At 42.1% G+C, this 144,179-nt stretch overlaps 5 protein-coding genes across 5 annotated transcripts in view; 3 read left to right on the top strand and 2 right to left on the bottom strand.

Moving 5' to 3' along the window:
* Positions 1 to 12,824, top strand: part of LOC308081543 (E3 ubiquitin-protein ligase RNF26-like) — a 13,779-nt gene extending 955 nt beyond the window's left edge. The window contains exons 2-6 of the mRNA XM_080457910.1: positions 3,907 to 4,130; positions 6,477 to 6,660; positions 8,487 to 8,593; positions 9,899 to 10,511; positions 12,538 to 12,824. Of these exons, the coding sequence (XP_080314036.1) occupies positions 3,918 to 4,130; positions 6,477 to 6,660; positions 8,487 to 8,593; positions 9,899 to 10,511; positions 12,538 to 12,821 (1,401 nt within the window). The 5' untranslated portion in view covers positions 3,907 to 3,917 and the 3' untranslated portion in view covers positions 12,822 to 12,824. The remainder of the gene's footprint in view (positions 1 to 3,906; positions 4,131 to 6,476; positions 6,661 to 8,486; positions 8,594 to 9,898; positions 10,512 to 12,537) is intronic.
* A 35,247-nt stretch (positions 12,825 to 48,071) lies between these two features.
* On the top strand, positions 48,072 to 49,211 carry LOC308081542 (insulin-like; the record flags this gene model as incomplete). The annotated part of the gene is made up of 2 exons (XM_080457909.1): positions 48,072 to 48,264; positions 49,015 to 49,211. The coding sequence occupies 2 exons, from the start codon at positions 48,072 to 48,074 to the stop codon at positions 49,209 to 49,211; spliced, it is 390 nt and encodes a 129-aa protein (XP_080314035.1).
* A 6,162-nt stretch (positions 49,212 to 55,373) lies between these two features.
* Positions 55,374 to 131,660, bottom strand: LOC308081541 (uncharacterized protein; the record flags this gene model as incomplete). Its single annotated transcript, XM_080457908.1, has 23 exons — positions 55,374 to 55,531; positions 55,985 to 56,552; positions 56,771 to 56,873; positions 57,440 to 57,507; positions 60,684 to 61,002; positions 61,095 to 61,160; positions 61,835 to 62,173; positions 62,273 to 62,364; positions 105,620 to 106,331; positions 106,431 to 106,522; positions 107,116 to 107,412; positions 107,801 to 108,110; positions 109,078 to 109,169; positions 109,307 to 109,862; positions 110,111 to 110,202; positions 111,344 to 111,364; positions 112,123 to 112,359; positions 112,765 to 113,260; positions 113,509 to 113,600; positions 114,739 to 114,759; positions 115,469 to 115,705; positions 118,429 to 118,538; positions 131,491 to 131,660. The coding sequence occupies 23 exons, from the start codon at positions 131,658 to 131,660 to the stop codon at positions 55,375 to 55,377; spliced, it is 5,247 nt and encodes a 1,748-aa protein (XP_080314034.1). The 3' UTR covers position 55,374.
* LOC308081539 (uncharacterized protein) lies at positions 62,935 to 74,905 on the bottom strand (the record flags this gene model as incomplete). Its single annotated transcript, XM_080457906.1, has 9 exons — positions 74,704 to 74,905; positions 68,661 to 69,038; positions 68,047 to 68,292; positions 66,855 to 66,875; positions 65,519 to 65,610; positions 64,879 to 65,242; positions 64,634 to 64,725; positions 63,647 to 63,950; positions 62,935 to 63,299 (listed from the first exon to the last, which is right to left on the bottom strand). Exons 2-9 carry the CDS (start codon positions 69,034 to 69,036, stop codon positions 62,935 to 62,937), a joined length of 1,860 nt encoding a protein of 619 aa, XP_080314032.1. The 5' UTR covers positions 69,037 to 69,038; positions 74,704 to 74,905.
* Positions 78,330 to 79,457, top strand: LOC308081537 (E3 ubiquitin-protein ligase TRIM21-like; the record flags this gene model as incomplete). The annotated part of the gene is made up of 1 exon (XM_080457905.1): positions 78,330 to 79,457. One exon carries the CDS (start codon positions 78,330 to 78,332, stop codon positions 79,455 to 79,457), a length of 1,128 nt encoding a protein of 375 aa, XP_080314031.1.
* Positions 131,661 to 144,179: the final 12,519 nt, after the last annotated feature.

Here is a 144,179-nt window from a genome sequence, read left to right as displayed (position 1 = left end):
AGCAGATCTGTAGAGGGCGCAGTTGAGAGAATAAAATTATTTCCATCTGGCAGACACATTTCATTTGTCTGTCCATAAAGTGTATTATACAGAGAAGGTGGGGTGCTGAGAGGGTTCCCATCCTGGAGAATAGAATCTAAACAACACAAAGCAGCCTTTGTTTCAGTGAATAGTGAAGTAGTTTAGTTAATTTAATACTGAAAGACTGAGACCACACAATGCAGTGTGATGTTCTGTGTATGAGTAGAGCAGTTAGAGAGCTGGACCAGAGCTAGTGTGACTGATACTACTCTGCTGTGATTCTCAACCATTAATAGATCTTTTCAGACCAACCTTTTTATTTGCAAGGACCCCCAGTTTGATATGATGCCTGCCTGAAGCTCTGGTCTATGCTCCTGCCTGCCTTAGACCAGTGGTTCTCAACCAAGTGCTTGTCAGGGTGGGGGGTCCCCAGTTCAAATATGATTATTTGGGGGGGTCGCTGCATGAAAATGTTGAGAACCACTGCCATAGACCAGTGGTTCTCAAACGTTTTCATGACAAGGACCCCCAAATTCATATGTATCTGGTCGAGGACCCCCATCTAAAAATGTTTTGTGTCAGGGACCCCCCCCCCCCCCCCAATAGAAGATTAATGTTTAATAAAATAAATCAATATAATATTTTAGATATTTTTCAAATATTTTCAAAAACAGCACAAAAACAGCTTGTGAGCTTGTAGATCTGCTATTTTTGAACAGCCTACATATAGATGGATAAAGTGGTTAAAATGTTTGTGATGCTATGTTAACACATTTTGCTGGGGACCCCCTGGAACCCCCCCAAGGACCCCTGGACTGGTCTAAGGCATTTGAGAACCAATGCCTTATTTTCATTTCATTTCACCCTTTTTCCTAAATTAATTAAAATGTATTTGTCTGCAGACCCCCAATCAGAATGTTTTTGTGGCATGCAGGGGCCCCCCCAGGGACCCCCATACAAAGAGTTGTGTTGTTAAATCCCTAATTTTCAAAATAGGGCTGTTGTCACGATTACAGATTTATGTTGACGATTAATTGCCACTCAAATAATTGCGATTAACAATTTAATTGTGTTTGGCCGTTGCACACACCGTATGAATAAAATATACATTTCTGTCACTTCGTGTCGTGTTCTAAGCTTGTAGATCAGCTATTTATGATTTTTTTAATATTTGAAAATGTGTGAACACTTTTCAACATGGAAACGATTATGGCGATTATGCAATAACAATTGTGATTATCAAAAATAAGTGCAATTAGACAATTAAGTAATAATTGTGACAGGCCTATTTTCAAATAGCCGATGAAGTGGTTAAACTGATTTTGATACTGTATTCACTCATTTGACTGGGGCTGAAACGCAAACTGCCTTTTGGCGTGTAGTAGGGCATTCACAACTAATGATTTTTACTAGTCGACTCATTTGACCAAGTAGTAGTCGACTAGTCGACTAGTCGAAATTTACATTAAAAAAAAAAAAAAATCTTATATTTTTTAGGGGGGGGGGGGGGCATTGTTTTAATGCCATCCTACTACTACTATATTACTATTATTATTATCCTCCTGCCCTTATTTTTATGGCGTTTTAAGGGAAGCGCTTCTGGCACAGCAGCACAGCACCACAGCAGCGTCTCCAAGGATCCCCATTGCCCAATAATAGGCTTTTATTGGGCATACTTTTGACCCCCTTTTGATAAAAAATAAAGTCAGGAGGATAATAATAATAGTAAGATGGGCCGTTACTATGGCATTAAAACAAATTACAAAAACTATTCGACTAGTACCAACAGAGTCGACTAGTGGTTATACTAGTCAACTAGTCGACTAGTCGACTAGTTGGTGAAAGCCCTAGCGTGTAGTTGAAGCGCGGGGGGGGGGGGGGGCGGGTGGGGAGAGAGTCAGTGCACTGAAGTCAAGGCACACAGACTACTGTGTTGTTGACGGACAACGGATGCACGCTTATGAGAAACAACACAAATAAAACCCGGCAAAACAGTTGCGTGCATTAGAGCAAGATGAGGATAAATGAAACATTCAGTGTAAATGTCCAGTTTGATCATTCACAACTACTACTATCCAAACTTTGAATTTCTTTAATTATTATAAACTTTCAGGACAGCCTAATACAAATATAATTTATGAAAAGGCTACTATAGGCTACAGTGACGTCGGACTGAATGACTGAAACGTTTTTTATTTTTTTACTCTCTTGGTGACAGTAGTTGTGAATGATCAAACTGGACATTTAGACTGAATGTTTCCTTTATCCTCATCTTGCGCTAATGCACGCAACTGTTTCACCAGGTTTTATTTGTGTTGTTTCTCATAAGCGTGAATCCGTTGTCCGTCAACAACACAGTAGTCTATGTGCCTTGACTTCTGTGCACTGACTCTCTCCCCCCCCCCCCCCCCGCCCCCTTGCGCTTCAACTACACGCCAAAAGGCTGTTCGCGGCTCTAACCCCCCCGCCGCAAGGACCCCTGGTGGTCCTTCTAGTAGCCTATTTATTATTCATGGTGATTCTGTTTGTTGCACTGCAGTTTGTCCGGTGATGTTAGTGATTATTGTGTGGTAACCCTAACCCCTAACCACACTGGAAACAAGCCATAGGCCTTTTTTGTGTTCATCATGTTGACGTTTTTAATAGCGTAATTGTCAATGAATTATCCAACCAACCAACAACAACACTGGACCCCACTTTGACAACCAGTGGTTCTCAAAGTGTCGTCCAGGGACCCCCAGCCCCCCCGAAAAGGACCCCTGGTGGGGGTACCAGCAAAATGTGTTGATATGAATTTTTCAATTTCAAATGAGTTTTATTGGCAAACGTTTACATTACAGCAAATGTGAACTACAAGCAGCAAAGTTAAATACAGTTTCAATTCAAATGTATGTACAGCAAACTACCTTGGAAAAACACAACATGCATTTGCTGTTATAAATAGTTATATAATATATATAACAATATATATATATAATATAGGCAAAGGGTAGCATATGGGGCGGCCATTGCTGAGTGGTTAGTGAGCCCGCCTAGGGAGCCAGAGGCCCTGGTTGCCCCAGGTACGATTCCAGGCCACGCCAGCATATGTGTCGATGAAATGAAATTTGTCCCTGAGCAAGACTCTTAACCCCTAATTGCTCACAGGCCCTCATTGGAAACAAGCCCGCAAGGACTTTCATGAACGTCCTGTTTATCCTATGGTACAACAAAGCTTCTGAAACAAATAGCAGCACAGTCACTATAATACTTTCTAAGACGCATGTCTCAGTGTGGACTGAAGCCACATTTATGTTATCATACTACAGTGCAGTGGTGTAAAGTAACTAAGTACATTTACTTAAGTACTGTACTTAAGTACAATTTTGAGGTATTTGTACTTTACTTGAGTATTTCCAATTTCCAATACTTTTACTTCTACTCCACTACATCTCAGAGGCAAATATTGTACTTTTACTACACTACAATTATTTGAAAACTTAGTTTGTTTTTTCAGATATAAATTACAATATTATGAAATATACATTAACCACTTTAGCCCTATTTTATGCCTAGGCTATTTGAAAATAGCAGATCTACAAGCTCACTACGTGTCGCATCGCGACGCGTTGTGAGCTTGTAGATCGGCTATTTTCAAATATTTTGTACTTTTACTTTTGGTACTTTAAGTACATTTTGATGCCAATACTTTTGTACTTTTACTCAAGTAAATTTTGAATTAATACTTTTACTTGTAACAGAGTATTGTTATATTGCAGTATTGATACTTTTACTTAAGTAAAGAATTTGAGTACTTTTTTCCACCACTGCTACAGTGTCACTTGCTGAAAGTAACTGATCTACAAGTTCACCACTGCCTCTGATAATGACGTCCTCTCATTACAGGAAAGCCTAATATGGACGCGGTGGCCATCGTCTCCTGTGCGGTCTGGAGATGTGTAGACACGCTGGTCCTGCTGCTGGAGCTGCTTGTGTGGCTGGCCGACTGTGTGCTCCACCTGCTGGCCAACGCGGGTACTGCACTGCACAGCATGCTGCTGGCCCTGAGCGGCAGCAGCCTCCTGGAGTACTGCAAGGTGGCGCTGTTCTCCTTCCTCACCCTGACCGAGGTGAGACCGGTGGTGGACAAAGTACTCACATTTTCTAATTAAGTAAAAGTATGAATACTGCAATGTAGAAATACTCCGGGACAAGTGCAAGTCCAGAATTCAAAATGTAGTTGAGTAAAAGTACAAAAGTATTGATATGAAAATGTACTTAAAGTACCAAAAGTAGAAAGTACTCATTATGCAAAATGTCCCGTTTCACAAGTTTTAAAATGTATACAAATCTTTTGAAGATTGCATTGTGAGCTTGTAGATCTGCTATTTTTAAATGGCCGAAATGTATATAGGGCTGAAGTGGTTAATGTATGTTTTATTATAATAATCAAAATCTACAAAGTAAGTAGTAACTTTTTCAAATAATTGTAGTGGAGTAAAAAGTATAATATTTGCCTCTGAGATGTAGTGGAGTAGAAGTAAAAGTACTGACAATTTAAAATACTCCAGTGAAGTAAAAAAAAAAACCTCAACATTGTATTTAAGTACAGTACTTGAGTAAATGTACTTAGTTACTTTATACCACTGACCCTGACCGAGGTGAGCGAGACACAACAACAACAACAACAACAACAACAACAACACTGAGGTTGAGGTTTTGGATCTTGTGAGACAGGTGCCGCCACAGCCCGTAGGAGTATACATGCAATGACCATTATCACCCTCCTCCTCCTCCTCCTCCTCCTCCCCACCCGGCTTCCCTCCCCTGAACACGGGCCCATTGTGTTCGTATAGACGCCCGAACAAAGCCAGATGCACCGTGGTGGATTCAAACCCACAACCTCCATGGCGGTGGGCAAGGCAGGGACTTAACCACTGTGCCACCCGAGCCCGAGTGTTTCCACTGATTTTAACATGCTGCTATTTTCAGGCTTTTTTGTTAATGATCCTCTTTTCATTCTCCCTTCTTTTTACTCTTTAACCCTTTAAGACGGGGAAAGCAAGTGTCATTTTTAAATTTCTTTGTCTATTCAAAAATAGCAGATCTACAAGCTCATAGCGAGTGCCACGCTATGAGCTTGTAGATCTGCAATTGTATCGTGACAATTTGTGCAAATCTTTGAATATATATTTTTTTTACTGAAATCTTTGCTTTTGGGGGTCCCTGGAACAAAACATTTTTATGTCAAGGACCCATGTAAAAATTTATTTTCGCAAAACAACAAAATAAAATGCCTATATTCAAAGAGTTGCACAAATGTTCACGATTAAAAGAAAAAAAGCGTTCTAGATCTGCTATTTTTGAATTTTTTAAATAAGTATAAAATATGACGAAAATCTAAGATGACACAGATGCGTTCTCGGATTGAGTGGGTTAAACTGCAACAGTGAAAGTAATTCAGAATTTCACCTCAATTTTACCTTAGCCTGGGAAGCATACCTTTTCGGGTCTTTGAGCCGGTCGGGAGCGGAAGTAACTCTACGTCACCAGGCGCGTCATCCGCGTCATCAGGCGGCCGGAACTGCAGATCCGGAAAGACTTCACCCCAAAATAGGTCCGTCCTAATAAAATCCTTGATGCGGCGTAGTTTAGCTTATTTTTTAAATATAAATGTGAGTGTACTTTCCGGAGACTATTTAGCGTCTGTATTATCCCACGGGGAAATTCTATTCCATTTAAATAGGGATTGGGGAACCAAAACAAAGCTCCGCAAAACCGGATGGGTAGAATCCGGAAAGAGAATTATTATTATTAATATTTTTTTTTTTCAGTAGGCGTGGCCTAGACCGGATCACACGGGTCTTTAACACATTTACCGCCGGGCCCGTAGTTCTACGGGCCGTTAAATCCAACGGTTAAGCGCCAATCCCGTAGCCTACGGGCTGTGGTGCTTTTTCCTTTTTTTCGAATTTTTTTTTTTTTTTAATTTTCTAGGGGGACCATTTTCAGTGTAACACCACCCGATCGGACCGGAAGTGCGATCACGTTTTTTGTTTCCCGTCTGTCTCCATTCTAAGTCGTACACATAAACCCCTGTAAAAGCTGTACAGGACATGTAGTTTTTCATCCTCGCATTTCCCATGTTAACTTAAACGATCAGAACTCAAACATGGCGGCTCCGTTTGACACGCGGTCTCGACGAGTAGACACCAGGACATGTGCCCGTTGTTTACAAACATTGGATCGGGCAATCTAAAGGATTTTAACGGGGCCTATGGCGACCTGAAAAAAACAAAAAACAACAATAAAACCTTGGCACTGGTGAGTACATTATGAGATTAGCCCTTGGCGGTGGATGTGTTAATAACGCATACCAGGCTTTCCTCCGAGGTGGAAAGACTGGTGACGCGAGGTTACTTTTACCTTGTGTTTGTCTTGTGACAGTAACATTTGATTGATTTGATTGATTTGAGGTGGCGTCCAGCGCGGCTCACGGGGCCCTGCGCACCCTGCAGGGCTGGCTGCAGACCCTAGGGGGGGTCTGTGAGGGGTTCAAGATGGTGGGCCATCTCCTGTGCCACGTGGCGTGGCGGACCAAAGACCTGCTTCACCGCGGCCTGGTGTCTGGGAACCTCTTCATGAGGCAGATGTGTGAAGGTACAATACCTGTTACTGATAGGTGCAGTTTGATGGGTTTTTGTTCAAATAGGTGTTAAATAGTTCTATATTCTGTTTATATTTGTCAGAGTGTTTGTTCAGTGACAGGGATTTCCCTCTCTCCAGCTCTATAGTAAACAAAAACAAACAAACAGAATGAACAAGTGAAGTTGGAAGTGATGATGACACAAACTAATGACACAATTGTAATTGGAACAATATAACATTTAAGCTGATAAATAGGTACTCTCTCCTGAGTCCTGATTGGCTGACATTGGCAACCCACCTGGAAATATATTTTCTGTTTATCAAAGAGCTGGAGAGTTCTCAAATTCTGCCAGAACTCGACCCGACCCGACCCAACGTTTTCGGGCCGGGCCGGGCTAGACCTAAAATCTATGCTAATTAGTCGGGCCAGGCCGAGCCTCGGGTTCCGTGAAGAAAAAAGAAAAAGAAAAATAACTATTAACCCCTAAAAATACATTTCAACAGCCCCTAGCCGCCCAACGGTAAGGCAGACGGAAATGGCAGTGGGTGTGTTGGATGTGTTGGATGAAGCTCAAAGTGAACTTTGCTCAGGTATCTAGTTCGTCGCTGTCCGACCTTTCTAGCGGCTAGATCAAAGATCAACAATGGCCACAACTCAAAAATTGGCGAAAGTGGTCGTTTCCAAGATGTTTTGTCCATTATCTCTGGAACAGAAGGTCCAATCTGCTCAGTTCAAAGCTTGTTGGATGTGTGACTTTGAGGACATTAAACACATAATGACACCTTTTCAGTTTTTCGGGCCTAAAAGTATGGTAATTATTCGGGCCAGGCCGAGCCTCGGGCCGGCCCAGTAGGGCCCAGTTAGGGGGGGCCGGGCCTTAATTTTCGGGCTCGTTGAGAACTCTACTGGAGAGACGAGTAGAACTGTTACTGAACAAACACTCTGTATGTAGCAATTATTACCAGGAGATTGTAATTGTGTAGTCGTGACAGCCCTACCAATAACACAGATGACAGGACGTTCGAGCACAGCAACAGTCGATAGGTTCAAAAGCTAACGGGCATATAATACTGCGTGCTTATTATATATGCTGACATAATATCTAAAGCGCTCCTCCACTCATAAAAGGTTTTCTGTGGACGCATAGTCCATAAAGCTGATTCTGCCTTCTGATTGATTTTGAAGGTGTGTGAAATAAACTAATTAATTGACTCATTGTGAAGGACTTTGAAATAAACTAATGAACTCATTGAGTGGCATAATTAATTAATTAAGTCAGCCAGTGCCAGCGTTTTTACTAACCTTTTCAAGAGCCACAGAATATTTCGCTCCAGGACGACCGACACACCGAGTGTCGCCAAAGACGGAGGAGTGTCTCTGCTTCCATCGGGAAAAGAATGCATGTCACAGCGACCCTCCGTTCTTTAGTTATTGGCTGATTAGATCAGACGGCGCTGGGTTTGTTGTGATCATGTTATTTCCGGGTATACTCTCCTCCAGAAGTCATAGGATCACTCATAGGTTGGCGAACAGCGCCATCTAGCGTAAAACACTGAATGTGTTAATTGACTCATTGTGAAGGAGTGTGAAATAAACTAATTCCTTCATTGATTGGTTCATTGTGAAGGAGTGTGACATAAACTAATGCATTGATTGGTTGATTGTGAAGGAGTGTGACATAAACTAATGCATTGATTGGTTGATTGTGAAGGAGTGTGACATAAACTAATGCATTGATTGGTTGATTGTGAAGGAGTGTGACATAAACTAATGCATTGATTGGTTCATTGTGAAGGAGTGTGACATAAACTAATGCATTGATTGGTTGATTGTGAAGGAGTGTGCATCGCGTTGAGCCTCATCTTCTACGTTGTGAACACGGTGGTGAACATCGTTCTCATCTCCATGCAGGACTGTCTCTCCGTGCTGGTCGGACCCTGGGAGGTAAGACCTGGTGATAATACAAGATATAATACAAGAACTTGTATTATTGTCTTTTTTTAGCTAACAAAATAAGTTTTTTATCACATCAAGTGCCAGAGTTTTTTTTTAAAACAGGGTACATCCAGTGCCAGTGTTTCTTACCGTTTACGCCGATCGTTTTAGAGCTGTAGACACGCCTCCACGAGGACCCAGATGTAAACAAAGGGTCTCTGGGCGATGGTCGAGGGTCCCGACTAACGACTGGAACAATAATATTTCTAACGTGATCCACCATTGCAGAGAGATCGCACGTCGAAAATGGCTGGTTTTGAACACTGTAAAAAGATATGGAGATATGGACCTTTTTCTCCAGATCCTCTCATTGCGGAGCGGGACGGATGTGACGTTTCTTGGACTGACGTCACATCCGTCCGTTCCATTTTAAAGGGATCATTCCTAAGTTGCGTTAGAGCGCCCCTTGTGGAGGAAAAAAAAAAAGAAAGAAAAAACGTATATGCTTTTGGCACTCACTGTGTTAAGTCATCTGGGTGACTTAGGCAGGAAGTGATTTTTTTTTTAGTTGTGTCTCTCATGAAAACCTTAAAAATATAAGTTAGTCAATTATGCTATGAGGCTAACGATATGAGGACTAATAGACCTTTAACTCTTTGACTGCGGACGACGCGATAACGCGTCAAGTGCTACTTTGTCCAGTTGGCCGTCGACGCGCTGGACGCGCGTTCATTGTTTAATCTCTGATTGCGCTATGCTGCTTAATATTCAATGTTATTCTCGAGTTCCACTTACTTCACGGACATCTGCATCCGGTTTCATGACCTGGATTCCGTTTCCGGTTTTTGATTCTTTTCCCCAGTCATTTTCGTCCAAAATAGGTAAATAAACGGTCTTTCACACGGTATGACGGACAAACGGACAGTTTCTCTTATATAATCTATGGTCTGGGTGACGATCAGTCATCGCCGTCGTGCATCACATCGTAATTTTGGCGATCAAAACAATCTGGGAGGACGTCACATCCGTTTTCATGTTATTCCCTGTCTAATCTATCAAGAAGGCTGAGAGAGACCCAACGACCTGATCAAGCAGTCATGTGCTGCTCTCTAGTGGCGGATTTGTGCTGGGTCTTTATATTATGTGCCCTTAAATTATTTTCATGAGAAAAATTCAAAATATAAAAAAAACACGAAAATTGCTGGCACTGGGGGAGTACTTTATGAAAATACTCTGGCAGTCAAAGAGTTAATAAAAAAAAATATATTTTGCTTTATAATCCATAATCACAACCATGTCCCGATTGGCTCACAGCCCTACTGGGAGGCCATGTGGTCGCCGCTGCACAGAGCGCTGGAGCTGGCGGTGACGGCGCTGACCTTCCTCTACAGCTGCCTGGTGGGCGTGTCCGTGCTGCTGTGGGCGCCGTGCCAGCTCCTCCTGGAGGTCCTGGCGGCCGCCGGCCGCCTCCTCTGTTTCCAGGACGGCCTCCTCCACGCCTCCGGCGGCGGCGCCCTCCTGTTCCTCCTGCTGACGGCGGCGGCCGCCGGCTCCTTGGTGTACCTGAACCCCGGCCTCCGTGTGGTCGCGGTGCGGTGGTACCGGCAGTACGTGGACGTGCTGCCGGGCGTGCGGTACCTCTGGGACTACTACACGGCGGTACTGGAGCAAGCTCGCAGGGGGGAGGGGGGGGCTGGCGGGGGAGTCCAGGACTCGTCGTCGGAGGGGGGGGGACCCGCCAGTGGCGCGGACACCGGCATCGAGCCGCCGCCGCCAAATGAACCGGACGGGTTGAACGACCACCCGCCCGAACCCCGCCCCAGCCACCCGGACGGCGGCGGCGGCGGCGGCAGTCCGTCCGTAGCGAGGAGGACTAATCGGACCGCGTGGCAGACCGCCGTGGCTGAGGGTTCGGACCATGTCGACGGTGAGGCTCTCTCGCGATTGTGGCATGATCACAGTTCAGAATCACATGATCACAGTTCAGAATCACATGATCACAGTTCAGAATCACATGATCACAGTTCAGAATCACATGATCACAGCTCATAATCACATGATCACAGTTCAGAATCATAAGTTTGCGTGACAGTCGGAATCGTTTCCAATCATCTGCATCAGTCGACACTTTTTCATATTTTTAAAGGGACTACACCATGAATTTAAACTTTTTCTTCTTTTTTGTGTGTTTTTGGTCTCCCCTACCTTTCTTATATCCAGTGGTGGAAAGTAACTAAGTACATTTACTTAAGTACTGTACTTAAGTACAATTTTGAGGTATTTGTACTTTACTTGAGTATTTTCAATTTCCAATATTTTTACTTCTACTCCACTACATCTCAGAGGCAAATATTGTACTTTTACTCCACTACAATTATTTGAAAACTTGAGTTACTAGTTACTTTTCAGATATAAACTATGATATTATGAAACATACATTAACCACTTTAGCCCTATATTATACATAGGCTATTTGAAAATAGCAGATCTACAAGCTCACAACGCGTCGCATCGCGACGCGTTGTGAGCTTGTAGATCGGCTATTTTCAAATATTTAGTACTTTTACTTTTGGTACTTTAAGTACATTTTTATGCCAATACTTTTGTACTTTTAATCAAGTACATTTTTTATTCTGGACTTTTACTTGTAACAGAGTATTTTTATATTGCAGTATTGGTACTTTTACTTAAGTAAATAATTTGAGTACTTTTTCCACCACTGCTTATATCCCAAAAAATACCCCAGTTTGAGCACTCAGGCTTTCACAGCTTGTCTGGGGTTTTATGTAAATTGGTCCCAAAACAGGACCAAACTGATTTGCCCCCGAAAGTGATGTCACTAGCGGAACAATCCCTCCTGTTTTTCAGTTCCAACATATAAAAAAAATAATAAAAAAAATCGGGTATATATTTTTGTACTTTTTCCACACAGAACTAGGAGATAACATGCATACAAACTGGCTCAATAGCGCCACGTGCCAAATCAGGACAATGTGGTATTGCAGGTGAAAGTGCTTTATAAGCCAGAGAGAAGTTAGTTGGAATGAGTATATCTGAGGCTTGATTTAGGCTCAAACCTTTTGAAAAACGTTTGAGGGACATAAACAATATGATATTAAATGTTAAATATATCTTTTAAATTCATGGTGTAGATCCTTTAAAAGATCGCGGAAATTGCAGATCTACAAGCTGCAGACAGACAGACATCCCATTGGCCCACTGACTTGTCTATCATCTGAATACCGGCCTATAGTGGCCGAATCACCGGCTGGCGTGGCCCAGGAGTTCCACCCAATAACATTACAGCTGATCTACAAGCCCCATAACGCGTTGCTGACTCGACGTGTTATGTGCTTGTAGATCTTCTATGTTCAGCACACGACACGACGAGGAATACATTACAGACACATGAGAGAGGGTGAAAATGGGGCAGCACAATTTTACGATATTGTACATTTCATGATAAAGAAGGAGAAAAGGGTTGTCCGTCAGGGCTGCAGGAAAACATCGATTCGAATTCAAAAATCGATTCTCATGTTGGACGATTCAGAATCGATTATAATAAAAAAAATAAAAAAATAAAAAAAAACGAAAGAAAAAAATATATATATATTACATATATATATATTATTTCCCCCAGTATTTTTGTATAATGACATTTTTGAGAAGTGGCAAGTTCTGGCCTGAATCGGGAAAGAAAATCGATTTTGAATCTGGAAAAATACGTTTTTTAATCGAGAATCGTTTTGAATCGAAAAAAATAATTATATTTTGAATCGAAAAAAAAAAAGTTTTTGAATCGAGGATAGTTTGTTTTGAAAAAATCTGAGAAAATCTGAATCTTGACCCCAATAATCGGAATGGAATGGTGAGATAGCAGAAGATTCACAGCCCTATTACCCGTACTTTTTTTTATTTATATATTTTTTATTTCTTTCCCTCTGTTTCTTCAGCCCTGGGCGGAGACATGGGCGTGGGACGTGAGGCGGACGCCGGCGGCCTCCTGAAGGAGCAGGAGGAGCGGAGCGGCCTCCTCAGCCTGCTGAAGGAGCAGGAGGAGAGGAAGAAGTGTGTGATCTGCCAGGACCGCTCCAAGTCGGTGCTGCTGCTGCCCTGCCGACACCTGTGCCTGTGCCGCCTCTGCTCCGACATCCTGGTGAAACGGCGCCCCCTGGTGCAGCGCTGCTGCCCGCTGTGCCGGCAGCCCATCACACAGACCATGGACGTGTTCCTCTGATCCAAGCTCTGTTCAGGCCAGCAATGTGTCGATGTGTGTCCCTGAGCAAGACTCTTAATCCCTTAGACTCTTAATCCCCAGAGAGTGAAAAAAGAGACTGTATCAAGTACGTTCTTTACAGGTGCGTTTAACCAATTCTAGAGGGTTTAAAGGAGCTACACCATGAATTTAAAAAAAATATTTGATATTTAATATCATATGGTGTATGTCCCTCAAACCTTTTTCAAAAGGTTTGAGCCTAAATCATCACTCAGATATACTCATCCCAAGTCAATTGTCTCTGGCTTATACAGCACTTTCAGCTGCAATACCAAAACGTCCTCTTGGGCAGGGGGGGCTACTGAGCAATTCTGTCTGTTAATAAAAAGAAATATTAAAAAAAAAAAAAAAAGGAAAAATTCTGCATAAAAAGAAAGCATCTAAGAAAAATACAAAATCGAAAAAAAAACACTTTGAACATTTTTGAACAATTCCACCAAGTGTTTGAGGTGCCTGTTTCACCCACTTCCGGGGGGCGGAGCCAAAATCCGAGCCCGAAGTATTTGTTCGTAGACCCCCACTTAGGGGGGGTAGAAAAAGTTTCGGAGCAATTCGGGGACTTTTCATTTAACATTGGGTTTGCCATCATTAATGTTTATGACATCATAAACATTTCCATTCTGAGATCGCCTGTTCAGACACGCCCATTCTGGAAATCCATGAAATGAGAAGGAATGACTGAATTTTAAAAAAAAATGATTTTCATGGTGTAGACCCTTTAAGTGGTAGGCCTATCGGATACGCAGCTCGGCAAAGGTGAATTGATCCCAGTGTATGACGGAGGACAATTTCACCATGAATTAAAATCTCTGCGATGCGATTACTGTGAGCGTATTTTATCACAATAAACGATAATAGCGATTATCGTGCCATCCCTAGTGCTGCACCAGAATACTTTGGTGATATTTGGAATTGACAATATCCTTATATAAAAGTGTTTTATAGCCTTGTGAGTTTAAATCACAGAAGGAAGAGAGGAAGAGAAGAGAGAACGTGCTTTTCAACTGTGTGCGTTCATTGGAACGTTGTCACCATCATCATGCACTATTGTCTCCGCCAGGCCGAAAGGCATGGCGAGAGTATGTTTTACCCCGTGTGTGTGTGTGTGTGTGTGTGTGTGTGTGTGTGTGTGTGTGTGTGTGTGTGTGTGTGTGTGTGTGTGTGTGTGTGTGTGTGTGTGTGTGTGTGTGTGTGTGTGTGTGTGTGTGTGTGTGTGTGTGTGTGTGTGTGTGTGTGTGTGTGTGTGTGTCTGTCATTCTGTCTGTGTACAGCTAATCTCCGGCACCGTTGGCCCGGTCGCTGCGAAACTGTGCACACACTCCCTGGATGCCAATTCAGAACCTCTGCCCCAAATTTTTCACATGGGCCTGTTATAGCGCCACCAGGAGGCCGATTTGTGCAAAACCCATTTTTTATATTACTCCTACAGATTTTATCCAAACATCACGCAAATCGGTACACAGTATCTCTATAGTCATGTGATCAAGACAAATCTGTCCGATATTTCATATTCCATCCTGATTGGCTAACATTGGCTTCCAAAGTTTGCAGGATTGTTCCGTTTTGAACAACATGTCTCAAATCATGAACGGCAGTGCGATTTCATGAATGCACGCACATTCCCACTAGGCCAAGGAAGAAATTCACATTGGCCTATTATAGCGCCACCAGGAGGCCACAATAACCTACCTGACCTGGCGGAGACCTTTTTCTAGTTATTATTAATATTATTATTATTACAAGTATATTGATAATGCATTATAGACACGGGATGCACAATGCCTAGGAAGTGTTGCCAAACATGCTTTCCAAATGGAGACATTGATGTTTAGATGTATGCAGATCTGTATATATCTGGTGAAAGTATAGAACTACTGCTATATTGCAAATACATTTGCAAAGTCAGTTTCCCCCCCCAGTATCTTTTAGCCCTACCTTACGCACCCTGGGGAATGCACGATTAGTCGGTCATCATTTCGGTATGGGCAATATTGGCCGTACAAATGTGATATTGGTATCGAACTGACATCAAAAACACTGTTGTTGTAATTGTCTTATGTTTGAATGTGAAGCTGAAAAAGGCCTTTTGTGGCGACGAAGGCTGCAGATTAGAGGTGTAACGATACAGTAACTGCATCGATGCATCGATTTTAATTGTTTACAGTCTATTATATATCGATATGCAAACAGCAAAATATCGTATCGGTTGACTTTGTATCGTATCGAATGTTTTGCAATGCAAAATAATCAATGTGATTGATTCTAAGTACTTGTGGGTTGTATTTAGCCATTTTAAAAAGAAAAAATTGAAAGAGAGGTTTAATTACTTTTACATTACACATCGCTACACTTGGTTTATAGATAAATGTGTATTATCTCTGTGTTCATGTCAAGGTGAGGGTCTGTCCATAATGTGTTCAAATACAATGTCCATGTATTTACCAGAGAATCACTGTGTTTACTTATTTATATCCATAATAATAAATCCTTCCCTTAAGAAACATGCACTATCCACACAGATTAAATTGTTTTGCTAAATAGTTACTGTATCGATTTTAAATCATTGAATCGTATTGTATCGCCAATGAATGAACCAATATCGTCCATGTATACGCAGGGTTCCCCAATAGGCGGCCCGTGGGCCATTTGCGGCGAGAGGCAACTCCGTGAGAGGCAACTGTCCGGCCCGTGACGACTCCTGTCATAAAATAAAATAAAATATATATAAATATATTTATATTTTTTATAATATCTGTATTACTGTTCAAGCAGACTGTAACAAACATATCTGTGAGTAAATTGTTGATTCTGGACTTATTTTGATTTTCAGTATGTTCAACTGGCTGCTGCTAATCTGTATTACTTTTCAAGCACACTGTAACAACCAAATATTTTAAGTAAATGGTTGGTTCTCAACTTATTTTGTATCAGGCGTAAAATAACACAGTGTCAAATGAGCTAGATTAGAGGGAAAAAAAGAAAAAAAAATCAACATTTAAAATCCCCTGGTGCAGCGCTGCTGCCCGCTGTGCCGGCAGCCCATCACACAGACCCTGGACGTGTTCCTCTGATCCAAGCTCTGTTCAGGCCAGCAATGTGTCGATGTGTGTCCCTGAGCAAGACTCTTAATCCCTTAGACTCTTAATCCCCAGAGAGTGAAAAAAGAGACTGTATCAAGTACGTTCTTTACAGGTGCGTTTAACCAATTCTAGAGGGTTTAAAGGAGCTACACCATGAATTTAAAAAAAATATTTGATATTTAATATCATATGGTGTATGTCCCTCAAACCTTTTTCAAAAGGTTTGAGCCTAAATCATCACTCAGATATACTCATCCCAAGTCAATTGTCTCTGGCTTATACAGCACTTTCAGCTGCAATACCAAAACGTCCTCTTGGGCAGGGGGGGCTACTGAGCAATTCTGTCTGTTAATAAAAAGAAATATTAAAAAAAAAAAAAAAAGGAAAAATTCTGCATAAAAAGAAAGCATCTAAGAAAAATACAAAATCGAAAAAAAAACACTTTGAACATTTTTGAACAATTCCACCAAGTGTTTGAGGTGCCTGTTTCACCCACTTCCGGGGGGCGGAGCCAAAATCCGAGCCCGAAGTATTTGTTCGTAGACCCCCACTTAGGGGGGGTAGAAAAAGTTTCGGAGCAATTCGGGGACTTTTCATTTAACATTGGGTTTGCCATCATTAATGTTTATGACATCATAAACATTTCCATTCTGAGATCGCCTGTTCAGACACGCCCATTCTGGAAATCCATGAAATGAGAAGGAATGACTGAATTAAAAAAAAAAATGATTTTCATGGTGTAGACCCTTTAAGTGGTAGGCCTATCGGATACGCAGCTCGGCAAAGGTGAATTGATCCCAGTGTATGACGGAGGACAATTTCACCATGAATTAAAATCTCTGCGATGCGATTACTGTGAGCGTATTTTATCACAATAAACGATAATAGCGATTATCGTGCCATCCCTAGTGCTGCACCAGAATACTTTGGTGATATTTGGAATTGACAATATCCTTATATAAAAGTGTTTTATAGCCTTGTGAGTTTAAATCACAGAAGGAAGAGAGGAAGAGAAGAGAGAACGTGCTTTTCAACTGTGTGCGTTCATTGGAACGTTGTCACCATCATCATGCACTATTGTCTCCGCCAGGCCGAAAGGCATGGCGAGAGTATGTTTTACCCCGTGTGTGTGTGTGTGTGTGTGTGTGTGTGTGTGTGTGTGTGTGTGTGTGTGTGTGTGTGTGTGTGTGTGTGTGTGTGTGTGTGTGTGTGTGTGTGTGTGTGTGTGTGTGTGTGTGTGTGTGTGTGTGTGTGTGTGTGTGTGTGTGTGTGTGTGTGTGTGTGTGTGTGTGTGTGTGTGTCATTCTGTCTGTGTACAGCTAATCTCCGGCACCGTTGGCCCGGTCGCTGCGAAACTGTGCACACACTCCCTGGATGCCAATTCAGAACCTCTGCCCCAAATTTTTCACATGGGCCTGTTATAGCGCCACCAGGAGGCCGATTTGTGCAAAACCCATTTTTTATATTACTCCTACAGATTTTATCCAAACATCACGCAAATCGGTACACAGTATCTCTATAGTCATGTGATCAAGACAAATCTGTCCGATATTTCATATTCCATCCTGATTGGCTAACATTGGCTTCCAAAGTTTGCAGGATTGTTCCGTTTTGAACAACATGTCTCAAATCATGAACGGCAGTGCGATTTCATGAATGCACGCACATTCCCACTAGGCCAAGGAAGAAATTCACATTGGCCTATTATAGCGCCACCAGGAGGCCACAATAACCTACCTGACCTGGCGGAGACCTTTTTCTAGTTATTATTAATATTATTATTATTACAAGTATATTGATAATGCATTATAGACACGGGATGCACAATGCCTAGGAAGTGTTGCCAAACATGCTTTCCAAATGGAGACATTGATGTTTAGATGTATGCAGATCTGTATATATCTGGTGAAAGTATAGAACTACTGCTATATTGCAAATACATTTGCAAAGTCAGTTTCCCCCCCCAGTATCTTTTAGCCCTACCTTACGCACCCTGGGGAATGCACGATTAGTCGGTCATCATTTCGGTATGGGCAATATTGGCCGTACAAATGTGATATTGGTATCGAACTGACATCAAAAACACTGTTGTTGTAATTGTCTTATGTTTGAATGTGAAGCTGAAAAAGGCCTTTTGTGGCGACGAAGGCTGCAGATTAGAGGTGTAACGATACAGTAACTGCATCGATGCATCGATTTTAATTGTTTACAGTCTATTATATATCGATATGCAAACAGCAAAATATCGTATCGGTTGACTTTGTATCGTATCGAATGTTTTGCAATGCAAAATAATCAATGTGATTGATTCTAAGTACTTGTGGGTTGTATTTAGCAATTTTAAAAAGAAAAAATTGAAAGAGAGGTTTAATTACTTTTACATTACACATCGCTACACTTGGTTTATAGATAAATGTGTATTATCTCTGTGTTCATGTCAAGGTGAGGGTCTGTCCATAATGTGTTCAAATACAATGTCCATGTATTTACCAGAGAATCACTGTGTTTACTTATTTATATCCATAATAATAAATCCTTCCCTTAAGAAACATGCACTATCCACACAGATTACATTGTTTTGCTAAATAGTTACTGTATCGATTTTAAATCATTGAATCGTATTGTATCGCCAATGAATGAACCAATATCGTCCATGTATACGCAGGGTTCCCCAATAGGCGGCCCGTGGGCCATTTGCGGCGAGAGGCAACTCCGTGAGAGGCAACTGTCCGGCCCGTGACGACTCCTGTCATAAAATAAAATAAAATATATATAAATATATTTATATTTTTTATAATATCTGTATTACTGTTCAAGCAGACTGTAACAAACATATCTGTGAGTAAATTGTTGATTCTGGACTTATTTTGATTTTCAGTATGTTCAACTGGCTGCTGCTAATCTGTATTACTTTTCAAGCACACTGTAACAACCAAATATTTTAAGTAAATGGTTGGTTCTCAACTTATTTTGTATCAGGCGTAAAATAACACAGTGTCAAATGAGCTAGATTAGAGGGAAAAAAAGAAAAAAAAATCAACATTTTGCACGATTTCACCAACTATGCCCCTGGCCCTCGGCTTGGTACCCTAGACATAATTTGACCCTTGGGGAAAACTAATTGGGGAACCCTGATGTATGGTATGGTCAACCATGCATCGTGATGCGTATCGTATCGCTGTTCAAATGTATCGTTACACTCCTACTGCAGACATCATTAAGCGTTTTATGGAGAAGCTCTCCTCATCTAGAACAGGGTTTCTCAAAGTGGGTGCCGTGACGCAAGTCCAGGGGTGCAGCAGAATACTTTGAAAATATCTGGGATTCATCAATATCACTGCAGTTTAACCATTTTAAACCCTCTATACTTATTAAGACAGACCACCAAACCTCCTTGCCATAAATAGCAGATCTACAAGCTCACAACGTGTCATGTTGTGACACGTTGTGAGCTTGTAGATCTGCTATTTTTGGTGAATGTCCCCCCCCCCCCTCCCCAGAATATAGGGTGGATGCTGGGGTTTAAGTGGTTAAATGTCAAGTATGAAGTTGTTTTCAATCTGTCGTAATGGAAACTACTATTCTCTCAGGTTGTCCTCGTGACACATACTGTATCTTATAGGGCAGGGCTACTCAACTTAAGATGGCTCAGGGGCCACTCAGCAAAATACCAAAAGTCCAAGGGGCCGCAAGCTAAAAATGACGGTCCTATTTTGGATTTTTCGATTTTGTAACACACACTACGCATTGTTATTGTTATAAGAAAATGTACATTTTGACATCATATTCTTTTCACTGTACCTGGTTATTTTGTGTGTACGTCCAGTGGCATCAGTTCAGCAAAAGCTAAGGTATGGCAAGGTTAGGGTTGCCAACTCCCAGAGATTGAAATAAGGGACACCTACCCTGGGCGCGTGGCCGGAAAAAAATGGGGGTCAAACCCCCCCAAAAAACTGAAATGCATAGAAAATGATGCATTATACCTGTAACAATTGATGTTTGTTTTTGAAAAAAAAATTAGCAACCCATATATTTGAACGGAAATGTATATTTTTATCCTGTGCTTAAAAAAAAACAAAACGTTTTTTGAGGGGCCGCCAAGACGCTGCGTTGGGGCTGCATGCGCTGTTATAGGGGGAAAGATTTACATATTTACGTACCATAGTATGACATAAATGTAGCGTTCTATAAAGCAACAATGTCATTCAGGGGTGCCTTGGATGAAGAAGTATAAGTTACAGGGGTGTGACCTGAGACGACAAAGTTTGAGGAACCACTGATCTAGAAGTCTGCATTTTGCACCAGAATCACAGTTACCGTGAAACTAGCCTCGATCTCCAGGCTTTTATTGTTTAGTTTTGCTTAAAAAATAAAAGCCTGGACCAGCGCGTCGGTGTACCCGGTATAGGAAGTGTTTCATTTCCCCCAACCAACCAGAGTGCAGTGGGCGTCGCTCGTAATGTTGTGTTGATGGGGGCTGACGGACAGATCGGTGAACCAATGGGATCAGGCGCATTCCTCTCCGCGCTGATTTTAAACCCCGCCCCTCTATACAGGAAAGCAGGAAGGCCGTACCGTAAAACAGGTGTAAGGTGAACCCTTCTGGAAACTGGTGTTACAACATGGGTATTGGTATCAGTCGACCATTTATCTATTTATTTAGCCGATCTACAAGCTCACATTGGCAATGTGAGCTTGTAGATCGGCTACTTTCACATTTTATACATACTTATGAAAACTTGTGAAATGGGACATTATGCATAGTGAGTACTTTCTACTTTTGGTACTTTAAGTACATTTTGAAACCAATACTTTTGTACTTTTACCAGCACATTTTGTATTACCTGTAACAGAGTATTTCTACATTGCAGTGTTGATACTTTTACTTAATAACAAAGTAACTTTTTCCACCACTGTGGGACAGCATGATATTCTATGGAAGTGTTTGTGTCTTGAGAACATCCACACACCAACATTACAAGGAAATAACGTGAAGTAACGTCTTTAATACGGAATTGGAACGATGTTAATTCTGAAGCGTCAAAATGTAAAAAAAAAAGAAACACTTAAGCCCTATATTAATTTTTTTAGGCTATTCAAAAATAGCTGATCTACAAGCTCACGACGCGTCGCATCCTGCAGAGTTGAGCGCTTGTAATGTAGATCAGCTATTTTCTAAAGATTTTGTACTTTTACTTCGGTGCCGTAATTATTATGTTGATGCCAGATCGTATAGTATACGTATAATGAATACAGGCCTATATTGTGCTTCTACTTACTGTAATAAATAAAAATAATCTTTCACAAGTAAAATATTGACAGCGGGCACTTGCTCTCGGAAGCATTGATTGATTTATTGATATTGGACAACATGTAATGTATACCCACGATAGACACAAAGTATATTAAAACACTGTAAACGGCAAATTTTCTTGGTTAACGAGTATTTTGTGGGTTTCAATTAACGATCATGAAAACAAATTCTAAACATTAGCTAAATGAGCAACTCAAATGGAACAAATGGACTCATACAGGTACAATTGGTCCCATGTTTGGTCCCCCCCCCGAGCTTCGTCTTGTGGGGTTTGAGTGTGTTTGCATGTCCAGAGCGGAGGGAGCGGGTGGAGCCAGGTCGGGGGTTCGAGGAGTTCCTTTAGATAGGAGGGAGCATTGCTGTGGATGCACTGATGGGTAAGGAGGGAGACCTTGTACTCTATCCTGAAGGAGACGGGGAGTCAGTGTAGCGAATGGAGCATGGGTGGTGATCATAGAGTTAAAAAATAATAGAGAGGGCACCCGAAATCTCCTCCCATCCACTTGCATTGAGTTGCTCACCCAGCGCATGGGCCTAAATCACCCTTTCTTTCTGGAAATTTGGTGGGCGCGGCCTATTTAGGGCCCAGTTCGTCACAGAAGTGACGCGTTTTGCGTCACAGAAGCGCGCAGCCCCGTGCGCAAGCACGTGCGCACGCTCGTGAGTCGAGCCCATTGGTCGAAACCGTTTTCGCTCGTTCATGTTGAGGCCCCAGGCCTGCAGTACCATGAATGGCCAGCATGTCCATTTGGCTTCAATGAAACCACTGGGTTCGGGGGGCTTGGTGGTGATACGTTCATATTTCCTCACTCTCATCAGGATCCTACCAGCACTGTTTTGAATGTACTGAAGCTTCTGGATCAGGGTTGCCAGATCTGCTTATTATAATTTCCCTCAAGATTTTATTTGAAAATAGCCGATCTACAAGCTCACAACGCGATCTGCTATTTTCAAATAGCTGATGTATATGTTAGACTGCTCATGTGGCCCATAGTCACTTCTTTTGGGCAGGTTTTCCTAGACCTAGTTGCTTGTTTCTCTCACATAATCTGGCAACACTGTTCTGGATGCTCTCGCTAGGGATCCCGATGAGACGTGCGTTGCAGTAGTCAAGCCTTGAGGAGACAAAGGCGTGAACACGTTTTCCGGCATCTGGAAGGGTGAGTGTGGGGCGGAGTCTGGCTATGTTTCTGAGGTGGAAGAATGAGGTGTTTAATGTGGGAATCAAAGGTCAGGTGGGCGTCCATTTTAACACCCAGGTTGGTGACTACAGGTGAGAGGGGGACGCTCCGGCTGGAGAAAGTGATGCTGGTTATTGGGGATGATTTGACCTGGTGTGGGGTGCCGATTAGAATGGCCTCTGTATTGGAACTGTTAAAGGACGACTTCACCAATTTTCAACCTATCCTCATATAATAGGTCCTCATTAATGCTCATGATAAAATGGTACCATTTTCTTCTACTCGGTCTGTGTCTCATAGGAGGACTGTGGACAGTCCAGAAACCCGTCTACCAGTGACATCATCGATATTTCTTTCCAGCAAGATTATTATTTATTTTTTTAGATTTGTATTAACGCGAGAACAATGGCTTCTATTATTGCATTGCAACTTTCCAGGAATAGAAAGCCTGCAGTTTCTATTAGCTTGGATTCCCCATCGATCATGTCACTGGTAGACAGGTTTCTGGACTGTCCGCAGCCCTCCTCTGAGACACAGAGTGAGTAGAAAATAATTGTAACATTTTATCATGAGCATTAGTGAGGACCAATTATATGAAGATAGGTTGAAAATGTTGGAAGTCATCCTTTAATTGTGAATTGTGAGCCACGCACGCACGCACGCACGCACGCACGCACGCACGCACGCACGCACGCACGCACGCACGCACGCACGAACATGGATATTTACGTAAAACAACCCCTCTAGCAGTTTCCAGAGTAGTTGGTAGTTGCCGGTCAGTCTATGACGTCAGTCATCTACGACACTCCAGCTTGTCCTACACGTGACAACATGCCTGCATCACACATAGGACCGCTAACCAATATAAGTGCTGACGCACACGGTAGGATTGCGTTCTTTCACAGGGTGAAACTTATAAACGACACTTGTGTGTGAAATGCTTCGTTGGACGGTGCACCTAAAAGGGCTTCCAGAGATACAGTATGATGCTGCTGTAGCAGTGAATCACAAAGTTTACTGCTTTAGAGGGGACTTCATCAAATCCGAGCGTCAGATTGAAGTTCATGTCTTCAACACAGTGTCTTTATGCTGGATCAAGTTGCCCCCAGAGACACCTGGAAGTGCACAACGTCCCCTTGAGGTTCACCCCATGCGCAGTAGCCGCACAGCTGTGCTGATAGACCCTCTCATCTACCTCTGGGGAGGAGTTACTGACACTGGGAACTACAGCAAGGTGCTTTATGCATTTGATGTCAACGCCCACAGCATGCTCAAACCCAGGGTTTCTGGGAATGTTCCAGAGGGGAAGCAGGGCCACTCAGCCTGTGTCTTGGGGAAGGTCATGTTTATCTATGGAGGAAGGACCCGGCTGGATGTACACACTAATGACACCTACAAGTTGGACTCCACCACAATGGTCTGGACTTTAATTAACACCAGAGGAACTCCACCACCTGCTTCATCACATCACTCTGCCACCATCATCGGAACGAAGATGTTTGTATTTGGGGGCTGGAGGGGTTACAGCTACAACACCATCAGTGTGTTTGACACAGAGACCAACTGCTGGCTGAACACGTCTTCTGCACAGCCTAATAAAACAGTTCCAATAAAACGTTCCGGTCATTCAGCCTTTTCCTACAATGGAGAGCTGTACATATTTGGTGGCAGGTACTGTAACCAGGACTTAAATGATCTGTGGAAATTCAGTCCAGCGACCTTCACCTGGAACAACGTTCTGTCCAAAGGGAATGTTCCATGTTTAAGAACCTACTATATGTACACAATACAGAGTTCCACGGTATGCTGTTGCATGGTGGGAGATTGCATCATCCTCTTTGGAGGATATAGATCATACGACACAGCCAATGATGACCTGTATATCTTAGACTTGAGTCCTAGCCTGAAGACATTATGCAAGCTGGCAGTTATTCAGTACGATCTGCAGCGGTCTGAACTCCCACACAACATCAGGTGGGAACTGGTATCCATGACAACCAATAGCCAATAGAAGAAATAATTTACCACTAAAAAAAGACACAGGTAAGAACATACAGCAGATAACAACTCCAATAATGGAGTTCCGCGCTGATGTGGCGAGGTTAAAAGGTATATAATGTAAAGTATTCAACTACGCCACCAGGCTATGGAGCCCAGGACTCCACTTAAAATCACATACGCCAACTTAACAGGTTCTTGAACACCGGGGTTGGGGGCACGGTGGCGCATTCGGTAGCGCTGTCGCCTCACAGCTAAAAGCTCCTGGGTTCGATTCCCGTCGGGGATGCTGTGGGGCGCTGGGGGCGTGTTCTCTCCTCTGCGTCATCAGCGCCCATACCCTAGGTGGGGTTGGCGAAAGGGCCCACTCTGTGTGGAGTTTGCATGTTTTCCCCGTTTCTCCTAGGGTAGGGGGATGAGCCGTACCGTAGTGCATTCTGTGAGGCCAGCGATTGGCTGAGGTTTCTCCAGTCAATGTGGGAGGGATCAGATTAGCATTAGGGTGTGTCCCTGTTTGGACCATTTGCATCTCATTTACACATGACATGGTCAAAAGGTCCTGGGTTCGATCCCGGGCTTGTGCAAGCTTTGCTTTAAACATTACACCAAGCAGTACATGTTGTAATTACAAACATCTTAATAGTTTGTTGTACTGTAGACCAACATGGTCTACAGTACATGGTCTGTAGACCATGTACTGTACGACATGGTCCGATCTACAATCTACACTGTATGACATAATGCTCATACCCCATTCATTAACACAGAGATGTTATTAGACACAAAGCTATCCATGTCAACACGTCTTAATGTTCTAGGAGTCTCAACAGTTATAAGTGACTGCCGTTTAATCTAGCTGAAGAGGCAATTCATTGACCACAGTTTTGCACAACCTTAACATCCCAGATCGATAGAAATATTAATCCACTGTGCTGACTAATACACCATGACATAGGAGTACAAAAACGTTGCATAGTGAATAAGAACGTAATCACATTGTGGTTGCACTGTAATGCAACCACGTGCTATAAAGATGTAATCACAGGGCTATCTGCTTGATGTACTATGATTAAAAGTGCATTCAGGTATTATGAATCTATGAATTGAGTGCTAACTTTGTATGTAAACATACAACAGGACAAAGGTGAAACAGGAAACAGTAGCACAGCGCTGCAGGGACTCGAACCCTGTTCCCAGCAGAAACCAGGAGTACCTACTACTGTACCAGTGCTTTTTTGCCACGTTCACACCATGCCCTTACTTGCATGAAAATGTATGAAAAGATATGAATAACCTGGCTTTACCAACACAGCTTTCCTTTAGTGTTTACTGATTGACCTGTAATCACACTATACAATAGCACAGTGATTCTCAGATTTGATATAGTATAAAAATCAGCTAGCCACTATAAACCCTATATACATCATCTATTTGAAAATAGCCGATCTACAAGCTCACAACCCCTCACAGGTGGTTAAATGTCTGAAAATACCCATGAACATGAATGCAATATATCAATAGAAAAAAATCATGTGTAAACAAAAAACATGAATTAAGGAAACACTGATGATAGTGAAAAAGTTAAATCTGAAAGACCCGTTTTGTTTAATGACTATAGAGATACTGGCCCTCATTTATCAACGCGGCGCAGACCAAATAATGGGCGTACGGCGAGATCACCGCAACTTTCGGCATTTATCAATATAACCTGACGATGGCTTCATCCTACCGTACGCTGAGATCTCACGTCTGGTCGATAGCAGTTGTTGACGTTGGCTGCGCCCGTTTATTCCATTCTAGACCTGCGGAGAAGCATTGTCTGACTGTCTGACAGGCATCTGGACACATAATCCACTCCTAAATGTATATCTACACTAATAAATTATCCCTGTGAAAATATAACATTTTATAAAGTAATTTAAACAAACTGCTCTAACAGTCATTCGGTTAAGCTTGCAGATCTGGCTGCATTGGCTATTTGAAAATAGCAGATCTACAAGCTCACAACAGGTCCCATCCCGATGCGTTGTGAGCTTGTAGATCTGCTATTTTCAAAATATACGAGCGCTTCTGCGAGAACATTTTCGGGAGCCCCGACCATCTTTTCATGGACAGTGAGGTCTACAAACATACTGTAGCTTGTCCTATGTTATGGAGTTATGTCATAGAGAGTTATGTAGGCTACACAACCTGGTTGGGTTATGGATATCAACCCGACGATCGAATCTCTTATTAACGTGGCAGCACGGGATCACTGCCGCCCGTCCGAGTCTCACGGGGAATATCCTACATGACTGCTTGTGCACTGCTCGGTATGGGTTAAATAAATTAATATACAAACCCCATTCATGGCGATGTGATTGGTATCATTATGTAATTCATGTAGGCTACAAGCCTACGTGACAAAGATAGTACCGTTACGGATTACATGAAAGACACAGTTGGGCGTGTGTGTGTATGTGTGTGTGAGACAGAGAGAGGCGTGTGCGTGTGCATGTGCGTGTGTGACTTGACAGGCAGCGAGGCGAGGCGAGCCGGCGAAACTCTTTTGGCTTCCCATGCTTTATTTGGTCGTATTCTGGTTCTCCATGTCGTAAAATCAGGGTGTTTCGAGAATATTTAAGGGCGTGTTATTTAAATGGCGCTCGGTTTCAGCCGTGACATTTATCAAGGCTCCGACCCAATGTACGCTAGGATTGGCTGTGTAGGATTCGTTGATAAATGTGACTTCGACGTTGGTGTACGGCCGAATATATGGAAAAATATAAGCCGGTTTATACGCTCCGTTGATAAATAAGGGCCACTGTGTACTGATTTACGTGACGTTTGGACAGAATCTGTAGGAGTACTGTCAAAAATGGGTTTTGCAAAAAGCGGCCTCCTGGTGGCGCTATTACAGGCCCATGTGAAAGATTTGGGGCAGAGGTTCTGAATTGGCATCCAGGGAGTGTGTGTGCATAGTTTCGCTGCGATCATGCCAACGGTCCTGGAGATTAGCTGGTCAGACAGGGTGCAAAACATACTCTCTCGCCATGCCTTTCGGCCTGGCAGAGACAATAATATGAACGCATAGTATCCCCTATCACAGTGGTTCTCAAACCTTTTCATTTCAAGGACCCCTATTTGAGCATTTTCTACCTCTGGGACAGCAATCTATACTTAAATCATTTTAAATTGTATACATTTACTCTAAGAGTGTATAAATGGAACCAAATGGACCTGTGAGGGTCCATTTGGTTCCATTTGTACACCCTCTGTTTGAGAACCACTGCCCTATCATGTACACTAAACAAGAGCATAGGAGCCTAGACATAAATAAATATCTCAGATACAGTAATTTGGTTAGAATCAACATATCTGCAATGCATATTGTCTAAAACAGTCAATCACTCATTTGATTTCTCACCATTTCCTCTGCTGTAGCATTTGGCCTATAATCCATGTTACACATTTTAGCCACTTTAAACCTTTCATCACCTGGTTGAAAATAGCCGATCTACAAGCTTGTAGATTGGCTATTTTCAAAAAATCTTAAAATGGCCAAAAATATATTCATTTTGAGTCCTTGACATGAAAAGGTTTGAGAACCACTGCAACAGCACACAGGATGAACATGCATTGAACAGCTTTCTGCCTGTCTCTGTCAGTCCAAAGCCAATAGGCCTGCACATCATTTAATATCTAAAATAATATGAACACACACCAGGGGATATCACATGTTCTCTAAGAGCTGGATTTCGACTGCAGCTTTAGCACCACACTGTCATGTTAAATAACTGTACTGATGAACTGTACTGGGGTCCCCAGAAAAATGTGTTAATATCTATAGCATCAAAATCAGCAAGCTACTATATACCCTATATACATCAGCTATTTGAAAATAGCCAATCTACAAGCTTGTAGATCGGCTATTTAAAAACATTAATGAAGTGAAAAGTGAATGTGGAATATTTGCATAAATAACTGTCTCAAATATGAACACACAGTATCCCCTGTCACAGTGGTTCTCAAACCTTTTAATTTCAAGGACCCCCAGTTTGATATGCATTAGACCACGGACCCCCATTAGATTTTTATCTCTGGGACCACAATCTATACTATAAAATCCTAACTCTGAGAGTGTACAAATGGAACCAAATGTGTTAACTGGACAGCATGACAACTATTCTTGCTCTGTAAAGCACTTTGAGCTGCATTTCATGTCATGAAAGGTGCTATACAAATAAAGTTTATTATTATTATTATTAATTGAGTGATAACATTTCATGTAAACATACAGGACAAAGGTGAGACAGTCAGCAGGGTACAGCACTGCAGGGACTTGAACCCTGAAACCAACATAAGCTAGAAGTACTAACTACCAGTGCTTGTTTGCTTTGTGACACCACCATGTCCCTACTTGCATGTGATACAGAAAATATTAAAAAGACCTGTGGTCAGGGGACCCCCAGGGGTTCTTAACTCATTCCCTGCCTAGAACGACTAAAACGACTTCTGTCCTTTAAAGGACAACTTTGGTTTTTTACAACCAAGGTTTATGTTTTAGCTTGTAATTAAAGTAAATAAAAGATGAGTGTTAAACTTTTTTTTTTACTGCTTTCTATAGTTTTAGCAATTTTCGCGATCTTTTTTACAGTGGGCGGGGGCATTCTGTCCGGTGGCTAAATATGTATTTTTTTACACAATAACCCGGTGTTTTCTTTATTATTATTTACAGTAACTCTTCTAGCCCCCAATAACTCACATCTGGCCATCCAAGACCACAGGACCTTTTTTATTGTGTAAAAAAGGCATATTTAGCCACCGGACAGAATGCCCCCGCCCACTGTAAAAAATATCGCGAAAATTGCTAAAACTATAGAAAGCAGTAAATGAAAAGAAAAAAACACTCATCTTTTTTTTACTTTAATTACAAGCTAAAATATAAACCGTGGTTGTAAAAAACCAAAGTTGTCCTTTAAGCCCTGTCTGCCAAGAACGACTAAAACGACTTTTAATAATAAAAAAAAAAAGAAAAATCTTTTTTTTTTATTTTTTTATTTTTTAACCCAAAGACCAAGGAGATATGATTTTTTGAAGATGTAGACTCCCATCCACTTCCTTGTTAACTTAAAACTGAAACATTTTGTATCTCGGCTCCTGAGTACTTTTTTTTTTCAATGAAAAAAAGCAGTGGGCAAACGCAAAAAAAAAAAAGTTCTGGCAGTGAATGAGTTAAGGGGGTTCCAGGGGGTCTCCAGGAAAATGTGTTAATATAACATCAAAATCATCAATAAAACCCTATAGTCAAATGCATATTCATTTGGGGGTCCTTCACATGAAAACATTTGAGAACTACTGTAATAGCACACACATATTGGATGAACATTTTATTCACATAAACAGCTTTGAGTCTCTCTCTGTCCAAAGCCTCAACTCTATTACACTCAGGGTCCCCACACATTTTTAGCAATGAATTTCCAAAACTTTTCCAGAATATTTAGCCCAATTTCCAGGCCTATAAAACAATCATTCAGCGCAATAATGTGTCTCTTACTCCTATGTACAATGCCCAAAGATAGGCAGTGTAGCAAAAATAAAGCATAGAATATAAAATAGTACAATTTCATTCAACATTTCGTGCAAAATTAGGGCATAGTGACCCTGCGAGCGAAAATAGGAGGGGTGGACGACGTCGTTGCACGGTTCGTTGTCGCTCGCGGTAGGTCAGGACGGTCTCATTCAAAAACATGTATTTTAATGTGATTTCATCGCCCGCTCGCTTCGCGTCACGTCGCATCGCTGGCAGTGCGGATGGGGTGTTACACAGCCCGTTCGGCGAAAAACTACTTATATTACATATTTTGTGTAATGTTATACATGTTTATGAAAATGTTTTGTATTGAAAAAAATCAATAGCCAAAAACAATGCATAGCCAAATATTTTTCCAGGACCCTTGATAAATTCCAGGACCTTTGATAAATTCCAAACCTTTTCCAGTACTGGATTTTTTAAATTTTGATTTCAAAATATTTCCAGGAATTTCATGACCGTGGGGACCCTGTACACTAGTTGGGAGCATAATGAACACACAACATCCACAATCATGTAGACTATACATAAAGGCCTACACATAATTAAATATCTCAAATAATATGAACGCATAGTATGCGCTATCACAGAGACCCCTATTTGAACATTTTCTACCTCTGGGACCGCAATCTATACTATACAATCCTAAAGGTCCTTACACACCGGGGCGATTTTTTCGTGCGAATAATACGCTTTTTTTAAAAACCTTATAAAGTCAATGCAAGCGTACATGGCGCGAAAAAGCGGAAAAGCGAAGCGAAAAAGCGTCTTTTAATTATTCGGAACGAGTCCGAATTTTGCGTATATTCGCACATTCGCCGGTGTGTAAGGACCTTAACTCTTAAGAGTGTATAAATGGAACCATATGGACCCTCATGGGTTCATTTGGTTCCATTTGTACACCCTCTCTTTGAGAACCACTGCCCTATCATATCATATTATTAAAATAACTGTAGGCCTACTGATGAACTGTACTGGGGTCCCCAGATTTTTTTTTTACATAAATAAACAGATCAGATACAGTGATTAGAATCAACATCTACAATACATTACATTGTCTGAAACAGTCAATCACTAATTTGATTTCTCCTCATTTAGCATGTGGGTTGTATAATATCATGCATGTTACACTGAGCAGTTTACAAAACCCACACACCCCAGATTGAGGTAAACATGTCTTGACCAACACACCTTGACCCTAGCCCCTTTCGGGACCCTGTTTACCTTTTTTGTATTTGGGAAGGCGGTATACCAGGGTCCCTTGTTGGTTAGAACACGCTCTCTCGTACCGGCGGCTACCACTGTCTGGTCTCGGGCGTACAGCTCGTCGCTTAGAAGTTGCAGAGATTTCTCAAAGGTACCAACAAGAGCAATACTAACACGCGAGAAAGCGGCATCAAAAAGCGGGGATCGGCGATGCCGTTTAACATTTTTAATAATTTAGTAAACCTTAAGCTCCTTTCTCACACTCTGCTCCTGCAGCTCCACTTCCCATGTCCCGCCTCCCCGCGTTCTGATTGTCATGCAAGCATGTAGGAGCTCGCCAATCAGAGGCAGTAACGTAGGACGCGCAGCTTGTCAGTCACCGCGGGGAGGCGGAACATGGGCAGTGGAGCAGAGTGTGAGAAATGAGCTTAAGGTTTACTAAATTATTAAAAATGTTAAACGGCATCGCCGATCCCCGCTTTTTGATGCCGCTTTCTCGCGTGTTAGTATTGCTCTTGTTGGTACCTTTGAGAAATCTCTGCAACTTCTAAGCGACGAGCTGTACGCCCGAGACCAGACAGTGGTAGCCGCCGGTACGAGAGAGCGTGTTCTAACCAACAAGGGACCCTGGTATACCGCCTTCCCAAATACAAAAAAGGTAAACAGGGTCCCGAAAGGGGCTAACCTTGACCCATGACCACAAAACATTAAACTGTCATGTTAAATAACAGTACAAAAACGGAGCTAGAGCTCTTTCCCTCAAACTGCTATATAATAAACAAAGCTAAAAATATTTTAAATAATATGAAATATAAAATCGAGGCTTCAATGTTGATCAGTGATGTTCTATGAATAATGATATGTGTCTAGCATGGACTGTTTGTTAGCTTTAAGCAGCTCTCAGCCCACATTTAAAATCATATTCAATATAAAATCGGGTCTTCCTTAGGGACTAAGGGGTATAATGATCAATGATTATGTACCATTAGCACAATTAGAGCCATTAAACATCTGTTTACAAGGCACCTTACCTGTCTTCTTCTGATGCTGCTGCTGTCTGACTAGCCCTAGAATGTCTGTGATCTTACATACATTTCAAGTATTCCAAATACACAGTCATAGATCTCTCTCGGTCCCCCACTGTGTAGTGCCTATCTGCGCGGCCATAAAAGTGCTCTAAACTCCGTCTGTACTCACCCAATAATTAATTCCTAAGACGTGTAGTCATATTTTGTCCTCTAGTTTCATATCCATGTGAAAGTTCTGCCAGAAAACGTGTGTTTAGTCAAATATCTCCACTTGTTCACGAGCTGCACACGGACCTCTTTCTGTACGACGCGAGGGGCCAGGAATGATTGCAGCACTGAATATACGTAACTTCCTTTAGGACGCACAAATGTTTGGGACACACAATTGACAGGTGATGATTCATTACCCCACAGCAATCACAAGCACCTGTCAATTGTGTGTCCCAAACATTTGTGCGTCCTAAAGGAAGTTACGTATATTCAGTGCTGCAATCATTCCTGGCCCCTCGCGTCGTACAGAAAGAGGTCCGTGTGCAGCTCGTGAACAAGTGGAGATATTTGACTAAACACACGTTTTCTGGCAGAACTTTCACATGGATATGAAACTAGAGGACAAAATATGACTACACGTCTTAGGAATTAATTATTGGGTGAGTACAGACGGAGTTTAGAGCACTTTTATGGCCGCGCAGATAGGCACTACACAGTGGGGGACCGAGAGAGATCTATGACTGTGTATTTGGAATACTTGAAATGTATGTAAGATCACAGACATTCTAGGGCTACTGTCTGACATATGCTCTCACCAGTGTTTGCAGCCAGGTCTGCTTTATTATGTCCCCCAAGATTTATTTGAAAATAGCAGATCTACAAGCTCACAATCCATCACGATGTGACACGTTGTGAGCTTGTAGATCTGCTATTTTCAAATTGACTATGTATACAGTAGGTTTAAAAGGGCTCACACCCAGTCACTCGTTTCTCTCACAGAACCTGGCAACGCTGGCTGTGACAGGAGTCTGTGACATAGATGTAAAAATCCACGCCTGGATGTCATCAAAAGCATATAAAACATCAAATATAAACGTCATTGGGTTACAACCAGCACAAAGAGACCATCAGTGGGGGCTCCTGTGGCCCATATAGTCGCTTCTTTTGGGCTTTGTTTTCATAGACCAGGTTGCTCAATTCTCTCGCAGAGTCTGGCAACTCTTGTGCTGCTGCAGGCTGGGAGAGAGAAGTCCAAATCCAGGCCTTAACGTCATCAAAAACATATAAAACATAAAATCGAAATGTTATTGGGTCCCAACCAGCACCAAGGGACCATCATTGTTTGGTTGTGGGGGTCTATAATGAATTAAAAAGCATAGAGTGTTCCTGTCCATCTAAATGAAAACAAAGATGGCTGCCGTTGAGAAACTCAGAGAGCAGTGAAGGGGGCGGGGACAGGCAAACGAGAGAGATTTTCAGGAAGGTGGGGGCCTCTGGAGACTGGAGAGTGAATGGAGGTCTATGAGGGGGGCGACTGGAGACAAGGGGGCCCCCCCCCGACGCCTGGAGACCGACTGGAGACATGGCTGGAGACTGTCTCCAGTCACTTGCACCTCTGTAGACTCAAGGGTAGTTAATACCCTCACAAAAACATGCAGTAAACTTGGTCGCTGTACCGCCTCCCCCATGACAGCCTGATGGAGAGGAAGGGAACTGGTTGGAATAACGCGTTCCTTCCACGCGCCACGTCCTACCGGGGAAACTCCCCCCTCTCAGGTGACAAGAAGGTCAGTTGGCTCTCATGCATTGAAGGAGAAATGAGCTCGGCCCTGGGCTCCCTAGGCTGGTGGGGGGGAGTGTAGCACCCAGGATCACTTAGAAAATTGGCACCGGTTGAAAAAAGGGTTACAAAATCGTGGGATGAAAAAAAAGAAAACCGGGGTTGAGCAGAGGTAAGGATCCACCAAACCAAGGGGAAAAGTTAAACAGATTTGAATACAATCAAGCAGAAACATGACATCATATAAAATAATCCCAATCCCAGCCCAATAGTCCTTCGGACATGCTGTCCACCGGTCCATAATGTCCCTCTGACAGTCAGTCCTTCTGTTGAGGGCGGCGCCAATGAGGGGCCACCTTGTTGGTCCTCTACACTTGGCTGTTATTTCTGTGCTCCCGGATCGGCTGGTCGGTCCTCTCTGTCTTGGGCTTTCCCTCCACTGCTCATCCCCTCCACAGACGGGTCATCTCATGGGCGGACAGGGTACGACGCCGCCTGGTGCCAAGAAACCATTTCCCCGGCTGCTGTGTCCCTGTCCTCCATGCCCCCGACTCCGGCCCCCCATCCATGGCCGCTCTCCTTCCTTCCAGCCAGGTCTCCGTCCTCTCATTTTTACGAAACCTTTGAAAAATCATGGAATATTATTGTATATAGAATAACATTATTCCTCACAACGATCCACCCGGCGATCGCCTCAAAAGACGCAGGGGGGTCTCGGAGGATCGGAGGAAATAAAGTGTGCCGTCGCTATAGTTCATTGCATAGTCATGGGCAGTTGAATGTAGCTTGTTTTTACCAAAAAGCAACTGAAAGCAGAGATTATTGCTTTTACAACCCCCTAATACTAAATGAAACGGCTTCATTTTGTTGTGATCACGTGATTTCTGGGTGTAGTCTTCTCGGGTTATCCTGGGATCATTCACAGGCTGCGTAAGAGCGCCCTCTATCGTAAAACACTGAAAACACCACATGACGAGAATCTGGTCATTGGCAGTTAATGAGTTAAAGGTTTAATGACATTCACTTTTACACCACATTCAAAGTCTTTGTCCTGGTCCTTCAAAAGTGTACAAAAGGTTTTAAGTGAAAATTCTATTCCAGTGATCCATGGCAGGTGTTTTTCTCTCACATTTCTAAAGCCTTTTCAACTGCAATGAAAAAAGAAATCTTTGCCTGCGGGTGTCGCTGGTGAGGGATTTTGCCTGTCAATCATCGCCTCTGCTCCGCCCCCCCCCCCCCCCAAAGGAAAGGATAGGGGAGGGGAGGGGCGAGCAGGAGAGTGGGCGGGATTAATCGACTGTGACCTCACTGTCGAAGGGCCAAGCTCAGATTACTTTTCAGCCTAATTATTCAGAAAACCCCAGACCACAGAAAATCCACTGAATGTTCTAAGTTCAGGTTTTTTTGGGTGTAATTGAGGTCATAAAACCCCAAATAAAACATTGAAAATAAAAAAAGTGAAAATGAATGTCATGATACCTTTAAAGGCTGCATTCCTGCTCTTGCCCAGGTGCAGCCAATGAACCAGGTCCAGCCAATGAACCAGGTGCAGCCAATGAACCAGGTGCAGCCAATGAACCAGGTGCAGCCAAACAGTCAGTCACAGGTAACTCCATTTTCACAGTAAAACTGACCACGTCACGCTGACCTCATCAATATGACATCATCAACATGACATCAGAGATCCACAGTGAAGCCACGCCCCTTATTATTCTGGTTTTGTAGATTCATGAATGTGCTCAAATCCTCCAGATGGTTTCAAAATGTCATCAAAAACTTGGCAATATGTTTACTGTAGTAATGATGGATTGCTGTTTTGATTGTTCAAGCACTTTGTAACTTTAAAAAAAAAGTGCTATACAAATAAAGTTTTATTATTATTATTATAGTATTGAGCAAAAACAGGAGGGGGTCCAGTAAAGTTAACATGTTTCGGATATTAATCGTGAAAAAACAATGACTACTTAGGTTACAAAAACACCCAAAGGGACAGAAACAAAAGAAAGATTGAGTGACTATTTTCTATTTCATGATGACTAAAGCAAATCGATCTCATCATTGTTTATTATCAAGCCGTCATAAAACACAGACCAAGTCGGGCGTGTGTTTCACCTCCTCCCCAGCCGGCAGCTTGGGCCTACTGCCCGGCAGTGTTGTGCCTGAACGCGTTCAATGAACGATCGTTCATGAACTCGTTCATATTTTGGGCGAGCGTGAACTGAACGTACCGTATATCCGCTAGATGAGCGTTATTGTGAACGCGTTCATTCTGGCGTTTGTGAACGGCGTTCTCTCACAGTATAACTTCTTTCAAGAGCGTGCCATATGTCCATGGTTACATCGGTTTGTCATGTTGTATTTCTTCCTAACCCTTTCCGAGGCACCTCGCACCATCAGCCAAAAAGCAGTGGTGTAAAGTAACTAAGTACATTTACTCAAGTACTGTACTTAAGTAAAATTGAGGTACTTTTACTTTACTGGAGTATTTCCAATTGTCTATACTTTTACTTTTACTCCAATACATCTCAGAGGCAAATATTGTACTTTTACTCCACTACAATTATTTGAAAACCTGAGTCACTAGTTACTTTGCAGATATACATTAATATATCATAAAACACACATTAACCACTTGTAGTAGGGCATGGGATATAATCGTTCACTTCCGGATACAAGCGCCAAAATTGGTACACATACTCCTTGGGTAGTACTGTTTTGATAAAACCCGTTAGCCACCTGAAAATTCAAGATGGCGGCCATTTTTCAAGATGGCCGCCATTGAATATACAGTAATATTACATTTCCCAACAAAATCACATAGATACAAGCACCAAAATTGGCAAACATACTCCTTGGGTATTGCTCTTTTGATAAAAAACATGTTAGCCACCCAAAGATTTTAAGATGGTGGCCATTTTTCAAGATGGCCACCATTGAATATACAGTAATTCGCAGTAATTTCACAATAAAATGTCATAGATATGCACCAAAATTGGCACACACACTCTTTGAGTATTGCTCTTTTGATGAAACCTGTTACCCATGTAAAAATCCAAGATGGCTAAAAAGAAATTCAAGATGGCCACCACCTTAGCGGAGCAGATGGTGATATAATCTTTCAGGTTGTGATACAAGGATGATATTTGGCACAAATACTCTTCAAGGTCCACTCTTGTGAAAAGGGGAGCAGGCCACCCAAACAATTCAAAATGGCTGCCATTTTCCAAGATGACTTCCAGGAGTTGTACCATTATGTCTTATATAGCTTATTATAATAGAGTGAATGTCATTGCACAACCAGGGCACAATGGTGGCATCACTGCTGTGTAACTCAGCATGGGGTTCAGTGTCAGCTGAGTTTTAGTAATACTGTAGTAATAGTATAGCTTATCAGTGTCCCAAATGCTGTCTAACAGCCCCGGTAAATTAGCTAGTAATAGTTAGTAGATGTAGTTAGATAGCCGTGCCTGAATTGACAGGGTGTGCCAGTGCGGGAGAGCTGAGCCAAGGGTAAGCGTGGCTATTCATGACTTTTGCGTGTATACTTACCCGGAAGGTGTACAGATCACACGGGACTTAAATGGCACTGGATGAATGATCGGGCTAGGTGTAGGTCACCCGAACCTAGTTGTATCCCATACCTGAATGTGCGGTATCACTTTGATTAAGTTGGCCTTAATCAGAAATCAATCCACCAAAAAATGGCAAACGCAAATCCAATGTTAGCCAACAGGCAAACTGATTGGAAGAAATATTGTCTTTGTCAGATAGACAAAACTAATGATGCCCTAGTATCACCACCAACCCAGCATGTTCCTCAACATGATGGCTACACCATGCTTGCCATCAATGTTCCACTCTTTCGTGAGATCAATCAAATGCCAATGATCCTGAACCCAGCAAGGCTGGATGAAGGTGGTGGCATAGAAGCTACTTTGAGAAGAAACCAGGCTAAGTATCACACAAGTTGTCGACTAATGTTGAACAACACCAAATTAGATGGTGCGAGGAAGCGACAGTCAGATGCTCAAAGTAGTGAAATAGATGCCGTAGAACCAGTCATGATAGTCTGGCTTGCATATTTTGTGATAAAATATCCCCTGAATCTGACCTAAGACAGGTAATGACAATGAACCTAAACAACAGACTACATGAATGTGCCCAGACACTAAATGATGGCAAACTATTGACAAAACTGTCAGGCAGGCTGCATATGGGGTCAGTCCACCCAGCGTCAGCCAGAATCAGAAAGTCCAGCTGAATGGTGATGGAAGAAATGTGGTGAAGAATGGCAGGTCTTCTGGACAGCCAATTCACCACTTGCAGAGAGTTGTCAAGAACTCACCAAATGTGGCTGCCAAAAAGGGTGCAGTGGAAGGTGCAAATGCTTCAAATTGGGTTTTGTCTGCACAGCACTGTACAGTTGCAAATGTGAGTAAAACTAATTGGGCAAAAACATCTTGGAAAATGGTCACCATCTTCACATTTCATGGGTTTGTGATTGTTTTATTGTCAAATGACTTTTGGAGACTGTTCCTCCCAATTTCCATGCTTTGTATCACGACCTGAAAGATTATATCACTAGCTGCTTTGCTAAGGTGGCGGCCATCTTGAAGAAAATGGTCGCCATCTTGGATTTTTGAGTGACCAGCAGCATTTTCCATAAGAGTAGCCCTTACAGAGTATATGTGTCAAATTTCATGCTTGTATCACAACCTGAAAGATTATATCACTATTATACTGCGCTAAGGTGGTGGCCATCTTGAATTTTTAAGTGGCTAACAGGTTTTTATCAAAAGAGGAGTATGTGTGCCAATGTTGGTGCTTGTATCCAGAAGTGAACGATTCGCCTGTAATTCGCAGTTAACTGCCCCACTATTAGCCCTATTTTATACCTAGGCTATTTGAAAATAGCCGATCTACAAGCTCACAACGAGTCGCGATGCGACGCGCTGTGAGCTTGTAGATCGGCTATTTTCAAACATCTCAGTACTTTTACTTTTGGTACTTTAAGTACATTTTGATACCAATACTTTTGTACTTTTACTCAAGTACATTTTTACTTAATAATAATAATTCCGGACTTTCACTTGTAACAGAGTACTTCTACACTGCAGTATTGATACTTTTACAAAAAGAAGAAAAGTTGAGCGGTCTCTGACATTCATCTGCACAGCGCAGTGATTGAGAACCCAATCTACGTGTTGACTACTATGCAGCAGCACTCGCTACTACAGATAGCCCTCTCGGGTTAAAAATGCAAGAGAAGCACCACTTAGCTTTATAAAATCCCTGTCCGTTTATCAGTTGTTGTGTCACTGTAGCACGCTGAGTGATAATGATCCACAGCTGTTTCTTCTTCTGGCTGAGTCTCTGACGCAATTGATTGAGATCATTTTGTAATTAAGGAAAGCTTCTTCGCTGTATTAACTACACACGTATGAACAACAACAACAACGTGGCCGGGTGTACTACTTGTGTTTAAAACAGAGTGGTTTTTCACTGTTTCACAACTTTTCGCTGTTAACGTAGCTTTCTTTCTCTCTCTGCTGCTGCTACTGCTGTTCACTCGGAGCTAGAGCCTAATTTATAGTTCGCAGCACGACGGTGCCTAAAATAGCAGACATGTAAGCTCACAACGCAGCGTGGATGTGACTCATTGTGAGCTTGTAGGTCTGCTATGTTTTTAAAACATTATGGCTAAAAATGGCATAATCCTGGATTATATTCATGTAATATAATAATACAGGCCAGGGTCTTCAATGTTTTTCAGGTCAAGGACCCTTTAGCTGAGAGAGATCAAGCAGGGACCCCCACTACATAGGCTTGTATAAAACTGTGTTGCAGATTTTTTTTATATATAGTTAGTAAAAACTAACCCTTATTTTTGATTTACATATACATATACATATACATATACACAAACACGCACGCACGCACGCACGCACGCACGCACGCACGCACGCACACACGCACGCACGCACGCGCACGCACGCACGCACGCACGCACGCGCACGCACGCGCACGCACACGCGCACACACACACACACACACACACACACACACACATATAGCATTGTATTTATTTCCCAAAGCATTTTATTCATTCCAAACCTTTTCCGAACCAGAATTTTTTTTAGTTTTGTTTGTTTTTTAAATATTTCCAGGAATTAATTCCAGGAACCATGAAGCTTTAAGAACATAATCCACTCAGCGGCCATGCGTTAGGCACACCTCATCAACCCACCAGAATGATGCCTAAAAAAAGCGGGTCGACGGTAAAGTAAATGTACTTAGTTACTTTCCGCCACTGTGAACAAACACTCGTACCTTAAACGTCACAAAATGCTCCTTCAGCGACACTCTGCAGGGTGGCAGGCATACACGTGTTCACGTGCTGGACAGTAACTAAGTACATTTACTCAAGTGCTGTACTTCAGTACAATTTACTTTGCTTGAGTATTTTCAATTTCCAATAATTGTACTTCTACTCCACTACATCTCAGAGGTAAATATTGTACTTTTACTCCACTACAATTAATTGAAAACTTTAGTTACTAGTTACTTCGCAGATATAAATGATCACATTATAAAACATACGTTAACCACTTTAGCCATAATTTAAACCTAGGCTATTTGAAAATAGCAGATCTACAAGCTCACAACGCGTCGCATCGCGTCAAAAATGTTTTTATTTATTTGTCGTGTTGCATGTATGGACCCCCGGTGTGTCTGGAATAAAGTTTGAATTGAATTGAATTCCTGCCCGACAGCAACTAAATCAGATTGACTTATTCCATCTGTCCACGTGTTGCCCAGTATAGAACGCATGAACCCATTAAGACCGGGAACGCATCTGTGTCATCGCTTAAACCATTATCTTATACTTTGGGCTATTCAAAAATAGCAGATATACATTTATATTTGTCTGTTTCCCCCCGACTTCTTCTTCGATGAGTTTCCCCTCGGGGAGCAAGGGATCTATTTCTCTGTATGCAAAAATTACAAAAGTATTGGCATCAAAATGTACTTAAAGTATCAAGAGTAAAAGTACTGAATATTTGAAAATAGCAGATCTACAAGCTCAGTACAGTACTTGAGTAAATGTACTTAGTTACTTTACACCACTACTAGGTCCCTCTCTCTCCTCCTGTCTTACTCTGATCAGTGTGCTGCAATAATGCAGAATTACATCATCAAATACAAAAATATTTGGTGTAATTTTTCATCTATAATGATATGCCAGGGATAAAGTGCTTACATTAACACTCTTTTTTTTGCTGTGTAAAGGCACATCGCTGAGCTGAAATGTGGCACATCTGCAGATCTACAAGCTCTGCTATCTTCCAACATTTTTTTGATGTTTTAAATGTTTGGCCTATAATGACCAATGTCCAAAATAGGGGATATTGTGGTTACATTAACACTGTGGATGTTGCTGTGTAGCTTTTACTTAAAGGACAACTTTGTTTTTTTACAACCAATGTTTATATTTTAGCTCGTAATTAAAGTAAATAAAAGATGAGTGTTATTTTTTATTTATTTACTGCTTTCTATAGTTTTAGCAATTTCCGCGATATTTTTTTTATTTTTTTCAGTGGGCGGGGGCATTCTGTCCGGTGGCTAAATATGCCTTTTTTACACAATAAAAAAGGTCCTGTGGTCTTTGATGGCCAGATGTGAGTTATTGAGGGCTAGAAGAGCTACTGTAAATAATAATAAAGAAAACGGCGGGTTATTGTGTAAAAAAAAAGACATTTTAGCCACCGGACAGAATGCCCCCGCCCACGGTAAAAAAGATCGCGAAAATTGCTAAAACTATAGAAAGCAGTCAATTTAAACATTTTAGCACTCATCTTTTATTTACTTTAATTACTATCTAAAACATAAACCTTGGTTGTAAAAAAAACAAAGTTGTCCTTTAAGGGTAGGGTAAGTGATATTTTTTTAAGCTTGTAGATGTGCATTTTTTTTTTTAAATCATGACATTTGTGCAAATCTTTGAATATATATATTATTTCAAGCGAACATTTTTTACTCAAATCTTTGCTTCGGGGTGGGGGGGGGGGGTATATTTTGAGATGTAGGTCCGCGGACAAGTACCTAAGCTATCATTTTTGGGGGTCCTTGACATGAAAAAAGCTTGAGAACCACTGATATAATAGCAACATACGGTTTTTTTTCCAAGGAGTTTGTAGAATCCCCCAGAAGCAAAGATTCACGTTAAAAAAGTATATATTTAAGTATATAAGTAGATATATAAATACGTATATTCAAAGATGTGCACGCAATTTCACGGCTTTTTCCAAAATAAATAGCAGATCTACAAGCTTGTAGATCTGCTATTTGTATAGGCAAAAGTATAAGATTACGGTTAAAGTGATTATAACATCTAAAATGACAGATGCTTTTCCCCTGCATGGTCTTAATGCGTTAAAGTCCATGATGGACAAACAGATGAGTTTCAGACAGCCAGAGACGACGATGTGTTTGGTCAGCAGGTCATTAACACGCTGCATTTAGTTCTGATTCACTGAACACTGTGGAACACTTTCCTTAAACACACCGGACTAACTAACCGGAAATAATCTGATTACCTACAATTAACCCTGAGCAGCACCTTCGGGGGATTTCTGTCTTTCAGCTTTTTTTCTTGTGTTTTCCGCTGAGCGCTGCAATTCTACATTTCACTTCTTAATGTTTGTACTTAGAGGCGCTGGCAGTTATATTTTTTGGGTAAAAACATAAGTATTTTGTTTCAAAGATTGCTTTGGCTATTCAAAAATAGCAGATCTACAAGCTCATAGCGCGGCACCGAGTGCCGCGCTATGAGCTTGTAGATCTGCTATTTTTGAAAAAATCTTGAAAATGTTTGCAAATCTTTGAATATATATACTGTATATATTTTTTTAAGTGAATATTTGTAACTCAAATCTTTATTTCTTTTACTCTGATCTGTGCTTTCTGGGGGTCCCTGGAACAAAATATTTTGAAATGGGGTTCCGTGGCCAAATACAGACAGTATCTAAAAAATGTCTTCTAGATCCTAACAGTATGTTGCTATATCAGTGGTGCTCCAACTTTTACATGTCAAGGACCCCCAAAATGATATGTATTTGGCCACGGACCCCCATCTCAAAATATGTTGTTCCAGGGACCCCCAGAAAGCACAGATCAGAGTAAAAAATGTTCAGTTAAAATGTTTGGGTTAAAACATGAGTTTTTTGGGGTTTTTTTTAGATTTCTTTGGCTATTCAAAAATAGCAGATCTACAAGCTCATAGTGCTCTGAGCTTGTAGATCTGCTATTTTTGAATAGCCTTGAAAAGTCTTGAAAATGTTTGCAAATCTTTGATTATGTATATTTTTATATACATTTGTAACTCAAATATTTGCTTCTTGGGGGTCCCTGGAACAGAATATTTTGGGATGGGGGTCCACGGCCACATACATAATCTAAAAATCTCTTTCTAAATCCTAACAGTATGTTGCTATGATATCGGTGGTGCTCAAACTTTTCCATGTCAAGGACCCCCAAAATGATATGCATTTGGCCACGGACCCCCATCTCAAATATGTTGTTCCAGGGAGTCAGGGACCCCCCAGAAGCACAGATCAGAGTTTTAAAAAAAAATCTCTTTAAAACATATATATATATATTCAAAGATTTGCACACATTTTACACGATTTGTGGAAAAGTAGTTTTTTGGCAAAAAGGTAAAAGCTCTATATTCAGATAGTCGTCACTGCTGTAGAGCGTTTGTTCAGTAACAGGAGTCTCCCTGTCTGTCTCTACAGGTGGTTTGCTGATAATTATTCATCAGCTTTATAGTGTTCCAGTTTACATTTTGACAAGACACTGTTGTATGTGTCATTACTCCCAAATTCACTTATTTATCCTGTATCCTGTATGAGTTCTTTCTCCTGATTGGCTAAGATTAGTATTCAGACCGGAAAATTATTTTTTTGTTTACTGAAGAGCTGGAGAAACTCCTGTTACTGAACAAACAGAGCTATTTAACACTTATTTAAAAAATCTAAACTACATCAATGACTGCACCTTAACCACATAAACCGCAGTGACACTATTTTTGGGGGGCGAACATTCATTGAAAATAGCAGATCTACAAGCTCACAACACATCACTTTGTGACGCCTCGTGAGTTTGTAGTTTGGCTGTTTTTGGCAAACAGATTTGAAGAAAATAACTCATCTATATAGTGCATTAACTTACTTTACTTGAGTATTTCCAGTTCATGCAGAAATACTCTGTTACAAGTAAAAGTCCTGTATTCAACATGAGTGAAAGTACAAAAGTATTGGTATCAAAATGTGCTTAAAGTACCAAAAGTAGAAAGTACTCATTATGCAGAATGTCCCTTTAAGCAAGTTTTCAAATGTATAACATTTAAAAAATAATCTTGAAAATAGCAGATCTACAAGCTCACAATGTGTCGCATCGCGACGCATTGTGAGCTTGTAGATCTGCTATTTTCAAATGGCCGAAATATATATAGGGCTGAAGTGGTTAATGTATGTCTTGCAATAATAATCAACATCTACAAAGTAACTAAAATTGTTCAAATAATTGTAGTGGAGTGAAAGTGCAATAATTGCTTCTGAGATGAAGTGGAGTAGAAGTAAAAGTACTGAAAATTGGAAATACTCAAGTAAAGTACAAACACCTCGAAATTGTACTTAAGTACAGTACTTAAGTAAATGTACTTAGTTACTTTCCACCACTGCTTGTACATCGGTCAAACTTTAGAGCTTCTTCCACCTCTGGATACAAGCATAATGCGTGTCAGATTTCAGACGGAGAATGAATGATGTCCAGATTCACATCTCAAGGTTCAAGGTCGTGCTTCATTGTTACATCTTGTGCACTGCTTCCTTCAGATGATGCAGCAGCATAGGCAGATTCTAGGGGCAAGGCCACGTGTTGTCCATGTTTTTAAGGGCACAAAGGCCAAAGGCCACGGCAGGAAGGCCATCAAATAAAGCAAGTTGTAGCCCATTGAGAGAATGAATTGAATTTAAGGGTTAATTAAGGATAAGAATGTAAAATGTAATATGTAGACCATCTGCAGTGAAATAAACACATTATGGTATTTACAATCTTATCCATGCTCAGCCCTGCACCAATCAAAGTCACTGGATTGGTTTAAAGATGGGGACTATGGGGAGTTAAGAATTCAGAATCTCAACAAAAGACACGGTTGTCTACATATTGACAAGAAAGAGACCAGTTGTGGAAAGTAACTAAGTACATTTACTCACTTACGTACAATTTTGAGGTATTTTAATTTACATATACTTTTACTCCACTACAATTACTTTGCAGATATAAATCATTATAATATAGAACATGCATTAACCACTTTATCCCTATTTTATACATAGGCTATTTGAAAATAGCCGGATGGCAACCGCGAGGTTCCCAGTTCGTTAGTGTCGAAGTGTCCTTGAGCAAGACACTGAACCCCTAATTGCTCCAGATGAGCAGGTTGGTGCCTTGCATGGTTTCCTCCTCCATCAGAGTATGAATGTGTGTGTGTGAATGTGTGTGTGAATGTGTGAATGTAATACACAATCTATGTAAAGCGCTTTGGATAAAAGCGCTATATAAATGCACCATGTACCATAACGCATCGCGATGCGTTGTGAGCGTGTAGATCTGCTATTTTCAAACATTTTAGTACTTTTTCTTTTGGTACTTTAAGTATATTTTGATGCCAATACTTTTGTACCTTTACACAAGCAACATTTTGAGCACAGGCCTTTTACTTTGTAACAGAGTATTTTTATGTTGTGGTATTGTTACTTTTACTTCAGTAAAATATCTGAGTACTTTTTCCACCGCTGAAAGAGACACTGGTGTCACTGTCTACATATTGACCAGAAAGAGACAGAGGAGAAAGTGGTTCAGTCACACAGCTGCGGGCCATTAAGGCCGCTGTGGCCTCACAGCATGGCATGTTGTTGAGGGGCACGAGGCCAAACTGAGGGGCAACGATGGCCATTGGCCTTCGTGGCCTCCCTGAAAATCCTGTCCTGAGCATACTGTAGGTAATAATGATAATAATAAAAACTAATCTGAGTATCACCTTGTGTCCACCCTCATCCCACCCCCACACTGATGACACACAGACAGTATACTCAAGGTTATTTTATTCAGTATTTGTCCTGGAGACACGGATCAGCAGCATGCATGCATTCATGCACACACGCACGCACCAGTGTGGAAGCAGTACTCTACATATTTGACTTAAGTAAAAGTTGCAATACCAGATTATAAAAATACTCTGTTACATGTGAAAGGCCTGTGTTCAAAATGTTACTTGAGTAAAAGTAAAAAAGTATGTCAAAATGTACTTAAAGTATACCAAAAGTAAAAGTACAAAAATGTTTGAAAATTGCAGATCTGCAAGCTCACAACGCGTCGCATCGCATTGTATAACATAGGGCTAAAGTTGTTAATGTATGTTTTATAATGTAATAATTTATATATGCAAAGTAACTAGTAACTCAAGTTTTCAAATAATTGTAGAGGAGTAAAAGTAAAATAATTTGCCTATGAGATGTAATGGAGTAGAAGTATTGGAAATTGGAAATACTCAAGTAAAGTACAAATACCTCAAAATTGTACTTAAGTACAGTACTTACGTAAACGCACTTAGTTACCGCACACACGCACGCACACGCACACACACACACACACACACACACACACACACACACACACACACACACACACACACACACACACACACACACACACACACACGTATAGCCCCTCCAGGTCAGTGAGTGGGTGTGTCCTTGGGGTCAGGACAGTATATAAGGAGCAGAGACCCTCTGTTCTGTCTCACAGCCATCTGACCCTCCTTCACCTCCTTCAGAGAATCACCTCCTTCTCCTCCTCTTCCTCCTCATCCTCCTCCTCCTCCTCTACCAGCACCACCTCCTGACAGGTAAGCTCCTCTTCCTCCTCTCCTAGTTTTCTAGCTTATTCTATTTTTTTGAAAAGGTTTAGTTTTTAGTTTAGTGTTTTATTTGTTTCGGTGTTACATTTATTGGGGGTATTTTTCAGGGTTGAATTCTTTGCTAAAACATTTGGTGTAGTTTTTGTAACACACAATACAGTGTGTTATTAGTTTTTGTGAAAAAAAGGTTTATTTCAGTAAGGTTTATTTCAGTAAACTAAAGCTCTTTTTAAACTAAAGTGAAATAAACCCTGATCTTACGGTGTAAATGTGTGTGTTTGTGCCAGCATGGCCCTGTGCTTCTCACAGTTAAATACAGCAGATTTCAAATGTCCTTTTATAGCGTGTTTATGTTCCTTAAATGTGTGTTAGGGCTGTTGCTAACTGCTGTATACCTGAAATTCAAATAAGGGACACCAGCTGGCCCTTATTTGAAGTCAGTTCAATACGGGATGCACGTCTTTTAGTTTCCAGATACGGGACGATTCCTTATTTAGGTCGTTTTTTTTTATTCCCATCGAATGGTGCCACCGTCTTTTCTAAATAAAGTATTCAATCAATCAATCAATCAATCAATCACTTGATATGGGGCTCCCCATCCCCCTTTTCCCTTTTTTTCTCCTCCCCTTTTTCTCTTTTATACATATAGGTCTTAGTTGATAAAATTTCATACGATTTTAGTCGACAAAATCTACAGTTTATTTAGTCGACTATAATGTATGTTGGCGGTGCCTTGATGGCGTCGTAACGGCTGATTTTACACTTGGTTGCAATGCTGTTTGCTATTTTCAGAGCGTGACAACCGAGCGCAACCAAACATAAAATGACTTGTCTTTTAGTTCTACTGGATCTCTTCTCCACTAGATCCTCACTAACATGTTAGTCTAGTTTTTATATGTTGACAAAATTCTTAGTTTTAGTCAATATAGCGTAGTTTTTATTTAGTTTTCATCAGTGAAAAAAGGTAGTTGACGCAAATTGTTCGTCAGAGTTTTAGTCAATGAAATTAACACTGGTGTGTGTGTGTGTGTGTGTGTGTGTGCGTGTGTGTGTGTGTGTGTGTGTGTCTCCCCAGCATGGCCCTGTGGCTCCAGTCCGTGTCTCTCCTGGTGCTGCTGGCGGTGTCGTGGCCAGGCCCCCCATCATGCCAGGCGGCCACGCCCCCTCAACACCTGTGTGGCTCCCACCTGGTCGACGCCCTTTACCTGGTGTGTGGAGAGAGAGGCTTCTTCTACAACCCTAGGAGAGACGTGGACTCTCTGCTGGGAGGTGAGACTGTGTGTGTGTGTGTGTGTGTGTGTGTGTGTGTGTGTGTGTGTGTGTGTGTGTGTGTGTGTGTGTGTGTGTGTGTGTGTGTGTGTGTGTGTGTGTGTGAGCGTGTGCCTCTCTCACTTTCTATCTCAGACACATACTGTACAATACAACAGTCGCTCACATATTTGAAATATAATAAAAAGTTTCAAAGTATCGGGACAATTATCACATTTTCACTTTGTGAACTGGTTGTACCACGACATAAACCCAGTCTGTTCCCAAATCATCAAATCAAATAAAAGTCTTCTTTCCCTGAATTTTTAGTTTGTACATACAGTGATATTTTTTCTGTATTTTTGTCTTGATATTTGAAGTGTTGGTGCTACTATATATGACTATGAATGGAGTACCATCTACCTCAATGGAAACAAGACCGCAAGGACTTTTTTGGACGGACATTTTAGTCAAAGCATTTTACATGTAATTGTGCTGTTAAGTACATGTTTTGCCTAATAAAATATTCAATCAATCAATCAATTCAACTTACATTAGTTACATTTACTTTCCGGCTGTTTGAACCAGCAGAGGAACACCTTTGTGGTTACAATGTGTCAGATTGGTTGAAGGAATCATTTCACTCACTCTGTTAAACCGGCCAACTTGTGATGTGACAATAATGTTGATAATACTGTAATCATTGAGTTCAGCCAGCAGGGGGAGCCATGGTGACATGTGATTGTGTTTCCCCTATGTGTCTCCTCTCAGGGTTCTTGGGGTTACCCAAGGCGGGCGGCGTAGCGGGCGCGGCAGCAGGCGGGGACAACAACAACAACATCAACAACAACGAGGTGGCAGAGTTCGCCTTCAAGGACCAGATGGAGATGATGGTGAAGAGAGGCATCGTGGAGCAGTGCTGCCACAAGCCCTGCAACATCTTTGACCTGCAGAACTACTGCAACTGATCCTCCATCCACCCACATCCGTCCACTCCATCTACACCTCCCAAGGTTTGGGATTTTTGTATTTATTTATTTTTGTATTCATTCAGTTTTAGTATAGTTAGATAGTTAGTTTTTCATTGTAATATAGGGTAGTCGGGTGAGATTATTATATCTTTCTAGCCTGATTATCAGCCTGAAGCTGCGTGGAGCTTCAGGCTGAAATTGGCTGCGATGTCCGCGATTACCAGGGGGAGGGGATTAAAATTTCCCTAAACCAATCACAAGAGATCCACGGATCCGCCCACATCTGACGTCATCGCACAGCTTGTTTTAGCAGATATTCGCTGATTGGCTTGTCGTTAGACCCACCCCCACCTCCGACTCTGATTTGACAGATTTTTCTTCGATCGTGAAAAGCCATAGGCTGACATTATGACACCAGACCAAGAGGACCAGTCCACTCAGAGAGTGGGCGGGGTCTATGGTCTGGAACCAGGCTAATATCTTTCGGCTGTTAGCAATAATAGCCGATCTACAAGCTGACAACGTGTCGCGATGTCACATGTTGTCAGCTTGTAGACCTTCTATTTTTCGCCACTTTTGAAGAAAGATATTGATACATTTCATATGCAGCCAAAGGCTTGGCCTATGTATATTGTCAAAGTCAAATCTAAGGATATTTTCAGAACATTTTTACTTTTAAAAAACACACAATACAGTGTCAACTAACTTTGTATTTTTGTTTTCGTAAAGCCTTGTTTTTATTTCCATTTCAATGAACTAAAATGTTTAATCAATTCTATAGTTTTCGGTCATTTCATTAGTTTCAGTTAATTGTAATAACGCTGCCATCTCCATCTCCACCCCACAGCTTTGCTTCTTCAGCCAAGAGGAGTGTCAGCCTCAGCGCTTGGCCCCCCGCGCCCCTCTCCATCTCCACCGCCCACCTGTAGCCCCCACATCGACCCCCTTTAGCCTCTCTCCATCGCCCCCCTTTAGCCTCTCTCCATCGCCCCCCTTTAGCACCCCTCCATCGCCCCCCTTTAGCCCCTCTCCATTGCCCCCCTTTAGCACCCCTCCACCGCCCCTCTCCAGAACAGATGCAGTCTTACTGACTCTGCTGTCATTGTACACAAAGTGCTGACGAAACGAATGAGTGAATGAATTATTTTCCTAGAAAATAAAGTTCCATGAATTGATAAAAACTGTTTCAGGTTTTTCCTTGACTTGATGTGTCTAGAATCAACTGAGGGTTTTATTGACAAAAATATATTTTGTCAATATATATATATATATATATATTCATATCTGTCAAAAGGATGAAACACAAAAAACATTGAGAGCTCGTGGTCCTACATTTGTCACTCGGTTACGAGCAGTGACATGTTGGTGGGACAAAGACTGCTTTTTGGTTTGAATCTTGATTGACGTACTTAGCACACTCCACACCTGCCTTCACACAATATATGTTTTTGAAACATTTTAACAACACAAATGTTGGGGGGGTCCCTGGCACAAAACATTTTCAGATAGGGGTCCGTGGCCAACTTGCATATTAATTTGGGGATCCACCTGGTTTAAACAACATTAGGAAGCAATAAGCTCAAATAAACAATTATCTACACTTTAGAAACAAGCCAAAATAATTCAAAGATTTACTCAACTACCAATTCACCTTATTCCGAGTATAGGGGGATGGGGAGCCCCATATCAAGTGATTGAATAATTGATTGATTGATTAAATACTTTATTTAGAAAAGACATGGAAACAGTACATGGTACAAGGTCCTCTAAACTGGATCGCTCATTAAAGCACAGTGGCTTATTTAAAATGAGATCCCCACGCACTGAAATCATGATGACATTTAAGAAAACAGACAGACATACACTACTATGCAGAACGTCATACAGTCAGCTTACAGATTACTGGTAAAGGAAAAACAAGGAATCTGTACAATAAACAGTTCAAGGAGGGGGGGGGGGTTAGGTAAGTGGTTTCCTGTTCACTAGTGTTGCCATGTCTGCTTCTAATGAGCAACTTAAGGACTGTTTTTAAAGTGTAGTTGCTTATTTGGGCTTGCTTCCTAACGTTTCTTTCTGAAAATCTGAAAATATTTTGTGCCAGGGACCCCCGTAAAAAGATGTGTTTTTTTAAATGTTTCAAATTTATTCAAAATTTGGTACTTTTTCCCAATAAAATAAATTGCAGATCCACAAGCTCACAACAGCTCACAACACTGTGACGCGTTGTGAGCTTGTAGATCTCCTATTTTCAAATAGCCGATGTAAAGTGGCAAAACTTAGCCTATAGGCCTACAGTAGGTGCTTCTTTTGGGCTTGTTTTGATAGACCTAGCCACTTGTTTCTCAAGCAAAATGTGGCAACGCACACACACACACCTGTGTGAGACAGACAGACATTACGCTCCATTGTATTTGGGGGTAAAATAATCACCTTTTATAATGTAAGCTTCAACCACATGGAAGTAGAGTGGAGAACAGCCCTGACAGCTGAACGAGAAGTTTAATCATCTTCATGATCAACTGTCGGCCATTTTCTTCCCCAACTGAGTGCATTGTCCAGGGGTGAGTTAGCCGCTTAGCTTTAACATGCTAACATGCAGTGTGGTGTATTGAGCTGTATGTGATTGTAATGCTGACAACATGCAGGCCTAGTAAAACACATGAAAGTTCAATACATTTAATACGAACAATAAAAACATTTAAAAACACATTCAAAACAAATCACAAATATTGATAAATAAGGACTAGGCAAAGCAGGTGCAGTCCTTTTTCAATGCATTCTCAAGTAGCATCCTATATATTCAGTGGTGTAAAGTAACTAAGTACATTTACTCAAGTACTGTACTTAAGTACAATTTTGAGGTATTTTTGGGCGGTGAAACCGCCCCTATAAGTGAGATTTGGAAAAATGTACATTTTCCTGCGCTGTGATCTGGGCCCAGGAAATTAGTAGAATTATCCTGCGCTGTGATTGGCCAATCACAGTCTATTCAGGACTGTGATTGGCCAGTGTCACATGACACATGTGCATAGCCCTATATAAGCAACCATAACTTGAAAAAAACGAAAAATCATGATGACATTGGTTTCGTCCATCATAAAGAGTGTTTCAATAAATGTATTTATCTTTTGTACATGATTGGTTGACTCCATTCAGTATTGTGATTAGCTAGCAAGACACCGCCCACTTCACACAGGGTGTGATTTTTTACTTTACTGGAGTATTTCCGATTTTCAGTACTTCTACTCAACTACATCTAAGAGGCAAATATTGTACTTTTAATCCACTACAATTATTTGAACATTTTAGATACTAGTTACTTTTAGATTTTGATTATAATTACAAAACAAACTTCAGCCCTATATACATTTCGGCCACATTTTAATTCATTTGAATACTTGAAATGGGACAATCTGCATAATGAGTACTTTTACTTTTGGTACTTTAAGTACATTTTGATGCCAAAACTTTTGTACTTTTACTTTTTGAATTCCAGACTTTTACTTGTAACAGATGTCTATATTGCAGTGTTGATACTTTTACTTAGGTAAAACAATTGAGTACTTTTTCCACCACTGTAAATAACTCTATGGAGACTCTTACCAATCCATCCAGTTTCAGAGAGTCCTGAGATGTGTTTGTGATATTAGCTCTAGACCAATCTGGGAACCCAAAGCCAAATGAGAATGAAAAACAGCGCCCTCTGCTGTTTGTACTATCTCATCTAGGCTCTGGGACAATGGCAACGTAGAACCCGTGCGCAAAGGAAACTGGGGTTTTGGTCTGCCTTCAGCTTTCACTTCCGGTGGGTGCCACTATGTTTTCATTCCCACTAACAATACTTCTACACGGAACACTAGCACCACTTCTCCCAGAGAACATGGATGGTTTTGGTTATAAGCCCACTTGTTTCTATGATGAAAGAGCAAGTTAAAATGTGAATATCTTTCCGTGGTTTTGTCTGCTCCGCGGACGCTATTGTTAAATGAGTTTGGGTTTGTTTCGAGGGGGAAAGATCGACGGACACGTGAATCCCGCCCACTACGATCTACAAGCTCAAAACGCGTCGTACTGTGACTTTTGAAAAGAAAGAACGAAAGACCGAAAACGTCAGTCACTCTTTTTTACTTGCACTGTAACAATAAAAGGCTTAAATTGTCCGTGCTGCTCCAGCGTTCATCTCTTCTGCAGGCAAATATTGTACTTTTACTCCACTACAATTATATGAAAACTTGAGTTACCAGTTACTTTGCAGATATACATTATTACGTTATAAAACGTACATTAACCATTTCAGCCCTATTTTATACCTAGGCTATTTGAAAATAGCAGATCTACAAGCTTACGACACATCGCAGCGCAGCGCGTTGTGAGCTTGTAGAGCTGCTATTTTCAAACATTTTAGTACTTTTACTTTTAGTACTCTAAATACATTTTGATACCAATACTCTTGTACTTTTACTCAAGTAAATTTTGAATTCCGGACTTTTACTTGTAACAGAGTATTTCTACATTGCAGTATTGATACTTTTACTTAAGTAAAACATTTGAGCACTTTTTCCACCTCTGGCAGATAGTCAGCTCTGGCCCTCAATACCCTCAATACCCTCATACCCTCATACCTGACCCTAGAGGGAGCGAGCGACAACAACGATCTGGTAACACCCTCCTAAAGTGCTTGGCAACGTGTCGTCACCACAGGGGGAGGGGGCTTGGCATAGTAGCTGCAGACATACTGGTGGGGTAAGAGTCAACGTTAAAGGGCAAGACCACTTTGGTAGAGGTTTGGGTTGTGTAGTTACCTTGCCATGATGTAACTCCAAAGGTGGGCAAGAAATCTAAAATAATTGCTCCATTGATTAGAAATTGATAATTCAAAATATGCTCCTCATTGACTTACATTGTACGGTGAAACAGATCTCAAAGTCACTCTTTTAGCACATAAACGAACGCAAACAAAGCTGATTCAGACAATATAGAACATCACCAAACCCAGTACTGTTTTTTTTTAAATAAAAATGTCAACTTCCTGTTGATTTTGCCATTTTTTATAAGTAGAAAACCTGGACTGGATCCACGGATCCGGATCCAGATCTTTAAATGGTAAAATCAACAGGAAGTTGAAATTCTTATTAAAAAAACAAACAGTACTGGGTTTGGTGATGCTCTATATTGTCTGAATCAGCTATGTTTGTGTTCATTTATGTGCTAAAAGAGTGACTTTGAGAGCTGTTTCACCGTACAATGTAAGTCAATGAGGAGCATATTTTGAATTATCAATTTCTAATCAATGGAGCAATTATTTTAGATTTCTTGTCCACCTTTGGAGTTACATCATGGCAAGGTAACTACACAACACAAACCTCTACCAAAGTGGTCTTGCCCTTTAAGTCAATGTTAAGACCCTGACAAGCACTTGGAATTCTAGGACTTGAGGCATTACATTTTGACTCGGTGTCACAGATAAATACTGTGAAAATAGCCGATCTACAAGCTCGCAACGCCTCGCAACGTTGTGAGCTTGTAGATCTGCTATTTTCAAAGTTTTTGCCTCTTTCTTATATCATTTGACAATTTGCCCAATGTTTGACCAGTATTTTTTTAAAAGGTCTTAAAGGTCTTTAAATTGTCACTTTACTGTCATCTGCGGACCCCCCAAAAACGATGTCCACAGGTTGAGAACCATGATCCTATAGGACCCTTTAAAATGGAATGGACGGATATGACGTGAGTCCAAAAAACGTCCCTTCCGTCCGCTCCAAGGATTTGGAGAAAAAGGTCCATATCTCCATACTTTTTTACTGTGGTGAAAACAAGCCATTTTCGACGTGCGATCACTCTGCAATGGCGGATCACGTTAGAAATATTATTGTTCCAGTCTTTAGACGGGACCCTCGACCCATCGCCGAGGACGTGGCTCGCTGCTGCTAGTGATGGTTTTTGGGAGGCATTCTGGATTGTCTTTTCTTTTCTTCTGACACCACATGCTATGTTGTTGATGAATTGAATACACAATGGAAACAAGTCCCCAGGACTTATTTTTTGTGTTATCCTTTTAGCTCAAATGTCTGACCGTACCTTGTGCTGTTTACATTTCTGACAAAGTATTCAATCAATCAATATATAGCCATAATGCTTTGTGTGTTGCACGTGAATGAACTCAGTCTTTCTGCTGTTTTGGTGAAAACACCAGCTTTTTCCTCAGGGTGACGCGTTTAACTTCAGACATCTGCTTTATGCTCCCCGGAGACACCGGATCCTCCTTCTGGCTCACATCGTTGTTGACCCGAAGGAGAATGGTCAGGAGGTCGTCGCCCCTGTAACAAAACACACAACGCTCAGAACATCTCTACACGTGGCCAAGTGGCACATGATTGAATTGCAGTCATTAAACCAGTAGTTCTCTAACTTTTTCATGCCAAGGACCCCCGAAAAATGCATTTTGCTACGGACCCCCATCTGAAAATATGTTGTGCCAGGGACCCCCAGAAGAGAAGATTAAAAGTTCAAAGTTTTTCAAAAGTTTCCAAACATTTTCAAAACCTTTCAAAAATAGCAGGTGTACTGTACAAGCTCACAGCTGTGAGCTTGTAGATCTGCATTTTGTATGTTAATGGGTAAAGTGGTCAAAATGATAGTGATTACATTAACTAATTGAGCCGGAGGCATGGGGATGAAAAACTATGTTTCAATCATGGCAGTCAATGTGTTAATAACATATTCATACATCCATTTATATTCATGTCCTTCTGTCTTCATGAGAGAGTTACCTGGGACAGCGCTTTTTTAGCTGTTCGCACACAGACTGTATGAACCAGGTCCCATTTCTTCTGTCCCTGAACGCTGAATAATTCTCCACGGTGGCCATGGCGACCAGGGTATCTGCATCCACAGGAGTGAGAGACGCCTTCACATTTGTTTTAGGTGAAACTGTAATACTGTCCGCTTCTACCCCTGGCTGCGTCGCTTTGCCCTGACAGGCCTGGATGAAGAACACCTTGGGCTTGCCCACAAGGACACGGCAGTTATCTCCGTTGAAGCACGCAAATATGTCTTCAATGAGGAGGAGCTTCCCATCGGTCCCGAAAACGCCACCCTTTTCTCCGTGACTCATAACGCAGCAGACAAAGACATCGCCGTGCTGTGGAGGATCGTCAACTTCAAGGTCGGTGAACACCCCGTGCTCCGTGGACCATTCCTCTACGTAGAACCTCTGTAACTCAGCGAGGTCCTTCAAAGAAGACAAACAGTTGAGGGTCTCGTGCATTTGGCTCGTGGTTTGGTCTTTGAACATCAACACTCTGAAGCCCAGCCAGCTGAATGTATCGGCCAAATCGTCTGCAGGGGAGGAAAACGAACCCTTTAGTCATTAAGATTCAACCACCAAAGAAGCCATTTACAGAATAACATCTGCTTCTCATGTTTACATTTCAGATGTCAAGTTGTCACGCTCGTCAAGAGCAATTTATGATTTTGAAATGCCATAATCTACCATAAAAGGTAAACAGTAAAGCGTTAGCGTATGAGGGTAAGTACTATCCAGACAACATCCATACCAGCATCCTTGTCTGTTCCACGTCGTCTACTAAAGTATCCAAAGTTCTCATTGTTGATGATCACACAGAGACCTGGTTTGCTGCTCACCTCGTACTGGTCATCCTAAAAACAGCAGAGAGAGATATTGAGTTTGTCACAAATGGACTGTGGGATTTAATTTCACATATTTCTGAACATGTTATCAAAATTGTAAAGGCATCCTACACGTCTGTTAAAAGACGGATTGAACCAACCTTGAAATTAGATTTTTGAAATTAGGTTTTGTCGTTTGCTACCGCAGAGGAGGGGAAGGGGGGGGGTGGTTGTTGACTAGCTATCAACCAAACTGGGAAACCTTCTGGTAAAAAAAAGGAAAATATTTCCCCTTTGTTTTTGACTCTTTTGCGTAAAACAGGAACTCGGTTTGGCTCCTCCCCTTTCTTAGTCCACTTCCACCCGTTCCGCTCGAGATTTGGAGTCTCTTAGTTGTTAAATCCTGGTAAAGGCATCATGTGACAAACTAGCATCATGTCCAGGGGGTGTATTTGGGCCACATATGGCTCAGGAACCTTTGGTTCCCAAGGCTACCTACAAACCTATCAGATATATACTCGTCTGTGAAATTGATCTCTGTGTATAATATGCACTATAAGATCACTAACGCTAATATTAATATTTTACTAACTGACCTGATCTTTTTCACCTGAAGTCCCATCCTCTCTGGACTCTGGATGGGAGGTGGTCAGCGGTGCTGGTGCTGGAGGTGATATGATCAGGGGAACAGGGTCAGCATCATTGTTGTTACGATAGGGACCGAATACTAGAATATGCAGCCAGTAAAGGAATAGATCAGATCTCTGCACTCCACATCATAAGAGGACACGTCACCATGTTCATAATCCATAAAAACACCAAACTTCTTCCCGTCAGAGAAGTGGACATTAGATTTATCTGAAGCTGCGTGTTCTCCTTCAATCAGACCTACGGTACAGAATCAATCCTTTCTGTGTTTAGTTCTTCCAGACTTATTAACTAGCAATGTACAGAGGATATAGTAGGCGGAATATAGATCGGATCTGAGCAAAATAGAAACCAGGCTTTCCGACATTGGTTTTACTGGAAACGGCTTCATGCTACGGCTGATCCTTTTGCCATATGAACATTGAATGAAGGCCCAGTGATAGTAGGGGGTACTAAGCACAAAAAATGGCCAAATCGTTACGCGGCGGATAAAAGCATGAAATTTGATACAGATGTCCCTTGGGTCATCCTAAAACATCCTAGAAGGGGTGCCCAAAAAAATGTTAAACAGGAAGTGACTTATGGACAAAATTCCAAATGGCCACCTAAACTGTTGACCGTTGACTCAAAAGACACCAAAAGAATCTCCAAAAAGCATAAAATTTGGCACATATGTCCCTTTGACATTCTAGAAGGGGTGCCCAAAGGAATCTGAAACAGGAAGTGAGTTATTGACTAAATTGAAAATGGCCGCCTAGTGTTGTCGATTGACTCAAAAGACAACTAAAGAATCTCATAAAAGCATACAATTTGGCACACATGTCTTTTTGGTCATCCTAAGACATCCTAGAAGGGGTGCCCAAAGAAATCTTAAGCAGGAACTGAGTTATTGACAAAATTGAAAATGGCCGCCTACAGTGTTATCTATTGACTCAAAAGACAACTAAAGAATCTCATAAAAGCATACAATTTGGCATACATGTCCCTTGGGTCATCCCAAGACATCCCAGAAGGGGTGCCCAAAAAAATCTTAAACAGGAAGTGAGTCATTGACAAAATTGAAAATGACCGCCTACAGTGTTGTCGATTGACTCAAAAGACAACTAAAGAATCTCATAATGGCATACATGTCCCTTGGGTCATCCTAAGACATCCTAGAAGGGGTGCCTGAAATTATCTGAAACAGGAAATGAGTTATTGACTAAATTGAAAATGGCTGTGTACAGTCTTGACAGATGATGCAAAAGACACTCATAAAAAATAATCTCATAAAAGCATGAAATTTGGTACAAATGTCCCTTGGGTGATCTGAATGCATCCTAAGGGGTGCCAAAAAAAGCTTGAATAGTCTCTCAATGGAAAACACTGCTCCCACACGGGCACTGCTACAATATTCAAATCGAGCAGCCAATCTAGCATTTGGTCCAGAAGCCTGAAAGCTATGCAATCTCTACCATCTCCTGACAAATAAATTAAAGTCGCTGATTCGTGGACACCTTTATGGACACTCTTGCCAGAGGCTGCTTAAGTTTGTAGAGAACTCAAGTGTGGCTGCAAAGCTGAGCCCTTCTGTTCGAGAAAGTGTAGATGCCGGGATGCTGGGTTACCTTGCAGAGCATTATGCCAATGTGCTGGTAATTGCGAAATGGCACACATGAATACATGTAGTTACTAAACACTAATCACAAAAAAACAGTAATGATCAAGAAGAAAATACATGAGAAGATAGAGTGTAAAACAAGCAAGAAGATGTAGAGTGCAAAATAAATAAGATGCAGAGAGTAAAATAAGAATATGCAGAGTAAGATAAGATGCAGAGTAAAATAAATGAGAATATGCAGAGAGTTAGATAAATAAAGAAGATTCAAAGAGTACAATAAAAAAAATTATGCAGAAAGTAAAATAAATAAGTGATGTAGAAATGAAAACAGAAGGTAGACTACAAAATACGGCAAGTTATGCACTGCATAACCTGTCGTATAGAGTCTGCATAATATGCAGACTGCCATGGTCAACTGTTTAAACAGCCATTTAGAATTTCTTCAACATCGTCCCTTCCTAAAAAGTTTAATAAACAAGCAAACAAATAAATAACCCCTTCTAGGATATATTAAGAAGCACTCAACCAAATTATACACTTTTATGACGTCCGCTTATGTTTTCTTTTGTGTCAACTGCTTTTAGGCGGTCACTTCCTGTTTAAAACCTTTTTGGGCACCCCTTGTAGGATGCGTTCAGATCACCCAAGGGACATTTGTACCACATTTCATGCTTTTATGAGATTCTGTAGGTATCTTGCATCATCTTTCAACACTGTAGGCGGCCATTTTCAATTTAGTCAATAACTCACTTCCTGTTTCAGATTATTTTTGGCACCCCTTCTAGGATGTGTTAGGATGACCCAAGGGACATATGTGCCAAATTGTATACTTTTTGGAGATTCTATAGGCTTTTTGAGTCAATCGCCAACACTGTAGGCGGCCATTTTCAATTTAGTCAATAACTCACTTCCTGTTGAAGACTTTTTTGGGCACCCCTTCTAGGAGGTCTTAGGATGACCCAAGGGACATGTGTGACACATTTTATACTTTTTGCAGATTCTTTAGTTGTCTTTTGAGTCAATCGACAACACTAGGAGGCCATTTTCAATTTGGTCAATAACTCACTTCCTGTTTCAGATTTTTTTGGGCTCCCCTTCTAGGATGTCTTAGGATGACCCAAAGGACATGTGTGCCACATTTTATGCTTTTTGGAGATTATTTTGGTGTCTTTTGAGTCAACGGTCAACAGTTTAGGTGGCCATTTTGGATTTTGTCCATAACTCACTTCCCGTTTAAGATTTTTTTGGGCACCCCTTCTAGGATGTTTTAGGATGACCCAAGGGACATCTGTATCAAATTTCATGCTTTTATCCGCCGCGTAACGATTTTTCACTTAGTACCCCCTACTATGAAGCTTTTACTACAGTCAGGCACATTGTGGGGAATTTATCCTGGGGGGAAAGTTGATTGATACCGCATGACTTTTTAATGATTTATAACATGATATTATAGGGGTAGGGTTTCAGTTAAAATCTTTTAAAACACGTTGAAATGATCTAACACATCAACAACAGTATGTCATAGGACCTTTAGCTCACAAATTGCCGCTTTGTGACTATATAATGATTTATTTTAATGTCAGTGTGCTGACCTGTGTGGGAGTCCTCTGTGACAGGCTGGGTGGCAGGCTGGGTGGCAGGCTGGGCGACAGGCTGGGCGACAGGCTGGGCGGCAGGCTGGGTGGCAGGCTGGGTGGCAGGCTGGGTGGCAGGCTGGGTGGCAGGTTGGGTGGCAGGTTGGGTGGCAGGCTGGGTGGTGCACATTGGCTCTGCCAGTTTGATGTCGTACTTGCCATCCTTGCCCATTCTGTATCCCCTGGTCTCATTAGTCTCATAGTCCCATTGAACCTTGATTATTCCATTTGTGCGCAGATTTGTATGGACCCGACCCAGCCCAGGCGGGGGTCCATCCTGTACCAAAGCACACAAAGCAGTGTCAATTGTATTGATACAATCTATGAGGCTCATCACCAACTGTTAATGTTTATCTTTTATTAACTGACCTCATCTCCGTATTTCCAGTCTGGTCCTCTCATAACTCTGGCACCGATCTTCATCATGGAGACCAGCTCTGGACCAGAGGTTGGAGGGGAGGCTGGACATGTAAACAATACAGACATTTGAACGGTCATAACTCAGTCAGTCTGATTTATACCAAATTAGCTAAAGACGTCCATATTTTCTCACTTAAAAAACTGATCCATTTGACTAGATTTTCTGACTATATACTTCTAAATCATAGGTCTGGTTGCTACCAAATTGTCTGAGGATAATTATTGGACCAAGCTTATCAAAACTGACACACAGCTTGTTAATATCTCATTTAGTTTTGATTATACTGACCAATTAATGTCAAACGGGTGTCCGTACTGTAATGAACTGTTGTTACTTCAGAGCTACTGTAATTAGACTATTGAACGAACAGAGCAACCATTGTGTGCCTCATTATACATCTTCATGGCTACCGGCACACAAGACTCTAGTCTACGTCTATTGTATTTCCCCTTGGGGTAGATTCATCTATAATTTACCCTCCTGCTCCATTGCCCCACAATGTGGAGGAGGTGGGAGTGGTTGGCCATGATAGCGTCCAGTTTCCTCGCTATACGCACCTTCCCATTGTGTTGAATCATGCCAAATCACCACTTTGTTGCTACTGTATGTTTATAGGATTTATTTTAATGTCACTGTGCTGACCTGTGTGGGAGTCCTCTGTGGCAGTATGGGTGGCAGGCTGGATGACAGGCTGGATGACAGGCTGGATGGCAGGCTGGATGGCAGGCTGGATGTCAAGCCGAAGCGTGGTGGCAGACCGAGGCCGGGTGGCAGCCTGGGTGGTAGACCGAGACCAGTTGGCGGACTGAGACCGGATGATAAACTGAGATCGGGTGGCACATCGAGGCTGAAAGACAGGCTGGGTGACAGGCTGGGTGTTGCACATTGGCTCTGCCAGTTTGAGGTCATACTTGCCATCCTTGCCCATTCGGTATCTCCTGGTTGTACCAGAGTCCCAGTGGACGATGATCCATCCATCCTTGAGCACATTTGTCCGGACCAGACCCAGCCCAGGCGGGGGTCCGTCCTGTACCAAAGCGCAGAAGGCGGTGTCAATGTTATTGATAAGAACTATGAGCTCATATGCCAATCACAGACTGTTAATGTTCATCTTTTATTCACTGACCTCATCTCTCCATGTCCAGTCTGGTCCTCTCATAACTCTGGCACCGATCTTCATCATGGAGACCAGCTCTGGACCAGAGGTTGGCAGGGAGGCTGGACATGGTAAATGATAGACATTTTATACAAATATGACATTTTAACTGTCATAACTCCTATGTACTGTAGTCAGTCTGATTTATACCAAATTAGCTTAAGACATCCATATTTTCTCATATATTACTGATCCATGTGACTAGATGTTCTGCCTATATACTTCTAAATCATAGGTCTGATTGCTACCAAATTGTCTGAGGATAATTATTGGACCAAGCGTATCATAACTGACACATAGCTTGTTAATATCTCATTTAATTTTGATTATACTGATCAATTAATGTCAAACTGGTGTCCTTACTGTAATGAACTGTTGTTACTTCAGAGCTAATTAGACTATTGAACGAATAGAGCAACCATTGTGTGCCTCATTATACATCTTCATGGCTACCGGCGCAAAAGACTGTCTATTATATTTCCCCTTGGGGTCTATCAATCTATAATTTACCCTCCTGCTCCATTGCCCCACAATGTGGAGGAGGTGGGAGTGGTTGGCTATGATAGCGTCCAGTTTCCTTGCTATATGCACCTTCCCATAGTGTTGAATCATGCCAAATCACCACTTTGTTGCTACTGTACGTTTATAGGATTTATTTTAATGTCACTGTGATGACCTGTGTGGGAGTCCTCTGTGGCAGGCCGGGTGGCAGGCCGGGTGGCAGGCTGAGTGGCAGGCTGGGGGGCAGGCTGGGGGGCAGGCCGGGTGGCAGGCCAAGGCAGGGTTGCAGAATGAGGATGGGTAGCAGCCCGGGTGGTAGACCGATGCTGGGTGGCAGACTGAAGCCGGGTAGCAGATTGGGTGGCAGGCTGGGTGAGAGGCTGGGTGGCAGGCTGGGTGACAGGCTGGGTGTCACAGTGGACCTTGGTCCGATCATCCATTGGCAGGTTTGTCCGGATCTGACCCAGCCCAGGAAGATGGAAGATGTGTATGTCACCTGTACAACAAATATGATGTCTAAAATGTCACAACTCCTATGCAGCGAGTCTGATTCAAACACAACTTGTTCAATAGACATCCATACAACAACATCTGACTAGACTAGATTATTTGTTTATATTTCCTCCTAAATCATAGGTCTGATTGCTACCAAATTGTCTGTGGATAATTAATGGACCAAGCTTATCCAAACTGACATACAGCTTGTTAATAGCTCATTTAGATTGGAAGATATTGCGTTCATTTCAAACGTGTACAGTATATGTCTACATAAGAACCTGAAACAAAACTCGGAAGTTTCATTCAATTTGAACTGAACATGTAAATTCAAAAACCCAAACAGACCCAGTACACTGGCAGGCTTAGGCCGGATGGCAGGCTTAGGCTGGATGGCAGTCCGGGCCGGTGTGGCAGGCTGGGTGACAGACTGGGTGACAGGAGGCATGGTAGACTGGTTGGCGCGCTGGGTGGCAGACTGGATGGTGGTCTGGGCAGCGGCTGGTGGCTCTGCCAGTTGGAGGTCATACTTGCCCTTCCGGCCCATCCGGTAGCTGAATTTGGCTCCCCAAGTGCCCGAGTCCCACTTGACCTTCATCATTCCATCCTCATCTGGTTCTTTGCAGACCCGCCCCAGCCCACGTGGTCCATCCTATACCAGAGCACAGAGAGAGGTGTCAATTGGGTTGATTAAAACTCACTCTTTCAGCACGTAAACGAACACAAACAAAGTTGATTCAGACAATATGGAACATCACAAGACCCAGTACTGTTTTTTTTGTATATAAAATGTCAACTTCCTGTTGATTTTACTATTTAAAGATACGAATCAGCGGATCTAGTCTGGGTTTTCTTCCTAATAAAAATTGCGAAATCAACAGGAAAGTAAAAAAAAAAAAGAGTACTGGGTTTGGTGATATATACTGTATTGGCTGGATCAACTTTTTTTGTGTTCGTTTATGTGGTACAAGAGTGACTTTGAGAGCTGTTTCACCGTACAATGTACAGTAAGTCAATGAGGAGCATATTTTCAATTATCAATTTCTAATCAATGGAGCAATTGTTTTTGATTTCTTGTCCACCTTTGGAGTTACATCATGGCAAGGTAACTACACAACCCAAACCTCTACCAAAGTGGTCTTGCCCTTTAAGACAAAACATGATCAATAACCTAATCTAGCAGTGAATCCGTGGCAGACTGGGTGGCGTGCTGGGTGGTAGACTGGGTGGTAGACTGGGTGGTAGACTGGGTGGTAGGATTCAGCAACGGATTCTAATTTACACTATACTATTCACTATAAGGTCACTAAAATGTTTTATCTTGTATTATCAAACCTCTTGTCCCCATTCCCAGTCTGGTCCTCTCATAACTCTGGTACCGATCTTCATCATGGAGACCAGCTCTGGACCAGAGGTGGGCAGGGAGGCTGGACATGTAAATGATAACAGTTAATTTATGCAAGGGATAATCAATAGGGAGCAGGTCATTATTGAGAAATAAACCCCTGATAGGGTGATTAGAACCTGACACCTATCGCAGGGGTCTAAGCATTGACATCTATTTGCTATTAAATACGCACGGACAGGCTGGGTTACAGGCTGAGCGGCAGGCTGGGTGGTGCACATTGGCTCTGCCAGTTTGAGGTCCTCCTTGCCCTCCTTGCCCATTTGGCTGGTTGTACCTCTGTCCCAATAAATCCAATGGACAGGCAGGGTGGCAGACTGGGTGACAGGCAGAGTGACAGGTAGGGTGGCAGGCTGGGCAGCAGACACGGTGGCATGCTGGGTGACGACTGGTGACTTTGCCAGTTGAAGGTCATACTTGCCCTTCCGGCCCATTTGGTAGCTGATTTCTGCTACAGGACACCAGTCCCACTTGACCTTCATCCATCCATCCTCATCTGGTTCTTTAAAGACCCGCCCCAGCCCAGGTGCCGGTCCATCCTATACCAGAGCACAAAATGAGGTGTCAATTATGTTGATTAAAACTATGACAATAAATGTTCATCAATGACCTGAAGATCTCAAGAAAAATTATCACAAAAAAAACACAGACACATAAAGGGAAGTACTGATCAGGAGGGGTTATGTCCAATTTCTTCTGAAAACAGAACATGATCAATAACCCATTAATCTATCAGTGATATACTGGTCTGTCAAACTGTACCTAATGCATAATATTCACTATAAGTTCGCAAACATTTTTTATCGTGTATTAACCTGATCTCCCCATTCCCAGTCTGGTCCTCTCATGACTCTGGTACCGATCTTCATCATGGAGACCAGCTCTGGACCAGAGGTGGGCACGGAGGCTGGACATGGTAGATGATGCAGATAGTTTAAACAACATTGTTTAAACAATGGGTGTGGCATTTAACACATATCAGACTTTTCCAAGTAATGGCCATCATGAGTTCAAAACACATGCTGTATGAGCCTGGTACAGAATTGGTCATAATTCAATGACTGCTGTTTATTTTTAATTTAGTTGATGAAACACGTTTCCAAACTGTTGAAATGGAACAGTAGGGGGTGATAGGGTTTCTGGGGGAAAAAAGGCATTTTGGGGAACTTGAAAAAGGGCAAATTGGATGTTGAGAGTGCAAAGCTAAAAGAAAACAAAACCTGCACATCCATTGGAGGGTAGACTGCCCCAACGCTCCTGATTTCGTGTATAGAGGGGCGGGTGTATAGAGCCGGCGAGAGATTGCGCCTGATCCCATTGGTTCACCGATCTGTCCGTCAACCCCCGCCCCGTTAACACAACATTACGAGCGACGCCCACTGCACTCTGGTTGGTTGGGAAGTGAAACACTTCCTCATACCGAGTACACCGACGCGCTGGGCCAGGCTTTTATTTTTTAGCAAAACTAAACAATAAAAGCCTGGAGATCGAGGCTAATTGGAGGGTAATTGCAAGACCGACGGAAACCAGAGGCAGTGCTAAATTAAAGTTGCACACTGTGGCTTAAAGGGGTCTCAGTCTCAGCTTTATTTGTGAACGTTTTGTCTTAAACAGTCTTCTTCAGAAGACTTTTCTTCAGAAGACTTTTCTTCAGATGACTTCAGAAGAAATTCTGAAAGAGGTCGTTTTAATCAAAACGTTAACAAATAAAGCTTTTACTGGGAGCCCTTAAAGGAGTAGTTCATCCAAAAAATGACTTATTTTCTATTAATTATACACCCCATGAAGCATTAAATTAATGGAGACGTTTTTGTCGCATTCCTAAACCAATAATTTGATTACAGACAGAAAGATGCTTATGTATCCGGTAGGAGACTCAAAGTAGACTCTTTGAGTCTCCTACCGGAAATACACCTGCTCATCAAATTATTGGCTCAGGAATGCGTCAAAAACAAACAAATCTCCATGAATTCAATGCTTGGGTCCTTGGGTTTCTGAAAGGCGCTATATCATTTCAAGTTATTATTTGTATTATTATTATATTATTACACTTATTATTATTATTATTATTATCAGAATATAGAGCTATTCAACACTTATTTCATGCAAAATATATCAAGTAGTTGGAACGTAGTTTTACTAAGTACTTACCTAATCTGGTCTTCACTATGCCTGGAGTCCACACAGAAACAACAACAACAATACAAAAGACAACAATTTAATATCACACAGTATCAATAAGACAAGAACATGTAAAATAAGCCAAATATAAAGATCATAAAATTGGTGAAATAAAAATCTAATCATAGTGTACTATAAATAATGCATCAGTAGGTTACAGTATTTTTTATTGGGCGGTGAAACCGCCCCTATAAGTGAGGTTTGGATATTTGTACAACAAATCCTGCGCTGTGATTGGCCAAAAATGTACCCCGCCTAACCCTGCACCGTGATTGGCCAATCACAGTCTATTCAGGACTGTGATTGGCCAGTGTCACATGACACATGTGCATAGCCCTATATAAGAAACCATAACTTAAAAAAACCCATAAATTTGTTTTTTTTAAGTTATGGTTTCTTCCATCATAAAGAGTGTTTCAATAAATGTATTTATTTTTTGTACATGATTGGTTGACTCCATTCAGTATTGTGATTAGCTAGCAAGACACCGCCCACTTCACACAGGGTGTGATTTTTAATTTACCAAGGACAGTGTACTTCAATCAACATTTACGTACATCTCTAGGAGTAGTAACAAAATGGTGGTGCCGATTTGTGCGTGCAAAGTTTCACAGCAATCGGAGGTGCGTTCATTATCTGAGGCACCGTTTGCCCGATCTACGTGAAACTGTGCACACATACGTCCTGGATGCCAAAGCAGAATCTCTGCCCCAAATGTTTTAAATCAGCCTGTTATAGCGCCACCAGGAGGCAGATTTTTGCAAAACATTTTATTCATATTACTCCTACAGATTCTTACCAAACATCCCGCAAATCGGTACACAGTATCTCTATAGTCATGTGATCAAGTCGGATCTGTCCGATGTTTCATATTCGATACTGATTGTCTAAGATTGGCTTCCAAAGTTTGCAGGAGTGGTTTGTTTTCAACAAAATGCCTCAAATCATGAACGCAGCGGGCCATTACCATGAGACTTTGCACAGACATGCCCTTTCAAAATCAGCCTCATGGTGGCGCTATAACAGCCCGGTTTGCTTTTTTACCTATATTTGAACCGATCGGTGTGAAACTTCACACGCACACTCCCTAGAGGCCAAGGACACATCAGACTTTTATAGCGACAACGACGAGAACTTTTTGTAGTTAATTTTCATGTCTTACCTTTGATTCTTGACAATTTCTTTGAAAGCTTCTCTGCAAGATCATTCCTGGTGATTTTCCTCAGAATATCCTCTGTGATATTCACAGCTTCATCAGAGCTGTAGGTCTGCACCATGCGGCCAATGGTGTCCCTCTTGTCGGCATCCTGAAGATGATCCTTTGGGATTTTCAGGTGGCTCTGGAACTGCTTAAAGTCCTCGTCTGTCAGACCCTCCAGAGCTTCCAATATGAGATGATCTGCCATTTCTGGGAATATTTAATGAATGGAGATGATCAGTGCTGCTGAAAAGCATGTTATTGATATATATTGATATATATATATATATAAAGCTGACATTAACCGATGGCAGCTGATATTTCTCTGTTGTTGATAAGCATGTATTTTGAGCTGGCTATGTTGGTGTGTTGGTTCTCTGTAGCCTACCAAGCTTTAGATTCTGAACACTTATTTCTTATAATGAAGATTTATTTGTTTCCCTGGCACAAAAGGGGGAAATAATAATTCCAAAAACTAAATAAACAAATATCGGTATCAGCTATCGGCAAAATTTGTATTCTAAACATCGGTATCGGCCACACATTTCCATATCGGTGCATCCCAATAATAATCTTACCTGCTGAAGAGGCAGAACATGTTCTACGTTCATATGCAGGAAAAATATGTTGATGATCTGTGTAATTTGATCTGATCTGGTTGAAACGTTCCAGTGGGAGTGTACAGTATGTGACTTTAATAACTGGACTGGTTCGTAAAGTTAATGTGAATGGTTTAAATTTGGATGAAATATTTCTTGACCATTTCTTTGAAAGTTTCTCTGCGGTGATATTCACAGCTTCATCAGAGCTGTAGGTCTGCACCATGCAGCCTATGGTGTCCCTCTTGTCAGCATCCTGAAGATGATCCTTTGGGATGTTCAGGTGGCTCTGGAACTGCTTAAAGTCCTCGTCTGGCAGACCCTCCAGAGCTTCCAATATGAGATTATCTGCCATTTCTGGAAATATTTAATGAATGGAGATGATCAGTGCTGCTGAAAAGCATTATGGATTTTTGGGCGGTGAAACCGCCCCTATATGTGAGGTTTGGACATCGACATTCGCTGCACTGTGATTGGCCACCATTGCACCCCCCCCACCTATTGTACCCCCCCAACCCTGCGCTATGATTGGCCACCATTGTACCCCCCTAACCCTGCACCGTGATTGGCCACCATTGTACACTATGGTGGCCAATTCAGGACTATTCAGGACTGTGATTGGCTAGTGAACACATGACACATGTGCATAGCCCTATAAATAGGACTATGCGCTAAAAAAAAACACATGTTATTTTTTAAGTTAGGGGTGTACAATGGTTGGTCCACAATATTACTTTTCTTTAAGTGAACTTCCATCACTGTGATGACCACTGTGACCACACCGCCCACTTCACACTGGGTGTGATTTTTTAAAATGTCTTTACATTATTACTACTAGTAAAATTACTACTACTCAAATCATTTAAATATATACAATACGATATGTACCGTACATACATATATGTTCACAAATAGTATGGAATATCAACAATCCTTCCAAAAATGAAGAATACTTTGAATGAATATGTGCTAAGTTTTATGCTAATTGCTCAAACATCTGTAGAAAGATTGTACACAAAAAATAATATTTGGACAACATTTGGACAAAATTCAGATTTGGTGGAACGATCTCTCAAAGCACAGTGGGTGTGGCTAATATGTAAAGATGTGTCTGGAGCCAGAAAATCCAGAATAAACTAGAAAAAAAAATCCTCGGAGTACAGGTCTCCGCCAGGTCAGGTAGGTTATTGTGGGCCAGCAATGTTCGGAATTTGCCAATCAGGATGAAATATGAAAAATCGGACGGATTCTTCTTGATCGCTTGACTATAGAGATAACGTGTACCGATTCATGTTTGTGGGAGTAAGGGACAGGTCGATTTTTAAAGAAGGGTACCCCTGGAGAAAATGTATATACCTTGATCTAAAATGCCATGACCCTCCCTTAGACTAAAAAAAAAAATCAATGACCCTCCCCAAGTGATTAAAAAAAAAAAGTAACACTCCCCGCCTAGGAGTGAGTGTCACGACATATTGTCCCACGATATAGCCTATTGTGGTATTACAATGTGACGATAGGTATTGTCATGATGTCATACTGTATCGTAATATTTTTTTAATTATGTTTTTAATAAAAAAAAAAACTATTTTTTTTTGCCGGTGAAAGTTCTAGGAGTTCTTACTGTATGGTGTATGATATGAAATGTAAATCTTATCATAATCACAGTAATTATTAATCATGTCTTCCAACGTATTCAAGGTGTTTTGGAGAGAAATGAAACAGACTCACTTTCAGTTTAAAGCACTGCAGAGGGGAGGTGTTGTGTGTCAGCTGATGCTCGTTGATGCTCGTCAGCTGATGCTCGTCCACTGCACTCTCAAATAGGCCTACATCTAATCTAGGATTGTTTACATGGTATTATACTGTATCTGGTATTATAGATTTTTTTTAGCAGTTGGAAATAACTAGGCTGTACTTGGCTGGTAAAGTCCAGATGACAAAAATATGAGGTTTGTGGAACTTATTGTTATGCAGTGTTATATTATATTATATTTGTTATATTAGTGTCTATCTGTCCTCTGAAACAATGGGTTTATAGGTAGTGAGAACTTCACTTCTCCCTGAAGCTTGCACAAATGTATTTATTTGTGTGTACAAAGCACTTTGTAATTGTTTTTTAGTGCTTTATAAAGTAATTTCACGGACATAGACAAGTCTTGCCACGGACATGTTTGTCCATGTACGGACATGTTGATGACCCCTGAAGGAGCTATTTGCTACCAAGGCAAAGGAGGGCAGAACTGGACAAGTGAAGCTGGTTGTCGTTAGTTGAGAAACAGTGTTTCAAAGTGTCCAATAATAACAATTATAACAATTATAATAACACACCACAATCATAATCCATGGTAACCCTCCATCCACAGCCTAGGACCTCCTCCAACCTAAAAGTTAGCTCACCTCTGATCAAAGTCAGGTGCCTTCACATTAAACTATTGTGACACTGCATTCAATTAGAATCCTGTCATGCCCTTCATGAATCACTCATGTACATATTTGTTTTTGTCTCAAGTTTCCTTGTTCCAGTGTTCCATTGGCATTTTATCCTTGACGTTTCCGTGAGAAGCATTTAACATGTAATTATCATGTCTAATAAATCAAAACAAATCAAGTGTAGCTTGTAGGGTGTGTCTTACATGTGCATGCCTTGGACTTTCTCATCAACAGAGAATACCTGATCACCTTAATGGAATGCACTACCGTACCTTGCCAAACCAACTGGTTTAGCTGGTAGAACTTGATCTCTTTCTGTCCTTAAGTAACACTGTCTTTTGAAAAGCCAGCAATCTCTATATTAGCCATATGATGTATACTACGCACCCACTCACCTTTGCAGCTAAGTGGCCCTTTTGAGGTTGAAGCACTGACTATTATTATCCAAAATAATTAGGATTTAATTTGTTGGTCGCTCAGTAGTTAAAGCAGACATACTATTGTTTTAAAATATGCAGCACATTGGAATAGACCCTATGACACATTAGGAGTCCATTAGTATACATTTAGGGCTAGGCCACTGTGTTTTTGGTACAATGATTTTGCATGTCCGTGGCAAAAATACATTATTAATGAAAATGTCCATCACAAGCTGCCATGGTGATGACCCCTGCTCCCACCTCATTATCCTTGCAGCTGCAAACAACTTGATTTGATACAGGCAGCAAGCATGTTAAGTTCACTCCCCCATCAATAAAGTGTTGCTTTAAGTTTTACACTTCACGTTCTGTGCAGATTAGCTAGTTTTTGTTAGCTTAGTTTGTACAGGGTCAGGTTCATTGTTTCTCGCTATTTCCAATCTATGTGATAATTAAGTAAACTGGCTCCTGGCTGTAGCTAGAGAATCATTTCTCCCTGGTCTGCTACTGCTGAAGCATGCATGTTACTGCATGCTGCATTAGTTTCTCACCTCAAATGTTTTGCAGGTACATATTTTAGTACATTTTGATCACCTGCCTTATCTGTTTTATTTGATCATTAGTATTGAAGAATGAAAATGGGAATGATGGCCAATAGGCTACATAGAGAAATGTTAATTATTTAAATGTGTACATGGTAATGAGAACGTAATGCTTATTTTACTGAAATTTGCACTGATAAAAGTCCCACATGGACTGAAGCTGTCAAATGAAATTGTAGTTACTTTGCCCTCATCTTAAAGTTAACGTGTTAGGCTGTTTGTGGTATGATGCAGGGATAACGGGATAGATGGGCACTAGGGACATCTGGGCACCTCGATGTAAAATTGGCTATTCTGTCCAACATGTTAAACAAATAAAATATTTGGAAAATGTTTTAAAGTAAAGTGTACATGATAAGAATATGCTTAAACATTAGGCAATTAAGGTCTAACATTTCTACAATTGCTACAAAACAGATCCAGTCATTTTGGGGCATAAACAAGAAGTTGAAGGATAATCTGATAATGATGTACCATGCATGTTCACATCATGTATACTTTACATTACTTTAAAATGTCAAAATAACATGGCCCATGTCAATACTGCCATTACCCTCAATGAGGCAGAGGAGAGGGTAATGGCAGTAATGACATGGGCCATGTTATTGTGGAACATCTTGCTCCATTAGCATAAGACATCCAACATAGGGGAAAACCGGGACGAACGACGCGGAGGGACGGTTGCAAGTCGGACCTTTTGTCATGCTACACTTAAAATCGTCACCCTCTTCGTCTTCGGTCGAATACATCAGACACGTTTTTTTCCCAGTTCTGATCAAAATTGGCAGAGTTGAAGCCACTTTTGTGTATTTCCACACTGTAGTAAAAAATACCCTATTTGAGTGTTTTCCATTTGTACTGCTGTGTTTATTTGGTGCCGATTGTAAATGGATGTTGTCTGTTAGGCTAATCTGTGGGCTAACTCTCAGTGAAGGTTCCATTGAAAAATATACATTAGCTTTTGTGCTAGCTAGCAAAACATCCGGGGGAGGGCAGGGAGGGACGAACGGCGCATTACGCCACTCGGTGCATTACGGACAGGGAGGGACGAACGGTGTAACACAAAGTTGAGGAAACGACAGAGGCGACATTAACATGATACATTTATTTGACTATCAGCATGGTCATTTGCTCGTAGGATTCTACTGAAGCATCAATGAGAGTTAGATGCCAGAAATGTAACTTATGTGCTTGTTATAGGACATTTCATCCGACCGCGCCGTCCGTCCCCTGTGTATGCACCGCTCGTCCCGACTGGCGGTCGTGTGCGGAGAGTAGCGCAACGTCACTTTACTTACCGATTGCGTTCGACTCGTTTCACTAAAATTAAAACGGACTGCGGGTAATCGGAGAGGACAAGTGTCTCTTGTTCACAAAAAAGTATGGTTACATGAAATTAATTAATCTCTGTGCAGGGAGGGAAATAGAAAAGGGTGCGCCGTTTGTCCCCGCCCTCCCCTACTACATTTCTGGTGTGAAATGGCACGAGGGACACCCACAAAAACACCACCATCATTTCCCTGCAAGATATTTTTTGAAAATAGCAGATCTACAAGCTCACAATGAGTTTGTAGATCTGCTATTTTCAAATAGCTGATGTATATGTTAAAGTGCTCATGTGGCCCATAGTGGCTTCTTTTGGGCTGGGTTTCCTAAACCTGTTTGCTTGTTTCTCTCACAGAATCTGGCAACACTGTCAGGGTCCCCACAAGATCATGTGGGGACCCCCCTGGGGGTGCCGACCCACAGGTTGAGACCCACTGCTGGAGTTCCATGTCAACATTGAACAAACGTTAAGCAGAGAGCATTCCAGAAATGGCTTTAAACATAAACAAATGCCGTATTTATCACACCCCTCATGTCAGACAGGCTGTTTGTTAATACACAAAGTTTAATAGTGCTTATTGGTTAATGTATGTTTTGTAATACTTATACAATTCTACAAAGTAGGCAAAGGAGGTTTGGAAATAATTGCAGTGGAGCAAAACGTTCAATATTTGCCTTTTTGAGATGTAGTGGAGTAGAAGCAGAGGTGTAAAGTAACTAAGTATATTACAGTACATACTTAAGTACAATTTTGAGATATTTTTACTTTACTGGAGTGTTGCCAATTGTCTATACTTTTACTTCTACTCCACTACATCTCAGAGGCAAATATTGTACTTTTTGCTCCACTACAATTATTTGAAAACTTTAGTTATTAGTTACTTTGCAGATATAAATTATTACATTATAGAACATATAGCTTAACCACTTTAGCCCTATTTTATACCTAGGCTATTTGAAAATAGCAGATCTACAAGCTCACAACGCGTCGTGAGCTTGTAGATCTGCTATTTTCAAGCATTTCAGTACTTTTACTTTTGGTACTTTAAGTACTTTTGATACCAATACTTTTGTACTTTTACTCAAGTAAATTTTGAATTCCGGACTTTTACTTGTATTTTTACTGAGTATTTCTACATTGCAGTATTGATACTTTTACTTGAGTAAAACATGCGAGTACTCTTTCCACCACTGCTACACATCCAACATATTATTTAATAATCAGTGTTTAATTAATAATCTTACCTGCTGAAGAGACAGAACATGTTCTATGTTCACCTGCAGGAAAAAGAGGTTGATGGAAAAAAAAGATCGGTTGATGAAAACATGTCCTCGCTGTGTGTTTTGATCTGATCTGCTTGAAACATTCCACTGGAAGTGTGTTTTTGTCAAAGCAATAACTCGACTGTTTAAACCATTTAAAATGGTTTAAATGTGGAGGTTGACATGTTCATATTACCCCTTAAAGTCACATTATCCTTTTGCAAAATGTTTGACACACACGCGCGAGCACACACTCACACGCGCGCACACGCACGCACATACATACATATGTGCGCGCGCAGGCACACACACCGGCATAAAGACAACATCATGCAGGAATGTGTCACTCTGCGCTACCGCAATACAGAAAAGGAATGTTATCATCTTGGCTGATACTGTAGCTACAAGCTTTAACATGTGCTTTGGACTCAAACATTGAATGAAGAGAGAGAGAGGGGGGAGGGAGAGAGAGAGAGAGAGGGGGGGGCGTGAATGCTACCACATCCAAGTGCAAATGTCAGTTAAGGACATTTTGATTTGCAGTTGGACATTACATGTGGTCTGAATTAAAGGGGTGATGAACATCTCAATGGTGTGTACTGTATATATGTATATATATGTTAGGGCTTTCACCAACTAGTCGACTAGTATAACCACTAGTCGACCTTGTTGGTACTATAGTCGAATAGTAGTTTTTTTGCATTGTTTTAATGCCATTACTATTATTATTATCCTCCTGCCTTTATTTTTATCAAAAGGGGGTCAAAAGTATGCCCAATAATAGCCTATTATTGGGCAATAACCCCCTTTTGAGGATCCTTGGAGACGCTGCTGTGCTGCTGTGCCAGAAGCACTTCCCTTAAAACAGCATCAAAATAAAGGCATGAGGACAATGGCAAAAAAAATAAATATATATATATATATATATATATATATATTTTTTTTTTTTCCACTTTTTTTAATAGGTAATTGCGACTAGCACTGGGTCAAATTAGTCGACCAGTAAAAATCTGTAGTCGTGAGAGCCCTTATGTATGTATGTATGTATGTAAAGAATCTTGAAAGTGTTTGACATATTTTGAAATAGAAAAAGTGCTCCTCGGAGCACAGGTCTCCGACAGGTCAGGTACGTTATTGTGGCCTCCTGGTGGCGCTATAATAGGGCAATGTGAAAAGGGTTTTTTTGGAGTCCCTGGCACAAAACATAATACATTTGGGGGTCCATGAAGCTTGGCACAAAGAAGTTTGAGAACCATTTGTAGACTGGGCCTCAGGTCTTAATGGGTTAATAGATCAGAAGCATGATGATGACGCGCCAATCATTCATGAAGTTATGTGGAAGGATTTATGGCTCCAGATGAAGTCATCGTCAAATGCCCTTGTTATGCATGCTGCCATCACTGTTGCCAGATTTTGTCAGAGAAATAAGCAACCAGGCCTATGAAAACAAATACACAAATACATGTGTGTATTTAGCACACATGTACTATTTGAAAATAGTCGATCTACAAGCGTCGAATTCGCGACGCGTTGTGAGCTTGTAGATACTGCTATTTTCATAAAGATCTTGAAAAGAAAAAGTGAAATATTCGGAATATATTTGAAAAATAACATCCCGATGGGCGTCCTTGACAAGCAAATGTTTGAGAACCGGTTTAAACAATTATAAAAAATAATAATTTGAAGCAAGCCCAAATAACTACACTTTTAAAAACAAGCCCAAAAAAACACAACCCGCAACTACCAATATTTAGAAGCAACTTCACAGAAAAACATTTACAGAAAAACACTAAAGTCGCTTAAAATAAGCAGACGTGGCAACACATGCTGCCGTTGTTTTGTTCAGACTTGGTAGCTGTGCAGAATACCACCTTGTTTCCTAACTATTGGGCACAGAAGCACAGAAGCACTGAAGCACTGGACCAAAACAAAGTTGTGCTATCATATTTATGGGTTGTGTATATGTTGTTTAGTTAACATATTTGTTTTATTCAAGGCTCCAGAACGTGGAGGGAGGCTCTTCAGTAAAAGTGGAGGTATTAAGGGCTGGTGTGTTTGTATGGGCCTTGACGGAGCGGGCGGTAGAGCATCTGCACGCCGGCAGTGGTGGAAAAAGTACTCACTCTCCTACTTAAGTAAAAGTACCAATACTGCAATATAAAAATACTCTGTTACAAGCAAAAGTCCAGAATTAAACATGTACTTGAGTGAAAGTACAAAGGTAGTGGCATCAAAATGTACTTAAAGTACCAAAAGTAAAAGAACTAAATAGTAGAAAATAGCAGATCTACAAGCTCACAACGCGTCGCGATGCGACGCGTTGTGAGCTTGTAGCTCTGCTATTTTCAAATAGCCTAGGCATAAAATAGGTTTAAAGTGGTTAATGTAGGTTAAGTATGTGGTTAAGTTTTCAAATAAATGTAGTGGAGTAAAAGTAAAAGTATTGGAAATTGGAAACACTCAAGTAAAGTACAAATACCACAGAATTGTACTTAAGTACAGTACTTAAGTAAATGTACTTCGTTACTTTACACCACTCCGCGCCGGTTGTGGTGGGCCGGTCTGGGCCAAAACGTCACGGGCCGAACTTCTGTCCCAGTCCAGCCCTGTCAGGACCTCTTCTTCCAGGAAGTACCCATAAATGGAGATTAATGTCTGTCTGTGTCCCTTTTATGCCCATATATGGAGTCCAGGCCAGTCTATGACGCAGTTCTATGACGTGATGTTAATGACATCATGGTACTCGATATATGGGGATTTGCGGTTTTATCAATAATATTTTGTACCGTCATTTTGTCCTCTTTATGCCTATATATGGAGATATGTATATGCATCTGTCTGCCTGCCTGTTTGAAGTCGGTCCCATAGTATGCCAACATATGGTCTATAATGAGGAATGAAGCCTTTTATGTTTTTTTAGATGCACTTTCCAGATGCTCTTCATAGACGGTCCCTCAGGCTGTGCTGCTGTCCCCTGCTCTCATCCTCCCTAAGGGGGTTTTTGTTTTTTGTAAATTGTGCTGTTTGTCTCTGGTCTTACAATTCATGTTTGGCCCTTAACCAGCAGTCTATTCCCACATGGTTGGCCCTCTGCCCTAAGTGTCTTTTTTAATAATTGTCTGTATCAGGTTGCCACGGTTACTGAATATATACTTGGAAGTCAGTCTGGAGCTGTGTGGAACTCCATAGTTGGGCACATTTTGATGATGTCACATTTGATGACATGAGATTTGAGTCAGCTTGACTTAAAAGCTGATTACACAGTGTGAGGGGCTTTAGTCAAAGAGAAGAGACCCTCGCTCACTGAAGGAGTTATTCTGCTGTAGTCACATCATTAATATTCCTGGATCTTATAGATAGTTAATACGGTTTTAAGTTGATTTTACATTTCCAGTGTTTCGCACTTTCTCTTTTATTCTCAGTGTGTAGAAATGGCCTCTGCCAGCAGTCTCCTGTCTGAAGATCACTTCCTGTGTTCTATCTGTATGGATGTGTTCACTGATCCAACCACCACTCCATGTGGACACAACTACTGCAAAGCCTGTATCACACATTACTGGGACACTAGTGATGTGTGTAAGTGTCCACTATGTAACAGAACATTCTATATGAGACAAGAATTCTCTGTTAATAAAGTCCTCTCTGAGATGGCCAATCAGTTCAGGAGTCACAAGTTGAAAGAGGAATATGAAGCAAAGACAGAGGCTGAAGTTCAGCAGATGATCCAGGAGAGACGACTGAAGATTCAGGGGGTCAAACACTCAGTAGAGCTCGGCAGGAAAGATGCAGATACAGTCATAGCAGAGAGTGTTCAGGTCTTCACTGCTCTGATCAGCTGTATTGAGAGAAGCCAGGCTGAGCTCATTGATGTGATTGAAGAGAAGCAGAAAACAACAGAGGAACAGGCTGAAGGCTTCATTAATGAGCTGCAACAGGAAATCACTCAGTTAGAGAAGAGGAGTTCTGAGCTGAAACAGCTCTCACACACTGAAGACCACCATGACCTCCTCCACAACTTCAAATCCAACAACTCTGGGTGGAGACCCACCAAGGACTGGACAAAGGTCAATGTCCATCAGTCTTCACATGTGGGGACAGTGAGGACAGCTGCGTCTCAGCTGGAGAAGACACTCAGTCAAGAGATGAAGAAGCTGTGTGATGCTGAGTTGAGGAGGATCCAGCAATATGAGGTGGATGTAACTCTGGACGCTGATACAGCAAATCACTGGCTCATCCTGTCTGAGGATGGAAAACAAGTGAGTCATGGAACCGTAAGGAAGAATCTCCATGACAACACAGAGAGATTCTCTTATTATCTCAATGTCTTAGGAAAACAAAGCTTCTCCTCAGGAAGGTTTTACTATGAGGTTCAGGTTACAGGGAAGACAGAGTGGAGTTTAGGAGTGGCCAGAGAGTCCATCTACAGGAAAGGTGTTAAGACACTGAGACCCAACAATGGTTACTGGACTATAGGGTTTTGGAATGGAAATGAGTACTGGGCTTATGCTGACCCTCATGTCCTCCTCCCTGTAAGAGAGGAGGTCCAGAAAGTGGGAGTGTTTGTGGATTATGAGGAGGGTCTGGTCTCCTTTTATGATGTGGAGACCAGAGTTCATCTCTACTCTTTCACTGGCTGCACCTTCACTGAGAAACTCTTTCCATTCTTCAGTCCATGTTTTAATGATGGTGGTAGAAACTCTGCTCCTCTGATCATCTCTCCTGTCAACATGAAGTAGAACAGCCTGGAGTTTAAATAAACAGTACATTAGACATGTCATTATAGGCAGAAGACATTAAAAACATGTATAAAAAATAAACATGGAAAAATAGAAGATCTACAAGCTCACTCTGTGTTGCATTGCACCTATTTTGGGACAAAGTAAAACAAAAAAATAATAATGCATAAGGTTAGGGTTAACTCTTTCAGTGCCAAGAGTATTTTCATAAAGTACTCCCAAACTGCCAGGAATTTGCGTTTTTTTTTATTTTGTAATTTTGTAATTTTTCATTCAAATAAATGATCTGATTGGGGTTTTAAACCCATAATACAGTTCTACCAGTAGAGAGCAACAAATCGACACATTGATGATCTCGCTGGCTCACTCGCCCCCTCCCAAACAGGCTCACGTCATATCCGGTCAGAACCGGATGTTGACATTTTCGACAATCGTTGATCGCGCTAAATTACGATGCGATACACGACTACGATGACTGATCGTCACCCAGACCAAAGAGAGTAGACGTGGACCTCTCCGTTCGCTTTTTATACCGTGTGAAAAACCGTGACTTTCCCTATTCTGGCCGAAAATCACCGGAGAAAAACAACGTGACCCGGAAATGAAATTTTTTTTTTACATCCGGCTCCGGGTGAATCTGAAGGAGTCAGGAAGCGAAAGTGATCATGAAAAATAAACAGAATAACGCGACCACAGTCAAAAGTAAAAACTCGGGATTTCTCGTGCTGGCACTGAGGGTACTCGGGAAAAACTCGGGATATGTCGGGGCGTGGCACTGAGAGAGGTATCTAAACCCTATTATTATATGTTATATTAATATGTTGGATTCATTTTAATGTGTATTTTCAACAATTGAAGAATCCCAAGGTTTCATTTGTCACTACTCCTGTGTTCATTTCGTCGACTAAAATAAAAAACGTTTGTCGAAAATAAAAACGAAATAAAATCTAAGCTATGATGACTAAAACTAAGACTAAATATACAAACAATTTCGTCAACAAATAAAAATAGACTCAAATGTTAGTGAGAGATTAGTGGAGACGAGATCCAGTAGAACTAAAAGACATTATATGTCAAGTCATTTTATGTTTGGTTACGTTCCGGTGTTGCGCTCTGAAAATAGCCGATCTACAAGCTCACAACGAGTCGCGCTGCGACGCGTTGTGAGCTTGCAGATCGGAAATTTTCAGCATGCAACAAAGTGTAAAATCAGGCATTACGACGTCATCAAGGCCTACAGGACCAAGTTTTTGGACATGGACCCCCGTCAGATTATTATTATTTTCTTGCCTTAACTTTATACCATAACTCTGAGAGTACAAATGGAACCAAATGAACCTGTAAGGGTACAATACAAACATACACTCTCAAAACACAGTGTCAAACACAATAATTATCCACATTAAATGTGATGACACTTTTAACGGGCGTCACAGATGCAAATATAATAGTTTTCCTGTTCATCACATGTCCCTGATTGTATCTAAGATGATTTTATAATTCCTTTAAGAAATATAATCTAAGTTTTTCAATCATATGTAGTGGATGCATAGGCGATTTGTGCCTCTGTCAGCAGGGAAAATATAAGAACATTATGTTTATCATATATGTGACATATTCAAAATTGGCCGCCTGCATATATGTATCTACATATATGTATGTGTAAACCGGGTGGAGTTTTAGTGAATGTCTTTGACACCAATTGATTGTGGTTTATTTACTGCAGGTGTTCATGTGTGGAGATTTGGTCCATCAGGATTGGGTGAGACGCTCTGATGCCATCCAATCATGATCTAGTTCTGCCTTTAAAAGCAGGAAGTTGGCAATCAGGAGACAGGTTTTTGTAATGGGTGAGTTAGTCCAGGGGCCAAGCCATATTTTGGTACCACCTAACCACCTTCATGGGGTGTGCAATTGATGGAAAATAAATATTTTTTTTGGGTGAACTCCTCCTTTAAGTTTCCCAGGGGGACTCTCTACCCATTCAGCTATGACCACACTAGACCGAAGGAGGGTCAACTTTTACAAGCTTATGGAAAGCAGTCTTTTTGCAAACACCAAAAATCGGAGAAGTTATCATTTGCACACCCCATGAAGCCTTGAATACATGGATATATTTTGGTTTTTGTCGCAATAATTTGATGCCCGGGTGTATTTCCGGTAGGAGACACAAAGATTCTACTTTGTGTCTCCTACCGGATACATTAGCCGGTAGGTAGTGATAACTGCCATTAAGGTACAAGATTGGAAGGGTTATCATACCAAAATATAAACTAGAGACATGTAGGAAGACAAAAATACAAAAACTTTACGGTCACCTTAGGTGGTACCAATTTATGAAAATATCAGTGTTGGCCCCTGGACTAAGTAGAGTGTGTTCCAGTGCCACCGATATGTTTTAATGCTTATTGTAATTGTGAAGTGAAATAAGGAGTAATGATGTTGCACATGTATGTGCGCTGTACACAGGAGTTACACTCCTGTGTGAGGCAGGTTTCTGCATTTAGGTGCACTTCACTCTGCTCACCCTGGTGAGAATGTTTGTTTTCATCATCACATGCGTCAGGGACGTGCTGGCCACTGGGAAATTTGGGACAATTCCAGAAAGGCCTCTCCATTCCAGGCCGACCAGGCCGGCCGTTTAAATATATATATATATATATATATATATTTATTTTATTAATTCTCCACTTTTTGGGTCTGGGCGACCCACAAAGTAAATATAACGGCTACATGTCGGCTTTCCGACGGTTACTAACCCTAACCCTAACCCTAACCGCACGCGGAAGCCACTAGTCGGAGTAGTGAGATGTCGGAATGGAAGGAGCACCCCAAATATAACCCATGTAATTGGCCCACTGGCTTGTCTCTCATCTGAAATGGCCCAATAAATTCTTACGGGCCTCTCTATCGGAGATTCCCAGGCTGAATTAGGGGCCCAGCACGTCCCTGAATGTCATATATTGTGTACTCATTGAATTTGAATAGCCTATTTATGTTTAAACCCACTTGTCAATAACGTAGTAGTCCTGAGCTCTCCACTCTGATACAATGTCTGGGCCTTGATAGTAACTTTGTGTGCTTTTTGCAGTGATCTGACTTACTGAGTTGAATACTCCCTTTTGCTGTGATGTGGGAATGCTTGTCTGCTCTTGCTGTTTGACGAAGGACAAATTGTGATCTATTGTGGTTAAGAAGGACCAGTTGCAGTTATTGTATGGCAGTGGCCTAATTTGTGTTTCTATATTTAAATGTGAAATAAATGTTATATTTTGTCAATCGGGTGTCTTCACTAAGTCTCTTTTTAAGCTCTGTTTTACGAACCTGTGTTTTTAAAGTTAAAGCCTTAAATGGTTGTTGGTGAAATTCTAACTGGCGTAGTCAGTAGTATTTTAATAACCTCAAAAGTCCATTTGGTTACATATTTATATACCCATATATGTGGCATGTATGTGGCCATAGAGACATATATTTCCTATATATGAACCTGAATATGGCACATATGCAGCATATATTCTGCATATACTTGCCATATATATATATATATATATATATATATATATATATATATATATATATATATATATATATATATATATATATATATATATATATATATATATATATATATATATATATATATATATATATATATATATATATATATATATATATATATATATATATATATATATTAAAAAGTAAACATTAAATAAATAAATCATCCGGCCGCCAGGCCCCCCTTGCAACCCCCCCCCCTCCCCTATAGAATGGCCTATGAGTGGATGTGAAACCTTTAAGATTATTATCATTTTCTTACAAAAACACACATATATATATATATATATATATATATATATATATATATATATATATAATCCCACCTATCTACACAGTTCAACAGATTAATGTATCCATAGTTGTTCTATGATTCATTTTACATCATATCATATCAGGACTCTGTTCTGACAGGACTAACTTTATGGATTTCATTAATATTATTGGAAAAGCAGTGTTTTGTATCTTTAATAAGGATTCCTTTAAATGAAGGAAACATAAAAAATAGAGTATTGTGTTCAGTAACAGTGTGTTTCAGTAATAGTGTTCAGTAACCGTGTTAAATAGCTCTATATTGTGATGATAGTAATCATTACTATAGAGTGACAGTGTTAAATAGCTCTATATTGTGATAGTAATAATTGCTATAGTCTATAGTATATATATACTTATTGAACTCATTAAACTCATAGAGCATTTCAACATGTAACCACCAGGTGGCACTGTGGTTCAGGACGTAGAGAGGTTGAGCAGGACAGACAGTGAACCCTCAACCAGCTCCTGATCAATGGTGGAAATAAGTACTCAAATGTTTTACTTAAGTAAAAGTATCGATACTGCAATGTAGAAGTACTCTGTTGCAAGTAAAAGCCTGAAATTCAAAATTTACCTGAGTAAAAGTACAAAAGTATTGGTATCAAAATGTACTTAAAATTACCGAAAGTAAAATAACAAATTTTGGAAAATAGCAGATCTACAAGCTCATAACGTGTCGCGATGCAACACGTTGTCAGTCAGCTTGTAGATCGGCTATTTTCAAATAGCCTATAGATTTAATATAGGGCTAACGTGGTAAATGTATGTTTTATAATATACTAATTTATATCTGCAAAGTAACTAGTAACTAAAGTTTTCAAATAATTATAGTGGAGTAAAAGTACAATATTTGCCTCTGAGTACTCCAGTAAAGTAAAAGTAGGCCTACCTCAAAATTGTACTTAAGTTCAATACTTGAGTAAATGTACTTAGTTACTTTACACCACTGGAAGCAAGGACCCTATTGATTGATTGGATACTTTATTTAGAAGTTTGCAGAGAAAAAGCACATGTAAGTACAGTACACTTAGTTACTTTGCTCCACTCAGTAGTTCACTGTTCATACAGTACGTGGAATGATAACAAACGTGGTGTCCAGCGTTGCCAGATTCTGTGAGAGAAACAAGCAACCAGGTCTAGGAAGACCAGCCCAAAAGAAGCGACTACGGGCCACATGAGCACTTTAACATGTACATCAGCTATTTGAAAATAGCAGATCTACAAGCTCACAACGCGTCACGTTGTGAGCTTGTAGATCGGCTATTTTCAAATCAAATCTTGGGGGGTAACTATAATAAGCAGATCTGGCAACCCTGGTGGTGTGAATGAAAACAGGTAGATTTTTATTATTATTTTTTGAACATATCGTGATGAAACCTTTTGATGTCAATATTACAGAAGAAAAAATGATGCAGTTACTGTACGTGGGGGGGGGGGGGGGGGGCATGGATTCAGAAATCAAGGAAAGGGCAATAAAAGCAAAAAAAGTTGAAGAGCCACAGATCTACATACAACACATCTGTGATGTAGGCCTAAGACTCCAAAGTTGGGAAAGATTTCAGCCCCATCAGAGACCAGTATGACTCCATTATAACATTTGAGTATATAAAAAGTATATAAAGTAGTAAGTATATAAAAACATAGAAAACACATGTACTTCTGTGGCCTACTGGCAGTGTGCACAGGAAATGTGTCACTGATCGGTCCAGTGGTTTGAGAGATCAGCTCCAGAGTCACACAGACTGACTCTTTTATAGACAGCTAGACACCCGTAGAGCCACGTTGTAAAAATATAAAACATTATTTGAAAAAAAAAAAGTATTAACTTTAATCTCTGTCAACTTAGCTCTCTGTAATGCATCTACCATCTATGAACCCTAGGTGGCGGTGCTGTATTATACCACTCTGCCATTTCAATTTCATATTGGGGACAATTGTGGTACCCATCTCTGTGTGCTATTGGGTGGCCAATTATTCATCAATACATTTCTCCAACCCAATGGTGCAATAATTTCTTTAACACTATAAAACATGGAAAAACTTAATTTGATCTAATTATATCCTCGAATTGAGCTGAGCTTGTGTTGCCTATGTTATCAAGGTATCCATAGTTGTGTCTGTCGCTGTACCCCCTGACTGTAGATTCTCATCAAATACAAAGTTCTATTTCTCGCGGTCGATTGCAACTGTGTAACCGCAAAATCACAACTCAGCTGCTAACCGCAACCTAGCTCGTCCCCTGTTATTTCAGACTGTATCTTGTCCCCTGTGTTTTAGACTGTAGCTTGTCCCCTGTGTTTTAGACTGTAGCTTGTCCCCTGTGTTTTAGACTGTAGCTTGTCCCCTGTGTTTTAGACTGTAGCTTGTCCCCTGTGTTTTAGACTGTAGCTTGTCCCCTGTGTTTTAGACTGTAGCTTGTCCCCTGTTATTTCAGACTGTAGCTTGTCCCCTGTTGTCCCCTGTTATTTCAGACTCTAGCTTGTCCCCTGTTGTCCCCTGTTATTTCAGACTGTAGCTTGTCCCCCATCCATCATCAAGTTGAACTTGATGAAGCCCTACATGGGCAAAACGTTGTTCACTTTTGGTTAAACAAACGAAAAAGACGTGAAAGCAGTTTATCGTGTGCGGACATTCCCTTTTTCTTTACTTGATTATTTTTGGGTCTAGCGCCGCAGTGATCGTTTTGTTGACTGAGACTAAGACTAATAGACTAAGGTTTTGATATTTAGTCGACTAAGACTAGACTAAGACTAAACAATAGTATACTAAAACAGTACTAAAACTAAATGGTGTGTTATTCAAAAGACTAAGACTAAATCAGCTGTAAAAATTAACACTTTAAACCGTGTTTAAAGAAACTGAGTATGTGGAAATCCTACCTTTTTTTTCAAGAGCAGAGATCTGTCCAGAGATGCAAAAGACAGGCTATAATACACATTCATCACATTACTACATAATAAACTATGATAATTAATTACATTTATCTTCCTGATATATAGAAATTCCCACCCACAACATAATTTGACTTTACCTAGGACATTCATCAATAGCCATAATGCTTTGTGTGTTGCACGTGAATGCACCATGCAGCCTTTCTGGTGATTTTAAATCATTTGGAAATTGGTGAAAGCACCAGCGTTTTTCTCAGGGTGACCTTTCTAAATTCAGACATCTGCTTTATGGTCCCCGGAGACACCGGATCCTCCTTCTGTGCCACATCTTTGTTGACCCGAGTGAGAATGGTCAGGAGGTCGTCGCCCCTGTAACAAACACACAACATTGAGGCACTTGATTGAATTGCAGTCAATTAAACAATGTAGTAATATAGCCTATATGCAGCAATGGGGGCAATTTGGTTATCAGGTATCAGTATTGTGGATCAAGTATGACTTAGCTCTTCTTAATATATTCATTTATCAATTTGTATTCATGTCTTTCTTTCTTCATATTTTGAGAGTTACCTGGGACAGCGCTCTTTTAGCTGTTTGCACAGAGACTGTATGAACCAGCTCCCAGTTTTGCTGTGCCTGAATGCTAAATAATTCTCCACAGTGGCCATGGCGACCAGGAAATCTGCATCCACAGGAATGAGAGGAGCCTTCATATTTATTTTGGGTAGTCTAAAACTGTCAGCTACAACCCCTTCCTCTTCAACCCCTTCCTCTTCAACCCCTTCCTGCGTCTCCTTGCCCTGACAGGCCTGGATGAAGAACACTTTGGGCTTGCCCACAAGGACACGGCAGTTATCTCCGTTGAAGCACGCAAATATGTCTTCAATGAGGAGGAGCTTCCTGTCGGTCCCGAAAACGCCACCCTTTTCTCCGTGACTCATAATGCAGCAGACAAAGACATCGCCGTGCTGTGGAGGATCCTCAACTTTAAGGTCGGTGAACACCCCGTGCTCCGTGGACCATTCCTCTACGTAGAAGCTCTGTAACTCAGCGAGGTTCGTCACAGAAGACAAACAGTTGAGGGTCTCGTGCATTTGGCTCATGGTTTGGTCTTTGAACATCAACACTCTGAAGCCCAGCCAGCTGAATGTATCGGCCAAATCGTCTGCAGGGGAGGAAAACAAAGATTCAACCACCAAAATAAACCATTTACCGAAAAACATCTACTTCTCATGTTAACATTTTATATGTCAAGTTGACAAGCTCAGAGAGCAATTTATGATATGTGCAATAATCTTCTATTTGAGATCATTACAAGCAACCAACAGTAAAGAGTATGAGGGTAAGTACTATCCAGACAACGTTCATACCAGCATCCTTGTCTGTTCCACGTCTTTGATCACGAACGTCTACAAAGTTCTCATTGTTGATGATCACACAGAGGCCTGTAGGTTTGCTGCTCACCTCGTACAGGTCATCCTACAAACAGCAGAGAGAGATTTTGAGTTTGTCTCAAATACACAATGGGTGACTCTAGGACTGTGATTTTATTTTACATATTTCTGAACATGGTATACACTTTGGCCATACATAAATGACAGTTTGTACAAACATCATCAACATTGCTGGATATGTTTATGCTGTTGAAACTGTTGACATTGGGACAGTGTTGCTGAAAAGGGGCTTGGAGACCGGAACATATATAGACATGAATGAAAAAGCATCTGTCTAGTCGTCATAAAACCTGATTGTCAAAGGTCTAGAGTAGACCCCTCATAGCAGTCCGTTGGCTTTAAAGGTCCTGTGACAAGAAATGTCTCTTTTTTCATATTTTATTATTATATTATATTATATATTCGCTTTTTGGGGGGTTTTCTGACATAAATTCTACCCCAAATAACAGAAATGTTAACACTAAGTGGTTTATTTGTGGTCAGGCCTTCTGAATAATGATAACTGAAATGGGCCGCTGAATAGCCTGCAGAATGTTACGTGATTTTTGTAACGATCTCACCCTCCAGGAAAAGAAGCTGAGAATTATGTCCGCCATTGTATTAGCCAGGATTAGGAATGTATATGGAAACCCCGACCCTGGGAAGAACCTGTGATACATGTTTGAGTTGAATTATGATTTAAAGTTTTGAAAAAGAAAAACATAAACAATGCTCTCGGAGCCAAACCTTCAATAAACGCCCTTTATTGGGTTTGTACCCTGCCTCACTGTGTCTTGGCCTTGATCAGTGTCCCACAGTGTGTATATAAAATGATAGATTCCCTGCAATTTTTTTTGTTACAAAAGCAGTTTCATGGCATTGTTGTAACCAATTGTGAAGCAGTTTGTTTATCGAGTAATGGTTATATTTCTTATGTTTTATAGTTTGTGTGTAGATTCCATGTTGTGTGCTTGCTTATACCTGACCGGGTATTCTGACCATTCTTAGACTGCATGTAGTACTGACCCTGACTAGTAGCTTGCTGTGGCTACTGACCTTGATGCGTTAATGTTTGTATTGTATGTTTAGAATGATAAAATCCATCAAAGACACTTGTCTGAATAATATTCTACTCTTAACTCTCGTGCTAAATCCCTACACATGGGATTGGTATATAAATGTGAGATAGCCGAAAGCCTCTTACGAGGGCGATCTAATTAGTTACATTGCTTGTGTGACTGGCTAGAAAATTGTACAGTCTACGTCTATTGTATTTCCCCTTGGGGTCGATTGCCCCTCCTGCTCCATTGCCCCACAATGTGGAGGAGGTGGGAGTGGTTGGCCATGATGGCGTCCAGTTTCCTTGCTATATGCACCTTCCCATATAGACAGGTGGGATTTCAGAAAAAAGGCCTTCTATAAGGAGGTTAGAGGCATTTGGGGGTAAAAGTTGGGAACAAGGCCATTTTACATAATTCAAGGGTGCTGAATCAGAAAAACACTGTTCCCAAGCAAAATTCTTAGTGCTTAACCTCCTACTTTGCATATCAAAATGGCTGCCGATTTTGAAGTATTTCTTAAATAACTCTATAACAAAGCAATCAAATCTGACAAATAAAGTGTATATATTTATATTCTGAGGTTCAGACAATGTGTGGAAGGTATTTATAATGTAATAGATGTAAATAAATGTACTGTTTCGTACTTAAAGTGATCCATCCACATCCCCCTTATTTTATTTTATTTCTACTTATCTGTATTTTTACCATCCTTAGGACATCTAAAATAAATTATTAGATGATGTGAAAAATCCTGGTACATTTGGCCCCTGATGACCAAAACATAAATGTGACATTCCATAAATACGCTATCATGGGGATTTCTGCCTTGTATAACTCACCCCCAGAATGAGTTAGAGCCACAGAACTGGTACTGATATCTGAACACAAACTACTTTCAACACAACTATATAGAGTGGGATGGGGATGGCTATACACCGCAGATAACATTGACATTCTTGATGAGTCACTTGATGGAAAAAACACTTTCCATGTGTAGCAGGATGGGCGTTGGCTCCCATTCTACCCACGGCCCATCCTCCGCCCACTCATCAGTGGGCTGATTGGCAACAGTATTAAAGCAATGCACCTCCAAACACAGTTAGCTGTCTGTCTCTCCACACTGGTCTGTTACCAGTCCAGGCTGGCCTGCCTGTGTTCGCATCGCGCATTAGCGCAGGTATGTCTCTCCATCTTGCTGTTAATGCACTTTACTTTATGCTGCGTAGTACATGGTCTTGAACTTGACCATGACCGTTTGTGTCCTTTGTAGCCTCTGTGTGTCTACCCACCTTGTTGGTGTCTTGCGCCGGGCATGCGTGCTGCTTCACGCTGCACAAAGTGGTACGTTGGTGGTCCTCCTTCTCCGCAGTATAATAAGTTAATTCTATGTCATAGCGGCACTATAATAATCATGACCTTCACTATTGCTACAGTTATTCCTACCGGTGCCCGCCGCGGCAAGCGGGCCATCATGGCTTCCGCCTTTGCTGCATAGCGGTACGTTACTGTCTGTCTCTCTGCTCCTGTCTTAATGAACATTAGTATTATAAATTGGTAGAATGACACGGCCATTATCGTTTCAGGCACTGTGATACCTGTCTGCTGCTTTGCGGGTTTTGAACTACCCACGCCACGCATTAAGAATCCTCTCACACTGACGCTCCACGCTGAGGTTCCCTTCCAGCTGAGCTTATGCCCTAATATGGTCAACGTACTCTTTTCTTTTATTTGGTTATTATTGGTTATTTAGTTGTTTGTTTTGGGTTATTTATTTGGTTATTTAGACTAGACTATAGGCCTACAGACGGCATTCTATCATGATATATATATATATATATATATATATACTCTATAATATACGTGTATATATGATACACTCTATAATATATATATATATATATATAGAATATGATACAAGTTAATTCAATCTACTTTCCCTGCACTGCCTAAACCTTATTTCCTGTCTTGCAGGCCTGTGGCTGGGGACCCCTTGGTGTGAGGGAGCAGGTGACGGCTGCCCAGTTGGGTTGTGGTAATTCCCCCCCCCCCTTTGCTGTGCTTGTGGTGTTAAATCATTTTAGTTCTGTTTTGTTGTGCCATTTGGGGTGCCCTTCCTCTGGGTCAGCCGGCCTGCTCATCCTCCCCCTTAACCCCCAGCACTGGCCCCATGGGCGAATAGGTTTTATTATTAAGTGCATTGCTTTTAGCTTATTAAATGTTTTGCTACTTTTATTGTTGATGTTATAATACAAATAAAGCTTTTTGTACTTTGGATAAACACTGTTTCTGCCTTTGAATTAATTGTACAAACGAACTTGTGTGAGGAGCAATATATGTTCAGGCGGTTGGTTTATATTATACATATTTCCTGGTTTATATTATACATATTTCCTGGGGTGCAATTCCCCAGGTGGCGTAGTTGGCTATATTATATAATTATCGATACCGCCCTGCTACAAATTGGCGTGGGTCGGCAGGACGTACAGATTAAAGGCAGAGACGTGTTTAGTTTTATTTCTTTTATTTTTCACTGTTCACCAATTTGTAGTGTTCTGTTTAAAAACAAACTGTATGTGGGGAGAGTGGTTGTGTTGGAGTGTATATATATATATATTTTTTTTTCTTTTGTTAACTTGTATTTCTTTTGTGTTCAAAGCAAAGCAGCAGTGGGTATCAGTGGACGTGAGAGGACCCATTGGTCGCCTAAAAGGGCTCCCTGGTTTCCGCTTCAGGACCTGGGTTGTGTTCTCAATTTGGTCGTAAGTCTTGGAAAATTTCTGTCACCGCTATGGAGGCTGAGCTGCAAGAGCTCAGGGAGCTGGTAGCCCAGCTAAAGGCAGATAGTTGTTCATTGAGACAGGAGCAGAGAGATACACAGCCAGGTACTAGTATAGTTCCCTCTGACGTGTCAGTCCCACCTTCTCCTGTACCCCCGTTGGGTGGGGCCAGGGTTATTTCTCCAGGAAGATTGGTCTTTGTGCCGCGAGATAGAAAGTGCCCATATTTCAGTGGCAAGTCTGGTGTAAGTATAAGTGAATGGGTGGAGGAGGCACAGGCTTGCATGCGCACTCGCTATCTCTCAGCCTTAGACCAGGCTTTCTTCCTATTTGATCATCTAGAGGGACAGGCACGAGAGGAGATAAAACATCGCCCTGCTGCGGAGAGGGAGGATCCCAATAACATTATTGGCATTCTAAAAGACCTGTATGGGTGTTCACAGTCCTACGTAGTTTTACAGGAGGCATTTTACAGCAGAAAACAGCAGGATGGAGAGACATTGCAAGAATTCTCTCTCGCTCTGATGAGCTTGATGGAGAAGGTCAAACAGCGGGCTCCGGCCAGCATGTTTAATGCAGAGGTTGTGTTGCGGGATCAATTCACAGAGCACGTCATGGACCGAGCCCTTCGACGGGAGCTGAAGCAGCTGGTACGCTGTCGTCCCACCATGACGCTGCTGGAAGTTAGAGAGGAAGCTGTTCATTGGGAACGGGCAGGCAGGCCCGTTTGTACAAAGAGTGGCAACGATTCCGTTCCATCGACATATAGTTCTCAGTATGTGATTCACGGCAGGGCACATCTGGCGAGTGGTGACCCGCCGCAGGGTTCGGAGTTAGGTGCAATCACAGAGATGCTAAAATGGCAACAGGAACAATTGAACCAACTAAGGCAGGTTGTGGCTCGCTTACCAAGTACTCGTCACCCCCCCCATGCTGGTCCTGTAATATGCTGGAGCTGTCAGCAACCCGGCCATTTAGCCAGGAAGTGTAGGGGTCGACGTGTTCCCCTCTACCCTGTACAGATAGCAGTTCCACCAGAGCCAGCAGCGCTGGCTACTCAGGCCACCATTACAGCATTGCCAGGTCATACAAAGGACACCCGACCGCCTGCCAGAAGTTACATGGGTCCCTTACTTGCTTCCCGGCCCAACGAGGTTGTGGCCATTGACTTTACCGTCTTGGAGCATTCTCGTACAGGGGTCGAGAACGTATTGGTTATCACCGATGTGTTTAGTAAATACACTTTGGCCATCCCCATTAGGGATCAACGGGCATCCACTGTGGCCCAGGTCCTTGTAAAGGAATGGTTCTATAAATTGGGAGTCCCTGGGCGCATCCATTCTAGTTGGGGCCGAAATTTTGACACGTCCCTATTCCAACAGCTGTGTAGCCTTTATGGAATCGAAAGATCCTCCACTACTCCGTACCACTCTGCTGGTAACGGTCAGGGCGAGCGTTTCAATCAAACTCTACATAATCTTTTGCGCACTCTGCCCTCTTTTCGTAAGAGGGACTGGGTCGATTATCTTCCCCAGATGCTATTCTGCTATAACTCCACCCCCCATCAGGCCACAGGTGAGACCCCTTACTACTTACTGTTCGGGCAAGAACCGCGTCTACCTGTGGACTTCCTGTTGGGGAGGGTCCCGGTAGCGGGTAGTGTAAATGCCTGGGTCATCGAACATCAGGCCCGGCTTCAGATAGCTTTTGAGGGGGCCCGGGACCGTTTGAAGGTTGCGGCAGACTGCCGAGAAGCACATCATGGCCGCAGGGTAGTCAGAGCTCCCAAGCCCGGTAGCGCTATGTACACCACGGCACCGGTAAGCGAACCAAGCAGAGTGAAGCATGTTCATCGCACCTTCCTCAAACAACGGGTCGAGAGGTCACCACCCTTGGTGGGCGAAGACCAGAACGAGGGTGACTGGTTTGTTCTCCCCCCAGTAATGCCCCAGTCCCATCTGGCCTTGCCTGCAGATCCACTTCTAGCAGGGGCTCCCCTGCGTCCTTCTGGCCAACCAGATTACACCTCGGTTGGGCCTGTTAATCTGAATGAGCACCCTACTGTATTAATAGCCTTACCTTCAGGATCCTCTGTTCCTCGTTTGGACGAACCATCCGGTAACGGAGACGGTGATCCACAGATGAGTCCAGAGTATGGGGAATCTCCCGATGGTGATTCGGTCCCCATTGTGCTGGCGGCTCTTGAACCATCTGCGGTCGTGCCTGTGGACTTAGTCGAGTCCAACAGGGTACTTCCACTCTCTAGATCACTGGTCTCTCAACCGGATGACCCATCCAGTAGTGCCGTCCAACGCCGAACTTCAAGGTCTACAGCTGGCCAACATTCCAACCTTTTCCATCTTCCACAGGCAGTGGATAGAGGACCGGTCCCCACTCCTGTTTCGGCATCGAATGGTGTCTCAGCCATCCAAACCCTGATTCCAGGGTCTATACAAGGATGAAACTTGTGTGAGTCATCGTCAGATTGTGGTGCAGTGCGGTGGGCTGGGATTGAACCCGAGGCTCCCACTCCTGTTTCGGCATCGAATGGTGTCTCAGCCATCCAAACCCTGATTCCAGGGTCTATACAAGGATGAAACTTGTGTGAGTCATCGTCGGGCCGACGATGCAATTGGAGGGGAAGGATTGTAGCAGGATGGGCGTTGGCTCCCATTCTACCCACGGCCCATCCTCCGCCCACTCATCAGTGGGCTGATTGGCAACAGTATTAAAGCAATGCACCTCCAAACACAGTTAGCTGTCTGTCTCTCCACACTGGTCTGTTACCAGTCCAGGCTGGCCTGCCTGTGTTCGCATCGCGCATTAGCGCAGGTATGTCTCTCCATCTTGCTGTTAATGCACTTTACTTTATGCTGCGTAGTACATGGTCTTGAACTTGACCATGACCGTTTGTGTCCTTTGTAGCCTCTGTGTGTCTACCCACCTTGTTGGTGTCTTGCGCCGGGCATGCGTGCTGCTTCACGCTGCACAAAGTGGTACGTTGGTGGTCCTCCTTCTCCGCAGTATAATAAGTTAATTCTATGTCATAGCGGCACTATAATAATCATGACCTTCACTATTGCTACAGTTATTCCTACCGGTGCCCGCCGCGGCAAGCGGGCCATCATGGCTTCCGCCTTTGCTGCATAGCGGTACGTTACTGTCTGTCTCTCTGCTCCTGTCTTAATGAACATTAGTATTATAAATTGGTAGAATGACACGGCCATTATCGTTTCAGGCACTGTGATACCTGTCTGCTGCTTTGCGGGTTTTGAACTACCCACGCCACGCATTAAGAATCCTCTCACACTGACGCTCCACGCTGAGGTTCCCTTCCAGCTGAGCTTATGCCCTAATATGGTCAACGTACTCTTTTCTTTTATTTGGTTATTATTGGTTATTTAGTTGTTTGTTTTGGGTTATTTATTTGGTTATTTAGACTAGACTATAGGCCTACAGACGGCATTCTATCATGATATATATATATATATATATATATATACTCTATAATATACGTGTATATATGATACACTCTATAATATATATATATATATATATATATATAGAATATGATACAAGTTAATTCAATCTACTTTCCCTGCACTGCCTAAACCTTATTTCCTGTCTTGCAGGCCTGTGGCTGGGGACCCCTTGGTGTGAGGGAGCAGGTGACGGCTGCCCAGTTGGGTTGTGGTAATTCCCCCCCCCCCTTTGCTGTGCTTGTGGTGTTAAATCATTTTAGTTCTGTTTTGTTGTGCCATTTGGGGTGCCCTTCCTCTGGGTCAGCCGGCCTGCTCATCCTCCCCCTTAACCCCCAGCACTGGCCCCATGGGCGAATAGGTTTTATTATTAAGTGCATTGCTTTTAGCTTATTAAATGTTTTGCTACTTTTATTGTTGATGTTATAATACAAATAAAGCTTTTTGTACTTTGGATAAACACTGTTTCTGCCTTTGAATTAATTGTACAAACGAACTTGTGTGAGGAGCAATATATGTTCAGGCGGTTGGTTTATATTATACATATTTCCTGGTTTATATTATACATATTTCCTGGGGTGCAATTCCCCAGGTGGCGTAGTTGGCTATATTATATAATTATCGATACCGCCCTGCTACAAATTGGCGTGGGTCGGCAGGACGTACAGATTAAAGGCAGAGACGTGTTTAGTTTTATTTCTTTTATTTTTCACTGTTCACCAATTTGTAGTGTTCTGTTTAAAAACAAACTGTATGTGGGGAGAGTGGTTGTGTTGGAGTGTATATATATATATATATTTTTTTCTTTTGTTAACTTGTATTTCTTTTGTGTTCAAAGCAAAGCAGCAGTGGGTATCAGTGGACGTGAGAGGACCCATTGGTCGCCTAAAAGGGCTCCCTGGTTTCCGCTTCAGGACCTGGGTTGTGTTCTCAATTTGGTCGTAAGTCTTGGAAAATTTCTGTCACCGCTATGGAGGCTGAGCTGCAAGAGCTCAGGGAGCTGGTAGCCCAGCTAAAGGCAGATAGTTGTTCATTGAGACAGGAGCAGAGAGATACACAGCCAGGTACTAGTATAGTTCCCTCTGACGTGTCAGTCCCACCTTCTCCTGTACCCCCGTTGGGTGGGGCCAGGGTTATTTCTCCAGGAAGATTGGTCTTTGTGCCGCGAGATAGAAAGTGCCCATATTTCAGTGGCAAGTCTGGTGTAAGTATAAGTGAATGGGTGGAGGAGGCACAGGCTTGCATGCGCACTCGCTATCTCTCAGCCTTAGACCAGGCTTTCTTCCTATTTGATCATCTAGAGGGACAGGCACGAGAGGAGATAAAATATCGCCCTGCTGCGGAGAGGGAGGATCCCAATAACATTATTGGCATTCTAAAAGACCTGTATGGGTGTTCACAGTCCTACGTAGTTTTACAGGAGGCATTTTACAGCAGAAAACAGCAGGATGGAGAGACATTGCAAGAATTCTCTCTCGCTCTGATGAGCTTGATGGAGAAGGTCAAACAGCGGGCTCCGGCCAGCATGTTTAATGCAGAGGTTGTGTTGCGGGATCAATTCACAGAGCACGTCATGGACCGAGCCCTTCGACGGGAGCTGAAGCAGCTGGTACGCTGTCGTCCCACCATGACGCTGCTGGAAGTTAGAGAGGAAGCTGTTCATTGGGAACGGGCAGGCAGGCCCGTTTGTACAAAGAGTGGCAACGATTCCGTTCCATCGACATATAGTTCTCAGTATGTGATTCACGGCAGGGCACATCTGGCGAGTGGTGACCCGCCGCAGGGTTCGGAGTTAGGTGCAATCACAGAGATGCTAAAATGGCAACAGGAACAATTGAACCAACTAAGGCAGGTTGTGGCTCGCTTACCAAGTACTCGTCACCCCCCCCATGCTGGTCCTGTAATATGCTGGAGCTGTCAGCAACCCGGCCATTTAGCCAGGAAGTGTAGGGGTCGACGTGTTCCCCTCTACCCTGTACAGATAGCAGTTCCACCAGAGCCAGCAGCGCTGGCTACTCAGGCCACCATTACAGCATTGCCAGGTCATACAAAGGACACCCGACCGCCTGCCAGAAGTTACATGGGTCCCTTACTTGCTTCCCGGCCCAACGAGGTTGTGGCCATTGACTTTACCGTCTTGGAGCATTCTCGTACAGGGGTCGAGAACGTATTGGTTATCACCGATGTGTTTAGTAAATACACTTTGGCCATCCCCATTAGGGATCAACGGGCATCCACTGTGGCCCAGGTCCTTGTAAAGGAATGGTTCTATAAATTGGGAGTCCCTGGGCGCATCCATTCTAGTTGGGGCCGAAATTTTGACACGTCCCTATTCCAACAGCTGTGTAGCCTTTATGGAATCGAAAGATCCTCCACTACTCCGTACCACTCTGCTGGTAACGGTCAGGGCGAGCGTTTCAATCAAACTCTACATAATCTTTTGCGCACTCTGCCCTCTTTTCGTAAGAGGGACTGGGTCGATTATCTTCCCCAGATGCTATTCTGCTATAACTCCACCCCCCATCAGGCCACAGGTGAGACCCCTTACTACTTACTGTTCGGGCAAGAACCGCGTCTACCTGTGGACTTCCTGTTGGGGAGGGTCCCGGTAGCGGGTAGTGTAAATGCCTGGGTCATCGAACATCAGGCCCGGCTTCAGATAGCTTTTGAGGGGGCCCGGGACCGTTTGAAGGTTGCGGCAGACTGCCGAGAAGCACATCATGGCCGCAGGGTAGTCAGAGCTCCCAAGCCCGGTAGCGCTATGTACACCACGGCACCGGTAAGCGAACCAAGCAGAGTGAAGCATGTTCATCGCACCTTCCTCAAACAACGGGTCGAGAGGTCACCACCCTTGGTGGGCGAAGACCAGAACGAGGGTGACTGGTTTGTTCTCCCCCCAGTAATGCCCCAGTCCCATCTGGCCTTGCCTGCAGATCCACTTCTAGCAGGGGCTCCCCTGCGTCCTTCTGGCCAACCAGATTACACCTCGGTTGGGCCTGTTAATCTGAATGAGCACCCTACTGTATTAATAGCCTTACCTTCAGGATCCTCTGTTCCTCGTTTGGACGAACCATCCGGTAACGGAGACGGTGATCCACAGATGAGTCCAGAGTATGGGGAATCTCCCGATGGTGATTCGGTCCCCATTGTGCTGGCGGCTCTTGAACCATCTGCGGTCGTGCCTGTGGACTTAGTCGAGTCCAACAGGGTACTTCCACTCTCTAGATCACTGGTCTCTCAACCGGATGACCCATCCAGTAGTGCCGTCCAACGCCGAACTTCAAGGTCTACAGCTGGCCAACATTCCAACCTTTTCCATCTTCCACAGGCAGTGGATAGAGGACCGGTCCCCACTCCTGTTTCGGCATCGAATGGTGTCTCAGCCATCCAAACCCTGATTCCAGGGTCTATACAAGGATGAAACTTGTGTGAGTCATCGTCAGATTGTGGTGCAGTGCGGTGGGCTGGGATTGAACCCGAGGCTCCCACTCCTGTTTCGGCATCGAATGGTGTCTCAGCCATCCAAACCCTGATTCCAGGGTCTATACAAGGATGAAACTTGTGTGAGTCATCGTCGGGCCGACGATGCAATTGGAGGGGAAGGATTGTAGCAGGATGGGCGTTGGCTCCCATTCTACCCACGGCCCATCCTCCGCCCACTCATCAGTGGGCTGATTGGCAACAGTATTAAAGCAATGCACCTCCAAACACAGTTAGCTGTCTGTCTCTCCACACTGGTCTGTTACCAGTCCAGGCTGGCCTGCCTGTGTTCGCATCGCGCATTAGCGCAGGTATGTCTCTCCATCTTGCTGTTAATGCACTTTACTTTATGCTGCGTAGTACATGGTCTTGAACTTGACCATGACCGTTTGTGTCCTTTGTAGCCTCTGTGTGTCTACCCACCTTGTTGGTGTCTTGCGCCGGGCATGCGTGCTGCTTCACGCTGCACAAAGTGGTACGTTGGTGGTCCTCCTTCTCCGCAGTATAATAAGTTAATTCTATGTCATAGCGGCACTATAATAATCATGACCTTCACTATTGCTACAGTTATTCCTACCGGTGCCCGCCGCGGCAAGCGGGCCATCATGGCTTCCGCCTTTGCTGCATAGCGGTACGTTACTGTCTGTCTCTCTGCTCCTGTCTTAATGAACATTAGTATTATAAATTGGTAGAATGACACGGCCATTATCGTTTCAGGCACTGTGATACCTGTCTGCTGCTTTGCGGGTTTTGAACTACCCACGCCACGCATTAAGAATCCTCTCACACTGACGCTCCACGCTGAGGTTCCCTTCCAGCTGAGCTTATGCCCTAATATGGTCAACGTACTCTTTTCTTTTATTTGGTTATTATTGGTTATTTAGTTGTTTGTTTTGGGTTATTTATTTGGTTATTTAGACTAGACTATAGGCCTACAGACGGCATTCTATCATGATATATATATATATATATATACTCTATAATATACGTGTATATATGATACACTCTATAATATATATATATATATATAGAATATGATACAAGTTAATTCAATCTACTTTCCCTGCACTGCCTAAACCTTATTTCCTGTCTTGCAGGCCTGTGGCTGGGGACCCCTTGGTGTGAGGGAGCAGGTGACGGCTGCCCAGTTGGGTTGTGGTAATTCCCCCCCCCCCTTTGCTGTGCTTGTGGTGTTAAATCATTTTAGTTCTGTTTTGTTGTGCCATTTGGGGTGCCCTTCCTCTGGGTCAGCCGGCCTGCTCATCCTCCCCCTTAACCCCCAGCACTGGCCCCATGGGCGAATAGGTTTTATTATTAAGTGCATTGCTTTTAGCTTATTAAATGTTTTGCTACTTTTATTGTTGATGTTATAATACAAATAAAGCTTTTTGTACTTTGGATAAACACTGTTTCTGCCTTTGAATTAATTGTACAAACGAACTTGTGTGAGGAGCAATATATGTTCAGGCGGTTGGTTTATATTATACATATTTCCTGGTTTATATTATACATATTTCCTGGGGTGCAATTCCCCAGGTGGCGTAGTTGGCTATATTATATAATTATCGATACCGCCCTGCTACACATGCAACCCAAATGGCAGCATGGCAACGGGGCCAAGATTCAGATTCCAAACTTCAGACGCTAAAGCCATCCACTAGACATACACTGATTGTGCCAGATGTCCTCGAGACCCTGCTTCCTGTCAATATAAATTCTGCTACAAGTGAGCCAGTATTCACATCACCTGTTGATAAGGCATGGTTTATGAAAACTGAAGGAGACAGTGATTGTTTAAAACAAGCACAAGCAACAGACATGGCTTTCTTTATGCAACGTCAAGATTCTGACACAAAACCTTCTTGGACTGTATTCAATCAATCAGTCTCATCAGAGGAACCAGAGCAGACAGCAGTAGGATATTTGCCCATAATTCTTGCGCCGGCTCATGAGTTCAATACTCTAAATACAGTTGTGAAGAGGTGCATGGCAATATCATCTCATTTTGGTCAGGAGCATACAGTCCTTACAGTGGACCAAGCCCTATTCTGCAAGCTCATGGAACTGAAGTGGTCTGTTGAAGAATACCGGGATAAATTAATCCCTCGCCTTGGTGGACTTCATACTGCAATGAACTTCCTGAAGGCTGTGGGAGATCACATGGCTGGATCTGGTTTAGCTGAAGTGTGGCTGGAGAGTGCATTTCTTGGGGAGGGTGCTGTGCAGCTTGTTCTGTCAGGAAAATCATACAACAAGGCTATGAGAGCACACAAACTAACCTTGCAAGCCTTGTGGCGGATTTTGGTACCTATATTGCTCTCGTTTGTGGCAGAATCGGACATGGAATACCAGGATGAAATTTCTGCAATGGTTGCTGATGACAACCTTGAAAGAATTCCCGAGTTGATAACATGTCTGAAACAGGAACGGTTTCGCAACCTTCTGAAAGATTTCATTGCAAGTAAATCAGAGGATGTGAACTTCGTCTTCTGGTGGGACTACTGTATATGGACATGGTCTCAATACTGTTGCAATTCACTCGAGCTCAGCGTGATGGACTCTGGGACCTTCATCTCCACTCCTTCAGCCAGATGTTGCCATATTTTATGAGGTATGACCACCTAAACTATGCAAGATGGGGTCCAGTGTATATAGCTGAGATGCACCAACTTCCAGAACCCATACTATCTGAGTTTCAAAAGGGCAACTTTGTTGTAAAGCGTTCCTGTCAAAAGTTCAACCAAGTAGATCCAGACCAAGCTATGGAGTGGATAAATGCTACAGGAAAGAAAGCTGGCGGAATTGTTGGCATCACAAAGACAGCATCAGCGCTTTGTAGATGGACCCTTTCCTATAACTTGAGGACTCACATTGCACTTGCAACACATGCAATGTACAACAACTGTCCTGACAGAAAATGTGTTAACAAGGAAGCTACCAAATCACGTCAAAAGAGGGACAAGAAAGATGAAATGGCATTGCTCCTGGCCTTCCAAGGTTTCAAGGTGTTTCATTCCGTTTCACCAGGGTCATTGCAAAATCTTGTCACAAAAGACCTAGCAACAGAGGCAATCCAAAACTCACTGCTTTGTGCCAAAGTACTTGGACAAGAAGAAGTGAGTACATTTGTTGAAAAGAGGATGATTGTGTCTGGGCAAGGAGACAAGCCAGATGTCCCAATCCATGCAACGCTACACAGGAGTAATGCCAAAACATTTGCATCTTTGTATGAAGTCGTCAAAGACACTAAAGACAAAGAAAAGAGAACTATCCTAAAGGCAGACAGAAACATCCTCCAACGCCTTGTTACTGCCTATGAGGCGGGTCGTCCGGTTGACATGCCAGCTGTCCTGAAGCACGAGCTTCTGCCAGCTCCTATATCACTTGCTGAAATTAATGGTACACTCCGCACTGGAAACAAGTCTGTGCTGACGGATAAGCTAACTGAAGACATAGTCTGTCCTGAATCTATTGAACTTCACCACTCATCGTCTTGCCTCATCATTGACGGACAAGCACTGGTTGTTGCTTTGGGAAAGCCTGACAATGCAGTGACCTTTGGGGATTTGGCTGACACATATGTAAGAGCAGTACTGAAGGCAGGTTCTAACTACAGTATCAACGGATAGACATTGTGTTTGACAGATATAGAGAAGAGACAATCAAGGGTGCTACCAGGACACGACGCACAAAAGCAGCTCAACCAATCAGACGAGTTGTTGAAGGTCGTGATGTACCTCTTCCAAAAAACTGGACAAATTTTCTGTCACTCCCAGAGAATAAAATTGATTTAGCAAATTTACTGTCTGAGGAACTGTGCTCTCAGGCACCTGATGACAAGGAGATTGTAGTTGCTGGTGGATTCAGAGACGAACTTGAGGTTAGATCATCAAAGACAACCACCGATTTGACTCACCTGAGAGCAACACATGAAGAAGCTGACACTCGGTTGGTGTTACATGCTGTGCACAGCCAGTATAATACAGTTGTTGTGTCATCAAGAGACACTGATGTTCTTGTGATTTTGGTTTCCTACTACCAACGTGCACAATGTGATGTCTGGTACCACCAAGAAACGGCGATATGTACCTATTGATGCTGTTTTCAACAACCTACCAGGAGATTCATCAGCAAGTCTAATACCTTTTCATGCATTAACCGGATGTGACACCACATCCTATATCGCAAATCACACCAAAAGGTCATCATGGAAAGTATTCAAAGAGCACCATAAATTACTCTTGAACTTAGGAGTTGGTGAACTCACAGAGCAGACTATTCAATCATCTGAATCATTTGTCTGCAGAATATATGGTGTGCACAGAACAGACTCTGTTGATGCAGCAAGGCATATATTGTTCTCCAAGACTGGTAAACCGGAAGCAATGTCGCAGACAAGTGATGCTCTCCGCTTCCATTTGATGCGAGTACACTATCAAGCAATGGTTTGGAGAAATGCTCACTGTGCCATACCTGAGCTTCCTGCACCTGTGGACATGGGATGGAAACGTGGTGATTCAGGACTACAGCCCATTCTGATGTCATTGAGTCCAATCCTGGAAATGATTTCATGTGCATGCCATAAGCAAAGCACAACACGTCGTTGCAAATGCCGGAAATCTGGGTTACGATGCACAGCCATGTGTGCATGTCAGCAACGGAGTGATGATCAACCTCCTTGTATGAATGTGGTCTAGTGTCTAGACTTTCGTTCAACAATGGCCAATACAGTATCTTTAGAGTACTAAACCGTTATCTGTTATGGGGGCCGCTATTTTGCATATTTCGGAGTAGGCTGATTATTATATTATATTATATTATCATATTATATTACTTACAAATTCTTTACTCACATTGTAGAAAATGTATATAGACACTTCATTTGTCAATTTTGCTTGCCTGGCCACAGAGTTATTGAAGATAAAGGTGCGAATTTGCCAATTTGGCAGCCATTCAGATATGCAGATTAGAAGGTCAAAAAATAAACATTTAGCATGTATTTTAGATGTCCTAAGGATGGCAAAAATACAGATAAGTAGAAACAAAATAAGGGGGATGCACATGGACCCGTTTGAGTACTACGGTAAATCATTTTATGGAATGGTGGCCTCTAATTTGCATATTTATTTACATTATTTACATTTATTTACATTTATTACATTACAAATACCTTCCACACATTGTATGACCCTCAGAACATAAATATTTACACTTTATTTGTCAGATTTGCTTGCTTTGTTATAGAGTTGTTTAAGAAATACTTCAAAATCGGCAGCCATTTTGATATGCAAATTAGGAGGTTAAGCACTAAGAATTTTGCTTGGGAACAGTGTTTTTCTGATTCAGCATCCTTGAATTATGTAAAATGGCCTTGTTCCCAACTTTTACCCCAAAATGCCTCTAACAATCACATATTTCAGAAATCCCACCGGTCTAATAGTGTTGAATCATGCCCAATCACTGCTTTGTCGCTACTGTATGTTTATAGGATTTATTTTAATGTCACTCTGCTGACCTGTGTGGGAGTCCTCAGTGGCAGGCTGGATGTCTTGCTGAAGAGGGGGAGAGACACAGGCCGGGTGGCGGATCGAAATCGGGTGCCCATTCGGTAGGTGATGGTTGTACCAGAGTCGCCTGTACAACAAACATGACATTTGAACTGTCATAACTATGCAGTCAGTCTGATCTATGAAAAACTTGCTATATAGACTCACTCTAAAAACCTCAATAACTAAACTCCATCTGACTAGATGTATTTTGACATTTCCTTCTAAATCATAGATCTGATTCCTACCAAATTGTCTGGGGATAATTATTGGACCAAGCTTATGAAAACTGGCATACAACTTGTTAATATCTCATTTAGTTTTGAGGATATTGTGTTAATTTCTAAAGGCCAGGCCGCACCAATGCAACTAGTCACAACTGCTTGCAACATAACAGTTTTAAGGGCAGCCCAGACCAATGCAACGATGCACTTTACCAACCGAGCTACACCGGCACGTTCTGTACACCAGTCTTATGTTGTCAATTCTAACAGAGGATGGGCCTGTTGCAAATGTGGCCATAAATCAATGTCAGTTTGTCCAAACGTTACTAAACTTGTAGGCGTTTTTAATCCAATGAAAAGGTTGAAACCTGTCACCAAAATATCTTTGAAAGTGGACTGTATAGGGCTGACGGTTTGCAGAAGAAAAAAGGGGAAGGCTTTTGGCTTGTAAATGACTTAGTGTCTCTGTCAGTGGCGTAGCAAGGCAACACTGGGCCCCAATGCAGAGTGGTTACAGCGGACCCTCTGCCAGCCCCCCTCTAGAGACAATAGAAAATAGCATTTAGCATTGGGCCTCAAGCATCAACCGTTCTTAAGGCAGGTACACATTGCAGGACCTTAAAGTGCTCGGGGGGTTATCTGATCGTTAAGCATTACACACTGCAGGAGTTTATTTCTTGAAATCGGCTGTCATAATATCGTTGTGGTCTTCACAACAGGATTGATCCCCGACAAGGGCTGACACACTGTAGGATAGTTCACTAGAATGCTATCTCCAGAGTCAGACCCAATACATACATTTGAGTTTATTCCAATTCATTTTAATCGACGTATCCCGTGATATGCCTCTCTCCCTCTCCCCCCTCTCTCGCTCTTTCTCTCTCTCTCTCGCTCCCTCTCTCTCTCTCTCTCTCTCTCTCGCATGTCAAGTGCGCAGAAGCCGTCAGTGACAGCGTTGCCATGTCCGCTTATTATAAGCGACTTTGGGCTTGTTTTTCTGTAGAGTTGCTTGTAAATATTGGTTGTTGCGGGGTGCATTTTTTGGGCTTATTTGTGTAGTTGCTTATTGCTTATTTTTTTTTTGAAAAAAGTTTTTTTTTTTTTTTTTTTTTCAAAGACGTTTTTAAACGTCTTTGGCAGGCAATAGCTGAAGGCCCAAAGACGTTTATAAACGTCTTTGGCAGTTATAGAGTTAAAAATAAATATCTTCTCAAGACCCACTTTCCTTACTTGGAAATTGTTCGACACACACTCAGGAGCACACTTATGCACATTTGACTGCTGGCATGCAGAATAATTGGTAATTGCATAATATATTTCAAAATAAAATCATTAGAATTAGAGTTCATTAGAGTTCTAAACAGGACCGATTATGTAAATCCAAAAACCCAAACAGACCCAGTACACTGGCAGGCTGGATGGCAGGCTGGATGGCAGGCTGGATGGCACGCTGTATGACAAACTTAGGCTGGATGGCATGCTTAGGCTGGATGGCATTCTTAGGCTGGATGGCATGCTTAGGCTGGATGGCAGGCTTAGGCTTGATAGCAGGCTTAGACTTGATGGCAGGCTGGGTAGCAGGTTGGGTGACAGGCTGGGTAGCAGGCTGGGTGACAGGCTGGATAGCAGGCTGGGTGACAGGCTGGGTGGCAGGCTGGGTGACAGGCTGGGTGGCAGGCTGGGTGAAAGGCTGGGTGACAGGCTGAGGCTGGGTGGCAGGCTGGGTGACGGGCTGGGTGGCAGGCTGGGTGAAAGGCTGGGTGACAGGCTGAGGCTGGGTGGCAGGCTGGGTGACAGGCTGGGTGGCAGGAGGGGTGACAGACTGGGTGACAGGGTGGGTGGCAGGCTGGGTGACAGGCTGGGTGACAGGCTGGGTGGCAGGCTGGGTGGCAGGCTGGGTGACAGACTGGGTGGCAGGAGGGGTGACAGACTGGGTGACAGGGTGGGTGGCAGGCTGGGTGGTGCACATTGGCTCTGCCAGTTTGAGGTCGTACTTGTCATCCTTGCCCATTCGGTATCCCCTGGTTGTACCAGAGTCCCAGTGGACGATGATCCATCCATCCATGTGCACATTTGTCCGGACCAGACCCAGCCCAGGCGGGGGTCCATCCTGTACCAAAGCGCAGAAGGCGGTGTCAATGTTATTGATAAAAACTATGAGCTCATATGCCAATCACACACTGTTAATTTTTATCTTTTATTCACTGACCTCATCTCTCCATTTCCAGTCTGGTCCTCTCATAACTCTGGTACCGATCTTCATCATGGAGACCAGCTCTGGACCAGAGGTTGGCAGGGAGGCTGGACATGGTAAAATATATTTTATACAAATATGACATTTTAACGGTTATAACTCAGTCAGTCTGATTTATACCAAATTAGCTAAAGATGTCCATAGTTGCTCATACATTACTGATCCATGTGACTAGATGTTCTGCCTATAAACTTCTTCCATAGGTCTGATTGCTACCACATTGTCTGAGGATAATTATTGGACTAAGCGTATCAAAACTGACACACAGCTTAATATCTCATTTAGTTTTGATTATACTGACCAATGTCAAACTGGTGTCCTTACTGTAATGAACTGTTGTTACTTCAGAGCTAATTAGACTATTGAACAAACAGAGCAACCGCTGTGTGCCTCATTATACATATTCATGGCTACCGGCACAAAAGACAGTCTATGTCTATTGTATTTAACCTTGGGGTAGATTAATCTATAATTTACCCTCCTGCTCCATTGCCCCACAATGTGGATGAGGTGGTTGGCTATGATAGTGTCCAGTTTCCTTGCTATATATATATGCACCTTCCCATAGTGTTGAATCATGCCCAATCACCGCTTTGTTGCTACTGTATGTTTATAGGATTTATTTTGTCACTGTGCTGACCTGTGTGGGAGTCCTCTGTGGCAGGCTGGATGGCAGGCCGAGGCAGGGTTGCAGAATGAGGATGGGTAGCAGCCCGGGTGGTAGACCGATGCTGGGTGGCAGACTGAGGCCGGGTAGCAGTTTGGGTGGCAGGCTGGGTGGCAGGCTGGGTGGCAGGCTGGGTGGCAGGCTGGGTGACAGGCTGGGTGGCAGGCTGGGTGGCAGGCTCGGTGGCAGAGTGGACCTTGGTCCAATCCTCCATTGGCAGGTTTGTCCGGATCTGACCCAGCCCAGGAAGATGGAAGATGTGCATGTCACCTGTACAACAAATATGACGTTTAAAATGTCACAACTCCTATGCAGTGAGTCTGATTCAAACACAACTTGTTAAATAGACATCCATACAACAACATCTGACTAGACTAGATTATTTTGTTTATATTTTCTACCTGCTACCAAATTGTCTGTGGATAATTAATGGACCAAGCTTATCCAAACTGACATACAGCTTGTTAATAGCTCATTTAGATTGGAAGATGTTGAGTTCATTTCAAACGTGTGTGGCTCAGCACATATAATATAAGACAACAACCACTGGGCGAGTCATCACAATCTTACAGTATATGTCTACATAAGTACCTGAAACAAAACTCTGAAGTTACATTCAATTTGAACTGAACATGTAAATCCAAAAACCCAAACAGACCCAGTACACTGGCAGGCTGGATGGCAGGCTTAGGCTGGATGGCAGGCCGAGCCGGTGTGGCCGACTGGGTGACAGACTGGGTGAAAGGAGGCATGGCACACTGGGTGGCGCGCCGGGTGGCAGACTGGGTGGCAGACTGGATGGTGGTCTGGGCAGCGGCTGGTGGCTCTGCCAGTTGGAGGTCATACTTGCCCTCCCGGCCCATCCGGTAGCTGAATTTGGCTCCCCAAGTGCCCGAGTCCCACTTGACCTTCATCATTCCATCCTCATCTGGTTCTTTGCAGACCCGCCCCAGCCCACGTGGTCCATCCTATACCAGAGCACAGAGAGAGGTGTCAATTGGGTTGATTAAAACTCACTCTTTTGGCACGTAAACGAACACAAACAAAGTTGATTCAGACAATATGGACCATCACAAGACCCAGTACTGTTTTTGGGCGGTGAAACCGCCCCTATATGTGAGGTTTGGATATTTGCACCCCCCAATCCTGCGCTGTGATTGGCCACCAGTGTACCCCCCTAACCCTGCACCGTGATTGGCCAATCACAGTCTATTCAGGACTGTGATTGGCTAGTGAAACATGACACATGTGCATAGCCCTATAAATAGGACTATGCACTTAAAAAAAACACATTTATGTTTATTTTGGTTGACTCCATTCAGTATTGTGATTAGCTAGCAAGACACCGCCCACTTCACACTGGGTGTGATTTTTTAAGTTAGGGGTGTACAATGGTTGGATGGAACTTCCATCACTGTGATGACCACTGTGACCACACCGCCCACTTCACACTGGGTGTGATTTTTTTTTTTTATATATAAAATGTCAACTTTCTGTTGATTTTACTATTTGAAGATACGGATCAGCGGATCTAGTTCTTCCTAATAAAAATTGCGAAATCAACAGGAAATAAAAATTTAAAAAAACTACTGGGTTTGGTGATATATATTGGCTGGATCAACTTTGTTTGTGTTCGTTTACATGCATGTTTTCAATTATCAATTTCTAATCAATGGAGCAATTGCTTTTTATTTCTTGTCCACCTTTGGAGTAACATCATGGCAAGGTAACTACACAACCCAAACCTCTACCAAAGTGGTCTTACCCTTTAAGTCAAAACATGATCAATAACCCACTAATCTAGCAGTGAATCCGTGGCAGACTGGGTGGTAGACTGGGTGGTAGACTGGGTGGTAGCATTCAGCAACAGATTCTAATGTACACTATAATATTCACTATAAGGTCACTAAAATGTTTTATCTTTTATTATCAAACCTCTTGTCCCCATTCCCAGTCTGGTCCTCTCATGACTCTGGTGCCGATCTTCATCATGGAGACCAGCTCTGGACCAGAGGTGGGCAGGGAGGCTGGACATGTAAATGATACAGATACAGAATTTATGCAAGGGATAATCAATAGGGAGCAGGTCATTATTGAGAAATAAACCCAGACAGCCTAGTGCAGGGGTCTAAGCATTGACATCTATTTGCTATTAAATACGCACGGACAGGCTGGGTGACAGGCTGAGCGGCAGGCTGGGTGACAGACTGGGTGGCAGGCTGGGTGACAGGCTGGGTGACAGACTGGGTGACAGACTGGGTGGCAGGCTGGGTGACAGACTGGGTGATAGACTGGGTGGCAGGCTGGGTGGCAGGCTGGGTGGCAGGCTGGGTGGCAGGCTGGGTGGCAGGTTGGGTGACAGGCTGGGTGGCAGGTTGGGTGGCAGGCTGGGTGGCAGGCTGGGTGACAGGTTGGGTGGCAGGTTGGGTGGCAGGCTGGGTGGCAGGTTGGGTGGCAGGTTGGGTGGCAGGTTGGGTGGCAGGCTGGGTGGCAGGCTGGGTGGCAGGCTGGGTGGCAGGTTGGGTGGCAGGCTGGGTGGCAGGTTGGGTGGCAGGTTGGGTGGCAGGCTGGGCAGCGGCTGGTTTCTCTGCCAGTTGGAGGTCATACTTGCCCTTCTGGCCCATCTGGTAACTGGCTACAGGACCCCAATCCCACTTGACCTTCATCATTCCATCCTCACCTGGCTCTTCAACGACCCGCCCCAGCCCACGAGGTCCATCCTATACCAGAGCACAACAAGCAGTCTCAATTGTGTTGATGAAAACTATGACAACACATGTTCATCAATGACCTCAAGATCTCAATATTTTTTTTAATAAAACAATTTAAAAAAATACCTGACGCTATGTTCTTATTTGTATAAGTTGACTAAACACAGACACATAATGGGAAGTACTGATCAGGAGGGGTTATATCCAATTTCCTCTTAAGACAAAACATGATCAATACATTTTTATCTTCTGTTAACCTGTTCTCCCCAATCCCAGTCTGGTCCTCTCATGACTCTGGTACCGATCTTCATCATGGAGACCAGCTCTGGACCAGAGGTTGGCATGGAGGCTGGACATGGTAGATGAAAAATGTATACAAATGTAAACAATGGGTGTGGCATAACGTAAATCAGACTACACATTTAAGAGTGTCCAATCATTACAAAATTCAGGATATGTGTCATAACACAGTTGAACCATGTGTGTAAAAAATATTTTCCCAGTAGTGACCACCATGAGTTCAAAACACATTTGAATGAACACGTTACAAAATTAGCCATAATTCAATGACTGCTGTTTATTTTAATTTAGTTGGTGAAACACATCTACAAACTGTTTTGAAATGGAACAGTATGGGGTGATAGGGTTTCTGGAAAAAAAAACAAGGGTATTTTGGGGTAAATTGAAAAAGGGCAAATTTAAATTGGATGTTGAGAGTGCAAGGCTAAAAGAAAACAAAACCTGCACATCCACTGGAGGGTAATTGCAAGACCACGAAAATCACAGGCAATTCTAAAATAGTCTGCACACTGTGGCTTAAAACAGTCTTCTTCAGAATAATTTTCTTCAGACAACTTCAGAAGACGTTCTGAAGAAGGCCCTTTTAGTCGAAACGTTAACAAATAGAGCTTTTACTGGAAGCCCTTAAGCCACAGCGGACTTTAATTATGAATTGCCTCTATAGAGTGCACCTCCAAGGTGTTTTACTATTATTATATTTAGTATTTACAGTACATATCTATTATTATATTTAGTATGTACATATCCACATCCATCATAGACAATACATGTATAAGCATGCATATATTCACTAATGATGGATTGTACATGTTAACTCAGTCAGATGTCTTTGCTGCTTCATAATGTAATCAGTAGGATTACATCTTATTCCATGTAGGTTTTAGGGCGTGCTCTCTAGCAGTGTTTTGGTAAAGTTACACTGTGTAACGTTTTCAATTAATCAAACGTTATTTTTCATACCAAATTTTCAGGCCGCTACCCAGCTTCAAATCCAGTCCTTGCACTTTTTGACGTTTTTTTTTTCTGATTGGATAGAATTTGTATCCAGGATTCCAGACCTGAACAAAGAGATCCCTATTACTAAACAAACCCTCTATAGCTATGATTAATATCAGAATATAGAGCTATTTAACACTTATTTTATGAAAAATATATCAAGAAGTTGGAAAGTAGCTTTACTAAGTACTTACCGAATCTGGTCTCCAGTTTGCCTGGAGTCCACAAAGAAACAACAATACAAAAGACAACAATTTAATATCACACAGTATCAATAAGACAAGAACATGTAACATAAGCAGCCCCCCTGGTGGTGGGAAGCAAAAATACTATTTTTTTTCTTTTAGACTTTTTTTTTGTACACCTTCACCCGTTGTGAGCTTGTAGATCTGCTATTTTCAAATAGCCAATGCAGCCAGATCTGCAGGCTTTAACCGAATGACTTTTAAAGCAGTTTGTTTAAATTAGTTGATAAAATGTTATATTTTCACAGGGATTATTGTCTCCGCCAGGCCGAAAGGCATGGTGAAAGAGTATGTTTTGCCCCCTGTCCGTCCGTCCGTCCGTCCGTCCGCCCCGTGTGTGTGTGTGTGTGTGTGTGTGTGTGTGTGTGTGTGTGTGTGTGTGTGTGTGTGTGTGTGTGTGTGTGTGTGTGTGTCATTCTGTCTGTGTACAGCTAATCTCTGGCACCGTTGGCGTGATCGCAGCCAAACTGTGCACACACACTCCCTGGATGCCAGAGCAGAACCTCTGGCCCATAATTTTCACATGGGCCGTTTATAGCGCCACCAGGAGGCCGATTTGTGCAAAACTAATTTTTTATCAGTACTCCTACACATTTTGTTCAAAAATCCCACAAATCGGTACACAGTATCTCTGGTCATTAAACAAAACGAAATTATTTGGTCTGTTTCAAATCAGCCTCTTGTAGTGCCACGAGGAGCACTTTTTGTAGTTTATTTTCATGTCTTACCTTTGAATCTTAACCATCTCTTTGAGAGCTTGTCTGCTAGATCATTCCTGGTGATTTTCCTCAGAATATCCCCTGTGATATTCACAGCTTCAGCAGAGCTGTAGGTCTGCACCATGCGGCCAATGGTGTCCCTCTTGTCAGCATCCTGAAGATGATCCTTTGGGATGTTCAGGTGGCTCTGGAACTGCTTAAAGTCCTCGTCTGTCAGACCGTCCAGAGTTTCCGATATGAGATTATCTGAATATGTAATGAATGGAGATGATCAGTGCTGCTGAAAAGTATATGGAAGTTTTTTTATTTTTTGTATTATTATTATTATTACTTCTAGTAAAATGACTACTACTCAAATCATTTAAATATATATACAATACAATGTGTAGTATGTACGGGGAAACAAATCACAAAAAGTATGGAATATCAACAATCCTTACAAAAATGACATTCAACATTTGTAGAAAGATTACTGACAAAACAATGATTTGGACAAAATTCAGATGTGGTTGGAACGATCTCTCAAGGCACAGTGGGTGTGGCTAACATGGATAGATGGGAGCAGGTCAGCAGGTCATTATTGAGAAATAAACCCAGACAGCCTAGTGCAGGGGTCTAAGCATTGACATCTATTTGCTATTAAATACGCACGGACAGGCTGGGTGACAGGCTGAGCGGCAGGCTGGGTGACAGACTGGGTGATAGACTGGGTGGCAGGCTGGGTGGCAGGCTGGGTGGCAGGCTGGGTGGCAGGTTGGGTGACAGGCTGGGTGGCAGGCTGGGTGGCAGGTTGGGTGGCAGGCTGGGTGGCAGGCTGGGTGACAGGTTGGGTGGCAGGTTGGGTGGCAGGCTGGGTGGCAGGTTGGGTGGCAGGTTGGGTGGCAGGTTGGGTGGCAGGTTGGGTGGCAGGCTGGGTGGCAGGCTGGGTGGCAGGCTGGGTGGCAGGTTGGGTGGCAGGCTGGGTGGCAGGTTGGGTGGCAGGTTGGGTGGCAGGCTGGGCAGCGGCTGGTTTCTCTGCCAGTTGGAGGTCATACTTGCCCTTCTGGCCCATCTGGTAACTGGCTACAGGACCCCAATCCCACTTGACCTTCATCATTCCATCCTCACCTGGCTCTTCAACGACCCGCCCCAGCCCACGAGGTCCATCCTATACCAGAGCACAACAAGCAGTCTCAATTGTGTTGATGAAAACTATGACAACACATGTTCATCAATGACCTCAAGATCTCAATATTTTTTTTAATAAAACAATTTAAAAAAATACCTGACGCTATGTTCTTATTTGTATAAGTTGACTAAACACAGACACATAATGGGAAGTACTGATCAGGAGGGGTTATGTCCAATTTCCTCTTAAGACAAAACATGATCAATACATTTTTATCTTCTGTTAACCTGTTCTCCCCAATCCCAGTCTGGTCCTCTCATGACTCTGGTACCGATCTTCATCATGGAGACCAGCTCTGGACCAGAGGTTGGCATGGAGGCTGGACATGGTAGATGAAAAATGTATACAAATGTAAACAATGGGTGTGGCATAACGTAAATCAGACTACACATTTAAGAGTGTCCAATCATTACAAAATTCAGGATATGTGTCATAACAGTTGAACCATGTGTGTAAAAAATATTTTCCCAGTAGTGACCACCATGAGTTCAAAACACATTTGAATGAACACGTTACAAAATTAGCCATAATTCAATGACTGCTGTTTATTTTAATTTAGTTGGTGAAACACATCTACAAACTGTTTTGAAATGGAACAGTATGGGGTGATAGGGTTTCTGGAAAAAAAAACAAGGGTATTTTGGGGTAAATTGAAAAAGGGCAAATTTAAATTGGATGTTGAGAGTGCAAGGCTAAAAGAAAACAAAACCTGCACATCCACTGGAGGGTAATTGCAAGACCACGAAAATCACAGGCAATTCTAAAATAGTCTGCACACTGTGGCTTAAAACAGTCTTCTTCAGAATAATTTTCTTCAGACAACTTCAGAAGACGTTCTGAAGAAGGCCCTTTTAGTCGAAACGTTAACAAATAGAGCTTTTACTGGAAGCCCTTAAGCCACAGCGGACTTTAATTATGAATTGCCTCTATAGAGTGCACCTCCAAGGTGTTTTACTATTATTATATTTAGTATTTACAGTACATATCTATTATTATATTTAGTATGTACATATCCACATCCATCATAGACAATACATGTATAAGCATGCATATATTCACTAATGATGGATTGTACATGTTAACTCAGTCAGATGTCTTTGCTGCTTCATAATGTAATCAGTAGGATTACATCTTATTCCATGTAGGTTTTAGGGCGTGCTCTCTAGCAGTGTTTTGGTAAAGTTACACTGTGTAACGTTTTCAATTAATCAAACGTTATTTTTCATACCAAATTTTCAGGCCGCTACCCAGCTTCAAATCCAGTCCTTGCACTTTTTGACGTTTTTTTTTCTGATTGGATAGAATTTGTATCCAGGATTCCAGACCTGAACAAAGAGATCCCTATTACTAAACAAACCCTCTATAGCTATGATTAATATCAGAATATAGAGCTATTTAACACTTATTTTATGAAAAATATATCAAGAAGTTGGAAAGTAGCTTTACTAAGTACTTACCGAATCTGGTCTCCAGTTTGCCTGGAGTCCACAAAGAAACAACAATACAAAAGACAACAATTTAATATCACACAGTATCAATAAGACAAGAACATGTAACATAAGCAGCCCCCCTGGTGGTGGGAAGCAAAAATACTATTTTTTTTCTTTTAGACTTTTTTTTTGTACACCTTCACCCGTTGTGAGCTTGTAGATCTGCTATTTTCAAATAGCCAATGCAGCCAGATCTGCAGGCTTTAACCGAATGACTTTTAAAGCAGTTTGTTTAAATTAGTTGATAAAATGTTATATTTTCACAGGGATTATTGTCTCCGCCAGGCCGAAAGGCATGGTGAAAGAGTATGTTTTGCCCCCTGTCCGTCCGTCCGTCCGTCCGTCCGCCCCCGTGTGTGTGTGTGTGTGTGTGTGTGTGTGTCATTCTGTCTGTGTACAGCTAATCTCTGGCACCGTTGGCGTGATCGCAGCCAAACTGTGCACACACACTCCCTGGATGCCAGAGCAGAACCTCTGGCCCATAATTTTCACATGGGCCGTTTATAGCGCCACCAGGAGGCCGATTTGTGCAAAACTCATTTTTTATCAGTACTCCTACACATTTTGTTCAAAAATCCCACAAATCGGTACACAGTATCTCTGGTCATTAAACAAAACGAAATTATTTGGTCTGTTTCAAATCAGCCTCTTGTAGTGCCACGAGGAGCACTTTTTGTAGTTTATTTTCATGTCTTACCTTTGAATCTTAACCATCTCTTTGAGAGCTTGTCTGCTAGATCATTCCTGGTGATTTTCCTCAGAATATCCCCTGTGATATTCACAGCTTCAGCAGAGCTGTAGGTCTGCACCATGCGGCCAATGGTGTCCCTCTTGTCAGCATCCTGAAGATGATCCTTTGGGATGTTCAGGTGGCTCTGGAACTGCTTAAAGTCCTCGTCTGTCAGACCGTCCAGAGTTTCCGATATGAGATTATCTGAATATGTAATGAATGGAGATGATCAGTGCTGCTGAAAAGTATATGGAAGTTTTTTTATTTTTTGTATTATTATTATTATTACTTCTAGTAAAATGACTACTACTCAAATCATTTAAATATATATACAATACAATGTGTAGTATGTACGGGGAAACAAATCACAAAAAGTATGGAATATCAACAATCCTTACAAAAATGACATTCAACATTTGTAGAAAGATTACTGACAAAACAATGATTTGGACAAAATTCAGATGTGGTTGGAACGATCTCTCAAGGCACAGTGGGTGTGGCTAACATGGATAGATGCGTCTGGACCCAGAAAACCCAGAATAAAAAATGGGTAACAATTTATATGGTGACCATGTCTATAATCATGATGAACATATACTTAAGTTATAATGCTTTATAATCTACTTATAACACTGTAGTTATAAGCACTTATACATATTCATATTTAAAACAATAACAATAGCACATTATAAAACATTTTATATCATATATTTATCACAGGGGTTCTCAGCCTGTGGGTTGGGTACTAGGCAAGGCAGCATTCAGTGTCATGGGACACTGACAGAGAACGCTGCCTTGTTTGGCTCCGTCTGAGCATAGGAATCTTAAAGGAGTAGTTCACCCAAAAAATCTCGGTGAATTCAAGGCTTCATGGGGTGTGTAATTGATAGAAAACTAGAAAAAGTGTTCCTCGGAGCACAGGTCTCCGCCAGGTCAGGTAGGTTATTGTGACCTCCTGGTGGCACTCTAATAGGCCAATGTGAAAAGGGTGGCATTTCTTCTTAGGCTTTTGACGGACACTGCATTCATGTATTGAGGCATTTTGTTCCAAAAATGTGTTTTGCTAAATTAGACCTGTTGGTGGCGCTAACAAGGCAATGTGGGAAGGGTGGCATTTATTCCTCAACATAGTGCAAATGTGTGTTCAAAGTTTCAGCGCAATCGGACATGATTTTGTGGCATTTTGTTCAAAACGGGCCACTCCTGCAAGCTTTAGATGTCAATCTTAGCCAATCAGGAAGGATCTGTTAGAAAAATCGAACAGATCCGTCTTGATCACATGACTATAGAGATCATGTGTACCGATTTGCGTGAAATTTGGATAAAATCTGAAGGAGTAATATCCCAAAATGTGTTTCACATAAGTTGGCCTCCTGGTGGCGCTACAAAAGGCAGATGTGAAAAATGCAGGGCAAAGGTTTTTCCTTGACCTCTAGGGAGTGCGCATACAAAGTTTTACACATATCGGTGCAGTTATAGGTAAAACACGAATCGGCCTATTATAGCGCCACCATGAGGCTGATTTGAACATTTTCAAGTGGTATTTCTTCCACGGCCTAGTCAGAATGTGTGTGCAAAATTTCATGGAAATTGCATGCTGTGTTCATGATTTGAGGCATTTTGTTGAAAGCGGAGCACTCCTGCAAACTTTGGAAGCCATTCTTAGCTAAGCAGGGATTGGAATATGAAAAAATATGAAAAACCTGTTTCGTTTAATGACTATAGAGATACTGTGTACCGATTTGCGTGATGTTTGGATAAAATCTGTCGGAGTAGTGTCAACTAATGTTTTTTGCAAAAAGCGGCCTCCTGGTGGCGCTATAACAGGCCAATGTGAACAATTTGGGGGAAAAGGTTCTGAAATTGGCATCCAGTGTCCAGTGAGTGTGTGTGCACAGTTTCGCTGCGATCAATGGCAACGGTGCGGGAGATTAGCTGTTCACACAACGGACGACGGACGGAATGACAGGGTGCAAAACATACTCTCTCACCATGCCTTTCGGCCTGGTGGAGACAATAAGTCATGTTTTGGGTGAACTGCTCCTTTAAACTAAAGGACCAGCTTCACCCATTTGACAACCTTATCTTCATATAATCGGTCCTCCTTAATGCTCATTATCATTATAATGACACAAATAATCAAATTTAAACTGGGCAACCCCCCCCCCCCCCCCCCATAATCATATTTGAACTGGGGACCCCCCAAAATAATCATTTGAACTGGGGTGGGGACCCCCCCCCCACCCTGACAACCACTTGGAATTGTAGGAGTTACATGTTGTTTGACTCGGTTCCACAGATAAATATTGTACAGGTTGAGACCCACTGCTGGAGTTCCATGGTTAACAACATTGAACAAACGTAAGCAGAGAGCATTCCAGAAATGGCTTTAAACATAAACAAATGCTTTATATATCACACCTCTCATGTCAGACAGGCTGTTTAATACACAAAGTATAATAGTGCTTCATTGGGTTAATGTATGTTTTATATTATGTCATAATAATACAAATCTACAAAGTAGGCTAACTTGCAACTAAGGTTTTGAAATAATTTCTGTGGAGCAAAACGTACAATATTTACCTCTGAGATGTAGTGGAGTAGGAAGTCTTTAACATGAACCACTGACATGTAAAGAAAAAAGCACTTTAAACATTGTACTAAAAAAAGGAATACTTGTGTGCTACTAGAACTGTGACTTTTCAGCAAAAGTAGCAGATCTACAAGCTCGTGTTCAAACTTATAGATCTGCTACTTTTAATGCTTTTGTGTGACGCTGTAGTACGATCAAGTAGGGCCGTTCATTTATGAAAAAACACAAAAAGTAAAAATATGGAGATAAGAAGTTTCTGCCCGACAACAACACCACGGCTACACATCCTCTCACCCAACATCCATGTGTTTTAATAATGAGTGTTTGATCTTACCTGCTGAAGAGACAGAACATGTTCTAGACGTAGGATGATGAAAACATGTCCTCACTGTGTGGTCTGATCTGGTTTCACTGGAAGTGTGTTTTGTCAAACCACTGACTGGACTGGTTTGTAAAGATGAAATGGTTAAAATGTGGAGAGTATGAAAATGCTCATACATATTACCCTTCTGTAAAATGGTTGACGCCCCACACACCACACACACTCTCACACACACACAACTGCATACCTGCATGTGCGTTTACTTTTTGCCACACATCAACACTTCATGGAGAACATTTTTTTAATATCGAATTAATCAAATGAAAGTATCCAAAACGCAAAATAAAAGGGGGAAAACATTTCCGCGCGCGTGGTCTGCCCACACATGCACGCGCGCTCTCACTCCTAGATTTTTTTTTGGATCTCTCTCTCTCTCTCTCTCTCTCTCTCCTCTCTCTCTCTCATCTCTCTCTCTCTCTCATCTCTCTCTCTCTCTCTCTCTCTCTCTCTCTCCTCTCTTCTCTCTCTCTCTCTCTCTCTCTCTCTCTCTCTCTCTCTCTCTCTCTCTCTCTCTCTCTCTCTCTCTCTCTCTCTCTCTCTCTCTCTCTCTCTCTCTCTCTCTCTCTCTCTCTCTCTCTCTCTCTCTCTCTCTCTCTCTCTCTCTCTCTCTCTCTCTCATACATGTTAATGCCTGTAGCTACGGTATCAGCCAAGATGAAAACATTCCTTTCATGCATGTCAGTAGCCCAGGCATATACCTGCAAGCTGTTTTCTTTATGCTGTTGTGAGCGTGCGTGCCTGTGTCAAACATTTTCAGTGGTGGAAAGTAACTAAGTACATTTACTTAAGTACTGTACTTAAGTAAATGTTGAGGTATTTTTTACTTTACTGGAGTAGGCTATTTACAATTTGCAGTACTTTTATATACTTTTTTATATAATATTTACTCTAATACAATTAATGAATAACTTTAGTTATAGTTACTTTGTAGATTTTAGATTAGAATATTATTAGGAAACATACATTAACCACTTTAGGCCTATATACGTTTCGGACGTTTGAAAATAGCTGATCTACAAGCTCACAATGCGTCGTATCGCGACGCATTGTGAGCTTGTAGATCTGATATTTTCGAGATTTTTAGACATTTGAAAAACTTGTGAAATGGGACATTCTGCATAATGCAGATACTTTTAACGTTTGTACTTTAAGTATATTTTGGTACCAATACTTTTGTACTAGTAAATAAATTAAAAGTATTTTTTTAAATCCTGACTTGTAGATCTGCCATTTCTGAATATATTTTTTTGAATACACTTGAAAAAGATAATCCTGATGGGCGTCTGCAGAGAAATACGTTAATGTGGGTGTCCTGAGTGACATTTGCCACTTGATGTGGTAGCAATTGCAACCCTGTGTAACCCAGTTTTCCCTCTGCATTGATTATGTCCACGCCCCACTATTGCCATGGTAACCTGAGTAGTGATCCTCAGCACCTGAGCTGAGCTGATCTAGAACCCTATCCACCTGTTTCCGCGGGAATTTACTGGAGCAAAAAATCCTGTGTGGGAAACATCCTGCGGGGGGACCGGAAGTAGGAAATAGCGGCTCAGTGTGTTTACATTTGCCAGCAGAACGTAGCTGTACTGCGAACGGGCCTTTTGCATGTAGTTGAAGCGCAGGGGGCGGGGGGGGAGAGAGTCAGCGCACTGAAGTCAAGGCACAGACTGTGTTGTTGACGGACAACGGATGCACGCTTATGAGAAACAACACAAATAAAACCTGGCAAAACAGTTGCGTGCATTAGCGCAAGATGAGGATAAATGAAACATTCAGTCTAAATGTCCAGCAACTACTACCAATACTTTTGTATTTGAAACCTTACATTTCTCTAAATAGTATAAACTCTTAGGACAGCCTAATACAAATATAATTTATGAAAAGGCTACTATAGGCTACAGTGAAGTCGGACTGAATGACTGAAACGTTTTTTCTTTTTTAACTCTCTTGGTGATTATCTGGAACAGTAGTTGTGGATTAGCAAACTGGACATTAATGTTTCCTTTTCGCGGTGCGAATTACTGGACATTTAGACTGAATGTTTCCTTTAACCTCATCTTGCACTAATGCACGCAACTGTTTTGCCATGTTTTATTTGTGTTGTTTCTCATAATAAGCGTGCATCCGTTGTCTGTCAACAACACAGTAGTCTGTATGTGTGCCTTGACTTCAGTGCGCTGACTCTCTCCCCATGCACCGCCCCCCCCCGCCCCCTTGCGCTTCAACTACATGCAAAAGGCCCGTTCGCCAGCTGCGAACGAGCTACGTTCTGCTGGCAAATGTAAACACACTGAGCCGCTATTTCCTACTTCCGGTCCCCCCGCAGGATGTTTCCCACACAGGATTTTTGCTCCAGTAAATTCCCGCGGAAACAGGTGGATAAGCAATGGGCCTCATGCAGCAACCTTCATAAGAGGACATTTCTTCTTAAACCCACTTAAGAAGTTTTTAAGAAGATTTTGGTATACTCCAATGTTTTCTTAGCTGTGATCTGTTCTTAGTTAAGAACAGAATCTACGCACACTGAAGAGCACTCTTAGGGTGGCCTTTTGAGTTCTTAAGTGTGACATGTTTGTGCAAAAATAATTAATTCTCAAAGTTTTTTCTATAATATAGGATTTAAATTTACAATAATATTTTTTATCATATCTTTAGAGCAAAAAAGGTTCTCAAACGTGTGGTCTGGGGACCCCCAGGGTCCTTGAGGGAGTTCCAGGGGGTCCACAGCAAACGATTTAATCACTTTTAACCCTATTTTATACTTTGTTTGAAAATAGCTGATCTACAAGCTCACAACGTGTCCCATTACTGGCCAATTAGCTGATCTAAAAGCTCACAACGCATCCCATTACTGGCCATTTTGAGCTTGTAGATCGGTTATTTTCGAAACATTTTGATAATCTTGAAACATTTCCCTAGCAGAAAATATTTTCAGGTGGGGGTCTGCAGCCAAATGCATGTCAATTTGGGGTCCTTGACATGAAAATGTTTGAGAAAAACTGAGAGTTGAGAACAACAGTTTTTTTCAACGGGTCTGAAATTACAATCTAACCCAAACGGACCCGGTTGAGTTGAAGCCAAGCCCCATACCACCCCATAACCCCCCACCCAACCCACCCTCTTCACCCCCCATACCCCCCCATATCCCCGACACACCCCCATTTTCCCGTCCCCTTCCTACCTGAAAGCCCCCCTATACCCACCCCGTCACACCCATCCCCATACCCCCCCACACAGCCCCCTACACCCCTCCTTGCACCACCATCACCCACCACACCCCTATTTCCACCCCATTACATACCAAGCAGCTGCTACCTTAAATTTGGGGGTCCTTGATTTTTGCTTGATAAATGGTCACCAGCTTTCAGTAATAAGATGTTTTATATCCACTACTAACGCTACTCCTGAACATGAAATATGGATAACATGCTAATTTCAGCAATTTTACATTGATGTCTAGTGGTGATATCAGAATCAGAATCAGGTTTATTGTCACAACACAGGTTTACAAGGTAAAAAAGTGGGTGAAATTCGTTTTGTACATCGTTCCCCATCGCAACGTTAATTTCCATAGAATGAAGAGGGGGGGGGGGGGGAGAAGAAGAGGGGTGGGGGGCAAGTGGGAAGGAGATCAAAACAAGAGAACAACAGAAGGCCAGACAAGTTATCTACATATTTACAAAGTACCTGAGATAATAAAAAACTAAGGTGCCTGAGCATAGCAGCAATGTATGTATACTGTGCATGTTATACTTATACTGTGCATGATATACATATGGACGTTAAGGTGCTTAGAGAAAAAAGAGCACAATAAAAAAAGACAAAAAAAGTCAGTGCGTTATACATGGGATTAAGGTGCAAAAGGTCAGTGCGTGTCCACCTAGGGTGGACTGACCCTAGTATAATCCGCAAGTAGCTCCATGAGGGAGTGCAACAAAAAGTAATTTGTCCCTGGTATAATCCACAGGTGTGTTCAGGAAGAGCCAGAAAAGTCTGCGACCAGCTGGACAGTACCGCCTGTTGTCAGGCTGCTGAACAAGGCTTATGCCTCATTCAGCATTCTGACAGCAGCCGGATTAAAACTGCACCAGCACCTGGTGGTGGAACTCTTGATACTGCGGTAGAGCCCCTTGCCCGGTCGTGGTCGTTGTAGGGGTTTGAACAGTTTGTGACTTGGGTGGTGCTTGTCCTTGATGATGCGCTTGGCTTTGACCACGCACCGCTTTTTGTGCAGTTCCTGGAGCGCTGGGAGCTCGCCTCCCATTATTCGCTCTGCCGATCGCACTACTCGCTGTAGGCTGATCTTTTCTCGGGCAGTGCAGTTCCCGTACCAGGCCGTGACACAGCCTGTTAGGATGCCTTCAACAGAACTGTTGTAATACAGCCTGAGGATGCGATGTCCTACTCCGAGCTTCTTCAGGCGGCGGAGCCAGTACAGTCGCTGCTGAGCCTTTTTCCTCACGTGTGTGGTGTGCGTCTCCCATTTGAGGTCCTCCTCGATGTGTACTCCGAGGAACTTGAACTCGCTGACCCTTTCCACTGCAGCACCGTCGATGAGGATGGGCTCATGGTCTCTCCGCGGCCTCCTGAAGTCCACGATCAGTTCTTTGGTCTTGTCGACGTTAAGAGCGAGGTTGTTCTCTCGGCACCAGAGTGCCAGTGAGTTGATCTCTATAGTCAGACTCGTCGTTGTTGACGATTCGGCCTATCACTGTCGTGTCGTCCGCGTACTTTATGATGGTGTTGGAGACATGTGTGGCTATGCAGTCATACATGTACAGGGAGTAGAGGAGAGGGCTCAGCACGCATCCCTGGGGTGCTCCGGTGTTGAGGGTCAGGGGGTCGGATGTGATGCTGCCCATTCTCACCACCTGATGTGGGTTGGACAAGAAGTCCTGTATCCAGTCGCACATGCTTGGGTGTAGCCCTAGGTCTCTGAGCTTTTTGTCAAGTATTGCTGGGACAATGGTGTTGAATGCTGAGCCGTAGTCCACGAACAGCATACGTGCATATTTGTCCTTCAGCAGCTTGTTGTCCATGTGCGAGAGGACGGTGTGGAGAGCCATGGCAATAGCGTCGTCGGTGGATCTGTTTTTGCGGTATGCATATCCAGCGAGGCAGGTAGCGTGGAGCTGATGTATTCCCTCACCAGTTTCTCGAAGCACTTGCTGACGATCGGGGTGAGAGCGACAGGTCTCCAGTCGTTCAGGCATGTCACTTTGGCCTTTTTGGGAATGGGCACAATGGTTGACATTTTGAACCCTGCAGGGACCACAGCCTGGGAGAGGGAGAGGTTAAAGATGTCAGCGAAGACACCCGCCAGCTGGTCTGCACATGCCTTAAGGACCCGGCCTGGAATCCCATCAGGTCCGGCTGCCTTGTGGATGTTGACCCGTGCGAAGGCTGTACGCACTTCTCTCTCCGAGATGGTTAGAGGGTTCTCCTCTGCTGGTGCTGCTGATGGCCCCGCTTGGCTGCCGCGGTTGGGGCTGATCTCAAACCGGCCGTAGAAAGTGTTCAGTTCGTTGGGGAGGGAGGCAGGCGGGTTCACCTCGCTTCTGGTTCTTGTTTTGCAGTCTGTCAAGGTGTGTACCGCCTGCCATGTGCTCCTGATGTCGCCATTGCTGAGTTGGTCTTGCATCTTTATTGTGTAGGCCTTTTTCCCCTTCCTGATGGCGCTGTTTAGGGTAGCGCGTGTCGTGTTGCGCGTTTCCACGTCGCCAGATTTGAAACCAGCATCCCGTTCATGCAGATGTGCACGTAGATGAGCGAGAGAGATGAAGAGATGTGTGTAATCGCTGTGCTGATGTCCATAAGTGCTTGTCTGTCATAACTCCTTAGACACCCGACGGTGTAGGAAAAAAAGAGAAGGCTAAAAAATACTAAAAAGACGGAAAAACGTTGCGACGCTACGGAGCGAGTACGAAAGCAGCCTTTCTCCATGGCGCTCCCAGGGGATTCATATGTTGATTAATGTGAGAGAAATAATAAAATACATTCATTAATTAAATAAAATAAGTTGCTGTTCACTTCAGAAGTACCTCCACAGAACTATTGATTTATTAGACTTTAGACTTTAGTTTAGGTATTCTTTACTTCATGTGATTTCCTGTGAGCAGCAATCACACACAGGTGTGACTGCAGGCAGGGCCATGCAGTCATGTCTTATATGGGGATTGGTGGGGCGGCTACCTATGGTATTAGGATTAACACTTCCATGACTGGGGTTTCATTATCCCATACACTGCCTGATTTAGGGATCAAAAAGACCGTTTTTCCAGCTATTCAATTGGTCACTGTCTCCCCTCTGTGCTCCAGATGAGCTGACACCTTCTCCCCCACACAGTGGTTCCGTTCCATTGTCTTTTAAATAGCTATTAACATTTCAATTGCACTCTGCTCAGTCAGTGAGCTCACATAGCCTATGTTGTTGCAGGCAGGCAGAAACATTATAAAATAGGCTAACTTGTAATGGTAACTGCAGATTCTGTATGTAAAATCTTTATTTAAAAAGCGTATAAAACAGTGCGATCTATACCATTACATTAAACTCTTGAGGGAAACATGGTTAGCCTATATGAACCGCTGAAGCCACTGTCTAATTACGTGACTATCTCCATTGTCCAAAACACATGGATATCTCTTGACAAACCAATATTATTATTATTCATAATAATAATATTCACATTATTGTCTGAGCGTAAAGTGTCTCCTTCTATCAGCTGTCCACGCTGACAAAAGCGTCTCCTCTCCTCCTCCCTGTCAGCGCAACAAGTGAACACATCTCTATGTTCCACAAATGTGCTCATTCCTGCTCTACTCCTGCGCTAAATATCTGATCTACAAACATAAAACAGTCGCTGCCTGACAGATGCTTGTAGATCTGATCTTTTTCCGCCGCTTTGCAGTGAAGTGGGTTGCCAAATTTTGCGAGAGAAATAAGCAGTCAGGTCTATGAAAATGTTACTACATGCGTTGTGCCCTGAGAAAACAGTGAGGCATGAAGCAGTGTATTTCTGTCTGTCTCCTAAATGTCATCATGATTTGTGATTTGATGTGTGAGTCCTTTTTATTATTAACGTTTATTTGACAAGGACAATACAAAAACGAGTCAAGTTATAAAAACATGAAACCATTGAAATGGGGTTTATAGCCGAGGCTAATTTGCAAACTCCAGTCCCTGGTTAGACCTTTCTATATAAATATTTACCTAATAAAAAATCATTTACAAAAGGACATGCATGAAGCTCTAATCTAAACAAGTATGAAAAGGTATATTTATATCTGCAAAGTAACTAAAGTTTTCAAATAATTGTAGTGGAGTAAAAGTACAAGATTTGCCTCTGAGCTGTAGTGGAGTAGAAAATTATTACCATTATAATGTAATTATATATATATAATTATAATAATAATAATAATAATAATAGAAAGACGTGAAAAACAAGCCCAAAGTCGCTTATAATAAGCAGACATGGCAACATAGACTCGCTGCGCAGCAGTTCTCTGCTCGTCTACGGGCCGCTCTGCGGGGGGTCTCGAGGTGTCAGCTGCTCTTCCCTGGGGGAGAGCGGGTGAGAGCGGTCAAATTAGCTGAGAGAGATGAAGCAGGGACCCCCACCACATATTGTATAGATGAGAGAGAGATGAAGCAGGGACCCCCACTACATATTGTATAGATCATTTAACAATGAAACCGAACAAAGAGTCATTAATTTAACATGCATAATAAAGATAAGATACATAAAAAGTATCTGTGGAGAAAAGTTGTATGCAGATCAAGCAATAATGGTTAATTATTGTTTTTGATCAACTCAACACATACAATGCCTAACTGACAATTAGTCTATGAGCCAGAACCCCAAAATTGAGCCATGATTATCAAATGGGTGGGCAAATCCAGGTTTGATTTTCTTGACTAGCTGTACATCTCTAGTTTACATTTTGGCAAGATAACCATTACAGACTAGTAGTTTAGTGGTAGTTATCATGATAACCATTACAGACTAGTAGTTTAGTGGTAGTTATCATGATAACCATTACAGACTAGTAGCTTAGTGGTAGTTATCATGATAACCATTACAGACTACCAGCTTAGTGGTAGTTATCATGATAACCATTACAGACTAGTAGCTTAGTGGTAGTTATCATGATAACCATTACAGACTACCAGCTTAGTGGTAGTTATCATGATAACCATTGCATACTAGTAGCTTAGTGGTAGTTATCATGATAACCATTACAGACTAGTAGCTTAGTGGTAGTTATCATGATAACCATTACAGACTAGTAGTTTAGTGGTAGTTATCATGATAACCATTACAGACTAGTAGTTTAGTGGTAGTTATCATGATAACCATTACAGACTAGTAGTTTAGTGGTAGTTATCATGATAACCATTACAGACTAGTAGTTTAGTGGTAGTTATCATGATAACCATTACAGACTACCAGCTTAGTGGTAGTTATCATGATAACCATTACAGACTAGTAGCTTAGTGGTAGTTATCATGATAACCATTACAGACTACCAGCTTAGTGGTAGTTATCATGATAACCATTGCATACTAGTAGCTTAGTGGTAGTTATCATGATAACCATTACAGACTAGTAGCTTAGTGGTAGTTATCATGATAACCATTGCATACTAGTAGCTTAGTGGTAGTTATCATGATAACCATTTGTTACGGTCTACACACAGTAATACAATAAACCAATGGCTCGAAGTGGAGACCCTAACATAAAATGGACACCGAACAATTTGCAAAGATTTAAATCATTTTATTACTTCCCACAATGGAAATAAGGAACAAACAATATGAGAAATACTTTACCAAACTGAAGGAACCAAAAGGAGGCCTGGAGATGCCGGCAAACTAAATAGTTTGCCGAAGCTGCTCCCCCCTCCCTACCTAACAAAATAGTACTACTAAACTAAAAACTAAACGAAAACAGGGAACTGCCGGCCATCTCCAGGCCAAACTAAAGTTAACAAACTAACTTAAAGAAAAGGCTTTTAGCCAGAACAACAAGGTGTGGGAACTGAAGTGTTGCTGGGTCTGTGTCTCCAGAAGGACTGAAGCTAGCTGGGCCTATGTTGTTGCAGGCAGGCAGAAACATTATAAAATAGGCTAACTTGTAATGGTAACTGCAGATTCTGTATGTAAAATCTTTATTTAAAAAGCGTATAAAACAGTGCGATCTATACCATTACATTAAACTCTTGAGGGAAACATGGTTAGCCTATATGAACCGCTGAAGCCACTGTCTAATTACGTGACTATCTCCATTGTCCAAAACACATGGATATCTCTTGACAAACCAATATTATTATTATTCATAATAATAATATTCACATTATTGTCTGAGCGTAAAGTGTCTCCTTCTATCAGCTGTCCACGCTGACAAAAGCGTCTCCTCTCCTCCTCCCTGTCAGCGCAACAAGTGAACACATCTCTATGTTCCACAAATGTGCTCATTCCTGCTCTACTCCTGCGCTAAATATCTGATCTACAAACATAAAACAGTCGCTGCCTGACAGATGCTTGTAGATCTGATCTTTTTCCGCCGCTTTGCAGTGAAGTGGGTTGCCAAATTTTGCGAGAGAAATAAGCAGTCAGGTCTATGAAAATGTTACTACATGCGTTGTGCCCTGAGAAAACAGTGAGGCATGAAGCAGTGTATTTCTGTCTGTCTCCTAAATGTCATCATGATTTGTGATTTGATGTGTGAGTCCTTTTTATTATTAACGTTTATTTGACAAGGACAATACAAAAACGAGTCAAGTTATAAAAACATGAAACCATTGAAATGGGGTTTATAGCCGAGGCTAATTTGCAAACTCCAGTCCCTGGTTAGACCTTTCTATATAAATATTTACCTAATAAAAAATCATTTACAAAAGGACATGCATGAAGCTCTAATCTAAACAAGTATGAAAAGGTATTTATATCTGCAAAGTAACTAAAGTTTTCAAATAATTGTAGTGGAGTAAAAGTACAAGATTTGCCTCTGAGCTGTAGTGGAGTAGAAAATTATTACCATTATAATGTAATTATATATATATAATTATAATAATAATAATAATAATAGAAAGACGTGAAAAACAAGCCCAAAGTCGCTTATAATAAGCAGACATGGCAACATAGACTCGCTGCGCAGCAGTTCTCTGCTCGTCTACGGGCCGCTCTGCGGGGGGTCTCGAGGTGTCAGCTGCTCTTCCCTGGGGGAGAGCGGGTGAGAGCGGTCAAATTAGCTGAGAGAGATGAAGCAGGGACCCCCACCACATATTGTATAGATGAGAGAGAGATGAAGCAGGGACCCCCACTACATATTGTATAGATCATTTAACAATGAAACCGAACAAAGAGTCATTAATTTAACATGCATAATAAAGATAAGATACATAAAAAGTATCTGTGGAGAAAAGTTGTATGCAGATCAAGCAATAATGGTTAATTATTGTTTTTGATCAACTCAACACATACAATGCCTAACTGACAATTAGTCTATGAGCCAGAACCCCAAAATTGAGCCATGATTATCAAATGGGTGGGCAAATCCAGGTTTGATTTTCTTGACTAGCTGTACATCTCTAGTTTACATTTTGGCAAGATAACCATTACAGACTAGTAGTTTAGTGGTAGTTATCATGATAACCATTACAGACTAGTAGTTTAGTGGTAGTTATCATGATAACCATTACAGACTAGTAGCTTAGTGGTAGTTATCATGATAACCATTACAGACTACCAGCTTAGTGGTAGTTATCATGATAACCATTACAGACTAGTAGCTTAGTGGTAGTTATCATGATAACCATTACAGACTACCAGCTTAGTGGTAGTTATCATGATAACCATTGCATACTAGTAGCTTAGTGGTAGTTATCATGATAACCATTACAGACTAGTAGCTTAGTGGTAGTTATCATGATAACCATTACAGACTAGTAGTTTAGTGGTAGTTATCATGATAACCATTACAGACTAGTAGTTTAGTGGTAGTTATCATGATAACCATTACAGACTAGTAGTTTAGTGGTAGTTATCATGATAACCATTACAGACTAGTAGTTTAGTGGTAGTTATCATGATAACCATTACAGACTAGTAGCTTAGTGGTAGTTATCATGATAACCATTACAGACTACCAGCTTAGTGGTAGTTATCATGATAACCATTACAGACTAGTAGCTTAGTGGTAGTTATCATGATAACCATTACAGACTACCAGCTTAGTGGTAGTTATCATGATAACCATTGCATACTAGTAGCTTAGTGGTAGTTATCATGATAACCATTACAGACTAGTAGCTTAGTGGTAGTTATCATGATAACCATTGCATACTAGTAGCTTAGTGGTAGTTATCATGATAACCATTTGTTACGGTCTACACACAGTAATACAATAAACCAATGGCTCGAAGTGGAGACCCTAACATAAAATGGACACCGAACAATTTGCAAAGATTTAAATCATTTTATTACTTCCCACAATGGAAATAAGGAACAAACAATATGAGAAATACTTTACCAAACTGAAGGAACCAAAAGGAGGCCTGGAGATGCCGGCAAACTAAATAGTTTGCCGAAGCTGCTCCCCCCTCCCTACCTAACAAAATAGTACTACTAAACTAAAAACTAAACGAAAACAGGGAACTGCCGGCCATCTCCAGGCCAAACTAAAGTTAACAAACTAACTTAAAGAAAAGGCTTTTAGCCAGAACAACAAGGTGTGGGAACTGAAGTGTTGCTGGGTCTGTGTCTCCAGAAGGACTGAAGCTAGCTGGCTTTATAGTGCCTTGATTGGGGCGGCACGCCGCGGCAGCAATCACAGATCAGCTGCAGGTGTGCCAGCCTGAGTGAGAGGAGAGACAGTGGGGTTTAGTGAATGGTTGAGTCAGTGATTGAGTGAATAATACATGTCATGGCCACACGCAACACCATTGCAGACTAGTAGCTTAGTGGTAGTTATCATGTGTTGAATATGTGGAGAAGTAGCATTTAGAGGTGTGATGTTTCCCCCTAGTGGATCTTAAAGGTACCGCGCCTCTGTTATTGACGGTGGTTCAACCATTAAACCACTGGTTCTCAATGTCAGGTCCGGGGACCCCCAGGGGTCCAAATGGACCTTTACAGGTCTGTAACTCTGAGAGTACAAATGGAAGGATTAAATTAACACCTTTTCAGTTTAAATTGGGGTCCCAGAGATGAAACATGTTATCAAACTGGGGTAATGAGAATCACTGCCTTAAACCTATGTTGTGCGGCATCTTTTATGCCTCATCATGGCCAAGGGCGCCGAGATACTGCGGGTGCCTTGGGGCTAAAGCACCCAGGCGAAATGACGAGCACCCAGTGGGTGAGGGGGGCGAGGGGGGCGCACAGCCGCGCGCTCATACTCGCAGCACGCTCCCATTTGTTTATGTTTTGCCGGCTCCAAGCTTTGTCTTCACCTAGCAGGTAATTAAACCGAATTAAAGTTAAAAAAAAAACCCCCAAAAGTAAAATATCTGCCCAGAAAGCGAAAATGTTCGCACGCACGGGACGCGCGCGTGCGTGAGTGCCAGGTAGCGCACCCAATAGAGCTGACAAATATCGGCGCCCCTGCTCATGGCTAATCCTTCTTCTTTATTTAAAATGTAAAATATTTTGCATTTTAAAATAGTGAAATTAGCAGGCTATTTTCACCATTCAAAAATATATAATAATCATAAGACGTCACTAAAATAGGGTCCAATATGTCATAAGTTATAATGTGTCACAATATGTCATAATATGTACATTAAATTACAAGTTTAAATGTCTTCCCAATGTTTTCAGGATACTGGTAAACTTCCATGTGTTTCTGCTCGACCACAAAGATTCTGACACACACACACACACACGCACACGCACGCACGCACGCACGCACGCACGCACGCACGCACGCACGCACGCACGCACGCACGCACGCACACACACACACACACACACACACACACACACACACACACACAGGTAAGAGGGGTGCAGACAGTGACTGGCCCTCGGCAGAGTGGTTGAGGGGCGGTACCTTCCTGAGGGGCGGTACCTTCATGAGGGGCGGTACTTTCCTGAGGGGCGGTACCTTCATGAGGGGCGGTACCTTCATGAGGGGCGGTACCTTCATGAGGGGCGGTACCCTCCTGAGGGGCGGTACCTTCATGAGGGGCGGTACCCTCCTGCATTCCTCCTCAATCAGCTCTCAAATGATGACTGCTGTGTCTAATCACCAAGAGATAATAATTAGAATAATAATAATTAGAATAATAATACATTGGATTTATATTTGCACTTACATTACATTTGAAACAAATGTCAAAGTGCTTACAGTACAGAATAATAACCTAGGAGGGCGTACAGACAGACAGCCTGTGGAGCTCCTCTTATTAGCTGGTCAGGGAGTGAGTTCCACAGCGGAGGGGCTGGGTCATGGGGGGGGGCTGGGTCATGGGGGGGAGGGGGGGGGGGGGGGGTGTTAGTGTCTACAGAGCGGAGGTTTGTGGCAGCTGCTTGAGGTAAGGAGGAGGGAATTTTTGTTGTTGTCTATTTTCTTATACTTTATGATCCGTTTTTATTTATTTCATGTATTGATTTGTGTTTGTTTTTTGTCTTTAGACACTAATAAATTGCATGTAATTGTATGTAAACGGCAGTGGTGGAAAGTAACGAAGTACATTTACTTAAAGTACTGTACAGTACGATTTTGAGGTATTTGTACTTTGCTTGAGTATTTCCAATTTCCAATACTTTTACTTCTACTCCACTACATCTCAGAGGCAAATATTGTACTTTTACTCCACTACATTTATTTGAAAACTTTAGTTACTAGTTACTGTTCAGATATAAATTATGATATAATGAAACATACATTAACCCTATTTTATACCTAGGCTATTTGAAAATAGCCGATCTACAAGCTCACAACGTGATGCGACGTGTTGTGAGCTATTTGTGAGTTGTGAGCTATTTTCAAATATTTTGTACTTCTACTTTTGGTACTTTAAGTACATTTTGATGCCAATACTTTTGCACTTTTACTCAAGTAAATTTAGAATTCTGGACTTTTACTTGTAACAGAGTATTTTTATATTACAGTATTGGTACTTTTACTTAAGTAAAGAATTTGAGTACTTTTTCCACCACTGGTAAACGGTGAGGTTCTCGTAAAAAGCCCTCTCAGGGTTTCTCACCTCACCAGCACCAACAATATTTCTGTCATCTTTCCTGGGAAAGAAGTAGGCCTAGTATATGTATACTATGTACATGTGTGTATGATTCCTGTTGTGCAAAATCAATACATCAAATCAAGTTACCGTGGATGCATTGATGGATTAACAGGGAGTATTTTTTCCAGGAGGAGATGACACTCAGCCTGGGCCATAAACGCTGAAGCTCAACCTCAGGCGCTCTCTCTCTCTCTCTCTCTCTCTCTCGCTCTCTCTCTCTCTCTCGCTCTCTCTCTCTCTCTCTCTCTCTCTCTCTCTCTCTCTCTCTCTCTCTCTCTCGCTCTCTCTCTCTCTCTCTCTCTCTCTCTCTCTCTCTCTCTCTGGGAGGCTGTCTGACTGTTGGCCGGTAAGATACACACTCCACTCTTTTACAAACATATTGAAAATGTGTTAATAATAGCATCACAATAATTTTAACATTTTATACTTTGGGCTATTCAAAAATAGCAGATCCACAAGATCTGCTATTTTTGAAAAATCGTGAACATTTGTGCATTTGAATATATATATATTTTTAAGCGAACATTTGTTGCTCAAATCTTTGCTTCTGGGGGGTCCCTGGAACAAAATATTTGAGATGGGGGTCCGCGGCCAAATACATATCATTTTGGGGATCCTTGGCATGAAAAAGTTTGAGAACCACTGCTCTAATGCAGGGAACTTCAACGTGTTTCAGGCCAAGCTTTTCTCTCTCAAGCCTTATAGCTGAGAGAGTTATGAAGCAGGGACCCCCCTCTACATATTGTTATGAAGCAGAGACCCTCCTCTACATATTGTTATGAAGCAGGACCCCTCCTCTACATATCGTTATGAAGCAGAGACCCTCCTCTACATATTGTTATGAAGCAGAGACCCTCCTCTACATATTGTTATGAAGCAGAGACCCTCCTCTACATATTGTTATGAAGCAGGGACCCTCCTCTACATATCGTTATGAAGCAGAGACCCTCCTCTACATATTGTTATGAAGCAGAGACCCTCCTCTACATATCGTTATGAAGCAGGGACCCTCCTCTACATATTGTTATGAAGCAGAGACCCTCCTCTACATATTGTTATGAAGCAGAGACCCTCCTCTACATATTGTTATGAAGCAGAGACCCTCCTCTACATATTGTTATGAAGCAGAGACCCTCCTCTACATATTGTTATGAAGCAGGGACCCCCCTCTACATATTGTTATGAAGCAGAGACCCTCCTCTACATATTGTTATGAAGCAGAGACCCTCCTCTACATATCGTTATGAAGCAGGGACCCTCCTCTACATATTGTTATGAAGCAGAGACCCTCCTCTACATATTGTTATGAAGCAGGGACCCTCCTCTACATATTGTTATGAAGCAGGGACCCCCCTCTACATATTGTTACAAATTGGGTTGTAGAATAAACGTTTTCTCATAGACTTGTTAGACAGCGCTGTCATCCGTGTTGGATTCATGTTAATGTGTATTTTCAGACGTTGAACCACATAAAACGTCAATAATGAGTAGACTTGACCTTTGACCTGGGTCTGCTCATTGTTTTCACTCTACACCAAACCTCTTTGCCGAAAATAGCACAAGTAGAGATGAGCTTGTAGATCTGCTTTTTTTGGCGAATGATCCCCTCAGAATATGGACGCTATAGGGTTCGAGTGGATGCATTATACTGTCAGGCACCTCTTATCTCCGTATTTTAACTTTTTTCGTAAATAAATGCCATAGCCTACTTCACCATTCTATGTCACACAAAAGTAGCAAACATAGCAGATCTACGAACACGTTTTGAGCTTGTAGATCTGCTATTTTTGCTACTTTTGAATTGGAATACTGAGTCTTTTTTTTTAATATCTTTTTATTTGGAATCCTGAAAAGTAACATGTTTATTTAATTTCAAATGCATTTAGTTATACTTATGTTAACTTTATGAACTTAAATACAAATACATTGGACATAAAAAAAAGACAATACAATTTTAATACTAGTCATTAAGCTACTGATATAGACTGAAGTCATTAAAGCGGGTTATTAAAGCATTAAGTGAAGGTGGGGGCCGCGTGTGGCCCCCGGGCCGCCAGTTGCCCATGTATGGCCTAAAATATTTGACAAACTCGAGCATCAGCTGGGGCGACTTTTTAACACTCAGAGGAGCATTTTCAACCTTACGTTCATATAATTGCTCCTCACCAATTAATGCTCATTATAACATGGTACCAGTTTGTATCTACTCGATCTGTGTCTCAATGGAGGGCTGTGGGCATTAGGGAATCTAAGGTTAATAGAAACGGTAGGCTTTATATTGTTGTAAAGTTAGCATGCTGAAACAGAAGCCATTTGTTCTTGCATCTGAGACGCAGAGCCAGTAGACACACAAATGGTGCCATTATTATAATGAGCATTAACCCTTGCATTGTGTCAGAAACCTGCCGACACTTTTGGTGTTAGCGGGTCAAATTTGACCCGTGATTTAACCCAAGATACTCAAAAAATAACAACTTATTTCCCCCACCCCATACTGTAGCTGACTTGTTATGCATTCATATCCATGTAAACACTTTTTAAAATACTATTTTAGGTTAGGGTTAGGTTCTTTCAATATAACTCGTTTTCAATTATAAAATTCACTCATTACATTTCCTATAATGAAGACAATGGATAATGATGTTATCCGGCTATAATAGACTAATATTAGAACAAACTTCCAAAAATAAAATACCTATTTAAACATTGTTAATAGGGTATAGTATTAGGCACTATCACCAGGCCTTCACCTTTTCAGTCTAGCGTTCTTTTTATGTATATACATTTTGTGTTTGTTTTGTTGAATGCATGTTTTTATATTCAATTAATACCATAATCAATTTTAAACATGTTTTTAAATGTACAAATAGAGCTACACATTTCTAAATAATTTTCACAGCTATTCCATATGTTTGTCGCTTTTGCAGATGCACATTGCTTTTTCATATTTGTTTTGAATCTGGACCTATAGTTGTTTTAAGCATATTTGCTCCCCTCAACCCAATACCGGCTCTCTTTAGCTTCAAACAGCCGCTGAATGCAGAAAGGGAGTTTATTGTCGTGTGCGTTGCATGCTATTAGCACAGTTTGTAGGTAAACTAGATAAGACTTGTGGAGCTTCGCCCCTAGGCTACGGGATAGCCTACTCTCTCTCCCTTGACCTGAGAACTTTGGCCTCTGTGGACATCTTCAAAAGACTGTTGAAGAAGTCATCTGTTCAGACAGGCTTTCACATACTGTAGCGCCCTGTGTTTACAGCTCTGTGTGTCACAGACACCTCCCTTATCCTGAGTTTGTTTGTTTGCTTTCTTTGACTCCTTTTTGGTTGAAATGCTAAATGGCGATTTGTTTTATTCTGTTTTAGATGTATTGATATTGATATTTTTTGATGTGCTTGTGAAGCAAAAGAGTGCCTTGGATTTATTTTCTTTGCAAGTCTGCAATCCACACCATTTGGGAGTTAAGCAGCACTTAAACAGCAACGTTTTGGATGCTTGTGTGTCTAGCAATGTCTGCGAAAGGTGCTCTACAACAAAAGATCCACTTACTCACTATCAATAAGAATGTTGTCCAAATTTGGTATTTGTATATTTTACTGTATATATTTAAATGTTTGGAGTCATAGAAATCTTACTAGTAGTAATATATGTTTTTTTTATAGTTAAAAACTGAACATATCTATCTTTCCATATACTTTTCAGCTGCATTCATCTCCATTCATTAAATATTCCCAGAAATGGCAGATCATCTCATATTGGAAACTCTGGAGGGTCTGACAGACGAGGACTTTAAGCGGTTCCAGAGCCACCTGAAAATCTCAAAGGACCATCTGCAGGATGCTGACGAGAGGGACACAGTGGGCCTCGTGGTGCAGGATGCAGACAAGAGGGACACAGTGGGCCTCATGGTGCAGGATGCAGACAAGAAGAGGGACACAGTGGGCCTCATGGTGCAGGATGCTGACATGAAGAGGGACACAGTGGGCCTCATGGTGCAGGATGCTGACATGAAGAGGGACACAGTGGGCCTCATGGTGCAGGATGCTGACATGAAGAGGGACACAGTGGGCCTCATGGTGCAGGATGCAGACATGAAGAGGGACACAGTGGGCCTCATGGTGCAGGATGCAGACAAGAAGAGGGACACAGTGGGCCTCATGGTGCAGGATGCTGACATGAAGAGGGACACAGTGGGCCTCATGGTGCAGGATGCAGACAAGAAGAGGGACACAGTGGGCCTCATGGTGCAGGATGCAGACAAGAAGAGAGACACCAAGAGAGACACCAAGAGGGACACCATTGGCCGCATGGTGCAGGTCTACAGCTCTGCTGAAGCTGTGAAGATCACAGAGGACATTCTGAGGAAAATCACCAGGAAGGATCTAGCAGACAAGCTTTCAAAGAAATGGTCAAGATTCAAAGGTAATGCATTGATTGATTGAAAATGTTATTAGGCAAAAAAAAAAAAAAACATCACAATTACATTTATAATACTTTGTCTAAAAGGTCCGTCCAAAAAAGTCCTTGCGGTCTTGTTTCCGTTGAGGTCCTTGGTATTCATTTCATAGACATGTATAGTATTAACCAAACGGTTCAATTTTCAACACAAAAATAGATGCCGAGATGAAAAGATGGAGGTCACACTACTGTATAATATAAAACACTCTCCTAGTATCGCAATCTTTATCGTCTCCGCCAGACCGAAGGCGTGGCCGAGACTATGTTTGTGTCTGTGTGGGTGTGTCCATCCGTGATCCATCTGTGAGCAGCTAATCTTCGGCACTGTTGTAACGATTGGCGTGAAACTTTGCATGCCCACTCCCTGGAGGCCAAGTTACAAACACATTTCGGCCTGTTATAACGCCACTAGGAGGCAAGTTTTGCAAAACAAATTTTTGACATTACTCCTATAGATTTAAACGGGACCGTACCTATGTACCCCAGGTTCTATGTTCCCCAGGTTCTATGTTCCCCTGCCCCCCCAAAAAAAGGTTCTATGTTCCCCAGGTTCTATGTTCCCCGCTCAACCAAAAAAGGGTTCTATGTTCCCCACTCATCCAAAAAAAGTGTCCACCGCCGTCCTATATGTAACACAGACCAAGTACATTTTTTTATACTCTTTTATCATGACCATTAGTGCAAACCAATTATATGAAGATAGGTTGAAAATTGGTGATGGCCCGGACGGCTGGCGTGGCGGTCCGGGCACAGCGGGTTCGACTCCCGATCCCGACGGACTTTGCTGCGTGTCACTTCCATCTCTCTCTCCCCATTTCCTCTCAGACTACTGTATACTATCTAATACAGATAAAGCCAAAAACAATTATATAAAAAAAAAATCTTAATGTAACAAATTATTACGTTATTATATTATGCAAAAACCCGTTATTGCGCTATCGCTCATGATTTCATTACATTATGAGCTTTTATTACATTTAGTTTATTATATTATGAACTGTTATTACGCCGTTATTACATTATGAGTTGCTACAAGGTGCTCTATATCACCAAGATGGCCGCCAGGGGAAAGGGGCGGGCAAGTTTCTGATAGTAATTTCTCCCCATTATGTTCAGTTGTGTGTGTTCAGAGATGTTATTAATAATTGGAAATTAGAAATGTATCTTTCCTGCATTTTTGGGTGAGCGGGGAACACAGAACCTTTTTTTTGTTAATGGGGAACATAGAACCTTTTTTGGGGTAAACGGGGAACATAGAACCCAGGGAACATAGAACCTTTTTTGGTAAGTGGGGAACATAGAACCTTTTTTTGCGGGGAACATAGAACCTGGGGAACATAGAACCTGGGGAACATAGATACGGTCCCGATTTAAACAACCTGCTCAGGGAGTCAGGGACTAATGATGAAAATTAGCTCAACGCTAACGGTGGAAAGGGAAATGTTGAAGTGCATTGTCCTTTGGTAAATGAATAAAACATACTGTAGCCTACTGATGCATTATGTATAGTTCTTATATATTTTATATTATATATATATATATATATATATATATATATATATATATATATATATATATATATATATATATATATATATATATATATATATATATATGTCATGTTCTTGTCTTATTGATACTGTGTGATATAAAATTGTTGTCTTTTGTATTGTTGTTGTTTCTGTGTGGACTCCAGGCAGACTGAAGACTGGTAAGTACAGTACTTAACAAAACTACTTTCCAACTACTTTCCAACTATTTTTCATAAAATAAGTGTTGAATAGCTCTATATTCTGATAGTAATTATTGCTATAGTGTGTTTGTTCAGTAATAGGGATCTCCGGAGAAAATGTATTTTCAGGTCGGGATACGAATTCTATCCAATCCGGCCTGAAAATCTAGTATGAAAAATTACTTTCGATTAATTGAAAACGTTACACAGTGTAACTTTACCAAAACACTGCTAGAGAGCACGCCCTAAAACCTACATGGAATAAGATGTTAATCCTACTGATTACATTATGAAGCAGCAAAGACATCTGACTGAGTTAACATGTACAATCCATCATTAGTGAATATATGCATGCTTAAACATGTATTGTCTATGATGGATGTGGATATGTACAGGACAATATAATAATAGATAAGTACATACTAAATATAATAATAGTAAAACACCTTGGAGGTGCACTCTATAGAGGCAATTCAACATTAAAGTCCGCTGTGGCTTAAGGGCTTCCAGTAAAAGCTTTACTAGTTAACATTTCGACTAAAACGGCCTTCTTCAGAACGTCTTCTGAAGAAAAGTATTCTGAAGAAGACTGTTTAAGACAACACATTCACAAATAAAGCTTTGACTGAGACCCTTTAAGCCACAGTGTGCAGACTTTAATTTAGAATTGCCTGTGATTTTCGTGGTCTTACATTTACCCTCCAGTGGATGTGCAGGTTTTGTTTTCTTTTAGCCTTGCACTCTCAACATTCAATTTCTTTTTTTTTCAAGTTCCCCACCGAGCTTGTAGATCTGCTATTTTTGAAAAATCGTGAAAATCTGTGCAAATATTTCAATTTATGTTTCTAAAGCAAACATTTTTAACTCAAATTTTTGCTTCTGGGGATTCTACAAATGTCTTCTAAATCCTAACAGTCTTTTGAAAAAACTTATGTTGCTATAATATCAGTGGTTCTCAAACTTTTTCATGCCAAGGACCCCCAAAATGATATGTATTTGGCCACGGACCCCACCTCAAAATATGATATTCCAGGGACCCCAGAAGCAAAGATTTGATTAAGAAATTGTCGCTTTAAAATGATATACATTCAAAGATTTGCACACATTTTCCACGAATTTAAAAAAAATAGCAGATCTACAAGCTCTCGGTGCTGCACTATGAGCTTGTAGATCTGCTATTTTTTTATTACACCAATGTGTTCCCGGTGTTAATGGGTTCATTTATAATCTGATTTGCGTTATGCCAAACCCATTGTTTACATGTGTATAAAATATCATTTACCATGTCTAGCCTCCCTGCCAACCTCTGGTCCAGAGTTGGTCCCTTTGATGAAGATCGGTACCAGAGTTATGAGAGGACGAGACTGGGAATGGAGATACCAGGTTTGATAATAAAAGATAAACAATGTTAGCGACCTTATAGTGAATATTATATATTAGGTACAGTTTGACAGACCAGTATATCACTGCTAGATTAGTGGGTTATTGTTTCCACCAGGCCGAAAAGCATGGCCAAGACTATATTTTGCAACCTGTCTGTCTGTCTGTCCGTCCGTCCGTCCGTCCGTATACAGCTAATCTCCGGCGCCATTGGCTTGGTCGCAGCTAAACTGAGCACACACACTCCCTGGATGCCAATTCAGAACCTCTGGCCCACAATGTTTTTGACAGAACTCCTATAGATTGTGTCCAAACATCACACACATCAGTACACCGGATCTCTAGTCATTAAACGATTTTTGTCACATCTGCCTTTTATAGCGCCACCAGGAGGCCGACTTATGTAAAACACATATAGCCTAGTCATGTGATCAAGACTAATCTGTTTGATTTTCCATACTCCATCCTGATTGGCTAAGATTGACATCTAAAGTTTGCAGGAGTGGCACGTTTCGAACAAAATGCCGCAAATCATGAACGCAGCGTCTGATTGCGATGAAACTTTGCACTGTCTGATTTCTCACATTCCAGCCTGATTGGTGAACTCCGAACGTTGCTGGCCCACACAAACCTATACCGGACATGGCGGAGACCTGTACTCCCAGGACTTTTTCTAGTTGATCATGCTTTGTCTTAAGAGGATATTGGACATAACCCCTCCTGATCAGTACTTCCCTTTATGTGTCTGTGTTTATCAATTTATAGAAATAAGTACATAGCGAGTTTTTTTTAAATTGTATTATTATAATTTTTCTTGAGATCTTGAACATTTGTTGTCATAATTTTCATCAACATTAGAGCACCGAAGTCTGATGTCAGATGATGGCATCATCTGACATCAGACATCATGTCGCTAGAAGGTGCTGTCCCCCTGGGTCTTGGCTTTATTTTTAGTGTTGAAATCCCCATAGGGGGATCTTTTCTGTCAGGGGGGTGCTCTGCATCGTTTATGACATTCATTGATATTTGATACAGCCTGTTTCTGGAGAAAAGGGAATTAAATCTGCCTTAAAAGTCTTAAGAACTACACTTCCGGGTCTGAAATCACTGTCCCCACAGCAGCTTGGGAAATGTAGTCTTTGGGTCGCTTGACTCGTTTCTAGTGTTTATATTGTGTTACTCTTTGGGTAAATGTGTACATTTACACCTTCAGTCGATGCTTCATATCCATATGAGTAAAATCGCTGGGGTGGTGTGTTTATTTTTCAAACACAGTTCTTATATGAGGCGATCTAAGATTCCCCAATGGGGATATCAACACTAAAAATAAAGCCAACACCCAGGGGGGACAGCGCCCTCTATTGGCAGTGACGTCAGGACTTTGGTGCTCTATTGAGACTGTTGTTGTGCTCTGGTATAGGATGGACCTCGTGGACTGGGGTGGGTCATCAAAGAACCAGATGAAGATGGATGGGTAAAGGTCAAGTGGGACTGGGGTCCTGTAGCCAGTTACCAGATGGGCCGGAAGGGCAAGTATGACCTCCAACTGGCAAAGCCACCAGCCACTGCCCAGCCTGTCACTCAGCCTGTCACTCAGCCTGTCACCCAGTTTGTCACCCCTCCTGTCACCCCTCCTGTCACCCAGCCTGTCACCCAGCCTGCCACCCAGCCTGTCACCCAGCCTGTCACCCAGCCTGTCACCCAGCCTGCCACCCAGCCTGCCACCCAGCCTGCCACCCAGCCTGCCACCCAGCCTGTCACCCCTCCTGTCACCCAGCCTGCCACCCAGCCTGTCACCCCTCCTGTCACCCAGCCTGCCACCCAGCCTGTCACCCAGCCTGCCACCCAGCCTGTCACCCCTCCTGTCAGCCAGCCTGCCACCCAGCCTGTCACCCCTCCTGTCACCCAGCCTGTCACCCCTCCTGTCACCCAGCGTGCCACACAGTCTGCCACCCCTCCTGTCACCCCTCCTGTCACCCAGCGTGCCACCCAGCCTGTCACCCCTCCTGTCACCCAGCCTGCCACCCAGCCTGTCACCCAGCCTGCCACCCAGCCTGTCACCCCTCCTGTCAGCCAGCCTGCCACCCAGCCTGTCACCCCTCCTGTCACCCAGCCTGTCACCCCTCCTGTCACCCAGCCTGCCACCCAGCCTGTCACCCAGCCTGCCACCCAGCCTGTCACCCCTCCTGTCACCCAGCCTGTCACCCCTCCTGTCACCCAGCGTGCCACACAGTCTGCCACCCCTCCTGTCACCCAGCGTGCCACACAGTCTGCCACCCCTCCTGTCACCCAGCCTGCCACCCAGCCTACCATCCAGCCTGTCACCCCTCCTGTCATCCAGCCTGCCACGCCGGCTCAGCCTGCCATAAAGCCTAAGCCTGCCATCCTGCCTAAGCCTGCCATCCAGCCTGCCATCCAGCCTGCCATCCAGCCTGCCATCCAGCCTGCCATCCAACCTGCCATCCAGCCTGCCATCCTGCCTAAGCCTGCCATCCGGCCTGCCATCCAGCCTGCCATCCAGCCTGCCATCCAGCCTGCCATCCAACCTGCCATCCAGCCTGCCATCAAGCCTAAGCCTGCCATCCTGCCTAAGCCTGCCATCCTGCCTAAGCCTGCCATCCAGCCTAAGCCTGCCATCCAGCCTGCCATCCAGCCTGCCATCCAGCCTGCCAGTGTACTGGGTCTGTTTGGGTTTTTAGATTTACATAATCAGTCCTGTTGAGAACTCTAATGAACTCTAACTCTAATGATTTTATTTTTAAATATATTATGCAAGAACCAATTATTCTGCACAAACATGTCAGCAGTCAAATGTGCATAAGTGTGCTCTTGAGTGTGTGTCGAACAATTTCCAAATAAGGAAACATTGGCGAATGTCAGGATCTTAATGAAAACTGCATAAGTGGGTCTTAAGAAGACATTTATTTCTAAGAATGGTTGATGCATGAGGCCCAATGCTATTGTCTGAGGGGGGCTGGCAGAGGGTCCGCAGTAACCACCCGCATTGGGGCCCAGGGTTGGCTTGTTACGCCACCGACACAGACTTTTTTCCTTTGTTCTTATTGTCCATTTTCAAAGATATTTTGGGGACAGGTTTCAACCTTTTCATTGGATTAAAAACTCCTACAAGTTTAGTAACGTTTGGACAAACTGACATTGATTCATGGCCACATTTGCAACAGGCCCAACCTCTGTTAAAATTGACAACATAAGACTGGTGTACAGAACGTGCCGGTGTAGCTCGGTTGGTAAAGAACTCGCCTTTGAATTGCAAGGTGTTGGGTTCGATCCCTGGCACCGCCAACTCAGCATACAGTATAGTATTACAGCTTGGGTGAGTGCAGGAAGTAATAGGTGCTGATGGTGGGTATGACAATACATTAGACCTCCCAGGGGTCTAGATTATTGTTTGTAGGAGAATAGACACCCTCGTTGCTCAACTTATACTGATAATAAGCGACTACCTGCTGACTCAGTTACCCATCAGTCCCAGGTTTGAAAATGATGGCTCCACCTACTGGGTGACGTCAACATCATTTTACACACACACACACACACACACACACACACACACACACACACACACACACACACACACACACACACACATACACACGGTCCAACAGTGTTGTCCTGTGACTTTTCAATTTGAATGAAACGTCCGGGGTATGTTTCAGGTACTACAGTATGTAGACATAGTACACTGTAAGATTTGTGATGACTGGCCCAATAGTTGTTGACTTAAATATATTTGCACACTGCAAATTAGTTTAACTACTAGTGAGTTTAACTACTGGTTTCAATTTTGAGAATAAATTAATCTTGAATGAATTTATGTGCTGAGCCACACCCTTTGAGGCCAGTCCACACCCATGCAACTCCTTGTA

The sequence above is a fragment of the Gymnoscopelus braueri genome (assembly GCF_963280865.1).
Source record: "Gymnoscopelus braueri genome assembly, contig: SCAFFOLD_77, whole genome shotgun sequence".
NCBI classification, from domain to species: Eukaryota; Metazoa; Chordata; class Actinopteri; order Myctophiformes; family Myctophidae; genus Gymnoscopelus; species Gymnoscopelus braueri.
The sequence above is the reverse complement of the archived record's forward strand: the minus strand, read 5'-3'. Positions and strand labels throughout refer to the sequence as shown.